The sequence below is a fragment of the Camarhynchus parvulus genome, chromosome Z (genome assembly GCF_901933205.1).
Source record: "Camarhynchus parvulus chromosome Z, STF_HiC, whole genome shotgun sequence".
In the NCBI taxonomy this organism is placed as follows: domain Eukaryota; kingdom Metazoa; phylum Chordata; class Aves; order Passeriformes; family Thraupidae; genus Camarhynchus; species Camarhynchus parvulus.
The window spans coordinates 15,123,312-15,267,490 of NC_044601.1; the positions used below are offsets into that span (position 1 = coordinate 15,123,312).

A 144,179-nucleotide genomic window follows, 5' to 3' on the forward strand; every position below is an offset into this window, starting at 1 on the left:
GTTCAGGTTTGGGTTTCTCTTGGCTTAAGTACCTGGTGTTTCATTAAGGACTAGTTAATCTTGTCTTAATTTATTATTTGAAGAAGATGGAAAGGTAGCTTTAGTGGCTAAAATTAGGTAACTTAATGGTTTACAAGCCTATACAGTTACTCTGGCTCTTCAAGAACCAATCACAAGGAATTAGGTGCATGTAGCAAACCCTTCTTTAGAAAATAATGCTCTGTGACCTTATATTCCAGTTATATTCCTTTAAATTGCATTTTCTACAAAGCTTTTTTTCCAAAAAACACAGATCAAAGGTAAACCAAACTCAGTCTAAAGTAAGTATTTCTGCTGGAAAAAAGTGGAGCTATAATATTTTAATCTGATAATATTTTAATCAAACTAAAACCACAGTTTGAAACAAGATTTTTTCTCTTATAGAATATATTAGTGAGTGTACTATGGCTCATATTTTTTCAAGTGAGTAATTCCAAAGGTCATTACAGATTCTTTTCACAGCAGCAATTAATTTTTGTTTAGCTGGGCTCACAAACACATGCTTGTATTGTCTGCTAGAGAATTAAGCTTGTATACTTTCATGTGAGCTTGACTGTTGTGTATCAAAAATCACAGTGCAGTTCCTTCTCCCACAGAGGAAATGGGGAATTGAAAATAAGCTGCTGCAGTTTCAAAGTGGAAGTGTTTTGTCCTTTGTATAGAACTTGACAGCCAAATGGATGGTTTGTTCTGGGACTCAATGTCACAACACTGGAACAGACAAGGAGCCCCCACCCCAGTTCAGGTACTGCTGGGACAGCAAATGGGGATGGGGATTTTTTAGGGTGTTTTTATTAAAGCAGCATCAAGTAAGAGAAACCTATTTCTCTTTGCTGAAAAGATCCTAATGACAGTTTACTTCACTGGATTATCAGCAACATGCTGGCTGCTGTGCCACCTGAATTTCAATTTCTTAATTTACAGCACAGATAAAATAGAATAGAGCTCAATCTCTGCTGCTCTTTACACTGGGCTTGTCTTATCAAGCATGAAGTTTGGTGCATTGCAAAGCTATTCAAGTCATTATCTGTTGAGGACCTCTTGAGCCATCTCTATCTCTGCAGTGTGCTGATAAGACAGCTGTTTCTGTAGCTGCAGTGTCTCTCTGGGCCTTGGTCTTCTTTCCGTGCAAACTACAGCTTTGTCACTGTGCCCTGATGCTGTCACTTTCTCTGTTGTGCAGTAATTTGATCCAAGCACAAAAGAGGTTGATGGCAGCAACTGACTGGCAGGTGACACAGTCTTATTTTACAATTAGATGTGCATTTCACACTGCTGGAAATACAAATCCTCAATAAAAGAAACTACCTCGGCTGTGGTGCAGCAGCAATCTGCCTTTTCCTGGTCGCAGTAGGAAACAAGTAAATATATAATAGTTTAGGTAAATAGACAACTTCTTTCAGGTATTACTTTTTTTCCAGACAAAGGCTTCACAGTTGTCTGTAGAAAATCTGAGGAGTTGTGGTTACCTTTTGTGGAGATACCTTTTTAGTCTCAATTTAAAAAAAAAAAAAGTGAAACATCCCCCTTTCCTTTTCCCACTTAAATGCTAACTTCTTTTTGACAATAGTTTTTATTAAAATTCAGACATTGCTGTGTAATAGAATAGAAAATTATATAGTAGCCTCAGTTGCAGTGTTCATATTGCTGTAGTTTAGCACAATGTCTGCATCTCATGACCGAAGAGAGGCTCAGAAAAGGAGTAGGTAGAACAATCCCACACCCATACTGAAGGACATGCAGGTATGTTTTGTCCCGGGAAGTGTGTGTGTCAAGACTTGGTCTGAGACCCTCATGCGTGTCACCGTTTGTTTGTGAAAGGAATGGGAACAAACATAGGTTACCCCTAGGAAAAGAACCGGCAGAGTCCCGGGGGTTCAGTAACACATAGGCACAACACACGCACCCATTCACATGACGGCACCCGAACACCACGAGCCAAGAACCATTTGTCCGAAGTGCTGGAGAGGGAGTGCCAAGCCCACACGTCCTGATATCACGTACATATCGAGGCGCTTTCCTGAGGGCAGGGAGGGCACGTTCCCCTTCCCCGGGGCGGCCCTTCCGCCGACGCGACGGGGCCGCGCCGCTGTCCGTGGTGCTGAGGCGGGGCCGCACGGTTCGCTGCCCTGCCCGCCACCCCTGCGCAGCAGCCGCTTCTTCGCTTGCTTTATTTCTTATTTTTTCACTTTCATTAAAAAAAAAAAATTAAAAATTCCCCTCTGTACTAGCCGGCAAACATTTTTCTTCCAGCGCAATTTGCTGCTTTTACTGACATTCCCTGACCACTCAGTTCCAGCCGGAGGATTCAACAGGGTTCAGTACGCCTGAACAACCAGCTCTTCCCTCCTCCTACTTCTCTCCTTCCATGTCCAACGCCTATTTAATAACCCATACACGTTTTACCTAAAGGCTATGTCCAGACAGCCAGCTACTGCTAATCATAAAGACTTCTTTTCAGACATATTACTTAAGCAAAGGGAAACTTCACAGGAAAGTGTTTTTCCAGGGAGAATGGAGAATTTAGCTTTCCTTCTGACATTGCTGGAATCAAGACCCTCTGAATACACATCAGAGATGAGAAAGGCCGATGACAATGCAATTTGCTAAAACAGCTATTTTCTGCCTAATTTCACTTTAGCACTGTGTATTGACAGATGTGAGTACTGTGTATGACAGATGTGAGTACATTACTGGTAGACATAATAAGCCTCAAAAGAAAATGCATAAAGTTTGGGTTTTGTCTCGAAAAGCTGGTCACTAATTGTAGCTGGAAGGTTGTTCCTTTTGGGTGAGGAGCGTTGGGGGGCGAAGATGGAATCAGGAGTTCTGAATATCAGACCTGACAGGGAAGCTGCTGAGAGTGGAGTTCTTTAATTTCCTAAAAGTTCAGGAAGACAGTCTTCTGGTTTCTAACAGCATACATTTTGCATTTTGGCATCCACTTTAAACAGAGTTTCTTAAGTTCTAAAACCAGATACGTATTATACTGTTTTAAAATTGGGGGGGGGGGAGTGGGGGTGGGGGAGGGAAGGGCCTGACATGTTTGGGGGTATTGAGTGAATGCATCAGACTGCTAAAGAAATCATCTAAATAATTTTTTAAAAATTTTCTTCCTTTCTCTCTTTTTATACATTAACGATGTTCTCCTAAAGAACACTTTTTTTGCTTAAACACATGAAGCAAAAAAGTAATAAACAAATAAATCTAGTAATTCTGAAGACAGAAACATTGTGCACAGTTTTTATAGATGTTTTCTACCTGATAGAACAAACAATACTTACAGCAATTTATTTCAGAAATATATATATATATATAATACTTGCTGGCTGATAAATGCTTCTATAGAATAAACAACCTGAGCAGCTTAATTCTAATATCATTAGGAGACTTTCAGAAGCAGTTTGGCTGTTTCAAGTTGCCATAAAATTTGGGTAAAATTTGCCGTAATTAAACAAGTCTGAGCCTCAGACACAAGCTGAAAATGTGTAGACTTTTCTGGATACTTACAGTGCTAAGAGCACAATTTATACATACATCCACAAACTGTGTGTGAATGGACATCACCTCATGTCGGACCTCTGTATAAACAGCTTTGAGAAAGCTGGCGCCCCCACCCCACTCCTTATTCGGTCCTCGGAGCCAGTAGTTTGCTTCTTGTTCCACCAGGGAGTTATTCACCTTTTTGGAATGCTGCTGATTTAAAAACTTGGTGATACACTGTTAATGATCAGACTGTGTGTTCTAGAAAAACATCGGCTGCATTAAGCGTAGAACTAATTATGTAAAATGTAAAATCAGTCCCTGTATAACTCTCAGGTGTTGTCATAGTAGTATGATAGGGAGATCATAAGAAACAGATGATACACAATTCATTGTATATCATTTATAAGCACACTGGGACACTCTCATTGAAACGCTGTGTCTGTATTTGAAATCACATGCCTCTATTTTTGTGCCTTGCTACACGCAAATGCCAGAATAGTCTAAATAAGCATTTGCTTTCTGCAGGGTGTAAGTGCTTTGCTATTGAAAATACATGACACACACTTGTGTTACAGAAGAAAAACCACTAGGAAGCACTTCTGATTCTAAAAAGAAATGATCAAGGGCAGTGAAGGTCAAACAGTATGGAGAGTAAAAGGCACACTTCAGAATACCGCGCAGGATTGTTTCTTCTGTACAACAGCTCTTTTCTTTGCAAACATGTTTGTTCTGCAAGACAGAACTGACTACATCATGAATAAAAGCTCCTTCTGCCACTTCCCTCCGCCGCTTCCTTCCTTCCTTCCTTCCTTCCATCCTTCCTTCCTTCCTTCTGCCACTTCCTTCCTTCCGCCACTTCCTTCCAGAATGTTTGTTAGAAGAATTATTAGCATATTATTATTTAACACTCATTAATGTATCCACTCCCAGAAGGACTAGAGCAGTCCCTGGCCGGTAATAACTTGGCACACAAGCAGCCAGAACCGGATGGAGTGGGGGCATAAGGGAAAAAAAAAAGGGACAAAACCAAAAAGGCCAAACAAAAACAAGCGGACAAATAACACAAAACCAACCAACAACAACAACCACAAAAAAGATGCCGCCTTCTCGGCGGCACCTCTTGATAAGGAATGGTGGCACGGCCGGGCGTGCCGTGATGCACCGCCCCGCGCCGCGCCCACGCGGCTGACGGAGCAGCAGCAGCGGCGGCCGCGCCACCGGAGCAGCGCCCGGCGCCTCGCGGCCCGCGCTGGGAGCGGCGCGGGGCGGCCGCAGCGCCTCGCCGGGGCCGCGCCGGGCCCGCCTCGGGACCGGGCCCGCCCGCGAGCGCGGAGGCGGCCCCGCGCGGCGCGGCGCAGCGCACGCTGAAGCGCGGCGCCATGCGCCCTGCCGGAGTGGCGGCCCGCGCGGCCAATGGGCGGCCGCCGCCTCGCCGGGGGGCGGGGCGAGTGGGCGGCGGCCGGGCCAATGTGGGCGCGCGGCGCCGCCAGCAGCCTGCGTTGCGCCGGGGTGCGGGGACGCTGCCGCGCGTGGCGCCGGGGTAGGCGTGGGGCGGCTGCCTGGCGGGGGGCGGGCGCGGACGGACGGACGCGGGACGGGACGCGGCCGCCTCTGGACGGACACACGCCCCCCGCCGCGTCCCCGCGGCCGCGCTGCCGGGCGCGGCGCGCAGACGCACGCACCCCGGCGCGGCGGCGGGCAGGAGCCGGGCGGCGGGGCTGCTATAAATCTGCGGAGCGGTCCGCCTCCCTGCGAGGCACGGCGCGGCACCGCACGGCGTCGTTCCCCCCCTCCCCCCACCCCCCGCGCACTCAGCGATGCTGCAGTTGGCTCGGGTGGCGAGCCGCTAGGAAGTGACCAGCAGGGAGGAAGGGAGAGAGAGAGAGCGTCTTTAAAATCGCTCTTCCATCCTTCTTTTCTTTGTTCCTTCATTTCTCTTTCCCCTCGTTTTGTTCCATTGGCTTGCGAAAGGAGGGTCGTCCTGTGACTCTCCCACTTTTGAGTTCTCCCGTTTTAATTTTTTAATTTTCTAATTTCTTTTTAATTTTTGATTTTCCCCCTTAGTGTTGGACTGTTGGGGGTGGGGGAGGGAAAGGATTTTTTTTTTGGTCTTGTTTTAGTTTTTATTTGCTTCCTTTTATAACTGTCAGCAATTTAGCTCTTGTCTGTTGTCTTGAGAGAACTATTCATCTGCCTCTTACTCCTGATCGGGAGAACTGCGCCGTTACTTTTTTTTTTTTTTTTTTTTTTTTTAATCCGAGGACTGGAAGGTAAGTTATGGCTTGATTCTTTCTGTTATTGTACGTGTCTTATAGGGTCTACGCGACCCACTCCAGAGATGCATGCCTTGTAGAATTATGCTGATCACCTGCTGTGTTTGTTCCGTATTGACACGGTTCGTGCCGACGGCGCTGAGTGAGGCTGTTCGTGGCTATGGCAGCATGCCCGCCTAGCTGAGTTGCTTAAAGTGTTTGCAGCGTGGGGAGGGCAGCCGCTGAAACTGGGGGACCGCACCGCGCCCACGCAGGATGGCATGCGCATCCCTACCTGGGCTGGCCCAGCCGGAAAGTTCCCGGCGTTACCGCGCCCGTTCAGCTCCGGATACGTCTCCTTGCGGGCAGTATCCGAGGGGACGGACCCGCACCGCGCTGGTCAAGGGAGACGGTATCACTTTGAAGAGATAAACTCGCATTTTCAGATTAGCCGGGATAAGGCTCTCCGCGCCTAACTGCATTAGCCGCACGACTTTTTTTTTTTTTTTTTTGCTTCCTGCGGGGCTGGGAGGCGACTGCGTGCCACGGCGCACAAAGACGCGGTCGGCAGCATTGTCAGCGGGAGCGGAGGGCGGGCGGCGGGCTGAGGAGAGCCGCCGGGCTTTCCCGGAGAGAAGTCTATTGCCGTCGGGCGGGGCGGGCCCGTGTCTTTTCGTGGGGATGAATAACCCGCCGCGGGAGGGGACGCGTCCCTTTGTTCCGGGCGTCGGGGCACTGCGCGGCGGTGCATGGGCAGCGTGGGCCGGGCGGCCCCGATCTCTGTCCGTGGTCCTAGCGGGGCGGCGGGGACGCGGACAGCGGTCGCCGGTGTGCGCGAGGAAAGTTTGCGTCCGGCAGCCGCGGCAGGAATCCCAGCGAGGCTCCGGGCAAAGGGACGGACGGGGCGTCCCATCCTCGGGCGCGTCCCCCGTCCTCTCGCACTTCGTCCCTGCGGCGGTGGGAGGGTCTGGGCAGGAGGAGAAGGCGGCGATAGTAAACGCTGGCGCTGCAGCTTGTGCTACCGGCAAACAGCCCTGCCATTGTTGTTTAATTTATGCTGCTGCCAGCACGCTACACCGTACCCGTCTATTTCACATACGAAAATAACTAATGTGATGTCTGTATGAGCGAGGCAAATGGATAGTTATACGTCAAGTAGTTTTCAAGAACCGGCGGTGAGGCGGCGTATTTTGACGAGTCTTTGGAGCTCTGGGAGGGCGGGGGACGTGCACTCCCGCGGGAACGGGACCTCCCTTCGCCAGCACTGACAGCCCTTTGGGCGCTCGCTGGAGCGCTACCGGCGCGGAACGAGCCGCCCGCAGGAGTGCAGCCGCGGTGCTTGGCAGCCGAACCTTGCGGAGGGCGAGGAGGGGTCCCCTCCCTGCCGGGCGATGCACGAAGCGGGACGGCGCTGTCAGAGTGGCTAATGCCCGTCGTAGGTCACGGAGCGCTCGCTGCCGCTGCACCCCTTGGGGCGGGCGGCTTAGGGGCTCGTTCGCCCCACCGAGCCGTTTCCGCAGAGGAGGCAGCGTGGAGCGTCCGGGGCTCGACACTTTTTAGGAAAAGACGGGGAGCCTTAGGGAGATGGGCAAGCACTGTAGGTATCTTGCCTCTGACCCTACTGGGGACGGGGAAGGCAAGCTCCCGCCCCATCCTGATCAGCAGACTCCGCTGCTAGGCTCTCCCCGCCGCCCCAAGGCGCCCGGCAGCAGTAGCGGAGTAGGGCCCGCCCGGCCTTGGCTCCGCCAAGTGCCCGCATTGCCCGGGGGCGCGGCCCCGTGGGCGCGGGCTTCTTGAGTGGCCGCCGGCAGCGTCACTCAGGCGGCGGCCGCGGGGGCGGGCTGTGGGGGCCTTTATCTGCCCGTCAGGGAGGTAGTCCTTTCTCTCGGCGGCAGGACGAGTGGGGGACGGTGAGGTGGTGGGAGCGCCAGAGCTATCAGGTGAGGCGGGGTGCTGCGCCGCTCCCTCGGGTAGCCGACGCCTTTTCCCCATTCTGCTGCCAGCCTCGGACGGCAGCAGCGGTAACCGGGCTCCGCGAAACTCGCCGCTCCTGCAAGAGACAGCGAGCAGACGGACTGCCGGTCCCGGGCTGTTGAAAGAAGGGCGGGTCGAGGGGCTGGGAACGGAGATGGGGCTTACGGGGAGCCATGCGGTCTTGGCAGAGGCGCGCTGGGACGCTGGATTCGCCCTGGAGGAGGAGTGGAGGAGAGCTGGAGCCGGAGCGGGGCTGTAGCCCGCGCGGGGAGCACGGCGGGAAGGCGGGGCGGCCTGGGCTACGGGCCGCCGGCGCATGGCCAGGGTACCCCCCAACAAAGGGTAAAGGTAAATCAAGGCGTGTGCGGAGACCTTCACCGTCCCCTACTACTGTAAGTGACTGGTGGCTTTCTGCCAGCACCGGCTTGTTGCGGTCTGGGTTCCAAACTCCAAGATACTGGCGGTGTTAGGTTAAGAGGGGTTTCTTGACAGTTGTGGACAGCAGTTTTTTGGTTTTTTTTTCTGCGAACGGTTACTTCATCCCCTTTCCCCTGTCCCGTACTAGATGAGTTTAATCGCTTTTTGCTTTAACCTTCGGGCTTTTCTGACTATTTACTTTCCTCCCCCCCTCCTTTTTTTTTTTTAGTGTGATTATAATTAGGTGCTTAAACACTAGTCCCCCGGACATAACATTGTTCAATAAACCCTTTGTTTAATCAGCAGCATCTCTGACTTTAACCCCACCTTTCTCTAGCGTGGCCCTACCACTCGAGCGTCGCTCTCATTCTCCCCGCAAGCTGCACCCTCCTTTCCGCCTTGTTCGCGTCTGACTTTGCTCTAACCGCAGCGCTTATGTCCATTATGTTCACCGTAGTGCATCTGCCGCCTCCTGAGCGCGCCCTGCGGCGCGGCAGAGCCGTGGGGCGGCAGAGGGCCGCGGGTGGAGGGCGCGGGGCTGTGCCTGGCTGCGGAGGGGCCGCAGGGCTGCCCGCCGCACCTGCGAGTGCAGGGGGACCGAGCCGCGCCCGCGGGCGGGGCCGGGGGGAGCTGCGTGGCCGGCGGCAGCGCTCCCTCCGATGGAAAAGGCGCGGCGGAGCACGCAGTGCTGCCTGGTGCCGGCCTTCCGCGCCCCGGGCTCGGCGGTGCGGAGGGCCCCGCCGTGCGAGTGGGCCCTGCTGGGCTGGGGAGTTCCGGCGCTGGAGAGGGGAGCCGGGCGTGGGGGGATGGGATGGGAGGGTGCCCGGCGCAAATGCTTGTTTTATGTCGGGGTTTACGTCGCACTGAGGAGTCAAGTGTCGCACCGGCGCGGCGCGTCCGAGCTTGGTCAGGCTGAGGGGTCGTCACCCCGTCGTCTCTGCTTTTTGCACGGAGCATTACCAGGTTCGGTGTATTGCCTGCCTTTTCAGGTTGCCCTGCCGCAGGAAAAAATTCCCATTCTTGCCTTGAGTGCGTGGAGAGTGAGTTATTTTGCTTCAACTGCGTAACGCCGATGGCGAGAACTCTCGGAGCAGCCAGGCAGATCGGTCCCATTTTAGCTCGTTACCCCCTCGGTAGCATCTGTTTAAATTCAGGTGTTACTTGTTAGAACGGGAAAGCTGATAGTTATTGAAAAAAAATCCAGAAACCATGCAAAACACACAAGAAAATTTGTGTTTATAAAATAGTCTTTGATGGTAGTTTATTCAGTTGAAGTCTCTGAGACTAAAAGGTGTTGCCATATTTTTTAAGTTTTGAAGACAGCCTTGGTTGATAAAGTTTAGTAGTACTTAGGACGTTAGTGTCTTGTGTTCTTACAAGTGATAGCGGATGAAGTTGTAGCACCTAATGAATTGAGTATTTCAGGATGTGTGTATTTTCTTGAAAAGTAATAAATTCCCGATATTTTGTGCTGAAAAACTCCTTGCCATTTGATTTTGTTTTTATTTTGATGGAAATTTTTTTATTTTAAACTGGGGGGGCCTAGGAGGTGTTCCACTATGTGGGGACATTTGGTTGAGGAAGCACAGTGGTATTAGTTTTAGCTTCAGTTTTCCTTTTCTAGTTCCATGAATTCTGAATCCTGAAGTTACATTCAGATTTTTTCATCTCTTTTCTCTGACCTTTCAGAAATGTTATATTAGGGGTGATAGTTCTAGCAGTGGACTTTGAACCTCGTTTCTAGCAATTATGCATAAATAATTTTGTTTGCAAATATAAAATTGGCAATTCTATATACGTGGTGTACAATGAAATATTACTTAATTGGAGAGAAACCTAGATATTTGAAGTTTTTACTGTGATATATTATTGAGGATTTGTAACTACAGACACATACTAATGACCTTGAAACTACTAAGGAATTTTATTAGATGTATTCAAATCTGATGAAGCACATCTTTAATGCTCCTTTCAAATGTTTTCTTCTTGTACCCACACTGATATTTCTGCTTCAGCAATTGGTGTCTTCATTTTATGCGGTTTTATTCTGGTGGAGTGGTTGATCTTTTCCATGTGCAGTAGAGATTTTGAGTTGATTTACTTTTTGCAGTGGGTATGTCTTAAATATGCTTACATTTACATAAATATCTTGCTTTTATTAGGTAATCATGCTAGTGTATTATTCCTGCAAGTAAATTTATTGCAACTTTATCATATTAATGTGACACTGATTTTTATTCTTCTTCCTGGTTTCCTTTTAATTGCTGTTTTTAAATGGGAGGGAAATATTTACCTACTGCGTTTCCAAGAATTGTGAACTAGCATAGTTAAGACTGAGCTAGGTGATCTAGGTAAAAAAAATAAAGACAAGACAAAAAACCTTACAGAGTATATCCCAGGTTTCTAGATGACAATATTCAACCTACAATGAAGGCTCAATCTGAGTTCTATTAAAGTCCTTGTAATTCCAAGATAGATAGAATTTTTGAGAGACAGAGCTAGGCATGCTTTAGTTAGGGACGAGGTAGGAAACAGATGACATATGATCTTGTGTTCTAAAAGCCCAAGGAATAGTTCAGCTTTCTTGTGCTTCGTAAAATAAGTCAATGCTCCTGCAGATATAGACTTCGCCGTTAAAAATAGTGCAAGGATGCAAGCACAAGCTCCTGTCTTGTAACAGCAATGCAGAAATGCTGCTTTTATCGGTAAAACTCTTTGTCTTACAACGTAATGGCTTTTGATTGTATTTGTGGCCAATGATGTTCTTCATAGCAATAAAGCCAATTGTGAGCTAATGGATAAGCTTAATTTGTGATGAATATACATTTCAATATTGCTTTAATGCCATCTTCACTTTTGCTGAAATACTTCTGTAATAGATGCTAGCGTCTTCAGAGGACAGTCAGTGTTACCAGCTGTTGCTAACATTTGAAAAGTGTGAGCATGTTGCTTTAGTGCACAGATTTCTTTTTCTGACAGCCCCCAAATCAACTGAAAAATCATGACACTGTCCAGCAGAATTAGCTGATGGTGTTTTGGGTTTGGACATCTGTAGTTCCATTTCTGAAGGAAGCTGCTACATATTTTTTTGATCTTGGCTGTGTAAAATCTACCTAATTTGATGCACTTAGAAGGATTAGTTCTGGAGAAGCTGGCATAAGACAATTTGTAAGTTTTAGCTACTACAGCTGGTGGGCCAGAGCAAGATGTTTTGTTGCCTAATCCATATTGAAATTTTGAGAGTCATACTGCGAGTCTCTGGTAGCTAAAAAACCTGAGTAGGCTTCTTGAATGATTCCCACTGAAGCTCAGACAATTCTGAGCAAGCTGCTTTTGCTCAGTAAGAATTGTTTCTTGTTGTAGGGTCTCCTTGCATCTAATGCTTATGGAACAGCTAAATGCATTGCTAAATCTAACAAAATCTGTCTTAAGAGATCTAACTGCTAGTTGGTCTTCAGTGTGTTTGGAAGAAGAGCATGTGTTTCACACAGACTTTCTGACCTGCAGCTCTGCAATAAGTACATCTTGGAAAGATGACCTCACTGAAACACTTGGCTTTAGTAGTCAGTGTTTTTATATGGACTGCAAGTTTTCAGCTTTGAAATTACGGAAAAGAGAAACAGCTCATGGCAGAAATCTGAAGTATGCTTTCTCAGAAACTTACTTAAAATTTTGAAGTAGCTCACAGTCTAAATTTGACTTGGCTGGCAAAATATATGGAATTTTAAGAGCAGTAATTACATAATGTGGAAAATTGTAATGGGAAGATCTTACTTACATATGTTTGAAAATTGTGAATTTTGGGAACAAATTTTGAAGTTTTCCAGATGGAGATTAAACTAGTGTCACACTGTTTTCTGTTCTGTCTGTGCCTTGTGGTACTCCTGTACTTAAGCAACAGGAGTTTTAATTTGTTTTGGTAGTCATAGTAAGTCCCAATACAATGAAGGTTTGAAAAAAGCTGTGGTTTCTTGATGAAAGTGGGGATGAGAGTTAGGTGTTTAAATGTGTGAGCATGCCAGCCAAGGATCAGAATAAGAATAATTTTAGGCAGTCTTGAAATTCACCTAAAACATTGGTGATACCAATTGTTCGTTCCCTCACACAGTTGTGATACTGCTGATGGCTCAAATAGTCCAGCTGCTGATCAGAAACTGCAGAGATTCTTAGTCTAGAGGAAGCTGTAAGATGTTGCAAGAATGAGTATCTTGATTTGCTGCAGTTAGCAAAGGAACAGGTGTATCCACGTAAAGCCACTGTGGCTGCCCAAATGATGCAGAAGCTAGAAAATACTGAGGTAGTAAAACACGGATTGTGTTAAGGATGTAAGACTCTTTACTTCTTCAGGTGAGTGTGGAGTAGAGATAGAAGGAAAGCATTATACAATGGAAGATAACTGAATTGCCATAATGTACTGTAAATCGTGCATATGCAGCCTTATGAATACTTACTACCTAAGTACTGGCAAAAGAGGGAACACTTTAACATTCAAATACATTGTAAGACAGCCTACACAGAGGTAGGAAGGAGTGCTCAGGGTATCCTGGTATATTCACTGTGATGTGTTGAGCAGCCTTTCTGTAGGTCTGCTGGCTGCATTTGCTTTCATACTGCTTTGCACGAGTTTATTTAGCTAAGTCCTTACTTCGATTTAGCTAAATAAGCTTTATGTGTTTTTATGGAATGAAACTGCCTTTGATTGCTGGAGTGCTGGTGTTCTTCTGTGCCTTAAATCTTGGTGTCAGAAAAAAAGTTAGTAGGATTTGTTTTACAGAATGGATGAACGGAGTTTCTCTTGAAAATTCAAATAAGTATTTAGAGGCAAATGCCTTAGTCACTTCTTCTTATAAGGATTGAGAGAAGGAGATTCAGACATGGAATGGGAAAGGTAATGTAAATTAAACTTCTCTTCCAGAAGTGTCCCTGCTGATTGTGTTTTGCAATGCTGGTATTACGTATTTTTTCAGAAATAGAATTGCGTACTAGAAGGGATGGTTTGAGCCATCTTTTCTGTGTTGTTTTTTTTAATTGCCTGTTGCTTATTATTTATATTGATGAAAATTTATGCAATATTACTTAGAAGGAGGTAGAGGAGTCAGGTCAGAGGATAGTTTAGATACTCTGCCATTTCCACCTAGCTGCATTGGCATGATGAGGTAGAGGTTTCAGTGGGTTTTGCAGTTATTCAGACTATATCTGCATGTCGTGGGGAATAAACATTTGAAATGGGCTTCTTGAGCTGGCTTTGTCTCTAATTCCTAAATGAGTAGTAGATACAGTCCAAATATTCACCTTCATGGTACCTGAGTTTCTGTAGGGATAAATCTGCTTCTGAGAGTCCTGTGCTTAGACTTGTCTCTCAATATACTGGAATTTGAACAGTCTGCCTTGGTGTCCAAGATGAAATAAACACTCAGGGCAGGAGACTTTTCTCCTTTTAATGCCTTTATTAAAAGTGATGAGCTCAAGATTGGGAAGCTCGACGGGTCTGCAGTCTCCGTCTTCTTTCCAGCGTGGCTCAGAGGAGGAGGATGTGCAGCTTTGTCCACGAGGGGCAAAGCCGGGGAGGGTCCGGTCCTCACAGGAACGTCTGGGCGGGACCCCGATGTTTTCCCACTTTTCCCTGCTTCCCGGCTTCAGGTCCTGGTCTTAGGCAGCTTCTGTAGTCAGGGCGAGGGGCACCAAGGTCTCCCAACATCTCTGCAGGTCCAGCACGCTGCTCCTCACATCCCAGAATCACTCTAATTTCTCAATCTTATATTTGGCTCGTTGTTTTGGGGTTTTTTTTATAAGTTCAATACGTCCCATGGTACACTGGTTCTCAAAATCTGCATATTCTGATGTCCTTTTCTCTCCCTGACTGGGAGCGGTACCTTTGCCTTAGGGCAGGGTTTTACCGATACAAAAGGAGGGCCATCACCCTGCCCTGGCTAGGGTCGTTAAGTGATACAAAGAGAACTATTAACTCTAACGACTTGTAATTAACATAACAAGTAACACGGCCGCAGCAGCTCCAGGTCTAAAAATTTTGTAACTTAGTTTTTCTACAGAAATAAAATTTACCCAAATTCTGTTCATAACACAAGAGGCTGTTTCTACGTAGTGTTATGGAAAGCTTGCTGTTAAAATACCTTAATGTATGTTATGGTAGTACCTGATGTTAATCATATAACTATAAAACTCCTCCAAGAAATGATTCCCAGAGTTAGACTTGGTGTGGTGGATGTCAAAATTTATGAATTAAATGTCTAAACAGCAGAAAAAGGGCAAGGGTTTGTCTGCCCACTCTTCAAACTTGGCCTTATAAGCTTGCTACTTCTAGTTTTGTGTTTGTGGCATGTGATTTTTAGTTTCAGTACCAAAGTGGAGAACTTCTCCAAATCTTACTTTAGATTAACTTATTTTCTGAACGCATTCTGGAAATTACGGTCTTATCACTTACATGCTGCAGGAACAGCTGTGCCTGGACTTGAGCCACATCTTTGGAGAAAGATGTGCTGAATGGTGAGAGAGTTTTTGATAGTTCATAGAACTGTGGTGAGATAGATAGTTTTTGATAGTTCATGGAACTAGTGGGGTGAAAATGTACTTGTTTATCTACAGAAGTAGTTAAGGCTCCTTGCACCACTGCTCCAGGTGACCTTGTGGGAAGTGTGTGCAAAGTGGTGAGGAGGAGGAGGAGGAGGAGGAGAAGTCGGTCCCTTACATCTCTGGTCTAGTAAAGAGTGCTTCCCTTTAATAAAGAAAGGAAGATGGATGCAGAAGAGTCAGTATTGTGGCCATCTGTCTTGGCAAAGGAGAAGATTGTTAATGGGGGATTTCAATTTCTGAAGTTCCTTTGAGCATATGTGTATGTAACCATTGCACTGAAATGGGCAATATATTGCAGCAATGGTAGCATATTAACTTTGTTTCCATTTCATTTTTGTAATGAACTCTTTGTTTCAGTGCCATCCATTTTGTTTGCCCTCTTGAAATGCTGGAAAATTAATGCTGTGGCCTCTATTTTTATTATCCATTAGCATTAAATTTCATATGCATCAACCCAGCCCAGTTTAAAGGCGGAGCAAGATCTTGGGATTTATTTAAATTTTCTGTATCTGCTGTTCATCTCCAGTCTTGATCCCGCAAGCATAAGTTCACCACTAGAGGTGAACACTTATTGGTTGCATATCGCAGTTGATTTAAGAAAAGCTTTTAAATATTTTAAATTTAAATCCTAAGATCCTAGTACCTGCTATAATTGTAGTTAAGGATATTATTTTTACCTCTAGTAACACGTAGAAATCTCATCAGACATCCTGGTGTGGTCCATTTCTACCCAAATAAGCATTAGAAGCTGCTTTCTGTTTCCAAAAGAGGGAAAACTAAAGTCACAACTCTAAAACACCATATGCTGCTTGTAACAGGCTATGCTTGTACTGCATGCATGCAGTAGAGAAGAAATTAGTGTATTAATGAGTTTGACTTTTTAATTTTTATGTGCTTGTACCTTGAGCTTCAAGCCCAAATTGAGGTCCTGACCTAAAACTGCTATTGCTAATCTGGCCAGAGCACCCATTCTGAAGGGAACTGGAAAACTGCTGACAAAGTGAGCTGCATAAAGTGAAGAAGACTGTGGAAGCTGCTTTTGCATTCAGATAGCTAAACCGTGAAACTTGGCATAGCAATAGCACTTGCCTTGGACTGTATCCATGGTTGAGCTGTTGGTAGGCAAGATGAGAATTACAGCCTCATTAACCGAGTAGCTGAATTTTTTCTGTAGCAGTTGAGCAAACTGGAAGAAAATTAAATGGAGTCATGCTTGTCTTTTGCTGAAGGCTATTTTTATAAGAAAAGTGGTTTTTGTAGTGAAATTCCTCTGAACCAGTGCAGCTGAATGATATAAAACTAGCTTCGTGCTCAAATTATAACAGGGCTGTAGGTTTTCTTTTTTTGTGTGGAAGGTTTCTTGTGCAACTCAGATGTTTGAGATGGTGACTGTTTCTGTGTTGAATGGTACAACAGAGATGACACATTCAAAGCTTTGAGCAACCTAATCTAGTGGAAGATACCACTGCTGATGGCACAGATGTTGGAACTAGATGATTTGAAGATTGCTTCCAACCTAGACCATTCTGTGAATCAACAGCAATATTCTGTGCAAGTTTGGTAGTGTTAGAAGTGTAGAACTAGCTGTTACAAAAGGAGCAGATGCTGCAGACTTTTGCTGTGGAAAAACTAAACCTGTTTTTCTTTTGTGGTTACAGTTTTCTTGATCTTTACAAATGCTGTGTGTTGTGAAACCAGGTGGAGTAAGGATTGCTTGTTTTGAACGTTTTTAGGTGTTCTGAAATGAGGAATGTCAATGTTCCTGAAGAAGTGCTAAGTCAAATTGCTTGTCTTGGGAGTTAATTTCATAGAATCATTGCATGCATCAGTTTTCCTGCTTGAAGCAGTGCATGAGAACAGAAAATGAGTTGATAGTTTTTACAGAAGTTTGTTTGTTGGGTTTTTTTTTAACTGAAGTGTGCAGTATCAGATTTAGCTTAGGTTTCTGCGTATCAATCTTGAGCAATCTTTGTGTTCTGAGTGTCCAAAATCAGAGACCTAATTTTTGTGGCTGCTGGTACTACTTGCTCAATTATTAAAAAACTGAAAATTAATGACCATCTAATTGTAGCTATCATCCTGTTTTATAAATGGGGTTGACTTGCCCTTTTATGTATCTTTTTGTAGCTTGCTTGACCTAAGATGGCTGTGTTGTTTTGGTCGGTGTACATCTCAAAAGCTCTGCTTGTCAGGGTATTAGGAAGAGCTGTAGACATGTGGTATTCAGTCCAAATTAGAATAACTGTGAGTAAACTGCTATCAAACGCAGTACATGCAGGCAGGATTTCACATTGACCTACACAAAAGGATGTGAAATGGTACACTCAGGAACAGCATGATACTGAGTGGGCAGCTTCATGTGTATGGACTGAGGAGTTAGTTAATTCTTCTTAAGAAAATATGGAAATTGTACAGCACAATTAACAAATGGTAGTAAGAACTTCAGTTTCATGAAACATGAAAAGTGGTTGTAGCAAAGAGATGAAAGTATCTTTTGTATCGGAATGCAATATGAATAGTTTGAGTGGTGCTGAAATTTTGCTTGTTACCCAAATTTATGGATTTATAAAGCTAATCAGCCTTCTGATCTGTCTGTTTAAGGTATGCTTGACTCCGTGTAACTTTTAATGTTGTTTGAAAACTCAGCAGACCTAGCAGTGATGCCAGCAGGGCTAGGGGCAGAAAGCCCTGAGCCTGGTGGGCAGTGGGCTGAGTTAGGCCATAGAGACGGGGAATGAGGGAGAACTTTTCTTTCCACAAGAGCTGCTAGGCAGTGTGCGTGGTGTCCACAGAGATGGATGGTACTGTTGGCCTTCTTGGAGAGTTTTCAGCCCATACAGTATAAAGGCCTGAGCGATCTCACCACGTGGCTGATCTTGTTGTGGGTGGGGGTTGAGACGGGAGATGATCTGAAGTTCCTACTGACTCAAATGACTCATCTGGCTACCACTTTTACCAATAAAACAGAATGTATTTACTGGAAAACTGAGGTATGGCAGAGTTTGGGTCTTACAAAAAAAAAAAAAAGCGATTAGCTCAGCTGTGGTTGAGCCAGAAACATCAGCGCAGTGAAAAACTACTGACTGTTCTTATGAGTGCATTTCTAGGTGAAATTCAGTCATTTGCACAGTTTTAACAGTTGTAACACAGCTTTGACACTCTTCCAGTTCTTCAGTCTTCAGGTATTTGGGATAGTAATTGGACAATAATATTACTAGCTACTATATGTTGCCCTTATGAGTCTGTTTTAAACTTAGAGCATATCGTCAGTTGGCACTTTTTCAGCAAACTTTTTCATCAATTGTAGGTTGTAGACCTAAATGTTTATTAATTCTTAGGAGTTACATGATGCTGTTCTTTTGAGAGAAAATAATTTAGTTGTCTTTTCCTCTATGCAAGTTGGCTTATTAAAAGAATAAACAATGATCTGTCCAAACTTGTTTTCCTAGTGGGGATCAGCCTAGAGGCACACACATTTAGATTTTAAAGTAGTCTCTAGAGTTCTCTGGGAGCTAAAAGTATGTCCCTTTGCATGAACCACTTGAGAGTAGCGGGTGTCAGAAGGCTTTTCTGAAAATCCTTAAGGGCAGTTCTGGGCCAAATGACAATCCTTTGACAACTGGAATGATTAGTATGATGATGTCAGTGATGGCCTCTCTGTATAAGAGGTGAGATATAACAAGCAAGCTACTGGCCAGCAATGGCCCAATCTGTGTCAAATAGAAGATATTCAAAGTTGTTGCTTATATAAAAGTTTAGATGAGGTTTTCTGGCTTTTGTTTGGTTTGGGGTTTTTTTTTGTTTTGTTCTGAAGGGTTTTTTTTGTTGTTGGGGGTTTTTGTTTGTTTTTGTTGGTTTGGGGTTTTTTTAATGTGAATATTGGTTCAGATGACAAAGGGTGTTTTGAGCGCACCTCTAGGAGAGCACGTCTGAGTTTTGGCCTTATTTACACTTCTCAGAGACAGGCTGTATGATGTCCTGAGGATCAGGGTGCCTTGGTGTGGGTAATTTAGGCTTGTTAGGACCCCTTTTGGTAGAGTAGGAGAGAAAATGTGGCTCAAAAGGAGATGAAAAATGGGAAGATGTGGCTTATGAGTCAGGAGATAGAAAATGGCTGTAAAGATTGAAGTAAGCCTGTTCATGTAGCAGTATTGGTCTGATATATTTTATGGTGTGTTAGACTTTAATATCCCTGTTTATATCCCACATAACTTCTGCATTTCTAGCTTCCTAATTTCTGGAAGTGACTGTGGCATTATATAGTTAAATGGTAACTTAGAGAAGGCAAAGGACTAGGTACATATATGTGCTTTTGCGCAAGAGAAACTCCTGTATGGCAACAAAAAATGTAATACCTTTGTCTAAAACTACTTTTGGCAATAATGCTTCTGTCACGTACTTCTTCGTCATTTGTGAAAGGCATGCATTTTTCCCAATTAGCAATATGCGACCAATTGATCGCAATTTGTTTTTATCAACAGTACCTTATTTGCTGTCCATTGTTCTGTGTTACAGTATACTGGGGGATCTCAGGAGAATTAGGAAGGAACTCCTGGCCATGAAAGGAAGCGATAGCAGAGAGGGTGAGGATAGTAAGTAGCGCTAAGGTATTGCTTCTGGCTCATGTGTTTTAATAATAGCTAACTGCCCTTTTTCTGTGTGTACTCCACTTTGCTTCAAAGTTATTTTACTTCAGGTATGATATGGACCTTGGGGGTAGGAAGGAATGGAATGTGTGTTTAGGCATCTTATGCCTTCTGTGGGGTAAATAGTAGTGGTCATGAAAACCAGGTAACTACCTGAAGCGTTGTGGAGGACTGGAAGACATGACTGAACATGAAGTTGTTCTTCAACTTCACCTTCATAGTTATGTGTTCTTCTCTGCCTGCTGTCCTTTGAGTGAAGTAATGTGAGTGGCCTCTAAAGGCACTGAAAAATAAGGATCATAGAACGGTTTGGGTTTGGAGAGACCTTTAAAGGTCACGTAGTCCAGCTTCTCTGCAAAGAGGAGTGGCATCTTCAGTTTTCTCTGAGTCCCATCTAATCTGACCTTGAATATTTCCAGGAATGGGGCATCTTTCACCTCTGCTGGCAGTCTGTTACAGTGTTCTGTCCATCCCTATGTGTCAGCCACACCTTACAGCATAGGCTGGTGTTGACAGTCTTGATTTGCACTTCTAGGGCATTCTGCCTCAAGACCATTTTTACAACGTAGAAGTTTGGACTGTGTACTGATCAAACCCATAATGGTTGCTGTCTTATGTAGTCATGGTACATTCTTAAAATGTATGTTAAGATGAACAAGAAATTTTTCTCCTTAAATTGGAAGACTTAAGTTGATCTAAAATTGCTCATGTGGGACTGCTAGTAACTAGCCATTGTAGTGTTATCCCAGAGGATTGTAACCAGCGGCGTAGGCTCTATTTGGAGGCCTGTCCCTAGTGGTGTCTCCCACCTGTAGTGGGCCCAGTCTTCCATCAATGACTTGGATGAAAGGCAGAGGCCTCCTCAGCAATTTCACTGACAGCACAAAGCTGGGAGCAGTGGCCGATAGTCCAGAGGGCTGTGCAGCCCTTCAGAAGGACCTCAGCAGCCTGGAGAGATGGGCACAGAGGAACCTTCTGAAAGTCAGCCAAGGCAAGTGCAGGGTCCTGCAGCTGGGGAGGAGCAACCCCAGGCACCAGCACAGCCTGGGGGTGACCTGCTGGGAAGCAGCTCTGTGGAGAAGGAGCTGGGGGTCCTGTGGACAGCAAGCTCTGCATGAGCCAGCAGTGCCCTGGTGGCCAAGAAGGCCGGTGACATCCTGGGCTGTATCATGAAGAGCAGCACCAGCAGGCTGAGGGAGATGAACCCTGCCCCTCTACTCAGCCCTGGTGCAGCCTCACCTGGAATGCTGTGTCCAGTTCTGGGCTACTCAGTACAAGAGACACATGGAGGTCCTGGAGTGGGTCCATTGGAGGGTGACAAGGATGATTTAGGAACTGGAGCATCTCTCTTATGGGGAAAGGCTGAGGGTGCTGGGCCTCTTCAGCCTCAAGAAGAGACAACTGAGGGGGGTCTGTGTCAGTGTCTATGAGTACCTGAAGGGATGGTGTCAAGAGATCAGAGCCAGGTTGTGGTGCAGAGCAGTAGGACGAGGCAATGGGCAAAAATCAGTGCACAGCAAGTTCCACCTGAGTAAGAACTTTACTGAGTGGGGGACTGTGCACTGGAACAGGCTGTCCCAAGAAGTTATGGAGTCTCCCTCACAGATATTCTCAAGAACCGTCTGTATGCAGCCTGGTGCAGCAGTGCTCTAGGATGAAGCTACCAGAGCAGAGAGGCTGGACAAGGTCCAACTGTGGTCCAACCTCACCTCTTTGATGACTAACTTCAGTTAATGGTTTGGGCCTAACAGAATTAGCGGCTAAGTCTTGTTTTCTCTCAATTTCTAGTTCCCACTTTTCTCAGGAGAAGCTTATTGCTCAGGATTTAATCCTGTGAGTCATTTTGATGCATTGGAGTGACCAAACAGATAGTGGTGGGGCTAGCAATCATCCAACTATGCAAATAAAATGTGTGATTGATGAATTGAAGAAGCTTGCTCTGTCTGTGCAAGCTGCTGAATCCAGTCATGAGCAAGTACAAAAGAAACTTGAGAAGCTTGGATAGAGACTGATATTGTAGGGAAGGATAAAACCTCCAGGTGTGTGGTAGTCTCTAACTCTTGCTTGTCCTTAGTTAATGCTTCTTCTGTGACCAAAGGTTGAGATTGTTCTGTCACTAATATCTAGGAGTGATCTCCAATCTCATCCTTTTTAAGTAACATCAAGAAGGAATTGTATAAAACAAGTACTTGATCACCCTCTTCTAGACAAGCTGGCATGAATTTTTAAGCATGTTTTCAGTCCAGTGAGTTGTAATAACTTAATTAAAAATAGCCTCTCCTCAAGGTCCTTTTCTGTAGAAAACCAGGATAATGGCGTCAATGTATTAAGGAAAGTGTGACTTGGCATGCTTTTGATGGCTAGCAGCTGGCAGTCTCTGTAGCTCTTTCTCTAAAAGCATGCTTCATGACAGTTACCTGCAGTATATTTTCCTGGAACTTCTTTGTTGTTTTATGATTAGGAAGTGCTTATGACCTACTGTACTGTACAGGTATAGCCAGAGCACAGCCTTTTGCTGTCTATTCAGTATTTTCCTGCCTTTAAAAAACATTGTTATGAAACTTGCTTAAGCTAAGTGTATTCACCCTTGAAACCGGCAGTACTACTGCTGTGTAACAGTAACATCATTGGAAGTGATGTAAAAACACAGACCTGTGTTTTCTTCCCTTCTTTCTCCACATCATATGTACTTGGGCACAAAATGGATTGTGTTAGCATGGGTTGTAGGTGACCCTGGGATTTTGCATGTTTACCACTCTCATTTGTGAGAAGCAGGTAGCAGGTGGTTTTTGAAGTTGTCAAGCTTATATGTCACACTGTCCAGTTTGGAGATGAAAATGGGACCTGTGAGGACTTCAGGTAGCTGTGTTTGCTGTGGGGCCTTCTATCAATGAGAAAGTTATTGATCCTGCTTATGCTTGTATACTCCTCACTTCAGTAATAAGCTACCGTTGTTCATGTTAAGCTATCAGTTGTCTTCATTTTTTCATGTTATGTCTTCTACTGAATTAATGCAAGATGAATGAAGAAGTGGAATATGCAGTGGTGATGGTGTTCTCTCATGTGCCTGACCCACTGTGCGGAGCTCCCAGAAGCAGAGGTGGTCTCTTGTGAATAGTTGTGGCTTGTTCTGGTATGTGTTGTTTCTCCTCCAACATTTACTGAGCCAGCAAGACACTGGTAAGGCTACAAAAGCCAGAGCCACTGGTTATGTTGCATGACTGTTTCTACTCTGTTCTTCCTGCCTCCTTGTTGCAAAACCATATTGTATGTGAAAAAGTGCATTGAATTACCAGCAGAATTAAGCAGTGTGTTAGATTTCTTCAATTTTAATTATTTCCTTCTTGGTATGGGTCTATAAATAGACATATCGGTGTTTTGGTATAGGTATTTGGTGAAAGTCAGGTTGTAGATCTTAAGCTAGAAGTAATTAGGAGATGTCTGGCTTGGGTGGTATTACTGGGCTGTTTCCAGTCTTTTCCTTCTTTATCATTTTGTAGCAGTGTTTTAAAATTATGGCATCCATCAGGATGGAGGGTGGTGGATCGAAGCAAAACTACAATAATCGGGCAAATAAAGTCAGAAGTGCTTGGTAGCTCCAGCACTGAAGAGGTGGCTGTAATGGAAAAACACAAGTGTACTCAGTCTAATGGGTGCTCCAAGCAAGAAAGGACTAAGCAGATGGGCATGGTGACCATGGAATTACTTCAGTATAAAAGGGCTGTAAAACGGTGCTTTCAGAACCTGTCTGTGGAGACTCTGATGAATAATTACACAGGCAAGATCTGATGTGTGCAGGAGAAGAATCCTAGAAAGCCAAAACAGTGATGATGAACCCGCACAATGGATCATGCAACAGTTGCTGTTTGAGGCAGCTTGCTTCTGCTTCAGTTCATTCCCGTGTGTGTTTGCACTTCTTTTTATAGCTTGCATACAGCTGTTCCTTAGCATTGAATAATTCAGTTCTGAAGCCCCTGTAAAGGCATGTCACATCTTGTCTGTCTGTGTTTGATAAAGAAACTGTCACAAACAGCCTTGAGGAGGTGGACTGCAGTAGAAATGTCAGAAAGGAACTGGGGAGGTATACCAACTCAATATTCAAGGAGTTTAATCTTTATCAAAAGTTTTGAAGCATAAAGCTTTATTTTCCAAACTTGGTTGCTAAGTCTGGTAATCCATTATATTTGCATTGGTTTCCTTAGAAAATGAAGGTGGTGTTGGCAGGACTCCTTTGAAAGAAGTGTTGTCTTGACACAGGTCTTCCATTTGCTTACCTATTTATGCTGGTAACAGTGGCAGATCTATAAGCTTGAGGGGAAAGTGGGACTTTTTAGGAAAAAACAGGGCATTCTCCTGAGCATAAATGGAATGCTTTATGTACTCTTGAGCACACTGTTCTGATCCATGTTCTAAAATGTATTTCATCAGATAAACTGAAAGATGGAATTGCATGTGAAGTGGAAAACTGCAAATAGTTGTAATATAATGAGTTTGTAAGCAGCAGTATTGAGCTGATTTTAGAAGTAGAATGCTGGTTTGCCAGGTAGCTTTTCTGGAGCCTTTTGTTTTATTCTTTCTTCATTTATGTTGGTTAATGGTGTAACACAAGCATCTCCTTTGTTTTACTGTTGGTGCTTTCTTTTAGTGTCATTTTAAAGGTAGCAGTCCATCCACAGGATGCATGGGAGATGTATTATCTTTTTATCCCAATATTCATATGCATTATATCACAATGCTAGTTGGAAACTTGGCTAAAAATAAAAAACACTAAACCAAAAAATTACCAGAAATACCTTGGTCTGAGAAATAAGGTCCTGGGTATTCCTTCAGGCTCTCTTCTGCTTTTTCTCATTGCCTTATCTTGCCCGTTAAGCAGTATTGCTGTTGACAGAATTGTGGAAGGTAAAAGTTGATGTGTAGGTGTACTATAATGTATTCCAGTACCTGCAAATGCTTTTGAATGTTAATGAAATATAGTATAAGTGAACAGTGTTTGTCATTACAGGTGAAATAATAGGATGACATGGAAACCTCTGAAAAGATCTTTCTGTAGTTGCAGGAAAACAGAAGGACACAGATGTGATGTACTGTTTTTGTGTTCAGTGCTGTTCTCATTGACTGGAGCTGATGCTAGTGGTTAACAGCCGTCTACTGCATACTTTAGCTTTTTTAATATATTAAAACCTATCAAAGGTGCTTAATTTATATTAATGACAAATGATTTAGATTGGCAGGCACTTCAGGAGGTACTCTAGTTCAATCCTTAGTTTAAAGCATGGTCAGCCTAGAGCAGGCTGCCCCAAACAATGTCCAGTTGGGTTTTGGATGCCTCCTGCTCTGCCCAGAGGGTCTGTGTTCTCTGTGGATGTTGTTCTGTGCTTGTCAGTGTTTCTAGCTGTGGGAATAAGTTCTCATATGTTTAAACATATGTTGTTCTGATACTGGATACCTCTAAAAAGAGTGTCTTAACCTTCTTTACTCCTCTCCATCTGGTATTTATATTGGTCTTACCAGTAAAGATCAAGGCTAAAGGTAGGCCAACTCAGCTTCTTCCATATCTGTTGTCACCAGATTCTCTGCCCCATTCAGCAGAAGGCCCACATTTTGTGTAGTCTTTGTTCTGCCTTGCTTTTTCCAGACAGCTTTCTGAAGTTGACATGTCTCTAGCAATGCTGGTAAGTTGTATTAACTTCAGCAGTTTTAAAGTACATACTGTGTAATCAATCAGCTTGCTAGCAGTTTAAAAAAATGCACAGAATGATTTTTCATCCCTCTGTACTATGGTATAGATGCTTGATTTTTAAGAGTTTGTGTGACTGGCTGGTTTTAGTTCTGGTTTTCACACTCTTAACAAAAAGAGATGCAAAACAAATTTCTGTTATATACTGAAAAGTTAACATGCTTTTCATCTTATGTAAGAATAGTTAATATCCTTGTGTTTAAAGACGCAGCTTGGGTATGCAAATAGTGTTACACTGTAAGTATTTACTTCTTTTTGTTTCTTCTGTAGGATGCTAGGCTATAGTTGGAGACTTAATGTGGTATAGAGTGCATGGTTGTGTACTCTTTTTTAAATTAGTGTTTTATTTGTAATCTACTTTCCGTATTGTGAGTTGTGTGACAGGGATGCAATACTTACTAGCGATCTGGTTTTGAAAAAGGTTTGGATGTGCAGTACCAGCTAAGTTCTTGTTTTGAGAACATGCCTAAAAAATGTGCTTGGTTGGTCTACATGAAGTTATTTTTGACCTTGTCAGAAAGCAGATAACCATCAAATACATCTAGAGTTTGATTTTGATTTCAGATCTTTAGTGGAAAAACCTTGCACTACCTAAACAGTTGTTTAGATAGAGGGGGAAAAAACCAACAGCTGTAGTTCAGAGGAGGAGTAAAATGTGTTGTCATCAGCAACATCCTCTACCAAAATGTTGAAGACTGGAGACAATTGCTAGCTGAGTGAATTTGTACTAGTCTTGTTGTCTGATACAATAGAAACTTGTCTTAGTTTGGAAAGACAGGTGTCTGCTAAGGAAGGCAAGAGCCTCCCCTGAAATGAAAAAATGTAAACCGCCTCCCTCCCCCTTCAAATTGTTATAAATTTGAAATTGAGGGTGGTTCTTAGGCAGAAATATGGGACCAGGAATAACAGTTCTTTATTAGGAAAGAAAATAAAAATATAAACAATGCAGTAGAACAAAACAAGACTGACAGAGTCAGAATATGACCTGACACTCTGTTGGCCAGGGTGTTGGTAGCAGTCCGGTTGGAACTGTGGCTGCAGTCCTCCTGGAGTGTCAGGTGTGGTTCTGTTGTAGCAGTTATCCTGTAGAAGGGTGTAGTCTTCCTCTGAAGATTCAGTGGAAGAAGAGGCAGCTGTTCCTCTGGGAAATCCAGTGGAGAAGCCTTGCTGGTGTTCCAGAATCTCAAGATTCTGTCTGGGTAGGAATGCTTGGCTTGTCCCCCTGGGCAGAGCATCTCACAATGGGATGCTGTAGTTCTTATCAGTCATGCAGTGACATTCAATAGCCTGTTATCAGTAGATGTTTCCCCAGAGGGAGGAGTGGTTGTGGAAAAGATAAGGAAAACTGCCCCCTTAACAGACGACAACTGCCATACAGATGGCAAATAGAATACAATTTGCTTGGCAATCCAGGACAAAGTTATTGTTGAATCTCGGGGAACATTTTTGCCAAGCTGTCTCCTCATCATTTTGAAGCCTTTGACTGAAAATCTTTTGAGGGTAAGAGATCTTCATATCTTCATAAGCTTCTTGTTAGAGAAGCTCATTTCCACTGTGTTCAGGCTTTACTGCTAACATAATCCTTGGAGTTCCAATCTGCATGCAAGACTCCTCAAAACGTAGTGGAGCCTGAAATTATACTAGGTGGTTCTTTTGTAGAGAGATGGCTGTTTCTTTTCATAAGTTTGTATTTTAGTTAAGAGCTTGATGAAGGAAATCCTGAATTCTAATATTGCTTGAAAATTTTGTCTGCATTCTGGTATTTACCTTTCGTAGTTGTGTTTGACATCGAGGATGTTACATTATGGTTTTCTGTCTGTGAATGAATGTACCAGTAAAAATTACAGATAAAACTAAAGGCACAAGTAATTTTCTTGTTACAGAAATAGCTAGGTATATTTTCTGAGCCAGTGCTCTAGTATCACTCCTCTATTTTTGACAAACTCAAGCATTTTATCATCCTAAATTAAATGAATTCTAAATAAAGGACTAAAACACTACTGATGAGACTAGAAATAAACTTCCACAAGTCTTTGAGCTCAGCAAGAAGGTTTTGTAGTACTTGTCAAAGTCACCCCTGTAAAAATCATAAAATGGTTTGAGTTGGAATGTACTTAGAGATCGTGTTGATGTAGCCCCCCTGCCATGTTCAAGGACACTTGCCACTATACCAGGTTGCTCAGAGCTTTGTCTAGCCTGGCCCTGAGCACTTCCAGGGATGGGGCATTCACAGCTCCAGGAGACCTGTTCCAGGGCCTCACCACCCTCACTGTAATGGTTTTCTTCCTAATATCTAATCTAAACCTACTCTTTCAGTTTGAAGCCGTTTACCCTTGTCTTGTCACTACTTGCCCTGGCAAAAAGTCCCCCTCCGTTTTTCTAGTAGGCTTCTTCTAAGTACTGGAAAGCTGTGGTTAGATCACCCCAAAGCCTTCTCTTCTCCAGGCTGAGGAGTCCCAGTTCTCCTAGTCTTTGTAGGAGAGGTCCTCCCTCCATTCCTCTTGACAAATTGTGTAGCCCTCGTATGATGTCATTCTGACAGATCCATGTCCTTCCTGTGCTGGGACCCCAGAGCTGGATGCAGGGTTCCAGGTGGGCTCTCACCAGAGCAGAGCAGAGGGGCAGAATCCCCTCCCTCCCCTGCTGCCCACACTGCTTTAGATGCAACCCAGGGCATATTTGGCTCTCTGGGCTGCGAGTGCTCATGGCTGGGTCATGTCCAGCCTCTCACCCAGCAGCACCCCCAAATTCTTCTCACAGGGCTGCTCTTGATTTGTTCATCCCCCAGCCTGTGTTGATACATGGATTTGCTATGATCCAGAAGTAGCACTTTGTACTTGTTCTTATACCTTGGTATTGTTAAATCTCATGAGATTCCCACTTTATGACCTTGCCCAGGTCCCTCTGGATGGCATCCCACTCTATTTTGACAAGTTTAGCCATTGAGAGGTAAGTGGAAGAAAACGGTACAGTACACCAAAGGCATGATGATTAGAAGTATCTTTATATCTCTGGGCAGGTTTTGTAGAAAATACCATAGTTTCTGGGCAATTACTGTGTGAGAGTGTGCTGGTTTGGTCTGGGATAGAGTTAGTTTTCTTTGCAGTGGCAAGTATGGAGCAGTACTTTTGTACTTGCGCTGAACACAAGTACTGCCATGCTGGTGAGGAGGTTTGGGGTGCCTGGGAGCTTGGGGGTGGAGATACCACCAGGACAGTTGACCCAAACTGACAAAAGAGATATTCCAGACCATATGATAACCTGCTTGGTACATAAAGCTGTGTGAAGGGGAGGATGTTTGCAGTTACAGCTTTTATCTTCCCAAGTAACCTTTACACATGATGGTGCTCTGCTCTCCTGGAGATGGCCAGCTTTTGTGACACAGATAGGAACTCCTGTGCTTTAACAGGTTTTGATTGAAATAGGTTTTTTTGAGTACAAGAAACAGCAAATGTCTGGTATCTATTTCCATAGTGATGAAAAGGTGGTGATGAAAAGTAGAAAATGGGTTGAACCTGTGTTAGGGTAGTCTTTCAGAGTAAGTCTACTAGACTTACAGCTTCAGGAAAATGGGTCCAGTGAGCACATCCAAGCTTTTGTGACTCTTTAGTCTTAAGCTCAGAGGAGAGCTGGCCATCTGTTTTAGGTTGTTTATAACTGTCAGTTTTTAAATAACTTTATTGTGTTCCAAAATTTTGAGTCCTGTGTATCAGTTGAGCTGAGCAGATGCAAAAAATAGAAAACAGAATCAAAAGCACTTTGGCAATCTGTACAGAAATGAAGTGTTATGAGCTAAAGAAAAGTTACTATTTTGTGCCTTATGCCCATTAACACTTCCAGTAAGTTTGAATCATTCATTATGTGAGATTTTCTGGTTGTGAGACAGTGTTACCCCTGTATGACAGATTGTGCTGAGGGGGAAGGTGAGTGTTTAGCTTAGTGAGGCAATGGATTGAAAAAAATTAAATATAAACACACTTGAACGCCAGTGGACTATTCAATACATGAAACAGACTCTAAAAACTGACTTAATAAAGGGATTGGATAGGGTGGTGATTTGGGGAAAGTGAAGTTGGTGTAGCATGTTTGACATACCCTGGCATATTTGAGTTTTTTCTTTTTTTTTTTTAAAGTTTCTTTTCGGACACCAGATAATAGGTTGCACAGCAGGCTGGGTATCTGGTAGGTCTGGACTTTTTTTTTTTTTTACTCCAGTTGTTTCTGTATGAAAACAACTGCTCTTAAAGTGAGATTTTTTTTTTCCACAGAGAATAAAGAGGAGCTTTTAGAAATCTCTTATGTGACAGTTTATCTGCTTAGAATTGGATGAGATTGTTGGTACTTGTATATGAAAGATTAAAGGAAACCAACTTGAAGAAACAGCTTGTCTGTTGCAGCATTTTTTGTGCCAGAGGTTTATTGGAGTGGTGTCAGGAAGCAAATGGTTTGCCATAGATTTGAGACATAAAACTGATGATGCTGGTAATTATGAGTAGCTTTTGATGCCTGTAGATGGCTGCTGGCTAAGTCTGTCAAATTTGAAGTTTTTAGTACTTGAGCAAACACAGTACAGAGTTGGACTTCCAAAACCTTAGGTAGAATGAGTTGCCTCTTTGTTTTGTTTACAGTTGCAGGTGAGATGTCAGGGATTATTGGTATGAAAAGGCAAAAGAGAGCTGCAACGCTGCTGGATTATGAGGCACCTGAGAGTGCCTCATAACAATAACAAGGAGGGGTCATTATCAAGCTGTGACATTTAGCACAGTGCCCTAGGCACAGTGGAGATCTTGTGTGGCAGCAGTAGAAGAAGGGCTTTAACAGTACTCAGACTGAGGAGAAATGAGATTGTTGGACGAATGTGTTAGTAAAGTCAGACATAACATCTTTGGTATCTTGGATTTTGCATTGTTAACACCTGAAATCAGATATGTCTATATTCTGCCCATCTTCCAAGTAGAGGTCCCTTGCAAGTCATGGTGATTGCTGTTCAGTTATTCTGGACTTCGTTAAACCTTAAAAGTGGGTAATGGTCTAGCTGTCATGACAGGGAGGTGTTTGAAATTACTTTCACCCATAACGGCACTTCTTCTCACTTACCTGGCAACAGTCTCCTTGGGTTACTAGCTCTTCAAAAGTTGAGCAAAATAGTCTAATGGTGAAGTAGTTGGGGAGTGATAGTGGAGGGTTGAGTGTGTTGCATTGCATTCTTCAAATGATGTAAATTTTAGTAAGGTGCTAAGGTAGCAGCAAATGGTATCTTACAGAATCTCAGAGCAGTTAGTGTTGGAAGAGACCTCTGGATGCAGTCCAGTCCCAACCCCTTGCCAAGGCAGGGTCACCTAGAGAGGTGACACAGGAATGTGTCCAGGTGGGTTTGGAATGTCTTCATGCTTCCCTGAGCAGCCTGTTCCCATGCTCTGCCACCCTCAATGTAAAGAAGTTCTTCCTCATGTTGAGGTGGAACTTCTCATGGTTTAGTTTATAGCCGTCGCTCCTCATTCTGTCTCTGGGCACGCTGAAAAGAGTCTGGCACCACCCTCTTGGCACCCACCTTTGAGACATTTGTATGCATTAATGAGATCCCCTCTGTCTTCTCCGCTCAAGACTGAACAGGCCCGGTTCCTGCAGTCTCTCCTCATGAGGGAGATGCTTCAGACCTCAGATCACCCTTGTGGCCTCTAATGGACCCTTTCTGTTAGCTCCTTGTCTGCTTTCTACTGAGAAAACCAGTACTTGACCCAGCCCTCCACATGAAACCCCAGCTTAGCTAGGGCTGAGTACATGGGAAGGATCACCTCCCACTTTATAATGGATAGGATTTCACATCCATTGGCATACTTCCAGCTCTTGCTTTTTTCAAGCTCTTGAGGTTGATTTCTGTGCTGACATTTTCAGAATGAAGCAAAGAGCTTGTGGAGTGTCCTGTGTCAGAGATGCTCAGAAGCTCTCTGGATGTGATCCTGGGCAGCTGGCTCTAGTTAGCCCTGTTTGACAGGGGCAGTTGGACCCAGTGGTCTCCAGAGGCGACTTCCAACCCTGAGTGATCATTGTGTGCGTCTGTGGTTTAAGTGGTCAGGTGTTCTAAGAATAGAGTATGTGATGCCTTATTGAGCTGAGTGTCAGCTTTGGAAAACTTGTGGGAAATGGCACACGTAATTGTTGGAGCAGCTATGGAATTTGAAACATGGCAGGGTTGGCAAAATCAGGCTTGCAAGTCATAAGTCTCTTGTCTGTGTTCTGTGTATAGATCCTTTACTCTTCTCTAGTAACTCAAATTCAGCTATCAACAACAGCAACAACAACAAACAAAAAAACAACAACAAAAAGAACCCAACCCCCCAACAAACACCCCACAAGCTTGCTGGATTCCACTTTTTTGAGGGTGAACTTGATAAACAAAGGGGTTAAGCATTAGAGTTGTTCCTTACTAGGACATTAGTCTTTTTTCTCATTTAATAAGAATACAGAGTTGATGTCATAAGTTTAGAAAGTTCTCCAAAAGGAAGGGATAGAAGTATGGCTTGTAGTTGGGGTTTCAAAACAAGATAAATAGTCAAATCTAGGTGATTTGATTAGCCACTCAGTAGCACTCGCAATGTTGATCTGTGTACTGTATATATAGAAGCAGTTTCCTCAAAACTGTTCAGACACACGCAGTTAGAGCAGGTTGTAAGGGTTGATAGCTTATAGCTTTTTTGGAAAATGTAAATGAAGCTTTCAAATATGAAAGGTTTGGAAGTCAAGGTTTTGTGTAGTAGAGGGCTCCCAGCAACCTTGAGCTCACCTGATGAAGCTTTTGTTGATTTCTTCGTGTTACTGCCTGGGTTGTATTGATGTGCTTTAACATTTTATGTCAATTTTTATTTGAGATATCCTCCTCTTCTCCTCCTTGATGCATTCTGTAAATATTTAAAATAAAATGCTAAGTTTTTGAGGCTTCAGTTCCCTTACTTGTAAGCTTTCAGGAGCACCTGTGTTTTGCTAGAAAAACTTGACTCATATTCTTTCTGGTTTGTAGTCTTGTGGAGCATGAGTGTTTGGGGGACACTCCTTCATGGGATGAAGCAGTTTATTTCATGGAGGTGGTAATAAGAGTGTTTACCTCCCTAATGAACTCCCAAGATTCCATGGTTATATGCTGTTCAATCATTGAATCACAAACACTTGGCTAAAAACCAGAAGGAACAAGCAGTCCCAGAAGCAGGTTGCTCCCTGAGGTGAACAGAATCTGCTAGGTCAGTTTACACTGGCACAGTTTATTCTGGATCAGGTAATCCAATTGTGATAGGCTTGCAAAACAGTTGATGCCACTTTTCTTCACTTGCTTTTCCAGTGCACTCTCTCTGCCTGCTGAATTACCTCTACCACTCACTGCTTTCTTCGTTCTCTTGAAAAATTCCTACTGCTTTTCTGTGCCTTGTCTTAATAAATGCAGAAATTCACCTTAAGAGTTATACCTCTTCTTAGTGCCTCAGAGAAGAGCCTTGCTAATAATGTTAGTCTGTATAGCTAATCCACTTACTGTAGTGGATTCTGTAGAAAAGTATAACAATCTGTATTTTGCATAAGCAAAATAGAATGGAGCAGGCTGGTGTGACAGTTGGGAGACTGCACCACTTAATGTTTTTTAAAATACTGGGAATAAGAATTGTTTTTGTGGATTTTTTTCCTCCTCTGCCATTTTATATTAGTTTTTGAGTTACTATTCAGAGACTCTTTCTTACTTGATGCTTTTGTTGGTTTTGGGACCCTGTGGGAGTGGTAGGGGGAGAAATAGTTGGTACGTGTGTTGTAAATCAGCTGTGGGGAAAGACATCATTAAGCATTTGTGTATTTTCTGAAATTCTCTATGAATTAAGTGGTTTTGGTAGTGTATGAAAAAATTAAAGGGAGAGAAATACAAGAGAAATTCTGGCGGAAACATTCTTTCTAATTTTAGCCTGTAGTGCTTGGGCATACTAAGATACTTCCAAAATCCCTGTTAGTGTTTCTTCCTCTGGAAGGCTGTTTAAAGGCAGTGCTGCTTTGGGTTAGAACTAGATGTGTGGTTAATTTACCTCTTTTCCTTGAGGTTTACCCACCTTCCTTCTGAAGGGTTTACTTAAGAATGTTGACTTGATTGTGCATTTTCTTTGATAAATGAAGTAGAAAGCTCAACACTCTCTGTGCTGTTGCACAAAAAAAAAAAAATCATTAACTTCCTGGAACAAAATTATTTTTCTCTCAGTCATTGTTTCTCCTGTTTGTTTGGGAGTCTTTACATGTGTTCTACGTACCTCTGAAATGGGAGTGTAGCTGTTGAGTAAATTGCTGAAGTTTCTTGTTTTCAGTGTGACACTTTTCTGTTACCAGAATTGGGAGACCTTTAATCTTACTGATTTTTTTTTTTTTCTTAGACAGTGCTTTTTGATGCACCTGGTATGAATCTGTCTTAGTCAAAGCTGAAAACATGGCTTTTGAGGCTTCTGCACCACATCCCTTTCTGACATAAGAGGAAAAACGTGAACCCAATGCATTTAACTTAATATTTAATGCTTCAGTTTACTCAGTATGCATTTTGATTTATTTATTTTGCATACTGTTCTGTTTGAGACTAGAAAACTTGCTCATGGAAAAGTACACATGAAATTCTGGAGAAGGATATGGATGGAATTCCTCATGGAACCATGGTCTTAAAATATGAGCTTAAACATACTAGCATATCAAAGGCCAAATTCCATTTTAGAGATGGGAATTTTAGAGAACTAAGCTTGAGTTTAGTAATCTGTCACTGAGACTTCCTGAGACTTCCTGTGCACTGTACACATTTGCTCATTTTAAATAAAAGTTTTATGTAATTCTTTGTGGGAATCCCTAAATTATTTTTGTGTAGTATGTAGAGGTAATGGGTCTGGTTTTAACTGATATTTAGCCAAGTTGCATTAAGTCCTGAGGTTTTTAGATCACCTGCAGTCACTAGTTGGAAAGATGAGATTGAAGGTCTTTCAGGCAGCTGAGGGTGTTCTCCTGTCTCCCATGTGGCATACTCCTATGTCAAAGTCTGTGTATGAGTTATCATTACAAGAACTCTTTAACTCTTATTCAGTGTTTAAAGCAGGTGAGTACTTCAAGGATCAATGAATTCAGACATTCTCTGCTAGCAGCTGACTGTTTGAACGGATCTGGTAGCATACCCTACCTGATACCCTCTTGATAATACATCCTGGAAGTTACAAAGGCAGGGGAGGTGGTATTGTCTACTGGTTTTGTATGCTTAGCTACACTACACAGGTCATTCAGTAGCTGATGCTGAGTACAGCCAACTGAAGGATGCTGGAAACTTGGAGAGTGTTCAGCCACTGAGCTCTGTCACTTACTGCAATAATAAGCTTTTCTTCGTGGTTCATTAGATGCAGCTGCAGTGAATTAGAGCCCAGTTAAGTAAACTCAGCTGATCTGCTTTGAATGTTCTAGGTATTTTTGTCAAAAGTTACAGGCTTGCTTTCTTTTCAGGCCTTTACTGGAAAGAATAGGTAGTTATGGAAGCTAAACAAAGTCCGAAGAGGTCACAGTTTTCAGGTTTTAACTATGTTAGTTCTAAAAATTGTCCCAAATTGCTTTTTCTTTATGTGAGAGATAAAAATCAGCTGAGGAACTGGTAGTTTGGAGACAACCATGTGATTTGTCTAACCTCTGATACTTAACAGTCTAAAAATAGTTGCCATATGGGATATCTTTATTGTGAGGACAGCCTCTGCTAGTTGAGAACCTTTCTGTGTTTAAGCATTTTCTGTGCCTAAACATTTTTAGTTGTTATCTAAGTGAAGTTGTCATATGGCTTTAAAATGAGAGCTACTGTCATTGTCCAAAGATGTTGAAGAGAAGGGAGTTATTTTCTCTGAATTTAATAGGGATGGTTACAGCAGTATTCTCTGTTCTTCTCTCTATGAGGTGCATTTTCGATCTCTATTAAAAGCAAACTGAATAAATAAATTGATGTTGCACCAGTGAAAAAAGCAGCAAATTAAGACTAACACTTGGCTATATTTGTTTCAAGCCTTCCTGTTACAGTTGTTTAACCTTCTAGCAACCTACTGAGATTTTGTAGGTTCGGTGGAGGTTATTCGGAGACGTGTGCCCAACCCTACTTCAGCAGTTCTTCCTTATGTTCTGCAGGGAGTTTAAGCATAGCTGAGACAAATAACAGAATATTTGATAATTGCTTATGTTGAGTCCATTTTTCAGTAAGCTGTTGTATACAAATAGAATAATTCTTACAGAGCAGTTGCATGTCCTTTCAAGATGTGTAGTAAAGAAAGCAAAGTCTAAACTTGTACACGCTTCTGTGGCAGAGGTTATAATAAGTATATTTAGTCTCTGTTATTTTTCTTCTTTGAATTTGCGGTAAGTTTGGGAGATAATTTACCAATAGTCCATTTCTTGCAAATGGGGAAGAATTACTATATTTAAAGCCCTTTTCATAGTCAGCCAAGTCATGCTTGATGGCAGGTCCTCAGTGTCAGAATGCTTCTCTTTTTTTCTTGTGTGGTATCCCAGTCTTACCCTCCCTTTGACCTTGACTCTTCCAGTGTCATAGATTTTAGATAAAGTGACATTAAAATTTGTGACTTTAACTTTTTCAACCATTCCATGCACTGACTTGTAGGAAGTCTTTTCAACATCAGACTCCAGAGCTTTGGTATGGTTAAATGAACTTTGGCAGTCTCAAGAAACAGTGTTCTTTAAATATTTCTTTTCTACAAATTCTTAGACTTGTTAAGGCTGGAAAAGGCCTCCAAGATTATTGAGGCCAGCCTTTGACCAGACATGACCATGTCAACTAAACTGCAGCACTGAGTGCCATATCTAATAATTTTTTGAGCACTTGCAGCAATTGTGAACTCCACCACCTCCCTGAGCAACCTATTCCAATGGATAACAACCCTTTCAGTGAAGCATTTCCTTCTGATGTCCAAACTGAACCTTCTTCTGACCCAGCTTAAGGCCATTTTCTCTTGTCCTTTTGCTGGTTGCGAGGAAGAGACTGACCCCCGCCTGGCTACAGTCACTTTACAGGTAGTTATGGCGAGTGGTAAGGTCTCCCCTGAGCCTGCTTTTCTCCAGAATAAACCAGAACTCCTTCATCCGCTCCTCATAAAACTTACTCTCCAGACCCTTCACCTGCTCCTTTGCCCTCTCTGGGCCAGGCCGTCCAGACAGTTCTTAACGCAGTGAAGGTGCACCTGTTCAAGTTACGGGCTGTGGCTTCCTCAGGAGAAATTGAAACAACTTACTGCTTAGGCAGCTAGTCCTGATGTGCTCTGTCTTCATAGAGTAGAAGAGCTGTAATTCAGCAAACTCTGGGCACTTGGACATCTTTTATGTGAGAAGGGGTTTTGCAGAACTCTCTTGCACGTTACGTGTCACTGTGCATTTTGTACAGTATTTATGCAGTAAGGAGACCTTAAATTCCTTTTTTCTTTATTGATGCTTCTAGGAACTTACTCTTCTAGTATTTTACCAAAAATCAAAACAAAGAATAAACTCTTGAAGGCTAAAAGTTGAACATTTACTGAAAGCTACATTTAATGTAGAAAAGTATAAAATATCTGCAGAGTGAATTAAGTGGATAACAATTCTATTTGACTTGTTGGTTTAAAAATAGCCTACCAATCATGTCTTCTTTAATACTGTATTTGTATAATGAAACACAGTTTTGATCTTTGAGTCAGAGATGTGTGTTGTTAATACCAGGGTTGCTGGACTTAGAGGTGCTGGTCTTTGTTTAGGAAATTGGTGGAAAGTAGTTAATTGCCGTGTGAAGAAGGCAAACTCCTAGCTTTATGGCTGTGAGACAATATAGTAGTTCAGATGAACTAACTCCTTTCAAATTTTACTTATCTTGACTACAACTTCATTTCCAGAAGTGGGTGATTCTTATGCCTGTGGTTTTATGGTTTTACTTATGCTGTTCTTTTAAATACTTACACCTGAATTGTGGGCAGGAAAGCTTAAATTAAGTCTGTCCTACTGAATAGTGGGAATTAAATACTTTCTTCCTGATACGCATTGTTTTAGAGGTAGAATGTGCTGACATCCAGTGGCACAGATTTCTTCAAACTCATCTGCTGCATTTATAATGTCAAGAATCTGTTCCAGGGTAATCTGGATGGTGCTTTTTTTGACAGCGGCATCTAAGGGAGTTCAGTCCCTACAACCAAAACCAAACTATGTAAATAGTGTAACTTTTATCTTTTTAACTGTTTTGGACTCTTCTGTATATTTAATGGGAATGTATGAGGTAGCACAGTGATTCCCCATGCCTGGTACCAGCAAATCTTTTAATACTGACTCCAACACTTTGTTCAGATTCCTCCAAAGCACTGATGCTTGTTGAGTTCTTGTCAGCATGTCATCAGGGCTTACTTTTGATGTTTGGAGTTTTTTTCCCTGCTGTAGTAAAACACATTCTTGATTTTCCTGGTGAAGTATAGATGTAAGTACTCTGTAGTTTATGTGGTGTCATTTTTTTGCAAGATAAAGTGGGAGGAGGGAGGATGCATACTGTTTCTGAAACAGTCCTCATTAACTTAGTGATTCCTCTGCATAAGTTGTGCATAATGTTCAGCCCATGGAAGTGAAACATTCCTGCTTTGGAAGTCAGCTTCATTATGAAACAAAGACTAAAATGTCCAAACTTGGGTTCTTCTCTCCATGTTAGAGCATATGTTGCAATATAAAATACATCTAGTTTCTTTTGAGATATTCTTCAAGACTTGAGAAGTCAGCCTTTGGGTGCCATGAAAAATAATGTGATTTGACATCTTATATAGGATGCTAGAGATAAACTAAGACTTAACTTTCTTATCTCAAACTTGTGTTCTGAGTGAAGGCAGAAGGCCTTCTGCAGTGCCTCAGATTTAGTGCTTTTCTGTTGTGAAATGATAGTAAAAGTATGCAGGTTAGCCCATATAGAAAGCAAGCATATTCTAAGTCAGATGGCGTCAGTCTAATATTTTTCAGCTGTTGATGTTTTCAAAGTAATTTTTTGGTTTACTGTTGTGTATGTGTCCCTTTCCAAGCTCTTTCTTTGTACTCCAGTGTGCACTACAGCAAGATTTTTGGGGCATAGGTGACTTTGTAGAACTTGATATGCATTGATAGAGGGCAGAAAAGTTTAAGTTATTCACACAGAGCTGTGTGCTGTTGGTTTGACTTCATTTATGGTGTCATGTTATCTTATAAGACTTCTTACCATCTCTTTCACAAACAATTCTCTTGATTTTCCTTTGATATTGAAACTTGAAGATGTACACAGGAGAATAAAATAAATTGTCAAAGATGTGATTTCAAGTATTTGGGAGCTCTGTTACAGTGGCATCCTTCTGTAGCTGTGTTTCTCTTGCTATTGAATTAGGTATATAATTAGTTTTATGTTGAAGGGGAGTATTACCTCAGGCGTTTTTTTATGCAGTGATAAATATCTAAGTGAAATCATGTTTTTGAAACTAATTTGAAAGAAAATTGCCTTATCTAGATTTTGTTGTTAAAAAATTTAGATTTCAGTAATAAGTATATATAATGTTAAGACACAAATGATAGAAATGTCAACTATATAAATATATCAAGTTGTAGTTTTAATAGGTTTGGGTCTAAGACACAGCATAGAATAATATATGAAAGAATAAAGCATGAGAGTCAAAATATGTCGGTTAGCCCATGTAAGGAGGAAAGGCAATTTAAGGCAATTTAGTGATACACAGTTTAATGGTATTTGGACTACTGGAGAAAACTTGGAGTGGGAGACAAACTAGATACAACTAGTCATGACAAAAAGTTTAGAAGAACTAGAGCATGTGGAAGCCAAGTGGTCCCAGAAACTCCATATTTATGGACAGAATAATAGGAAAATCTGATTACCAGTATTAATGATGATGTATTAAAATATTGACAGTTTCAGCAAGAGGCTCTTATATTTTGGCTTCTCTGTTCTTAAATTCATGTTTGTGCAAGAATTCTCATCCCCAGAGGTCAGAAACCTTTAAGACCTGGGCATGGTTTCTGTGGTGACTGAAGGCAAGAGCAAGAGTAGTTTTAAACTAGCGAGTCTTTTAAATATTAATTGCTCTGCATTTTTAGTTGGATAAAAATTTCTGCATACAAGACAGCATAGCATATGGGTCTGTTATGTTATATCTGTATTGCATTATTCATTACTCATGGTATATCAGAAATAAGAAATAAAAGTTCTGTTGATCTGGTATAGGAAGCCTTTGTACTGCTTTAATGGAACCTTCTCCAGTGACTGCTTACACCAGATGCGGCAGGATGGGACAAATCATAGCTCCAGTTAAGCATGATTTTGTGACTAAAAGATGTGATTATTGACTTGAGACCACTAAAAACACTTCTTGGAGACTGAATAGTCAGTCTTTATCCGTAGTAGATTTTGGGAGTAAACTGGCATTGGCCATGTGTTTTCATATTAGTTCACTATGGATTGTTAACAAGAATGGCTCGTTGATGTCTTCACTTTTGCTGATTTGTAATCTTTTTTTAAAGAAGTGATAAAATAGAAGCCTTGTAACTGTAGGTTGCAAATCTCATGGATGAGGGGATTGAGGTTTTCATTAATAAATTTGCAGATGACACTAAGCTGTGAGCGTGTGTCAATCTCATGGAAGGTAGGGGTCTCTCTCATTCCTCAGAGAGACCTGGAATGGTTGGATGGATGGGCAGAGTCTAACAAGATGGTGTTTAGTAAGTCCAAGTGCCCAGTCCTGCATTTTGGCCACAATAACTCTCTGCAGCACTACAGGCTGGGGATGGTGTGGCTGGATAGTGCCCAGGCAGAAAGGGACCTGGGGGTTCTGCTGAACAGCCGGCTGAACATGAGCCAGCAGTGTGCCCTGGGGGCCAAGAAGGCCAAGGGCATCCTGGCCTGCATCAGGAATAGAGTGCCCAGCAGAAACAGAGAGGTCGTTCTCCCCCTCTCAGCACTGGTGAGGCCCCACCTTGAGTGCTGTGTCCAGTTCTGGGCCCTCAGTTTGGGAAGGACATTGAGTCACTTGAGCGTGTCCAGAGGAGAGCAACAAGGCTGGTGAGGGGCTTGGAACACAAGCCCTGTGAGGAACGACTGAGGAAGCTGGGGTTGTTTAGCCTGGAGAAAAGGAGGCTCAGGGGTGACCTCTACAACTTCTGAAAGGTGGTTGTAGTCAGGTGGGGATTGGTCTCTTTCACCAGCCAGCGACTAACAGAATGAGAGGACAGAATCTTAAGCTGCGCCAAGGAAAATACAGGTTGGATATTAGGAAAAAGTTTTTTGCTGAAAGAGTGATAAAGTACTGGAATGGTCTGCCCAGGGAGCTGGTGGAGTCACCATCCCTGGATGTGTTTTAAAAAAAGACTGGATGTGGCACTCAGTGCCATAGTTTAGTTGAGGTATTAGGGAGCAGGTTGGACTTGATGATCTTGAGGGTCTCTTCCAACCCTGTGATTCTGTGATCTCTTCTTATATTGACTGAAGAGAGTATGCTGATTGGAAGTGTTTCAGTTTGAACAGTGTTCCTTCTTTCCTTCTGTTTTTCCAACCCCTCAGGCCCAGCTGTGGAAGGGGGAAAAATAAAAATTGCAGGTCAAGTCAGTTGTTGCCACAAGTTCCTGTTCTTTGCCTTCCATGCTACTTTGAGGCCCTTCACCAAAGAATGAAAGCAAGTATTAATTATTTGAATAATACTTAACCTCTAAGATGTAATCCTAGGCCATTTAAGCAATTTTGGGCATCATGTCCAAGGCTGTTCAGGTAGCTTGTTTGCTGCTTTGTCTCCTGGAAGGCAGATACTGGCAAATCCCAGTACATCTTACCCTGTGTTGCTAGTTGAGCTGTTGTCCTTATGAAGATCTCTTCCCCAGAAGGTTTCCTCAATGGAAGAATTAATAAATATTTCCTGTGCGAAAATGACTTGATTCTATGTGTACATAATGGTGCATGTTTCAGTTTGGTTTGAATACTTTAGCTCGTAAGCTTTGCTTGTCATGACTTTTGGAGCTGAAAGAGGGATGCTGTGACATGTCAGTCTGTCAGGCCACTGATGATCTGGGCTTCTGGAGACATCGGAGGGTGTAGGCATTGTGTTGTTGTCCAGCCTGATACCACTTTGATAGTACTTGTAAACATGGGTATAGGGGAAGGGGGAGGGGCATGGCGATTACTGGTTTCTGACTTTGAGCTGCTTGCATTTTCCCCTTCTTTGTATGGTGTTGAGGATGTAATTTTTGAGCTAACTAGCAGTATACATGAGGGTTTAAGGGGTAGGGATATTTAGTCATGCAACTTTTCTCTTGTCTAAATCTCCATTTGAACTAAAAGTTCCCTGTGAGTGAGCAAAAGCTCTCCTGAAGGGAAATCCTGCAGTTTGAAGGGTAGGGCTGTGATGGAGGTAACAGGTTCATGCCCTGTCGATCTGCTGAGGAGTAGCCTCTGATGGAATGTCTGTGATGGGGGTGCGTTTTGGGCCTAACCATCTCTCCAGTTTACCACTGAGCTTTGAGCAAGGGGTGCTGCCATGAAAAGCCAGCACAAAATAACTGTTTCTCTAACCTTGTTACCCTAATCCGGGAAAATTAATCCTGTCATCCATCCTTGGGCTCTCTGTTGTGGTGAAAAAAGCTGAGTGCATGAGGGAGAAAACAATGTTGTCCTTCAGGAAGATGCACCAAAGAGTAAGTGGAGTAGGGTGTAGCCTTGAAGGTGACACACGCTTTCTTGATTAGAAGAGCATCTTTTTCTTACTCGTGTTTTTTTGATTTGTATACCTCTTCAGTCAGACTAACTTGGCTTGCTTCCTGTTCCTCTCTGTTGGTGAACATCAGCTTTTGAAATTCACAGTGGGAAAGAAGGATGTAACTGCAGTATGAAAGGGGGGGAAATTTTACACAGCCCAGCTGGAATACTGAGGTAAATACTGAAAAATTGAAGTAGGCATCCTAGCCAGTTCAAGTGGATGTTGACTTTGAAACCCTTCAACCTATCAAGTTACTATATTTGAAGAGTCATCAAGTTGTCTCCTTTCACCCCACTGAATCTTCTGTTTTCCTGTGTTAGTAGACTTGAGAGGACTGCAAATGTCTAAGGCTGAAGGGAAATGTCTACAATAAGATGCAGTTACCTCTTGAAGAATACATATTTATTTTGACAGAGCCGTATTGCCTTGGAGAGCATTTTGCTAGAAGGCTGAGAGAGCTAACACAGGAGACTGGGACAGCAAATAAGAGCAATAAACATAGTTGGCAAGATTTTGTGGCTAGTAGAGTGCAGTTGAAAAATCATGCCTGTTAAAAGTTAGTCTTATTTAAAGTATTATTTAAGTGTTGAATTGTTCACAGCTTATTTATTTGAGATCTGAATAGCTGTTTGTGATTTTGTGTTCATCATTTTTCATTGTTTTGGTGAAACTTTTCTGAACATCAGTATTGGCTGTGTTCAAACAGTTCCAACTTGATATTTAGGTAAAATTTCAAATATAACCAAAGTAATAATTTTCCCGTAGCTGGCTTTGAACATTTTTTATATGAAAGAGGGCAATACAAGGAAAAAGTTTGTGCTAAATTTTGGGGGATTTTCCTTGTATATGAGCTAATTAGTAATACATGTTGATGCTGTCTTGTTCAGGGAATTAGTTATGTTGGTAGAAGTGGTTGTGTGTCTAAATTGACCTGAATAACTAGGAACGTAAAAATGGTTATAGTTTATTGGGGTCTCACTTGAACTGATCCCTTAATGGAATGGAGGTGCTTGTTTTCTTTACAGAAGACTGTTAGAGCTGATCTTTCTAATATGGGTTCTAGGATAACTTAAGTTACCCTGCTTGTTTCCCTCCCCTTACCCCAGCTGATAGGATAATTTGTAATTTCAGTCAGAAGAGATCATTTATTTTCTGTAGATTAGTCTGTTGCCAAGCAATGTCCTTGCCTTGTTGTACATGCATTATTTTTTCAGAACCCCTTGCAAGTGTTTGTTGGCTTCATTCCTAATGCATAGTAGCTTTAGTAGGGGATTGTTTAGAGTATCCTAATACTCTTAAGTATTTTGCAGAAATGTTAAGAGTTTCCAAAAGCATTTCCTACTGAGTGAAGATGTTTTCTTTTAATCTATGTATAGATTTTTAGTGTTCCTACGAATATTTACATTCCATACATAATTTTCACTTTCTTGCATCTGTCCTTTTTAGTGGTCACCAACACTGTTAAGTTCTTTCGTGCCTCTACAAATAACTGTTTCTTGTTCAACTGTCTGCAGGTCTTCAGTTGTCTTCTCACTCCTTACCTGGAATAGGCAAGTTGGCTTCGGGTGCCTCTTCTTTCCTGCTGAAAGAGTTAATCTGCTGAAAGCTTCTGCAGATTACCTTCTGCAGCAGCAATCACAGGGGTGAATTACAGTCCTTTTCCCTAAAATTCAAATGACTTTTTTTTGGTAACTATCTTCATTGTCTTCACTTATTTCAGCTCATCATGACACTGAGGCCAAGATGTAGAAATGTTAAGTGGTATTTTTGTGATTCATTGAAGAGTCTGTGAAAAGGTTCCCCTTCTAATCTGCCACTTTTGAGAGGCTAGAAAGTGCTTTTTATTGTTGCAAAGGGCTCATGCTTTCTTGTCTTAATTGCCTGTCCTTACATTAGAAACTTTTTAAGTTGCTTGAAGGTTTGAGACCACCTCATTATCAGAAAAATTCTAAGTTTTCTGTGAAAATTTCTGTCTTTCATCTATTTTATCAAAGTTCTTCCATATAACTTAGCATAAATCAAGAGGTGCTCTTCTGGTTTCTTCTCCTGAGCTGCATGAATTCTCATCAGTCAGTACCCTGATCTAGTTTGTGCTGCAGATTCTTAAATAGTGTAATGGAGGGAACAGCAAATGAATGTACATGCAGGTGGGGAGGGCTGCTAATGGACCATTGGCGGTTTATACTATTAAACAAAAAGTGAAAACAGAGAGAAAGAAATAAGAGCTGTTTAGCCTGTTTGTGCAGACTGCCAAACCCAAGATGCCCTGTTAATATGTGGATCTCAGAGCAATCATTAAGCTCTCCTTGACAGCCATCCTTCTTATAGGGAAACTAAGAGTGAGTAGTGTTTTGTTCTGACAGGCAAGGTTCTTAACTAAAGACATGCCTCTGGCCTTTGTGTGCGTTTACCCATAAAGGCCTTTGGAATGTTCAGACAAGCTATGTAATAGTTTTTGCATATGCTAAATTGAACAGTCTCTGTTATCTCTTATTGTACAGATGTTTTGAGTGTGCAAAAATTAGCACTGTGCTTTTGTATATGCTTCTAAGGTACTTGACCATTTGAAAAAAAATGAGTCCTTCAAATTAACACTCCAGTAAAGATAAAAATCACTAAAGAGGAAGCATGAAGAATTGCATCTATTCCAATTTTCAGTAACTCTGCACTTAAAATTCTAATGCCCAAAGAAAATTTGTTTTGCTGAGTTGCGCTTTTTAAAGCAAAATTCAGTGTCTGTATTGTGCCAGGTCTTACCTTTCAGTGAGTGCTCAAATAATGTTTTTTTTTTAAATTTAACATGTTTAGCAACAGTCCCCACAGACAAGAAACAGTTTATCCTTGTTAAAATGCATTAATTACTGTTGTGAGTCAAAGTGGATTGAATAAATCCTCTGGAAAGAGAACAACTTTGTTACAAGCCGAGAACAAAGTTCTGGTTTAGACCTTTGTGTCTGGAAGAGATAAGGAATGATGTATGCAGCCAGAGGTGGTTCTTGTTCTGCAGTTTGGTATTATGAAAACAAAATCTCTAGCATTTGCTTATCCAAATGGTGATGTGTTGTATCTATTGCATGCTTCCCTTGCACTGGAAAACAGGATGGAAGGGCAAACACAAAATAAATACTAAGGCATGCTCTGAAGGTTTTGTGGTATGTAAGCCTCTAGGAGAATCTTCAGGACTACATGTACATCTCTTAGGACTTTACCAAGGGCATTGTGTCACCTGTGACCTTTGAGGCTGGAGACATCTCATGGTCCAGTTTGGGTTGCCTCTGAACAGTGATAACAGTTGAAGTAAGCGGATGTGTTTAGTATCTGCTGTCTTTAATTCAGAGTGTAATCACCTTTATGTGATAATACTGTTTAGAACTACATAATGTAATTGCAGCAGGCATCTGTGCAGTGATTTTTTTAATGCAGTGTCTACAAATATAATTAAATTATGTATATAAAACCTATGTGAAATGATTTCCCACCCAGCAATGACCAGGATGCATAAGTATGAATTCAAACAGGTGGTAGAAGGACTTTGTCAGAAGTCTAACGCTCTAAACGTTTCTCCCTAGCATCTGTATGATGCTTGTGAGGTGGTAAGAGTGGTTCAAAGCTTACCTGTTGTGTCACCTTCTTGGTGCTGTCACAGCATTGCCAGGATCCAGCCTCAGCCTACATTTTCAGCTGAGCATGAATAATTCAGTATATTGTGCACCAAAATACCTACGTTGAAAGGAAAGTTAGTAGGCCACTGTTGCTATTGTTTAGCCAGTCTTCATCTTGCTAGCTGCACTATATTTTCTAAAGCTCTCATATAAAAATCTGCTGTTATAATTGGAACTGTTCTATGGCAACCAGAACTAATTGCATAAACCATATGGCTTTTGAACTTCTGATGTCTTTTCTCTTCAAAAACAAAAAAAACCCTACTTGCTACTCTGCTAGGCAAACTTTACTCATGTCTTGCTTGAACTGCAGCTAATTAGAAACTGGCATTCAGTTAATGCCATAAACACTGTTTAAGGGTGTTTGGATTTAAAATCTTATCTGTGCTTGATGAGGAAAAAGTAAGTTTATAGAAAGATAGATGGCTGCCATGCACTGCATGTGAGAGAGAACCACTCAGTTTGCTGAACTGAACAACTATGTCTTTAGTTCTGCTTCCTTTCAGCATTATAAAGAGAGCAGATTTACTCAAAGGTTTACTGTTATTGTTCTCCTCTTAATCTGAATGTATTATAAGACAAACTTTTCCACAGTAGGTATAGAACCCTATTTCCTGAACATAATGGTTTTATCAGTTTTGAATGCAGTAATTTTAAGCTATTTTAATAACCTGAAGTGTATTACTGTCTCTGAGGCTGATAGTCAAAAACTGAATTAGCTTTTGGGGATTCTTCGGCAGTTCAAGATTTTAAAAATTTTTGTGGGGGGGGAGGGTGGAAGAAAGCTCAAATTCTATGTTAATCTGCTGGTTTAGTGTGGTGTTACAGCTGAAAACTCATTTCAGAAAAGTTTCTCTTTTTTTTTCTAGAATGTAATTAGCCATATTTAATACTATTTTTAGGTCAGATAGACGTGTAAATGCAATGGTAAGGATGCCAGTTTTCCAAACTAGTTGTAAGGGAGCAGTCTCTACAGCCTAGGAAGCAATAAAAATGGTAGAAGAGCTGGTAGAGCAAAAACATTTTTGAGACATAATGGTTTTTTTTTTAGTCAGAGAACTGACTTGCACACTGATTGCAAGTGCTGTGTAGAATGCCTCAATTAAGATAAATGTGTTATGCAAGCTGGAAGTACTTCAACTGACAGGTGCTCTTGGCTTTTTTTTTTTGAGAAATGCTGCAGTCTTTAAGAGGACAGTTAAGTATCCAGTTAGTACGCTGAAGTCCTTACAAGGAAGTAAGCTCTGTTCTATTGAAGTTTTCTAACCATAGGCTGTAGCTTATGGTTCACAGGAAACAAAGAATGGCATGCAAACTTACACTTGATACCAAACCCTCAATATTTTGCATAAAGAGGTGATTGAAGGTCATAGTTAACCTAAGCTAGAAATAAAGACCAGATATGAAGTCAGATAAGCATACGGATTTTGGTAGCAAACTGATCTGAAGAGTGACTTGCCCCATTTTAAAAGGGGAAAAGTTTTTCTCGCCTCATTCATCAGCAGTTTAAGCAAGCGTGCTCCGGGCTCTGGGAGCGCAGGTCGCTCACAGAGGCTAGTTGTGGACATGCCGAAACACCTTCTGGAACCTAAGCCTTTTTTTTATCAAGTTTAGACTTACCTCATCTAGCTGTGGGTAGGATCTCTTTACTAACAGCAGTCTCAAGCTCTGGCACTGGTCAGGAGCCTTTCTGTTTGTTCTGTTGTGGTGGTATTTCACATCTGGAGTACCTGTAATCTGCAAATGGCCTATTGGCTTTTGTGGTATCCTTCTAGCATTGTTCAGTGTAATTCTAACTGGATTTTCAGTGATGTTTTAGTTAAAACAAAGAACAATATTCTTGATTACAAAATACTCTCATGAAAAACACTTGTGTGTTTTTTTCCAGTTATTGCACTTGATAAATCCTTGACTCTACTGCCACTTGTATGTGCAGTGGTACTTTTAAACAGCTGTTGCAAGGAAGCTTAGTGAATACCATCTGCACAAGATTTTCATTTACTTAATTTTTAAAACCCAGGATTTTGAGAATAGAATTAATTCTGACTTAGTACTTTGTCATCTTTGTGTATTTTTTTTTCCTGTGCGCTGGGAAAGACGTGTAAAGGAAGCTGTAGTGCGTGCATGATCATCTGATGTGCTGATGGAAAATAAACTCACTGTATTTCTTTACTTTACTCTTCAGTCTTGAAGATTTAAAAAAATGTTTTGTGATATAGTTTCTTTTAGGCATGGTGTGGTACTGAAGGTAGTTGCCAGGGTAGATGCAGGGGTTACTAGACTGCATTATCTTTTAAATCTTAAAAACAAGCATCTTATTTCACGTAAGAAAAATAATTTTACAACTGAATTTGTTAAGATTAGATTGGAATTGCCTCAAATCCAATTAAGCCACGCTGCATGGACGTGCTGGGAATATAAATGCAATTACTGTAAATTTGTACAAACTGATTTGTTGCATTAACTTGCTAATCTAACATACAGTACTTTTTGTGTCCATATTGCAGACGGCAACTCCAAACTAACATGGCAGTCAGACTGTGTGATGTGGCTTCTCTGCTTAGAAGCGGTTCGTGGGCAGCAGAGCCTTGGACTGGGGTCTGTGGGACTTTTCTTAAATTCTGTAGGCTACTTTTTTGCATGTTAATAGTGCTGAGGCCATACCAAAGTCTTCTAATCTTCCATTTGGAATGATAACTCACATATATGTTTCGTTATAGGCTGTAGGGTGTGTTCCTATTCTATGAGAGCCTAGAGCACACCGGCGTAACAAGACAACTTTTTCTGTAAAACGCTGATCTCCTGTAGAAATTACACTGCAGTGGCTTGCCTTTCTTCTATTGTCAATTAGATTTTAGTACTAATTGAAAATACATGGTGGATAATTGAAGAGGAGTATTGTGCTAAAATGGTTTTGGTATGGTCTGACTACTAATTTGCAGTGACTTTGAAAAACGGTATAGTTGTGTTTTTATGATTACTATTTTAAAATTATATTTGCCAGTCTATTCTAAGCTTCTTTTAAACTGTAAATTTATCTCAAACTATTTTTCTGAGTGAAAAATATTTAGTGTTTTGTCTTTTATGAACAGTTCTCTTTAGCCTATTAGTGGGGTATGCATTATTTGTAAAACACATTAGTATCACTTCATTCAGAGCAGATGGTTCTATAGCTGAAAGATGCTGTAATTTTCAGCACACACAGGCTACTACAGCTGTTCACTTGAATGTTGGCTTAGGAACCCATACTTGGCCACCTGAATGTGAAAATAAATGTGCAATTAAGAGAGAATTGTTTGTTGTCCTTGCTAAATCCTGCTAATTTTGATCAATGAACACTTCAAATTTGAGAATAAAACACAAAAAAAAGGAAAAAGGCAATCCTACAGAGCCTCAAAGCACAGCATTTGTAACTACTACCTTTAACAGGTATGCTGGTGTTCTGAAAAGTAATTTATCCTGATTGGGATAATCTACTTTATCATCTTTTCAGTGGACTTGTTTCATCAGTGGCAGAAGCAGGTTACTTCTTGGACTTTGTCTCAAGGGAAGAAAATGTTGTTCTAGTTGTCGCTCTTCAGGAAAATGAGATCATGCTTTTCTAATGAGTGTTCTTAATAGATTGTCCTGGTTTAGAGCAAATTTGGGAAAGAATCCCCAAAGGGGCTCCTCTAGGAAAGCCGATTCAATCGGCCCCTCCCCCCAGCCGGTCCGGGAGAAAATACCTCCTTGGAGAAAAGTGGAAAAAACCTGTTTATTAAACAATAGAACCTAAACAATATCAAATGCTGCTCTAAAAGAGATGACAAACTGAGAAACCCCCCCTGTCCCCGGGTTGCAGCTCAGCTCACTCAGGCTCTTATCAGTCCTCCTCCTGGTGCTGGAAATGCTGCGGCCAGGCCCGGCCCAGTGGGCCACAGGTGGAGCTGCCGGTGCTCCCCTGGGTGTTCAGTCCAGAGCAGGTTCCAAGAGGTCCAAAGAAAAGGGAAAAAAACACAGTCCAGGGAACTTCTTTGCCTCAGCCAACTAAAACTAACTAAAAGCAAAGGAGAACTTCTGTCCTGCTGTCTGTTCATCACAGACAACAGCAGTCCATGGAGAGGAATGCAGCGGAGTGAGTCCACTGTCTGAAAACAAACTGCACACTTCTTCTCCCTTTCACTCTCTGCAACAAGTCTCAAAGGTGCAGAACTTACTATTATTCAGCATAAACAAATGAGATGATTTGGGGATAAAAGCATCATATAGTCAACCCAGGACATTCCACCCCTTATCCCCATATCATCTGCTTACTACTAAAACTAGTATAAATTCTAACTCTACAAACACATACATTATACATCCATTATACAGCTATACACAGACAATGGTAACAGCATTCAGCAAACAGTGATATTTACACATAGGTCTTGCCCAACAATCAGATCTCCCTGAGGTACACATCGTGTTCTTCCATCTTTTTGCATTACCCACCATGTGCAACCTGGTCCTTGAGCAAAAACAACCCCACGAATGGGTTTGTCTGTAATCGAGGCAGAATTAATCCAAACTGTCTTCCCTAACAAACCTCTGACATGTACCACTGGGACTTTGTCTCCATCTGCTCTGTGCAAAGGCTCAGATTGGGCAGGGCCCACTCAGTTAGTAGAGCCTCGGGTATTAACTAACCAGGTGGCTTTTGCCAGATGCTGCTCCCAGTTTTTGAAAGATCCCCCACCTAATGCTTTCAATGTGGTTTTTAATAGCCTGTTGTACCTCTCCACTTTGCCTGCAGCTGGTGCATGGTAGGGGATATGGTACACCCACTCAATGCCATGTTCCCTAGCCCAGGTGTTGATAAGGCTGTTCTTGGAATGAGTCCCATTGTCTGACTCAGTCCTCTCAGGGGTACCATGCCTCCACAGGACTTGCTTTTCAAGGCCCAGGATGGTGGTACGGGCCGTACCATGAGGCACAGGGTAGGTTTCCAACCATCCAGTGGTGGCTTCCACCATGGTCAGCACATAACGCTTGCCCTGGCGTGTCTGGGGCAGTGTGATGGAGTCAATCTGCCAGGCCTCCCCATACTTGTACTTGGACCACCGCCCACCATACCACAGGGGCTTCACTTGTTTGGTCTGCTTGATGGCAGCACACGTCTCACAGTCATGGATAACCTGAGAAATACTGTCCATGGTTAAATCCACCCCTTGGTCTCGTGCCCACTTATAGGTGGCATCCCTACCCTGATGGCCTGAGGCATCATGGGCCCATCAAGCTAGGAATGCTCTCCCTTATGTTGCCAATCTAAGTCTATATTTGACACCTCTATCTTTGCAGCCTGGTCTGCCTGCTCATTGTTTTGATGCTCCTCATTATCTCTACTCTTGGGGACATGGGCACCTACATGGCGGACTTTCGCAGGTAGCCTCCCTACCCTGGTAGCAATGTCTTTCCACTCAGCAGCAGCCCAAATTGGTTTTCCTCCATGCTGCCAGTTAGCCTCTTTCCACCTCTCCAGCCATCCCCACAGAGCATTGGCTACCATCCATGAATCAGTGTAAAGGTAGAGCTTTGGCCACTTCTCTCTCTCAGCAGTGTCCAGGGCCAGTTGAACAGCTTTGAGTTCAGCAAGTTGGCTTGATCCACCTTCTCCTTCAGTGGCCTCTGCAACCTGTCGTGTGGGGCTCCATACCGCTGCTTTCCACTTTTCGTTTCATTCCCACAATGTTGCAAGAACCATCAGTAAAAAGAGTGTATCGTGTATCTTCTGCTGGCAGCTGGTTGTATGGTGGAGCTTCTTCAGCCTGTGTCACTTCTTGTTCCTCTTCATCAGCAAGACTAAAGTTTTCACCTTCCGGCCAGTTTGTAATTATTTCTAGAATCTCAGGGCGATTCACTTTTCCAGTACGGGCGCACTGTGTGACAACAGCAATCCATTTGCTCCATGTGGTGCTGGTGGCATGGTGCGTAGAAGGAACCTTTGCTTTGAACATCCACCCCAGTACTGGTAGTCGGGGTGCCAGGAGGAGTTGTGCTTCCGTGCCAATCACCTCTGAGGCAGCTTGGACTCCTTCATAGGCTGCTAAAATTTCTTTCTCTGTTGGAGTATAGTTGGCCTCAGACCCTCTGTAGCTTAGACTCCAAAATCCTAGCGGTCGGCCTCGAGTCTCCCCAGGCACCTTCTGCCAAAGGCTCCAGGACAGACCATGGTTCCTGGCTGCAGAGTACAGCACGTTCTTCACCTCTGGTCCTGTCCTGACTGGGCCATGGGCTGCTGCATGAACAGTCTCCTGCTTGATCTGTGCAAAGGCTTGTTGCTGTTCAGGGCCCCAGTGGAAAGGGTTCTTCTTACGGGTGACCAGGTAAAGAGGGCTCATGATCTGACTGTACTCAGGAATGTGCATCCTCCAAAAACCTATGGCGCCTAGGAAAGCTTGTGTTTCTTTCTTGCTGGATGGTGGAGACATTTCTGTGATCTTGTTGATGACATCAGTGGGAATCTGACGCTGTCTGTCTTGCCACTTCACTCTCAGAAACTGGATCTTGGTCCCTTGACTTTGCTGTTCTTGATGGCGAAGCCAGCTTTTAGGAGAATCTGGATGATTTTCTCCCCTTTCTCGAGCACTTCTGCTGCTGTCTTCCCCCACACAATGATGTCATCAATATATTGCAGATGTTCTGGAGCCTCACCCTTTTCCAGTGCAGCCTGGATCAGTCCATGGCAGATGGTGGGGCTGTGCTTCCACCCCTGGGGCAGTTGGTTCCAGGTGTACTGCACGCCCCTCCAGGTGAAAGCAAACTGAGGCCTGCATTCTGCTGCCAGAAGAATGGAGAAAAATGCATTGGCAATGTCAATAGTGGCATACCACCTTGCTGCCTTGGATTCCAGCTCATACTGGAGTTCCAGCATGTCCGGCACAGCAGCGCTGAGCGGTGGAGTCACTTCATTCAAGCCACGATAGTCCACAGTCAATCTCCATTCTCCTTCAGATTTACACACAGGCCAGATGGGGCTCTTGAAGGGTGGATGGGTCTTGCTGACCACCCCTTGGCTCTCCAGCTCACGGATCATTTTGTGGATGGGGATCACGATCTCGATTCGTCCGATACTGCCGGCGGTGCACTGTCGAGGTGGCAATTGGCACTCGTTGCTCTTCCACTTTCAGGAGACCTACTGCGGATGGACTTTCTGATAGTCCAGGCAAAGTGTTCAACTGCTTGACACCCTCTGTCTCTACAGCAGCTATTCCAAATGCCCATCGGAGTCCCTTTGGGTCTTTGAAATACCCACTTCAGAGGAAGTCTATGCCTAAAATGCATGGGGCCTCTGGGCCAGTCACAATAGGGTGTTTCTTCCACTCATTTCCAGTCAGGCTCACCTCAGCTTCCACCAAAGTGAAATCCTGGGATCCCTCTGTCACACCAGCAATAGAAACAGACTGTCCCCACATGTCTCGACAGAATTAATGTACATTGAGCACCAGTATCAACCAAAGCTTTATATTCTTGTGGTTCTGATGTGCCAGGCCAACAAATCCACACAGTCCAAAAAACACGGTTTTCCCTAGCCTCTACCTGGCTAGAGGCAGGGCCCCTCTGAGCCTGGTTATCCTTCTTTCCCTGGGTATATGTCTTGAATGTTCCTTCAAGGGGATCGGACATGTCATCATCATCATACCTGGCAGTTCGGCTACGGGCAACTGGGGCTGCTTTCCTTTTGGTGGAATTCCCTCTCCCAGCCCTGTATTCCTTCAATTCACGCACCTGTCATGCCAGAACAGCAGTAGGTTGTCCATCCCAACTCGTCATGTTTTCTTCACACTCACGCAGGTAGAACCACAACTCAGCTCGTGGGGTGTACCTTCTCTCACCATCTGGGAAACGTCTGCCTTGGATACCAGAACCTCTGATCTGTACCGCTGAGATTTGGAGAAGGTCTTCTTTAATCTCCTCTCTGGGCTTCTTGTGGTTCTCCTCTATCTTGTCCTCTAATGTCTGCAGACGTGTTTCCACCATTGCGATTCTGGCGTGTGTTGGGCCATGCACAGCGTCTGCATATGCTCGGACCTTCCTTGCCATATCCAGCACAGTCTCATCCCTCTCATCCCTCTTCATTATGGCTAAGGCAGAAGCATATTCATGTGGCCCAAGTCGTACAAGTTTTCGCCACATCACAGACGTGCATGGTACCAAGTCTGGGTTCCTAGTTGTTACATTGTCTGAGAAGATAATCTCTGCCACTGCCATTTCTCTCAGGCGTTGGATCCCTTGTTCTGTGGTCTTCCACTGTGTTTGTTGCATATAAAGATCATCTGCACACAGGTATCTTTGTGCAACACTGTCCAAGACCCGTGCCCAGAGGCTGTGTGGATTAGCCCCCCTCATCATTCCTTGGTCGATGACAGAGTCCTGTGACAGGGATCCCAAATGCCTTGCTTCAGTGCCATCCAGAACTGTGGCCTCACCTGCAGCATCCCAGAGACGGACTAACCAACTAATTATGGATTCATCAGGGTGTAATCCTTCCATAGTCCATGAAGGTGCTTCAGGGAAAAGGACTCAATATTTGCATCTGATCTTGCACCTGCTACTTTGACTCCTGATTTTATGTCAGGAGGCATTGAGGTTCTTTCTCCTGTATCATCATCCTCATCATCCACTGGTCGGTTGGTTTTGTCCGTGCATTTCCCACTTCTAGTGCTGGTAGCAACAGCCATTGGTTTGGCTGCTGGCTTAGGCTCACTGTCTGGTTTGGCAGCTGGCTTCGAGCCTGGGGTGCTGGCTGCAGCCTGACTGACTGGGATAGCTGATTTATCTCCCTGCCCCCCGCCTCTGTCTGCTGCCCTACAGTATCTAACAGAGTGCGATAAGCATAGGCCAGGGCCCAGCTTATTGCAATTAGCCTTTTCTCATTCGAATCGTCACGGCACTTCTCCTTTAGGTATTTCCCCACCTCAGCTGGGTTCTGAATTTGTTCATGTGGAAAATCCCAGCCTACAGGATCAGAAAATTCCTTCAAGGTTTGGCCTGTATTTTCCCATTCTCCACACCACTCAGGATTTTTCACGTCTGCATCTGCTTCTGGGTCAGGGATCTCACCAACTCTTCTGGATATCTCAGCCCTCATTCTAGAGAAGCTGCAGACCATATAGAGGAAGCCTACCAGATTAAATACCAGAAAGATGGTCTCTTTAACATACAGGGGAAACTGAACATTCTCGAACAGTGACATAACAGCTTCAAAGGACAAGAAGGAAAAGAAATGCTGGAAAGCCTTATTCCTGGCTCCTCCTCTAACAAACTGGGTGCAATTACTAATAAATTCCCAAAACATACTACTGGAACTGGGATGCAGGTTAGGACGAAACATATCGTAAACAGACGCCAGCATCTTTATAAACACCCTGTAAATCATTATCACCAAGGCCAGCACAAGAGCTATTCCAATCCGTGCCCCTCTACTGTAAAAATTATGTTTTATGGACAATAATCCTAGTGACCAGAAAGGTATTGAAACCTCAAAAAGGTCTAGAGACCAGAACCACATGAAGGCCTCCACCCCAAGAGACGTTACGAATTCCAGCAACATGGCTACAGACTGCTTTAACTCACTACAGAGCGAGCACAACCAACATGCAATCAATAGAGCTTTTTTCCACTTTCTCGAGCCCTATGTTGGGTGCCAAAAGATGTATTTGTCTTGGTTTAGAGCAAATTTGGGAAAGAATCCCCAGAGGGTCTCCTCTAGGAAAGCCGATTCAATCGGCCCCTCCCCCCAACCGGTCCAGGAGAAAATACCTCCTTGGAGAAAAGTGGAAAAAATAGAACTTAAACAATATTAATCAATAAAACCCCTTGCTGGTCCAAAAGAGATGACAAACTGAGAAAATCCCCTCCCCAGGCTGCAGTTCAGCTCACTCAGGCTCTTATCAGTCCTTCCGGTGCTGGAAATGCCGTGGCCCAGGCCCGGCCCAGTGGGCCACAGGTGGAGCTGCCAGTGCTCTTCTGGTGTTCAGTCCAGAGCAGGTTTGAACAGGTCCAAAGAAAAGGGAAAAAAACACAGTCCAGGGAACTTCTTTGCCTCAGCCAGCTAAAACTAACTAAAAGCAAAGGAGAGCTCTCTGTCCTGCTGTGCATCTGCAGACAACACAGTCCATGGAGAGGAATGCGGCGGAGTGAGTCCACTGTCTGAAAACAAACTGCACACTTCTTCTTTCCCCCCCTTCACTCTGCAACAAGTCTTAAAGGTGCAGAACTTATTCAGCATAAACAAATGAGACAATTTGGGGATAAAAGCATCATATAGTCAACCCAGGACATAGATGTATCCCTTTTTTGGTATTGTGCTGAAGTAACCTCTTGGAAAATACTTCTGTATGCAAAACACGGAACACAGAAATGTGTTCCCAGGAATGTCAAAGTAAGAAACTCAACTTACCCCCTCTCCTATTTTTAGGAAATTCAGTTATTCAGCAGTCCCTGAACACAGCTGACCTTATTAGGTGTTTGGATATGCACTGATTGCCTATGGTGCTTTAAACAGGGCTGTTAGGACAGGCCCATCAGAGGTCCTGATGCTGCTCTGTGATTTTACAAGAGGCTTTTTTCTGAGAGCTCCTCTTAGCAGTTTAATTATGAGGCTAAATTTCAGTGATTGATGGATTTCTTTAGTGAACTTCTTGTGTTGAAGTATGTATTACTGGAGAATTCACGTACATAATTTTCTCTTGCATGTAGTCCTAAACTGTTGGTCTCAAACAGGCTGGGCTGCCCAAATCTTAAATATTAAGATGCCATTAAAAATCCATTGTATTTACCAGCTGTTGCCATTCAGTCACTGACTGAGGGGGCAGAGTGCCTTTTGTAGATGTGGCAGCTTGTGGACAAGTGCTTGTGTACAATCAGACTCCTCCTAATTATGTCTCTTGCATCTTGCAGTCATACAGTCAGTGACTTTTGGGTGAGACACAGTAGAATCAGACTGGTTTGAGTTGAAAGTACCTTGGAGATTGTCTGTTTCTAATACATTTGCCATGAACAGGGATATCTTCCACTAAATTAAGTTGCTCTAAGCTCCATCCCACCTGACCTTGAACATTTTGAGGGATGGGGCATCCACAGCCTCTCTGGGCAAGTGCCTTACCACCCTCACAGTAAAGAATTTCTTCCTAATACTAATTCTTCAGTAACTGAAACCTACTAGCTTTCAATTTGAAGACATTCCCTTTTGTCCTGTCACTCACTGCATAGTACTCAAAATTTCTCTTTCCCTCTTTCTTGTAAAGTCCCTTCAGGTACTAAAAGGCCACAGTTAGGCTACCCCAGTCATCTCTTTTCTAGGCTGAACAAGCCTGATTCTCCCAGAATTTTGTCAAAGGAGATGTGCTCCGTCCCTCTAATCCAGGCCCTCCTGAACTCACTCCAGCAGTTCCATGTCCTCCCTGTGCTGGGACCTAGAGCTGTATGCAGGTGTCCAGGTGGGCTCTCAGCAGAGCAGAGGGGCAAAATCCCCTCCCTGGCCCTGCTGCCCACGCTGCTTTGGCTGCAGCCTAGGGCATATTTGGCTTTCTGGGCTGGGAGTGCCCGTGGCTGGGTCATGTCCAGCCTCTCACCCACCAGCACCCCCCAGTCCTGCTCACAGGGCTGCTCTCCATCCATTCATCCCACAGCCTGTACTGATACTGGGAGTGTCCTGAGCCAGGTGCAGTACATGAACATGGTCTCTCTAAACCTGATGAGATTTCCATGGTCTCACTTTTCAAGCCTGTCCAGGTCCCCCTGGATGATATCCTGAACTTCAGGAGTGTCAGCAGCACCACTTACCTTGGGGTCATCAGCAAACTTGCAGAGGATGCTCTTGATCCATTTGTCTGTGTTATTAGTGAAGACATTGTAGCACTGGTCCCAGTACGGGCCCCCAAGGGACACCGCTTGTCACTGATGTCTGTTGAGACTGAGCTATTGACCGCCACCTCTGGATGCAACTCTCCAATCCCTTTCTTATCCATCTATTAATCCGCCCATAGATACTCTCTATCCATTTTAGAGATAAAGATGTTGTATGGGATTGTGTCAAAGGCTTTGAGTAAGTCTAGATAGATAACATCTGTAGCCCTTCCCTTGTCCACTGATGGAGTCGCTTCATCACAGAAGGGCCACTTAGTTGGTCAGACAGGACTTGCCCTTGGTGCAGCCACGCTGGCTGTCTGAGATCACTTCTTGTTCTCCATCTACCTTAGCACAGATTCTAGGAGGATCAGTTCTGTGGTCTCCCAGGCACAGAGTAGGTCTGGAGTGATCAAAAAGTACATTAAGAATAAGATTCAAATTTAACTGTTCTCAGAGTTCAGGCGAGGGAAGAAATAATAACAAGAAATTGTCGATTTCGTCAAATAAAAGCATCTGGAAGCCTGATTCCCACCTGTGGTGAAAAGTTTGGCTTGGATGTTGTCAAAGAAGAGTATATTTTCCATCCCAGCACATTCATATATCCTAAATATCCCTTTAAAATACTAATCTTGATCTCTGCTATTTCTGATGAGAAGTATTCTTTGGATACAGTTAATGCCCACCTCTTTTTGAAATTGTTCAGATGCTATTTCATTAAAAACTGCATTTGATGTTACTTCAGTAACCAGCTGTAAGTTAACAGAAGTGATTACTCTTGCAACAGGCCAGTTTTGTTTGGTAACTTCTATAATAGAAAGGCTGTTATTCCCCTAAATTGGAGGAATGGCAGAAAATGGAAATGAAGCTTTGAATGCTGATTTCATTTAGTGAACTTGTAGAAGATAGTTTTTTTGTTATGAGGTTTTAAAGTGTTGTCTTGACTAAGAGTTTAATGCCCTTCTGTACTGGTGTTTGGTTTTTTTCTTGCATGTAGAGGCAGTATATGGCCTTGGCAATACCATTTCTGCATAGGCACAGGCCTTTTAGATTCTTGTTCAGACTCTCCTACTAGATACTGAAATTTAAATTTTGATGGTTCTTCTTTTTTGTTCTTTTCGGCAGGTAATTGCTGCCATGGAAACACAACTGTCTAATGGACCAACTTGTAATAACACAGCCCATGGTTCAGCCACCATAAACAATTGCTCATCACCAGTTGATTCTGGGAACACAGAAGACAGCAAGACCAATTTAATAGTCAACTACCTTCCACAAAACATGACACAAGAGGAACTGAAGAGTCTTTTTGGCAGCATTGGGGAGATAGAATCCTGCAAGCTTGTCAGGGACAAAATAACAGGTATGTTGGTTTTAGAGTTTTCTGTATATTTTCATTTTTCCAAGCAGCAAGCTCTCAGATGTCATTCTGCAATTCTCTTAAGTAATGGAATAAGAGCAGAATGAACCAATGCTGGTCAGAAGGAACTTAAATGAATAATTTTTTTAATTATATACCCCAAAATTAAGCATATTAATTTGCATTTAATTTAGGTTACTTTGAGTGCTATAAATGCTAACAGGATGTTTAAACTTGGGCTTCAGAGTACTAGGAAAGAAGATTCACATGTGGAAAAGCAGATATTTATACAAAGTTTCCTTGAATTGTAATTCAACCTCATTGAAGTTAGACTTTTAGCACTTGTTAATGAAAAGCTACTTCTTTTCAGGGATGCAGGTAATGAAGCTTGTACCTTGGAAAAAGGGCAGATTATCTTACTTCACAGGTTAAGCTGCTTTTGAATTGCAACACTTGAATAGTTTCTTTAGGATGCACGCTTGAGTCAATTTATACTCTTTGGTTTTTTTCTTATTGAGCAGTCTCTGGCTGACTTCCTTTGGCTGAGTGTGGTTTATTTCCCTTATGGCTCTGAATAACCAGCACATCTTCCCACAGCAGATAACGTGTTCTTAAGACATCAGGTAGTGGAATGGGTAAATCTTTGAAGCGCCGTCCTTCAGCATGGTAGTCTGGGATACTGAAATCACTGCTTTTAGTTGATCTGGCCTGACCAAACCTTCAAGCAATCTTTGCTTCTCAGTGTGAAGATTACTGAATATTCTTGGGATGCCAAAGAAACTAGATGGGGCTGATGCCACAGCTTGCTGTTGTCAGGTGAAATCTGGTGGATAGAGAACAAGTCTGTTTTCTTTGTAGGTAATGACTTCAGTGCTTTGAAACAGAAGGTCCCTTCCTTAGGTGTTTCCTGACCTCTTGTTCTGGAAGTGGAAAGACATAACTGGTACTTCATCAGTTAGTGGGATGGCTATTCAGACAGTTTGTCTCTGTCTTGTATATCCCACATGTTTAGCATGTTTAACCTCCTTATCGAAGCTGCTTAGGAATAACCTCAAAGGCTGCTACTTCTGGCCCACAGAAATAACCCTTAAGGTCTTGTGATCAATGTTCAAATTGTCCACTTCCGTACATGATGGGTCTGATGTTCTGTATGCCAGAAGCACACAGCTGCTGCTACATAGTTTCAAGAGACTTCTTACCTGGGAATGGAGCTGGACATAATTGTAGACCTCTTGTTTCAAGGTGTGATGTTTTATATATAGCATGAAGTGATGCCTAAGAAGGATCCTGAATTTAAATTACATTCTCAGTAGCAGAGAACTCCAGAGTTTAAATTATTGGAGATAGATACTTTTTCTACTTTATCAGAGAGCAGATCCTCAGCTTTGAGATACACTTTCAACTGCCAGCAAAAATGCTGCATCAGTCTTGTTCCAAAAGATTTTAGGATTTTAAGTGAAATTGAGAAGTACAGTGGCTGACCTTGCAACGACTGCATTGGGAGTAATACTTCTTATTTAAGTAGCCTGGAGCAAGATAACCCTGTGTTTGTAGATGCTTAGGAAAAAGCTCTCGACTTTTAGTCCTGTTCTTACTCATTTTCAGGTTTTCTTCAGAGAGTTTTGAAAAGCAAATTTTTCTTTTCCTTCTAAATTCAGAACAGGGATTGTTACCAGGTTCTGTGAAATTCATATGGCATTAATTTCAGATTTTTATTGGTTTAATTCCTCTGTTAAAATGTAATAATTTGTTTTGTCCTTCTTAAATGAACTGTCAGGGGTGCTAGTTACTTGGTGAGTATCTTTAAATAGGATTTGGGTAGCATAAAAGTTGAAGGACACTTTTACAGTTATGGTATCACTGAGATCTGTAATGGCTTGTGTCTCCACCACTCTCTGCCTGCTAGTTTGCAAACATAGTGGAGTTTGGTGGGAACACACGTGGGCCAGTCCAGTCCTATCCTTGGCTTGGAGTGGTACCATCCTGCAAGCTTGATGTCAAAGAATGCATTTCACTTCATGGCCACTGTCACTGATGGGCAAGACCAGCAACAGGGAGGAAGTGACCATAGCCCACAGACTACTGGGATGGAGATCAACTTGTGTGCCTGTGCCCTGTGTTAAAATACAGACAGATCATGGCCAGCCACTGTCATCTTGACCCAAATACTCATTAGCATCCAGTGAATTTAAACCAAGTTATCTCCCACCCTATTGTTTAGTACTCACTCCGTGATCACATCTGCAACTCTGAAGTGCACTTGCATTATCGTAGAATAGCAGAATGGTTTCAGTTGGATGGTACCTTCCTAAGCACCTCATTCCAGCCTCCCTGCTGTGGTCAGGCACATCTCCCACTAGAGGTGAAAGTGCCCCATTTCCTTGAAGCTGTCTGCACACTTTAGGATTGAGAGGAGTTGAACTTGAAGGCCTTCCTCATTTTTTTCCTCTGGAAAACCTGTTTGAGGGCACCCTGGAGTTCATTTACTAATTTCATGTGAGCAGTTTGAAGTCCAAGTCCTGATTATTTTATTGATTTTTAGCTAGGGATTTTCTTGTGAATAAGGCAGAAAGCTGATGTGTGGAGGTTCCTGATAGTCATCTCCAAGCATGCATTTCATGGGCAGAACTGTCTGTTGGGGTGACATTAGTAGCTGAAGTGAAGTCTGCTTTCTGTGTTGGCAGAAAACCATTTTAAGTGTTATCAGTAGGAATTAAAATAGCTGATTGCTGTTCTGTTGCTTTACTGAAGGTAAATAAGTTAAATGTTGGTAGTGTATTGAAGATTCTAAAGGGTGCTGAACAAGAGTCTCTTCATGTGAGAGTCCCACTGACAACAGCATCTGATAAGTGGGTCATGAACTTCACTTTATCTTCACTTGCTAACCAGAGAATCTGTCAGGAATGAGTCATTGTGCCTAGGTATTTTAGAATCTGTGTTAACTCTTATGTGCTGTTGACTAATGCAGATGTGTCAATATAAATTGCAAAACTACTGTATAAGTTAATTGTGCTTGTACAATAGGTGGGAGACCCTGGTCTCAACAGATCAACGTAACTGAATTCCAGTCAGCCAATTCAGATAGGTGTTTAGCTTGGTTTAGGTGCTTCTGCATATTTAAAGGCAGCAGAAGTAAATTTATCATATAATGACAACCTTTTATGTAATCTAATGTTAAGCATGTATGGTTACAAAAAATAAGCTAAAATATTCAAAGTGTTAGGGGAGAGGATAAAATGGGATGAAATTTAATTGCTGGGGCTGCCCCTGGTCAAGCACTTTAAAGCTTTCTGCTTGCACAAGATAGATGGATTTAGCAGCTTTTGAAAAAATACAAGAAACAGTAATAGCTAGCACTTTAAAAGTAAGACATATCATAGTATGGTACACATTTTCTAGACCTACTTTTCTGAAACTTGAATATAGGTAAAAATGTGACTGTAGTCTCCTTAAAAAAAACCACACGACAACAACAAAAAAAACCCCCTGCATTCTTTTAACTCCCACTGTCTTCAGTACAATTTCAACTGTACATGTGGAAGATTAATGCCTTATTTTTACATTGTGGAATAATCTCCCAGTTTTCATTGTGCTTGTGGCATTGTTAGCTAAAGTGAAACTCATGGAACATAGACTCCTTAATTACAGAAAGCAGCTAACTCAGATGTCTTAAATTTGGGAAAGTATTTGTTTTCTTGGCTTCCAAGCTCCCATACTGTTCTCTTATTAAAATAATCATATGCTCATAAAATTCACAAGCTTTTTTCTTTAAAAGAGAACCTGCTCATGAATAGGACTGAATTTCTTGTCTCTTTAACTGTGAATACTGATAATGCTTATATATGGATTTCATTTGCAGTTTAGCAAATGCTTGTTCTGTCTAGAAGGTGAGGCAGGATATGCTTAGAGACCTGTCGTGGGACTATATTTCACATTCATAGACTTGTGTATGAGCTGTGAAACTCTGGTAATACTTTTACCTTTAGTACAAGGAGACAGGTGCTCTGCGCTTGAAGACTTCATTAATTGCTTCTGCCTTCTATCGTCTCTGCTTGAAGATAAAGAGTAAGTCCACTTTAGGACATCCTGCTGATCACTGTTGTGTTGCATTTTTTCCATACGTGATCCAGCTGCCACTGTGGAGCTTACATGTTGGTTGAAAGTCTGATCCTCTTACTACATACCTTTTTCAAAAAAATCTGGGCTCCTGTTTGTCTTGTGGCTGGCCACTATCTGTCACATTATGGTGGTGTTTTTTTATGGTCAACATTATAGGCTCAGGGAGTACAGTTTTCAGGTCATGTCTATGTGACCCCTTTAAAAATTTCATAGGCAGTCTAGGCTTTTGCAGTCTAGAATACAATCCAGAGTACCGTAGTCTAGTCTACGGTACTGTGATGGATACTCATGTAGAGGTAGGATTGCGTTTCTGTCTCTTACACCTGTTCCCATAAGATTAAAGCTAGCAGGATATCTCGCTTAATTTTGTAGATTTCATCTTGTCCTCTTGAAGATAGTAGTTTCTCAGATACTTTGAAGTATTCTCTCATTCCTGTGTTGTACAAAGTGAAGATGTAAAAAGCAGCACATGATTGGGATGTCTAGAACTGTAGTTCTAGAAAAACTGCCTGAAAGTTGAACACTTCCATAAAATTCTTGAAGCAGCTGTGTCGATATTTTGCATTTAAAGTTTGTACAGAGAGTTTTAGTTCTTATGTATGTTTTCAGTCTTCATTGAAGTACCATGGTAATAAATGCAAAGGATTCTGAGTTGGTCATAGAAATGAAGAAATACATGGAGCTGGACATGATGCTGTCAGATGGGGCTTGTGTTCACAGTGGTAGCACTGGTCACAATTCATTGTGAGCCATGTGTATACATACAGTCAGTGCAGCATTGGGAAGGGCTCTGCTCTGCCACATCCTTGGTTATGGAGCACTCAGCCTCCTCTAGTGCAGGGTCAGAGGAAAAGCTTGTCAGAATGCTAAATTATAGAGAGCCAAAACAGCTGAGGCCATGACTTGGAAAAGGATTTTCTTTTCTGAGGGGCAAGTGGCCTGTTCCAGCAAAGCATGGCTGAAACATCGATCTCTTAGTGATGGCGCTTACACTTGCTGTGACTTGTACAGTAGTCTTCTGGTAATAAAGGGAAACCTATTTGTGTCCTCAGTGGAAGCAATGCTAAGTGTGTTAACTGACTGGCTGCTTGAATCTAGAACATGTGAAACTTGTTAAGCTCTGTAGTGTTCACTCCTTTTATCATAACATTGTAAATGTTAGTGTCTGGCAAGGGCAGAGCTGTGGGAAACCTTATGCCTTGTCAGTGCTACTGCATATCTAAAACTCTTGGCTTTGAAAGTGATCTCAGTTGAACCTGGGCTGCCGGTTTCTTTCTAGTCTTTTGTCACTGTTGCTCTGAGCAGTCTTAGTTTTCTCTCCAGCTCTAAATCTTTCACTTCCCTTAATGGAAGTCTAATTTTAGGGTGTCTAAACTAACCTTGCAGGAAGATGGGGAAAAAAATGTGATTGTGCTTTAATCTGAGGCTCTGAATTTGAGGCTTACTACTGCCTTGAAGATAAGGTAGGAAGCAAAGTAGGTGGGTCATACCTACAAGGTAGGTGTTTTTTTTATGTCCCTGAGGAAGCAGGAAGATATGGTGTGGCATATCTGTGGAGGGGCTTAGTGTTCAAAGTTACTTTATTTACAGTATAGAAAGTTTTAAGCATTCCCATGGCAACAAAAAAATATTGAGCCTGGTAGGCCAATGAGTAGCTGGAATTTCAGGTACTTGCTCCTCATATAGTATGAATGCCTGAGACAGAGAGGGCCACATAAATGATCAGAGCACAGCAACTTCATCATGTTTCAAGAGAGGCTTGCTATCTTTGTTAAACTCCTCAGGTCTTTTTCCTTGTTAGCTTTTACTCCCAGTGTGTTTGGTGTTTGCAATCCTATATCGCTCTAATGCATCAGATGTTTTTGCAGGGTTTTGTGCACTTGGCTGAGGAGTAGAGTAATTTGGCAGCTAAAGGAAGAACTAGTTGATGCTGCTTGCTCTTTTGTGGTGTTCTGAGACCGTGATATGCATGGGTGCTTGCTGGGTGGTGTGCTGAGGTGAGTGAGTTTTTGTCAGCCTGACAATTTCTGATTAAGGCAGGGTTGTGGACAAAAGGTGCTGCCTGGAAAAACTGCATCTTGCCAGTAGAATGTGTTGTGCAAAACTTGACTAAAATGTGAAATTAAGAATAGAAGCCAAATGGGATTGGAGGCAAATTTCTATTTATATTTAATTTATATGTGTTTATCTGTCATGACCAAGTGTTCTCTGCGGCATCTTGCTCAAGATCTTGAAGCATAGATCTTCTGGGGCGAGGGAGGCTTGATTATAAAATAATCTTCTAAATTTTCAAGTTTATGTTTTGAGCTCTGCTGATGTTAAAATGCTGCTTCTGATATGGGCTAGGGACTTGGTGAGTTATAGCACAAAGTTAATAAAATGATTTTGAACTTTGTGTGCTTGTTGGAGGAAAGGGCAGCAGCGGAGTATTGGCATACCTACCCAGCTAGGGTGCTTGAAGTACCATCCTGCAGGGATAATCCTGGAAGAGTTAAGATTCAAACAAGCTTTAGTCTGGATCCAGAGCACAGTTGTCTTAAATCTGCTGAGGGGATGTAACTGTGTGGTCTTCAGGGTTTCCTTCAACCCAGGCAATTCTGTGGTGTTTTATACTTCTGATTGCTATTTAATATTACTAAAAAGTGTTTAGCAGCATTTACTGTACCCTTCCATAGTAAACACATAATTTATTGCACTGCACATGTCTCCTGGAAATGAGTCATGTAAACAGGTGAGGATGAACGAAATTGTTTCACCTTGTGTTACTCAAGATTGCACTTAATATCCTTGTACTTTCATGTGACTTTCACTGTTACACAGACACAATACTGTTTTGACCTTGCAGAAGTTCACAGGCTTTGTTTTTACAAGAGGAAGAAAAGACTTGTTTGACTAAACCTGCCAGGGATTCACTCATAGCACCAACTTTGTGGAAACAAGCTGTTTTTAAAATGATTATTCATCATGTATTAACTTGAATTAATGTGTTGATCTCAATATATAGCATAAGCAAGAACTTGATGTTTTAAAAATTTAATTCTTTTTATATGACTAAATATAATTAGGGACCTTTCTGATCACTAAATCACTCTGTTTTCAGCAAACACTGAGCTTTTTGATGGAGATAATTGCAATATGCATTATCTTGCACTTTTCTGCAAACAGATTACCATTCACTTTCGTCAGTGGTTGCCATAACTTACAAGAAGCCTATGAAAGCATTGAGGTTTGCAAACTGGCATTGGTGCTGTAGTGATGTGGGCTATCTTGTGTGCTTTTAGCTAAGGTAGGGCTCTTTGCTTCCACACTGGGAGTCCCAGGCTGCCAGTTTGGTGTATCTTACACTATTTACTCTTTCATACCTGTATGCAGGTATATGTTGCTGTTACATCTTAGTGATCCTGGGCCAGCTGTTTGAATAAATGTTGATTCTAGTGGAAGCTGGTGTGTGAGAGAGACCTCTTGTAACTTGAAGTTCTTACAGCGTAACTGCTTTTTAGGGTGACTGTGCTGTGAGATTAGAGCAGAGTATTTATAATAATGAAGGTATGTTTCAGTCATGTCTGCCTCAGTTTGGGTAGTGATGTAAGTGACCTACACACTGTGAAGCTCTTTCCCTCCAAGGATGTCACATGGATTATAGGGACCTGGATACTTTCTACAGAAAGTAGATACTTCCTCTCAGCCTCCACAAGCTGAGTGGTAAGTAATAAGACTTCAAGCTGCAGATGGTTCCAACAGGTTCATGGCTGGTCCATTATGTATTGAAGCAGCTAGTATATTGTGTTACAGAAGCAAGACTTTAAAATTCATGCAAGAAACTTTCTAGCTGCATGTGTTTATTTTCTGTAAAATATATGTATATCTGCATTTGATTTTCTTTTGTCATGGTACTTCAACTGGCAGCTCTTGCTGTGAAAATTTGCCAGACTGCCATTGTGGTTTTCTGTGTACAACTGCAGAAGAGGGCCTATTATACTATTCTCTGTGGAATTTTTCTTCCTGCAGTATGTCAAGTCAGAGTGGAAATAGAAAGCTGTAGAATGCCACAGAAGAAAACTATACAAGCCTGTGGTTTTAGTGACCTAATACTTTAATCCACAGTAAAAAGAGAATAACTGAGAGGGCTGAGATATTGTATTTCATTTTAGGATTCCTTTAATTTTTTTTGTAAATCTACTAATTCCCACAGTTATCAAGGACACAGCCACATTATCCTCAAAATTTCTGTGCTGTTTACCAGTTGCTGCAATTACTTTGTTTTTTACCTTTGCTTATTTCAGGCATTTAGCAGCATTTACTAAAACAGAAGGGGATTTGTAATGTGAATTCTTTCCCGTCTTCTGAGTTTCTGGATCTATTGTAGAGGAGGTTTTTTCGTAGTCTTTGTGGTAGCTTTGTGCATATTAAACCAAAGCCCTTTTTGAAATGGACTTGCAGCTGCACAATGGTTATGAAGTCTTGCATCTATAGTAAGATGCATTGATTATTTAGGCTCCCCACTCTTCCCCACCACCCTCTAAACTAAAAAAGCCACGCTTACTTATGGAAGAAATTCTCTCTGTTCATGTAAGAATTAATTGCTGTGGAGACACAGTTCAGTTTCAAATAACAAAAACTTCAGCTTTTCTCAGTGTATTTTTTTCCAGTGTTCATTTAGCAACTGCAAAAAGAAATGGCTTTTTCCAGCTACTTAGTATTGCAGATTAGCAGTTGTTCTTGTTTGTTAATTACAGCTGTTAGAATTGAAAAAAATATGCTCCCCTTGGGCATACTTTCAAGCACATATTTTTTGAGTTGACAGTTAAGACCTCCACTAGGGAAAGAAATTGTTTTGAGGACAAGTTACCATTTTTCTACACATTTTCTTTCATCACTAAAAACCAGAAAAAATCCAAAATGCAAGCATGTGATTTAAAGTAACATCGTTAGTTAATCTATGAAAAAAGTTTCCTAGTGCGGGGAAATATTTTTCAAACTTAGGATCATGGCACATTTCAGGATGTCTTTCAAAATTCTGAGATTAAGTAGTAGGTAAAAACCTGGACAAAAAACCAAAACAACTGTTCCAAAGTAGTATATATTTTTGTGAAGTTTGGGAAAAGAATTCAAGTTCAGGTGTGTCCTGATTTTGGCTGAGAGTTCCTTTATTCTCAGCAGCAGGTAGAGAGCTGTGCTTTGGAATCAGTATGAAAATAATGTTGATAACACACTGATGGTTTTGCTGTTGCTGAGCAGTGTTTACCCCGAATTAAAATCTGTTCACTGTTTCGTGCTGTGCCAGCGAGCAGGTTTCGTGCTGTGCCAGGGAGCAGTGATATTTCAGGGACCTGGACTGGCCAACAATGTATATTCCACTCCATGGAACCTCATGCCCAAATTATAAATTGGGGGAGTTACTTGAAATGGGTGCTCACAGTTCAAGGATAGGATTTAGTATAACCCAGTGGATGATGATGAGCAGTTTTTTTGTCTATTACTTGTTTTCCTCGGGGTTTCTCTCCTTTCTTATTTCCTTTTATTAGTGGTATTGCATGTTCCTTTGTTTAAATTACTAAACTGGTTTTCACTGGCAAGCTTTTTTTAAAATTCTTCTCCCCTTTTTGACCAGGATGTGAGGGGGAGTGTTATTAGTTGTGGCTGTGTGTTCTTAGTTGCCAGCTGGGTTTAAACCACAACAAAGTGTCATGCCATATTTTTACTTGGGTGGGCACATTACCACAGGTTTTGAAACCCCAGGAGTAGAACAAAGTGCTTTACATCCACTTGCTTATTTAAGGTGACTAGGTGGATACAATAAGACAGAATATTTACCACTGCTGTCTGTATTCCTGACAAGGAGTAAATTGACTGCAAAAGACAAAACTGAGATGCCTGGAACATGTTACTACTAATAGTGGTGTAAATTAAAGGGTATAGCTAGCTTTCAGAAAAGTATTTGATTTGGCAAATTCCATGATATTCTTTCACCTTGGAGTGGTAAGGCTCATCTCCTTGTAATATTACAGGCTAGTTTGTAAGAAGGTCTGGATGTCTTCAGTCTTCATTATTTGAAGTAGGTTTTGGCTGTCATATTTTTTGTTATATTTGAACCCAAGGCAATAATGGGCATGATTCTCAGTGTTCCTCCTTCTGTAGTTTCCATAAGGATTTCTTTTGCTTGTGCAACAGCATGCACCTTTCCATGTGGTTCCTGCTTTCAACCTGCTTTCTGATGTTGAGATTTTCTATTTGGACATGGTGGATCTCTGTTAATAACCTTCAGCTGATGTCCTTCTTTCTTGCTGAACATCTTTTATTGGGCTCATGTAATGCTTAGCATCCATGGTACCCAGCCACCATGAACTTTCTCCTCATGCTGCAGGGAAGAACCAGAGCTGCACCATCGCTTGTATCCAGTAACAACAGCCTTAAGTTGATGAAGCACCAGATGATGATGTTCCTCACATGTGAAGAACCATAAACTATAATGCAGAAGGATGACACCAAATTAATAAGGAGTTGAACTTGGCTGAGATTAGACACAATCTACTTACTGTGTGTCAATACTTTGATCAGTGTTTGATCCTTTTCATTCATTCTTCAGCCATCATTATTCCAGGTTTAGATCAATAGCTGAGATATAGTTTGGGAGAAAGGCATTGAAGTATCAAATACTGAAATCTAGTAGTGATCATAGTTTACAGGTGTTTTCTTATAAGCTTCCCAGCCTCACCTGCTCAGTGATGTATGAGTTGTGTGTTCAGTAAATAGAATCCATCTGCTGGAACTATAAGCAAACTGCAATTAAATTAGGGATTGCTCAATGACTTACGCAGGTTCCCTTATTTTGCTAAGCTGCTTTTAAAACTCAGTTCATGCCTTAGTGCAAAGTAAAATATAGTTTGAAACTTGAACAGTAACTTACATTGAGTAAATAGAAAGATTGATGGTGTCCTCTACTTATGCATTTAGCTCTTCTTGTTAGACCACAGTCACGTAGGGAGTTTCAGATACAGTGCTACGCTTAATTGAGTTGTGTATCTGAGTGTGTGCTCCTAGCCTTATTCAGTGTCAAGATAATACTGTGGTAGTCTCTGTGACATTAATTACAGGTAAGAGTAGTGACTTCGGAAGATGAGGCAACTTTTTTGTTAAAGAGCTGGTACCAACTGGATGATGCCTTGTCTTGGCTCACAAGTCCTCTGTGAGGTTATCACTCTGCAGGATCCCTCTGGCACATTGTAGAGCATTCTGATGTCTTAAATTGCAAATCCACACAGACAAAAAGGTTGAATGTTTTGTACTCTGTTTTACTCTCTAAAACTCTGTTAAGCTTTTCATGCTTCTGAAGTTGGGTTGGAGTGTAGTAGTGTTACCTTTTCTGTGGCCACACTTGCTTGCTTTCAGGACAACATAGCTGCTACTTGCAGCTTTTAGGTTGATCTTTACATAATCCTGTGGATTTTCTGAAGTGCCGCTTTTGTGTATTGGTCATGGAACATATCTTCACTCTGAAATTTTCGGAGACTTGTAAAAATTATCTGAGTCCATGACATGAATCCTAATAACAGATTAATATATGGTCTTCATATGTTGTCAGAGATGTTTCTTTTAACAGCGATCTTCCACCAGTGCATACAACCTTCGGAGTGATGAAAGGCAGAATAAAACCTTATGCCAAGTTTCTGTGAACTTGACTCGGTCCTGATTACAAAAATATGAAGCTGGCTTTTTCTTACACTGGCTTAGTGGATCTTTGCCAATTTAACTTTATACACTGAGACAGAAGTTTATGGCTTTAAATACAGTGTAGTTTATTGAAAACAGTGCTTGTAAAATGACAACTTACAGGCTGGAAGCAGAAAATACACTACTGTTCACTAGAAAATGGACTATTCTCTTTCAGTCAAGGTCTGGATGACCGTTTTTGGAGGAGTTAAACACTGAAGGTGGTGTGTGTAGCTGAAGTTAAATTACAAAAAGAAATAAGATCCTCACTCTTCTGGAATTCCTATGAGTTCTGTTTCTGTAGAAATTCATTGTAGACAATGAATTTTAGTTCCTTTATTAACCTCAGAGTTTTGTTCTTCACTGTGATATTGATGCAAATAGTATGTCCCATTTGGTGTTTTTTACCTGTGATTTCTTCTGTGATATTGAAGTTCTTACTGGTTATATTCCTATAACTTAGTCTTTTGCAGTAAGATTTTTTTTGCAGAAGTTGAAATAGCCTTATATATCTGAAATGATGGTATGGTGACTATTGTAGAAAAATCCAATTTTTTAATGTATGCTTATCAATAATTTTTGTTTGTCCTGTGGAAATGTATGAATGTGTTGTTTGCTATTCAGACTTCTAATTTTCCAGAGTATGATTAGTCTGTGATTAATTTTTGTATTAGACCTTGAAATTTGTTTTATACCTTATAATGGTATAAAAGGTGTTGTGTATTAATTTTAAAATGTATTATTAACAAGGTTGTAAACATTTTGGGATGTCTTTGTTGTTTTTTTTCTTTTTTGTTTGATATGCCTATTGGGATGGTCATTTATGACAGTTTTGGGGTTTCTCTTCCAAAATTTAGCATTAATAGAATTCAATTAGTGAATTCAATTAGGTGCTGCTTTTCTTACATTACTTTTACCTGACAATGAGAGCTCTTCTTGCTCCATAAAATGAACCAGTACATTTCGTAGAACTCATTTAGTCTTATTCGATCAGTACATTCTGAAGATGTTTTGAGAGCTTGACTGATTGTAGAATTTGTCATGACTCTGGTTTTTGTGGAAAAAAATATTACCTGATACTGTTAATTATTTGTTTTGTTTGATCTTCAGACATTACAGGAACATTTAAGAATTCCAGTTAAGATGCAGGATTATCTGGGTACTCTGGTAATGTAATCAACAATTGCTTCCAAAAGCTAGCTTGGTCAGCCGTTTCACTGGGCATTCCATAGTTCTGATGGGAAACAGCAGCCAAGGACTCCCTCATGTGGTGGGTGTTCCAGACTTTCAGAAGAATTGTGCTGCATTGTCAAAAGGCTGTTCTGGTTCTTGTGAGTAGAAAGTGTGTGTTGAAATTATGCAAGTGGGTGACTGTGGGAAGAAGTGCAGCAGTGGAAGCTCTTCTAGTGCTGAAATAGTTCCCATTTCAGCACCTGCTAGTTATCTGGTAATAATACCATTGTATACTAGTGGAGCAGTGTTGGGGGAAAAAAACGGTACCAGCTGCATGCTCAAGCAAAGAAGTTCTACAGCACTGGCTCTAGATTCTGTTAGGGAAGACAAGCTTCTCAGATACGCATGCACGAAAATTATCTTTCAGCAGCAGCTATTTAGAGAGGAAAGTTATGAGAACACCGGTCTAGTAGATAGCTAGACAGCAGGAAACATCAGAACCAGGCTTTATATTGTCCAGAAATGTCTAGGGTCAAACCTATTGAAATTTGTGCCCAAACAAACTTCAGAGAAGACCTAGTAGAATACCAAGATGCTTTAATCAGTCATGAAATAAAACTACTGTACTAATCAGCTGGTGTTAGGCAGAAGGCAATATCCATTCTTCTCAGGAGCTATAAAATGTTGCAGGACTACTGAAAAGGCAGCATTTAAGTTCACTGTGTATTTGTGAGGGACTCCACCTCTCTTGAAAGGGCTTATTTAACTACTGTTAGGTTAAAAGTTGTATTCATCTACCTTTCAAGTCTTTTAATGTATATCACATAGTTATTGAACACTTTAACGCAAAATTAACAGTTGAGATAACTGAACTCTTAGAAACATAAAATAGTTTGTTTTGGAAGAGAACATGAAAGATCATCAAACAGGGATGATCTTAGACATGGATAGTTTCCCATAGAATAAGTTATTCAAAGCCCCATCCAGACTGTTCTTGTACTTCTCTCAGGATGGGGCATCACAGTTTTTCTGGGCAACCTGTTCCAGTGTCTCACTGTACTCAGAGTAAAGCATTTCTTTCTTACACCTGATCTAAATCTTCCCTCTTCCAGTTTAAAGCCATTCCCCCTTGTCCTATCACTACATGCCCTTGTAAAATGTCACTTTCCAGCGCTCTTTTAGGCTCCTTTTAGGTACTGGAAGGTGTTGTAAGATCTCTCCAGAGCCTTCTCTTCTGCAGGGAGAACAAACCCAGTTTTTTTAGCTCATCCTCACAGGAGAGGTTCTGCAAAATCCTCTCCCTGCCCTGCTGGCCACACTGCTTTAGATACAGCCCAGGACAGCTTTCTGGGCTGTGAGTGCCCATGGCTGAGTCATGTCCAGCCTGTCGTCCTCCAGAGCCTCCATGTCCTCTTCAGCAGGCCTGTACTTACTCCATTCTCTGCACACCCTGTGTTTGTCCTTGGGATTTCCCCAAACCCAGGGCCTTGGACTTGGCCTTGTTGAGCTTCATGAGGTCATCACAGATGCATGCACCTTTCAAGCTGTCCAGATCCCTCTGGATGGCATCCCTTCCCTCAGGTGTATCGATGGTGCCATGCAGCTCAGTGTTGTCAGCAAACTTGCTGAGGGTGCCCTTGGTCTCATTGTCCATGTTGGTAACAAAGTGAAACACAGACAGTCCCAGTAGTGGTCCCATAGAATATTACTTGCTGCTTGTCCTTGGTGTCCACTTGGGCATTGAGACATTGACTGCAGCCCTTTGTGTGTGAACATTCAGCCAGTTCCTCAGCCACCATGGAATCCTTGTTTCTCCAGCTTACAGACCAGAATGTTGTGTGGGACAGTATCAAATGCTTTGTGTAACTGTGGGTAGATGACATCAGTAACTCTTCCCTCACCCACCAACACTTCAGCCCTATTGTAGGTCACCAAGTTTGTCTGGCACAGTTTACCCTTAGTGAAACCATGCTGGCTGTTGTCACCTCTCTGTTCTCTTTGTGTCTTACTATAATTGGACGATCTGCTTCATGATTTCATGCCCAGAGATGAGACTGACAAGCTTGTAGTTCCCCTACTGTATTTATTTCCCTTTTTGAAAATGGAGGTCATGTTTCCAATTAGGAGGAACTTCATCAGACTGCCACAGATTCTTAAATATGATGGATAGTGGTTTAGCTGTTTCCTTTGCCGGTTCCCTTAGGAAACCCATGGATGTATCTGACTAGGTCTTTCAGACTTGTGCACCTTCAGGTTCCTTAGATGACTTTGAGCCTGATGCATTTGTACAGTAGGTGATTCTTCATTGTCCTAGTCCCTTCTTTGCTTCTACAACTTAGGCAATGTGGCTGGAACACTTGCTGGCAAAGACTGAGGAAAGAAAAGTTGTTCAGTATCTCTCAGACTTTTCTATATCCCTGATAACCAGGTCATCTTCCTGTTCTAGAGAGGACCCACATTTTTCCTAACCTTATCTTTCACCGACTTTCTGTGTAGATGCTTTTCTTGTTTGCTTTGACATCCCTGGCCAGATTTAATTCTTTAGCTTTCAGAGAGGGTCCTATCCTGCTTTAAGGAATGTTGCTGCTACCTTTAAATGCAAAGCATTAAAAATGGATAAATGTCACCTCTATCACATCTACTTTACATGACCTCTTTTCTCTCTGGATAGCATCTATTTGTTCTTAAGCAGAGGATTTTCTTTGGGCTTTTACAGCTGCGTGCATTATTTATAGTTTATAGGAAATATTTATGAAACAACTTGGGTAAGATACAACTAGTTCATTTGTGTTTCTTCTCTGATAAGTATTGTGAATTAGCCTGTATTTTTGAAGCTAAAAAAGTCATCTTTCAAGGCACAATAGTAAATGCAGGAGCACTGTGACCATAGCTATGATTTCCTGTTTAGTTATTTCAACTTGAAACTTTTTTGGTCTTTTGGTGATAGGTGCTTATGAAGTCTGTCTGCTTTCCTTTCCTAAATACTGAATTAGTGTGTTCATTACATGTTTTTTAATGGTAATAATTACCTCATTTATGCTTTTTTGATGTACACTTGAATGTCCAATCAGTCTCTCGAGCAGTCTGATTAGACTGATTAGAATTAAATTGTCTGAAATAACTTTTTGCCCTTCCCCTCTCAAAATCCGTTCCATCTATTGACTATAGTGCCAAAAAGCAACTTGGCATTATCTAATTAATTACTGTTTAATTTGTGACATCATACATGTTGATCAAGTCGTATTTATGAAGCTCAAAAACATGCAATAAAAATTGAATAGTTTCCCCTCTTAAACTGAATAGCACAGTGCTTTCTGCACTTTTTCTTGTAGGCCAAAAAGACTGAACATTTGTCAATCACTAATGGATATAGTATGTCTAGGTTCAAAGAAATGCCTGACTGAATTTTTTTTTGCCACTTGTGCTTGAATTTGACTTTGTTACAAGTGTCTGCTACATAAAACATAAAATGTTAGTAATCATTGTGAGCCTCCAATGTGAACTTTCAAATCATAGCTTTTATTCTAACTTCTTTGCTCTCTTAAAGGCTTGTGAGATGCACTATTTCTACTATATGGTTTTTGGTTTTTCAGATTTTTTTGAAGGAAATTCAAGTCAGACTGCTTTTCCCCATTTATTTCCTCATTCCTTTTAGATCATTTAATCATTTTTACTTTTCCTAACCCAGGTGACTTTTACCAATCATTTAAGTAACTGTTGGGATTTTTCTGCACCATGTTGTCTAATATTCTTAGTGTCAAAAGCATAAAATCTAGCAGGAAGTTTACAGAAACATCTTTAAGCAGGTTTGTGAAGTACCCACATGGACTATCCAGGAGATTGAGGTCAACTGATAGTTAAATAAGAAACTCTTTGCGCTTCTTTATTTAGGATAATCTAAATTTAATAATACTTGTAGATCTGAGTTATGAGGTAAAGAACTAATGACGCAGGTAGTCTCTTGTCTGTTAAGGCTGAGTAGGCCTTAATTTTGAAGATCCTCAAAAAGTAAAACTGGTTATTCAAAATAGCTAAACACATAGTATCAGACAGAGCACCAGGACAGCTGACTTAGAGAGGTGTTAGAGTTTTTTCAGACAGTGTCATGAATCACAAATTGGAAACACAAAGCTAAGGCAAGAGTCTAGTGGAGCTGACCCTATCTTAGTAGGAGACTAAGCAGATTTTTGATACGCATTCAAGTCTGGGGATTGTTTAACTTGTAGATAGCTATAGATTTACCTTCTTTGTACTGTCACCTTTTTATAGACTCAGACACATAATCTTTTTTTAAGCAAATGTGTGTTCTGCAGGACCTTGCTGTCTTGGCAAATGGAGTTTGGTGTGGAAGAAGCACAGATGGAAGAGTCCAGTTTTGTCATTGTTCAGTCCAGTCCTTATCTTCAGGCAATACAACTAGTTATAAGATCTGTTAAATACTGAAGTTCCTCTAAAACATCCTAAGTGGTGGCTGATTTGGTTTAAATCTAGCCTCTCCTCATTTTATCTTGAAAGGAAATGTTTGGACATTGAGGAATGAGGAAAAAACTGCACAGAAGGAGAGCACGTTTGAGTTACCCTGGCCAGTTGCCTCTAATTTTATTTGAGTAAAATTTGTGCACAGTGGATGTGGTGGTCTCTCTATCTGAAATCCACAACAAGATGAGGCTTCTCTTTAGTAGTTGTAGCCATAGTGGTACTTGAATAAGCTTGGACTGAAGTTCTTGTCACTTAGAAATGCAGTTACTCCTTGTAACCCGTTTTGTATTTTCCCACCACCTGTCAGACATAGCTGGGAATGAGATATCTGATGAGGTGTTTGGAATAGCTGCTTCCACTGCATTTTATTAATGCTTGTCTGAATTTTCTGGAACTCAGCCATCTGTCTGTGAACTGACAAACCACTTAACAGGAGGTTAATATAAGTGGGAAGATGTAAATGTGGTTCCTCAAACACTAATTCCACAAATCAGGTTTGATTTACAGTTATTTGCATTGCTTGTTCAAAGTCAACATTTATCTTTCTTATGTGCTGTTGAAGATGATGATTTTTGGCTCTCAGTTATTGCTAATGTCTAATTAAACCACTAATCTTCAGGCAAAATTTTAATGTTTAATAAGTTTTGCATTTTCTTAACCTTTCTAAATAAATAAGGGTTTTAGAGAACACTTTTGAACTTTAGGTGATAACCTAAGTAAAACAAAACTGAAGTAAATAGAATCCCATTTACAGATTCACTGAGGTTGAAAAGAGCTTCTGGAGATAATCCAGTCATTTCCTTTTTCTCAAGCAGATTTTCCTCCAGCAAATTGCTCAGGTCCATGTCCATTTAGGCTCTTGAGTATCTCCAGGAAAGGAGACTTTACAGCCCCTCAGGTTGTCTGTTTCAGTGTTCTACCACTCTCATGGTGAAAGCTTTTCTTTAACTGTAAAATCGTAGAATAAAACTCCATAAAGTATTTCAGACTTGTTCTGAATAAATTACTGTGTTTTTTGGTGCACATTCCAAGGCTAGTGTCCTAGTATTTATCAAGTTCAACTAATAGAGTGTCTCCAAAGGAATGGTCATGAATGGAATCCTTTGTAACAGCTGGGTAAGCTCTTTGTCTGTAGCAGTTTGGGTGTTTTTTATATGAAAAGCAGAACACATCAGCAGAGAGGGATAGGAAAAATAATTTTTTCCCATCTTTTTCTGTTAGATCTGGAATTAGTGTTGTATTGGAAACGTCCTGTATGAAATACCTTTCTTTCACTTTGAGATTTTAACGTCTTTTAAGGTTGTCATTTAAGAGGGCTCCTCAGGAGATTAATAACAAAATACCTGAAATCAGCATTTCTGTATTAGTAGATAACACATCATATAAAATGAATGTACAAAAAGAAAGATGCCTCTCTTTCGGAGATGGTGTTGGGAAGAGTTTCTGCAGACAGCGCAGACAGTGGGAGTGATGGAGGTGACAGGTATAGAAATTGCTCTACTGTAATCAAACTAATGAGTAAAAAGGCTTCTAGGATTAGAAATGTAGCAGTATCTAGGCAGAGGTGTAAATGAATAGAGAAATGCTTTTGGGTGTTTCCATATGTTTTGTTACAGAAACATGACAAACTGCTGAGGCTAAAGGCATGAAGATCATGGAGTCTAACCTCCTGCTCAGAGCAGGGTTCTCTAGAGCAGGTGCTCAGTCTTGTGTCTTGTTGGGGTTTGGATTCTCTGTTAATGTGTGTATTAACCTGTTCACAGATCCATCTAGACAATATATGTTTGCCTGAGGTGCTTTGAGGAGGAGATATGAGAGAATGCAGATAGCTTTGGGGGGTGGGGTGGTGGTGTCCTCTGACCTTTGGTGCCATGGTAGGCATAATAGGTGCAAAATTGTAAATGCCAGTGATGGCATTACTAACTAATGCCTGGTTAGTAAACCCTCTTATTGTATCTAATTAAATGCAAAATTTCCTGCTGTTTTTTTGCATTACATACTTTTAAATGCATACTGTATAGATACCATACAAGAATTTGATAAAGCATGAATTCCATTATATCTTTTTTGGACAATGAATGAATATGTCATTTGTGCTTTATGTAACGTTGTGTACCCAAGCTAATCATTCTAACTAGCATTTTGTAAATTAGGTATGTTGGATGCTTCCCTATGGCTTGTTGACAATTTTATTTTATCTTGTTTTGGTGTCTTAAACCCAAAAATCTCAAACCAACAAACAAAACCACCTCAGAGTAGGGGAGTGTTTCTGTAGTATTGTTGCTAAGTATATCTTTTCGCTATGTTAAAATTTTCCACCTATTTACATTCTTATGCACTGAAAGTACTTCTAAAGTAGGATGCTAGTTAGGGATAGTGTACTGTAGGTTTTGAAGTTGTCAAAAGAGGACTACTGCTAAACTCGAGTGTTTTGTAAGTGCTTAGGCAAAATTAATGATTAGAAAAGGGGCTGTTGTTTAGAGATAAGAACTAATGAAAAATGCTTTATGTCCATCTGTCATCTGAATTTCCAGCACTAAAAAACCCTGAAAATAGTACTGCATCTTTGGCTGATATTTAGTTCTTGATCAGATACTTGTACCTTTTGTTTTGAATGTTGGAAGAAAATGAGCCTTTAAACTCGTTAATGAAAGGCTCTATGTAGTATAAGAATAACATCTGTAAATTTTTTTGGCTTCTTATTTGGCTCAAACTCTGACATTGAGTGACTTTCAAATGTACTTCATTTTCAAGCAGTAGTCCAGAATTTTGCCACTATACTTCTTCTGTTCAATAAAATGTTTAAGAGTAAGAAGTGGATTCCTGATATCACTTTAAACTTGATGCTTCTGCACATCCTCTAGTGTCAACCAGATCATAGCACTTCTGAACCTACTCTTAGTAGGTTCAGTAGGCATATCAGTTTTTAAGTCTTGCATTAAACTTGAATGTAGTAATTTCTGTGTTGATCACAACAACAGAGGAAGGTACTGGAAAACTACCAGTGTTAGTGGAAAAATTCGATGTTGTGATCCTTTGGAGTGGGAGGTGTTCTTCAGTATAAGCAATATTTGCTCAGTGTGTGTCTGTAGGTTATAAGTAATTAGCTATTCATTGTGTGGCACTGCAGTACTAATGATGTAAAACACTTTTATGTTTTTAATCAGGACAGAGCTTGGGTTATGGTTTTGTGAACTACGTTGACCCCAAGGATGCCGAAAAAGCTATCAATACCCTGAATGGATTGAGACTTCAAACTAAGACTATAAAGGTATGTAGGGTTAAAATAATTTAAAGAAACTGAACTGTTTTAACTTCCTGATTTGTTTTACAGGTGTAACAAGCATTCAGCTAATGTCAGTAGAATAAACTAGGATTTCATGTAGTAAATGGTTCTTTGTAGTGTTTATATTTAGAGTTAGATTAGGTATAGAAAGTATAGAAAATTACATTTTCCTAACCAACATAACACTTTAGATCTACAGTTGAATTGCTTTAACTGAGGAATTGTTACATACCTTAGTTGAAAAAATGCAATATTGCATGTTGTTTGAATACTGTCTGCTTCCTCATTTTCTGAAAGATGGTGTAACTTCCTTAATAATACTTCAAGTTTTATGGCGCTGCTTGTTCCTTTTACAAATCCCTGGAATGAAATGCTGAAATAACTATTGGTTATCTATGAATTACTCTATTTCTAGGGCTCTGGTCTTTACATCTCTAATGTTTGGTATTTCAAATTCTTTTTCTGTTATGTTACAGCTCCTCACACACTTGTTTACTAAATTCAGTTTCTCAAATTTCTAGAAACAAATCTTGAGAGTTACTTTTCTCATCTCCTTTTTTAATCCAATAACAGAAGACTGAGGATACTCATTTGAGCAATTGAGCTCCGAAATTCTGAGAGAGAGGAGATTAAATGAAATTATCAGGAAATGCAGACTTCTGAACATGTTTCACAGGTGTTGGTGCCTGAAAGCAGTGCATGTTCCAACTAGCTCATTCTTCCTCATTATACAGCAGGATTTGCTAGCTGATCACTTGGATAGTGGCTCCCTTCTAACTAGAAGCATGTTTGAGACATGAAATAAAGTTCCCCTCTGAAAACATTTGTGCTTAAAAAGCAGTGCAGAGCACTGAAAGACAGTTGAAACAAAAATAAAATACCAGTAGTTTTGGCAAAAGTGTCTTACCTGTAGTGTATTCATAAGATTTAATAAAGTGGATTATGCTATTTGAAACTTAAATATTGCTTTGTAAAAAATGGGGGCTCATGGCACACAAATACAATGGATGAAAGATGTGGACAGATCCTTATCTGCTGAAAGCTCCCTGTGTGTTTCTGGCACATGTCTTGTCCGCAGTCCTCTCTCATTTTCTACTTTAGGGGAAAATTGAGCAAATTAATTTTGTGCTCCAGGACTTTAGAAGCTGTCTTTTGTGTGGTCATGAGAAAGGGAATCTGTTTGTATTCCTGTAGTATTGTTTGGTATGTAATGCCTTGGGTTAGGCCAACATTACTTGTATGTCCAGGATGGTTTTGGACATGGAAGTTCTGTTGACTATGTAGGCAAAAAAAAAGGAGGTGGTTAGAGGAGATCAAGCCAGGTCTCCCAAATCAAAATGTTCCCTTCAGGGGAGTTGTGTTAACTTACGTCACGCGGGCCATATTTGAATTTTTAATCCTCCTTCACCTTGCCAAGTGATTTAAGTGATTAATTTAATTAATTTTCACATTTTAAAAAAAGGTGAAAATGGAGTAGACAGATATGAGTGATGACAGCGATGCTTTTTATTTCCTGCATTCCCAGGACCAGAAAGTGGAATTGTAGGTTAGATACCAGACAAAGACCTTCACAATGAGACTAAACTCAGGTGTTTGTACATTAGATATCTTTAGCTAAAGCAGAGCTGAAACTCTGGAGTTGTCATAAGCTAAAGTGATAGCCTCTTTGCTAAAATAAAGAAAATCTCTGTTTAATTAGAGAAAAGTATGTTTAAATGCTGATTGTTAAGGTTTCAAGTAAATTCTGGCTCTAGTTACCAGTCTGGTCTGTTGAACTTCAGCAGCACCTTTCAGTGTTAGTGGGCATGATTTGAGTACAAAAACTACTTTACTGTCTTCTCCTTTATTTACTCCTCTTCCTTCTTGGACATGGGGTTTCAGGCCAAGTTTTTTGTGATAGATTTTCCAAGATCACAGAATCATAGGATGTTAAGGGGTTGGAATGGACCTAAAAGATCATCTAGTCCCAACCTCACTGCATTTATCTGTGAAGCAATAGAAGTGCCCAGCCTACTGTTTTGTAGGTTACATGTTCCTCAAATCGGCCAGGGAGCAATGGTGAGCAAAGGTCAAGTTGATGTCCGAGGTATTTTCTGGCTCTGGAGGAAGCATCTTGGCTGAAGGAAGTTGGCTGAAGGAAGTCTCTTATGAGGTCTCAATCAAAGGGCCTTTGCAGAGGTTACTTCCTTTTTATAGACCCCACAGTGTTCCTGTTTGTCCAGAGTTGGTAAGTCAGTGACAAAAACAAAAAACAAAACAAACCAAAAAACCCCTCCCCCTCCCAAAACAAAACAAACCAAGCAAAAAAAAACCCAAAAAACCTCAAAACAAAACCCCAGCCTGTTTGATAAACTCAGAATCTAACCCATAACTTCCAGCTTCAGAAAATGTAACTGAGATGTTTATGTATACCTTCATACAAAAAATTATTGAATAGGAGTGCTAGTGTATATTTAGGTTTGAAAAGAAAAATATTAGGGGTTTGTGCTCTCTGTGCATTTTTGGGACTTCTGCAGGAATGCTTAGTACTTTACTAGATTGATGGTTCAAGTTTGTTCCCCATTAGTATATAAAACTGGAAGAAACTTTGCTGGTTCAGTCACAGTGTGATGTATCCTCACACTGTGACTGAACTCAGTGTAATCCTACTCAGAGGAAACTTACTGTCCTGACCCTGATGTGTGATGCTCTGGATTGAGGTTGTGACAGACACCTCTGATCCACAGCTTCTATACTAGCCTGCACATCATTGGATATATTTTTTGTCATCCCTAAGGGCATGCCACTTCGTGTTTTCTTGCAATAAAATACACTGAAAAATATGGATTTGCAAAATGCTGGATTATGGATTGGGTTTTTTAATATTGATAGCAACACAAAATCCAATTACCTATTCCCCTTTTTAAAAGAAGATCCTGTGGAATGCTTCATGGAATACTTTACTGAATTTTTTGCAAAATATCTCAACCAATTTTCAGGTGTATATCTCCAAAGCAAGGATTAGCAGTCTTAGTCTTCTCTAACCTGGTGGCTGTTGTATTGCTTTCTGATTTAACTGCATATTAAGCGTGGGTGTGTACTCTGCTGGTATATATATATGAATCTACTTAGGGGTGTGTTAGATATGTGAACCCTATTCAGGTGGATGGTATGCATCCATTATTATACAGTGCCCTTTATTGCATAATTTATGGTTTATTTGCACTGTAAACAGGCTTATGTGTACTGCACATAGCCTGTGAAGTTTGGGCTTCACTAAGTTATGCAACTTCAATGTGGAAACAATCTCATCTTATAAAAGGTAAAATATTTTCTGTGGCTTCTGTTTTGGAAGATGATGCTGCTGGCAAGTTTATCTCTGTTCTATTTAAGAGACAGTAAAAACATGGATTTTTCTGCCTGGAGTGATTTTTCTTCTTACCTGCTTGCTTGTCTGTGACTTTTTTTCATTTAGGGTGTTCTGGAAAGATCAGTTCTTCCCAAATGTGGAAAACTCAGAGAAACAAACTGGTTATGAGAGTCACTGATTTACACATAGGGTTCTGAAAATTGAGTGCATATTCTTTTTTCTTGGCTTTTACTTGGGAGAGGAGAAGTGCTCCATGGCTTCCCCTTCCCTTCGTTAGGGGTTTTTTTAATGAGAAAACTCCTGAAAAGAAAAAAGATCCAAGTAAATTTATTGTGAGATTATCTGAACAGAAATATCTTTCAGTGTGAAGTAAAAGAGTTGTGTATTAACAAGAGAGTGTCTAAAAAGGGGTGGGAAAACAAATGGCCTCTCTGGACTGGCTGAGAGACATGCGGGTGGTGAGTAGGAGGCAGTTTTTAATGTAGACAGGAAGACACAGGACAATATTTTTGACTTTTCTTCATGGATGTTAGGCTGCCTTAGTGATGGACACAGTCCTTTGTGGATTGTAGCTGCCAAGGGGACACTGAAGATGACAGTAATGCTGTGCTTGTTCCTCCCTTTTGAGTGCTTGAAGTGGCAGAGCCCCTGCACGCAGGACCTGGCATTTCTCTTAATAGAGAATGCTGGTGAGACATGTGTAGACATGTATGCAAGTATGTGTTGGAAAGGAGGGGGAAAATAGTTTGTCCAGGCTAGAGGCCTTAGAGTTGTCTTTTTCTATAAGATAGCATTTATAAGGTGGATGTATTCTACTTAGCGTAAAGCTGCTTAAAAGTAAAATTTAATATGGTTTTCCTTCTCTGAAGCTGTTTGGATTTTTGAGATGTTTACATGGGTAATTATGACCTGTCAGGGGAATAGGAATTTAAGGAATACTTTATCTAAATATTTAAATCTGTAGGTTTTCTTCCCACTCCTTTATAACTTTGCATGTAATAAAAATAAAAACAGGCTTAATGTGTGACATTCTTCCAACTTCCTATTGGAATGAATTTGACAAATTCTTTGTCTATAAACACAAGATGTCCTATTTTGCCGTCATCACCCAGTTGACTGCCCTACTGTAGAAAGTTGTGTAGTGAGAAGAGCCACTTAAAACTTCAGTAGAAGAGTGAATACTAAGTGTTCAGCTTTACAAATACTCAAAGAAGTGTTGTATATAGCAAGGAAGGACTTGAAGTGAGGGCTGTGCTGCAAGTTTATTAGTGTTCTTTGAGTCGTTGTCATTAAAACTTGGCATTATGCAATGTGATTTCACTTGGTGTCTTGAGCTACTACTTAGATTTACAAGAAGATTCACTGTAAAGGAATTATGCTCTAGCTTAACTGTTCAGTAGCTGCACCCTTAAGAAATTTTACCAAGGATAGTACTCTTGTAAACACTTCAAAGACTTAATGGAAAATAGCAAAATTCTGAAAAAGAGATGCTGGTTTGATTTCTGAGTTCAGTGCAACAGATAAAAACTATTGAGATTGTTCCTGTCTTCACCACTGATACATGTAGAGAAAAATTTTTGTAGTGTCCCTTTTTTGTAGTAATTCTTTGATTAACTAATATCCTTGGGTAGCAATGAAGTATGCACAAGCTGTGTAAAATCTCTTAAAATACCAGAGGTGAGTGAGCTGTGAAGGTGAGAGAATTAAAATCCACTAGTATTAAAGAACACTGATCTAACGTTCTAAGGATTCGATCTAAGGAGCAAAAGGGGAATCCTGTGTGGAAGTTTAATTTAAATCTAGTGAGTTTCACCAATGTTTTCAGTCAGCAAAGGTTGAGAGAGGCTCTGATGCCAGAACATTTAGCAGTCTTCACAGAGTAATTAAATACCTCAGGACTGTATTCTTAAGGTCAAATTGCACTGTGCTAGCAGACCTGAAACAGAACAATTTGTCTTGGAAGAAATCTAAAGGTGGGGTTTTTTCCCTTAAATTTCTGCAAGATTTACATAAATTAAAATTATGCAATCTTTTAGCTATGTTAAAAAGCTAAAGCTTTGACAACATTTTGATTTTAATACTATACACACATACATTATTTCACTCCCAGGTAAAATTTGTTCTTCACTGAAATTCAAATATCTTCAGACTTTGAGTGTTACTTACCCAGCTTAAGCTGGCTGCTTGTTTTTCACGTAGCTGAATAATATTGAGAGGAGGATTCAGTTCTTAGTGCACGTTACTGTCACTTGCTGTAAGCCACATTATGGGCAGGTGGTTGTTTGTCCATTCACTCAGAGCACCAGGCCAGACCATAAGATGTGCTGTCCTCATGTTTAGCAATCACAGCTTGTTTTCTGTTTGAGCCGCAAGTTCCATGTTGCTGTTGATTAGAGTGTCTTGTAAGAGTCCATCCCTGTTTCTCTGAAGGAGAGAATCCTTGGACCAGTGCAGCTCACCCTAAGGCTGCTGCGCAGCTCTGCAGCCAGAACACTTGAGCAGTTCAGTGAGGTCCTTCCTGAGTTGCACAGGCAATTCCTGACACAGAAATGGAGATGTTAGAAGGGGCCAACAGTACTGTGTAAAGTTGATGGAAGTCTGCAAGCATTGCTCAAAAGCCAAGTATTATGCAAGCAAAAACAAGCAAACAAAAGAAACCCCAAAAGCTAAAAAACCAACAAAAACCTGCTTGTTACTACTAAGATTGATGCTGCATCTTTGTGCCCTACCATCCCCATGCTATGCAGAGTTCTCTAAGAAGGTTGTGGCTTTCTGCATGGATTCAAAATGCTGTAAATGCCAGGCATGGAGATCTTACAGTCTGTTGTTTTGAGAGTTTTTTTCCTTTGTTTGGTTGGGGTTTTTAAATTATTGTTAGTTTACTTTGTTTTAAATCCAGTATCTGTTTTCTTTGTAAGAAGGTATTTATTAATGTAAAACATGGTTGTGCTTACTTTTGAAATTATGGTAGTCTTGAGACAAATAGACCTCTGTTAATCTAGCAGCTTTCAAGCTTTTTTGTCATATTAAATGTTGACTCTCTTGTCTTTCATTCATGCAGTAAGAGTTGTTCCAGAAGGGTTGTAAGATATTCCAGTGAGCTATAAGTTGAATGGATGTGTTTTGTGGAATTCTAGATATGTCTGTGGAATAGTGCAAGAGATGCCCAAGTGTTGTGTTTGTCAGAGTCTCTGTCAGTAGTAGAAGCTTCTTAGGTAAAACCTGAGATTTACTCATTTCCTTCAGGAGAATAACTGAGGTCTTGTGTTTAAGATTCTATTCCTGCTTATATTATTAATGTGGAGGGCTTAATATTATACTCTGTGCTCTTGTCCTCCCTGAAAGATAACTGCTTTTTTTTATTCCTAGTGCATCTGAAATTCCTGTGCTCTCATTGTTTGGGCATGAGTAGGGATCAGAATTACGAATGTGTGAAGTACAGGAAAGGTCTTTAGAGACTCTTAAGAATATGAAAAGTAGGAAATGTTTGGAGACTTGATCTCCTTTCATTTCATATATTTTATTTGTACTTAAATTCTAAGTTGAGTATTTCCTATTTTTAGCAAGATAGTGATAGTTGCAGACTGCAATTTTAAAGTGCTCTTCTGTACTACTCCTTCTAAGGGCAAAACAGAATTGCGATTCTGTGATTGTAGTGCATAATTCCCATATCATGTTTTATGGCAGTGAACTTGATAATTGTTTTTCTTTTATCAGACGCTTATGACTCTGATTTAAAACCATTACAGTATCTTGAGACTTCTGGGAAAACCTCTGCTTTGGTTTCCATCAGTGGCAGGATTTCCAGCTGGTTTCTCTTTTTAGCACATACATATATTTGCTTCCATTCACCAAGTGGATTTTTGGGTGTCAGTCGCTTTAGACCAGATCTTCTGAAAGCCTGTTTCTGGTCTTCCTCTGTGCTACATACAGCAGCACTTTATGAGTTCTTCCTCTTTGAGCAGTGTCCTGTCCTTAATTGGTTATATATCCTGAGGAAGACTTCTTGTCCTAGTCCCCTCAAATATATAAAGACTGATCTTAAGTCTAAATTTGTCAGGTTGGTCCATTCATGCCCTCAGCTGAGTGGCAACAGATGTGGATCCCATGACCCACCTCAGGCCTGTGACTCTGGCATGGGTTGTAGCTATCAGAGCTGGAACACTTCGTGGGGTGAACTAAAACAGGGAAACTCTTCTGATGATAATGCTGAAAGACTGTTGCTTCAGCATCTGTTTTTTCAGTGCATTCCTTATTCTGCAGCAGGCTGTAAAATCAGGACCTTTATGAGATATGGTTGTGTTTATCAGCTTAATCTAAACTTGCAAGTGAGCTGTGTTGAGGTCTTTTAGTTCCACAGAGGTGGATGTAAGTTGCCTTTACAAAGGGCAGTCTGGATTTCCCGTTTGCGCTGTCCACAGAAGTGGGCTGCTGCAGGCTTCCACCATGAACTTAGCATGTACATGTTCAGTAAGGTAGTCTTGTGTATCGGGAAAAGTGGCCTTGAAGTTTTGTTTGGAGTGGAAAAATCCTTATTTGAGGGGACACAGGAGGTGGACTTGAATATACAGCAATGTATTCTCCTGTTTCGGGCAACAACCTGTCACTGGCTAGTGACAGCTGAGACCTCATCTTTGTGGTATGCTGCAACATCTTCTTACTGGAAATCAAATTAAGAAGAGTTCTTGAATCGTGGTATCGCATACAAATCTAAGTGCAAGTTGAGAACACTTGCCTGGCACAATGGCCTCTGAGAACATTGCTGTAAGAAAAAGCAGTATGTCCTTGTTTTTACTGTGCTTGCTGAGGAGGCATACTTGTTCCTAATGTATTCCTTTTCTCAATATAAATGTCTGCTTTGGAGGTAGGTTTTTAACCCATTTTCATCTGGACATACTGGATGGTAGTTTTTTGTTGGAGTATTTTTTCCCCACAGAAACATGTATTCTAAAAGAACTGGACACTACTCTTAAGGACAAGTTGTGTTTTAAGCAGAAAGATTGCACTTGAGCTAGTGAATGTGAATATTTATTGAAATACTGATTTTAGCATTTAGAGATTTTGGATTTAAAGACTTAGAAGACTACATTAAGTAGAGGTGTTTAGGAAGAAATTATATTAAATTCTCAAGTTTTTGAGAATACAAATAGTTTGTATTTGTACTAATAATACTACTACTCTACTAATAATAAGATAAAAGAGCTTGAAGCATGGTACGGAAGTGTCTATAGGTAGTAGCAGATAATAAGAAATTGAAGCATCCACTTGTATGGGCTATACCTCTATATAATTTTTGGTAACTTCTTTGTTTAACCTGCTTTCACAGTTTTCACTTGAAAATTGTGAATCAGTTCATCCTGTTGTTAGGAAATTAAGTATTAAAGCAGTGAAAATACTTAGATTTAGTGGTGGAATGTTTGCACTTCTAGAAACAAGTATCTTTCCTACTAACTGCAGTGGAAAATTTCAGTAAAACTGTTTTTAAATTGGTATATCCAGAATAGTGCTGTTCAATGTTGTAAAGTGTGTGTCATCATTCAATATTTAAAACTGCAGGCTTTCAGTCTGTTTCTTGACTTGCCTTGTGTTCAGTGGTTTTGGCATCATGTAACTGAAATGTTCACCTATTAAATTAGATGTGGAATGAAAATCTTGGCACAGTTGTTAATTCAGTCGATATAAAGTTGTTTAAACAGACTAAATACAGACCTATCAGCAAGTAATTACTGAATGAGCAAACTGACAGGATATAGGTAGGGAGATTAGTCTGGAGAGTCTCTGCTTTAAGTGTGTATCACAAGTGAAATGACTGGACTTTGATGTCAGAAATGAAGAGGGATATACTCTAGGCAAGGTCCTTTTAATAGGAATTTTATACCGGTAATATTTTGTGGTGTCCTTGTTTCTCACTAGTGCTGCTGACTTAAATTACATTGTATTTCTGTGGTTACATGTTTCAGATTTTTTGCTTGACCAGTACTTCTGGTGCTTAGCAAGATGATTAAATATAGTGTACAGATACTGGTGATGAACCACAGATTTTGGTTTAATATGTGTTATAACTGTGACTAATGTGCCCAAATTCAGTGTGTTGCAGTAGTCACTTGAAGGTAATAACAGTGAAACTGGATATGTAGGAATCGGGTATACTGGTTTAGAGTATTGCTTCCATTTACCTGCACTCTTGAAATTATATTCAGTGTAGGCCTTGACTGCTATGTTAAACAATTTGAACTGTTTTTAACCAGAGAGGGCATGAGTAATACTGGACCAGCTGTCATAATGCAAGTGCTCATACTCTCTTACCAGAGGAAAATGAGAGAGTTTTGCAAAAGCTGCTTTGTATCTTGACAGGTACCAGTTCTGTAGCATAAGATAAACTTGCAGTAAATTAGCAAATATTTTGTGCAGGTTTCTTCTCTTCTGATAGACTCTTTGGGAATTTATATTTTTATGTGTGGCAGCATGTGTCCATCAGTGAGAATTCCCCCTTGAAAGACAGTGTCTGCGTGGGTTTGGTAATTCATGATTTTACTAGGACTAGTCCTGTTCCCTAGACAGTCTGTCTCCATTCCTTGGCCTTGAGTCTCCTTAAAATGCTGCCAAGTGAGGCATGGAAGCTTGTTTCTTAAAGAAGGTCAGGGCTAAATGGGCAAGTAGAACAAGTTTGTTTATTTTAAAAGGGTAGTTGTCACTGTCTTTGTTGCTTCGTTGGCTGAATGCAGGCACACTTTACTCTGTTTTCCTGTAACTTTGATCATAGGTCTTTAGCTTTTGTGTGGCTCTCATGTGGAAAGAGCAAGGCAGTGTGACTTACAAGGTTCCATGCTGGATAGCTGCAAGTTTTCGAGGTCAGTCCTCCTCAACCAGCACAAAGGTACCTTGCACAAAGCCTCTGGGTGGAACTTGAAGGATCACAGCAGTGTTCAGGGTACTGCTTGTTTCATCTCCAGCATGTTGTCTTCTGTTTTGCTTCCGTAGCAGTCTTAAGAGTCTACTGGTATGTGCAGAAATGAGACAGGAAGGATTTGAAAATAAATATCAAAGAATTAGGCAAAAAGAATTACAGAATCAAGTTTCAGTTGCCCAGTATTGGCTAACAGTACATGAAGGGAGAGGGAAGGAAAGGAGATAAATCTGACTACATCTTGAGGATCCTTTTTACTTTTATGTTTTACATAGGTGAAAAGCCTAGTATTTTGTCCTGTTGGAGAAGCACAGATGTTCTGTCCAAATCATTCTTGTAGTAACACCATTTGTACAAACTTCAGTAGGAAGTAGTGAAAGTGCTGTTTTGTAGCATGTGTCTAAAGGTCAAAGAATCTACTTAATCACCTTAAAATATTTTGACTGACATGTCAAGGCATCAGGTAAAATACTTCTGTTCAAAAGGATCCAAGAATTTCCAATAAATGGCATCTGTTTTTAAGGCCTCTGTTGCAGAAATTGAGAAGCTGCTGAACAGGCAAAATACAGGTTGGAGTCCTACTTCTGCCATTCATTCTCAGGCCTGTGAAAGTGATCTAGCAGATCTCATGGATGATTGTCATTACGAGTCATTTAGTAGCAAGCTCGACATGTACAAAAGACACAGCACTTTAAAAATACTTGCAAACCTCTTAAGTGCTTCCAACTGTCTTTCTGTGCCTTTGGCCTACATATCACACTGAAATCTTAATTCCTGATATGTTTTACTGCTTTTTAATGAGACTTCATGGAACATGGGGCATTCTTAGAACTTCTTAAATTTGTCGCTTTAGTCATACACTTTCTCCTCTAAGATCTGCTGGAATATGTACCTAGCTTTTTCTCATTTATTTGCAAGTACTTTTTATATATGCATTCATGTAATCAGCTGCTCCTCTGTAGTCTAAGTTGCATTCCTTCCATGTTTTGGCAGCTAGCTCCCAAAAAAAAACCCCAAAACCAAACAAAAAAACCCACTGAACTGGCTTTGCAAAGTAACTGTTCTGTCTGCTGTTGGAGATGTTTTTATGTCTCAGAACAGATAACACTGTCCTGTTTCAGCTGGTTTTAAAGTGTTTGTTTTCTAGGATTTTTTATGTTTTTTTTCCTAAGGTTTCTTATGCACGACCAAGTTCAGCTTCTATCAGAGATGCAAATTTGTATGTTAGTGGACTTCCAAAAACAATGACCCAGAAAGAACTGGAACAGCTCTTTTCCCAATATGGACGTATTATTACTTCTCGTATTCTGGTTGACCAAGTCACTGGTAAGTAGGCAGTTTTGCATGGCCTTTCATGGACTCGCAGTTTGAGATATTTCACCTTTCAGTAGTCTTGTCTCTATAATGTATAAAAGGTGTATGTAGGCCAGAAAATGCTTTTTTCTCCTGGAGTTGTTCATAAACATGCATGGACAAAAATAGACTGTGTAGTGTACTGAGCCAGCTTGAGTCATTTCCACCCTGAAGGTGCAGGTCTGAAGCTTGTTTGATGACTTGTAATAAATTTACAGCTTCCATAATCTTCCTTTCCAAGCTGCTGTGAAACTATGAAAATAGTTTCCAGTGCCTTACAAAATGCTATTAAACTTTTTTTTCCTAAAAAGAAAATGGTATGCAGAAATGCACAGCTGGTTCTCTGAGGCTAGGATTACAGAAGCCCCAGACTGTTTTCAAGGCTAACTCATTAAATTTGGGCACACACATGAACTTTGAGTTCCTCAGGAGCAGGTAAGTTCTGTGATTACCCATGCCATAAAGTATAAGATGTAGCAGGTCATTGGCATAATTACAATATGTGTGTCAATCAAGTAGTGGTTGTCAGTGGCACTTTGTGGTTACTCTTCAGACTCAGGATAGTAATGTCTGTGGATTTTTGCTATCTCAGATGGCTGATCTTGAGCATGTTTACAGTTTTCTGAATCACCTGGTGTGAGGTTTCTGGCAGAAATAAGCAATTGAATGAAAAGCCAAGTACATGACAAGCATTGAATAACATACAAAGAAGCAGGTTTGGAGAGCTCTCCAAGCTCTCCCCCTTCCAGAGCATTAAGGGCTGGGACAGATTAAGTCATTTACTCACAAAATTATTCCCTGAATAAACTGGGTTTGATTTTTTTTTTAATAGTTGTACCTTTTCAAAGCTGCATATCCTCTTGGGTGGTCAACAGCTTTCAGCTGTAGAAGGTCATTAGGTTTCTTAATTGTCTTATTTTGAAAAGTTTGCACTTGCCAGCATTTGAGTCTTGGCTGACCTTTAGAGGAACTTCTGTGTATTCCTTTGACTTCCACTAAGTTAAAAGAAATCTCAATGTTGACACATAATACTTAGAGAGTATTTTAAAAGGTTGAGTTGTTGAGAGTGTAGAGAGGCCTGGAAAGGAAAGCTAAAGGCCAAATACTGGCTTGTAGATATAGCAGATTTGTGGGACAGATTCCTAGTCTGTGTGCAATAAATAGCTGTTCACAATAGGTTCCTCTATATTCATACATAGAAATAGGTGGCATTTAACAAATGGACCAGTAAGTAAATATAATTGAACTTCTAATATGTGTTAAAATCCTATTCATATTTATAAATCCTCCTATTGGCAGCATCCTTTCTGGCATATAGATTGTTTTAAAGCTTAAGCTTTCTTGCCTCCTTCTTTTTAGTAATTTGGAAGAAGTAGGCTCAGAATGGTATGAATAATAAGGTTGTGACACAAACTGACAGAAAAAAAATGCAAAGTTGAAGCTGTGACATTTGCCTCTTTAAAGCTTTCTTATGCCTGTTCCTTGTCACTTTTGATGGCTTAAATCATTGTTTATGAAGAGAATGCATTTCTTGTCATTAATGTCTTTCTCAGTTGAGGACAAATGTTTAACTCATCTGGTTATTCATGAACCAAAATGTGAAAGGGCTCTAAATGGCACTTGAAATATTACAACAAAACACTGATCTAACTAATGTTGGCTGTTAGTAGCTTTAATGTTACTTGGTTCAAGTATGCAATGTAGCTCAATGTGTTTATGTCTAAGACACTTGGAATTTTTGATGCATGATGTTCCTAAGACCTTCCATAAACACTTTTGGATTCCTTTGCATGTTGCCTTTGACTTTTCTATATCAAGAAAAGTTTCCTTTAAAAGTAACACCTAGTGATGTATGGTGATTGACTGAAACGAAGTATTTTACTCAGAGGTCACCAGTGACTGGTAAAACATGGCCATAATTCCCATTATTGCAATCTAGTATGTGCACATCATCATCCTCTGAGCATATTTGCTCTAAAGAGAGCTTCAGGGGATACTGCAGGAAAGCAAAAGCCATCTTTTTACTGCTAGAGAGCAGAGAACTAAGCTATTTGCAGACTTTTTGTCACTTTAGGTACTGCAGAATAGCATGAGCTGACCAGAGGTAACAGTGCAGCTGGTTTGGGTTCATCTCCATCCAACAAAATGGCTTTGTTTCCGAATTCTACTTTGGCTCACTAAATTTGTTTCCACTGTTTTCCCTCAAAGTCACAAGCTCTTTACACAAATGTGTCTTACATCAGTTAAATTAAAAATTTAAATCAAAATTACAGTAGAAAATTCTTACTTTATGCAAGAAATCAGTTCTGTTAAGTTCAAAGTTATCATGTGTTCACAGCATTCAACCAGCAACTGGCCACACAAATAAAAGTTAATATCCAATATTCTGGAGTCTGTGAATTCATTACTGTGTGTTTTTTTCACCTTGTGCAGGGGTGTCACGGGGCGTGGGGTTTATCCGGTTTGACAAGCGAATTGAAGCAGAAGAAGCTATCAAGGGCTTGAATGGCCAGAAACCTCCAGGTGGCACAGAGCCCATCACTGTAAAGTTTGCTAACAATCCCAGCCAAAAAACCAATCAGGCCATTCTTTCCCAGCTGTACCATTCTCCAAACAGAAGGTATCCCGCCCCTCTAGCTCAGCAAGCTCAACGTTTTAGGTAAGTCAAATAATGTGCACAAGTATTCTGAAACTTGCATGTTCCCAAAGGCCTGTTTGATTGCCTCCACTCCTGTGCATTCCTGCTTGTCTGACTTCCGTGTGGGAAGGAAACGTGTGAATGTTGAACTTCAGCTATGTACAGCTAAAACAGTACAGCTAAAACCAAAATGCATGCCATCCTGTTGATAGCATTTCGGTGTCTAATAAGCATGCTTAGTTAAACTAAGGTGACATCTCTCTGTACTCAGTCACTTAAATTTTTTTTCAAAGATTACTTTTCATTTCCTAGGTTATTCTTGATTAATGTGCAAGTTGGTTCAGTTAATATTGACCTAGGAGATACAGTGTTTTTTTCTTAGCCATATGGCATGCCACAGCCAGCTTCCTCTTCATCTAACCCTACATTTTTCCTCTGCATTCTGGCTTTCAGGTTTTTTCCTGTTTAGGTGTCTATGTTCTCCATGCCATACTTTGTCTTTTCTTGTTACAACTTTTCATAATGAAGATTGCTGACATATTTTTTGCATGTGCTTTTTGGGGGCTTACATTCCCATCCTGTTGAAACTATTGCTATATAGTTCCCTGTGCTGTTTAGTGTATTGAAAAGAACTGATGGTGAGAACAAAGTGAAACAAACACTGTACTATCTACATCCATGAGTACCTTGGATTTTTTTTGGTGATCTTTTCTTCCCTCTCTCTGCCCCTGAACAGTGTGACTGGGTTGTGTTAAATAGTAATACACACAAAGAGTATCTCTATCTTTTTTCAAGGAAAAAAAAAAGAATTGACAGCTTGCTTCAAAGAGAATATACCAAATTTCAAATGCACTGCATTGGCTAGGCTTGCTTATACTAAATATTCAAGAGTTCATGGCCTGCTCTTCTGTTAGAATTTTTGAATTTTTTTCTTTTATTCAGCTTTTTGGTGTTATCTGCTGCATCTCACAGGTGTGAGGAGTAGGTGTTCTGCTGTGGGAGAGGGGATAACAAGTTTTATTTACTTTTTTGTGGCTCTTCTTACTATTTCCTAGGTAATAAAAGGGATAGCTTACAACAGTGTTCTGAATATTGCTTAAAAGTAGACTTGCCATTATTCTATAGACAAAGTCTGGGGGCAGAAATTGCAAGATGGACTCAAGTGCATTGTGTGAAATAAGATCATGGGGTTTGTGTCACAAGCTTATTCAACATACTCTGGCAATGACCTGATGTGGTTGCCCCATCTCTGTTAATAGCTGACAGAGGCCTGAAAACTTCTTCAACTTTAATAATAAAAGTGACAGGATCAATACAATGCTTCCTTTTTTTTCTTATTAAGTGAAAACTTAGGCTAGACTTTGAAAAGCAGATCTATATAATTGTTCCTCAGTTTCTATAAGATGTATAACTTAAAGTGTCTTTAAAAATTTTCCAGTGAAAGTCTCTGAGAATATTTCCAGAGTATTTTCAAGTCTTCAAGGTAACTGAAAAATCATACAAGTGATACCATTACTGTATGAAGTCCTCATCTGACAGCCCTTGTAACAAGGAGCTATAAGTGGTGGTGTTTCTAGAACTCTTCACCTTGCTCTCCACCACTCATGTCAGTGACAGTAGACCTCAGTCATCCACACTGTCTACTGCCAGTAGTCAGGTATTTTTTAATTCCCTTTTTCTGCTCTTTTAGGAGTTTAGTAGTTTCTTGTCAGTGTATTCTGCAAACGCAGCTCACAGCAGAGTCAGTGCTCTCTGGAAAACTAAATGAAGAGTACATTTTTTACCTAAGCTTGTATTTTATTGAGTCTTGATCTTTAATGAGACTTCTTCATGTATCTGGGATTTGTCAGAAAGAAATTAAGAGCTTCTTCAGGGTGAACATTTCTTGAAGGAAGCAGGCATAAGAGCAATAAGAGTGGTATGCACTGCATATTTCAGATATTTGCTAGATTATTTGAAGGAGTTTAGAGTTGTGGTGGCATTCTGTAATTGGGGGAAGGTGAGGCAAGAACCACATGGAGAAATCTTGAAAATAATATATATGTGTGTGTATATTATAGAAACACTTCATCCTGTAAAATCATAGCATCATAGAATATCCTGCATTGGAAGGCACCCACAAGGATCATTGAGTTCAGCTCCTGGCCCTGCACAGGACCAAAAGTCACACCATTGCCTGAGGGCATTGTCCAAACAATTCCTGAATCCTGGCAGGCTTGGTGACATGACCACTTTCCTAGGAATCCTATTCCAGTGTCCAGCCACCCTCTCTGGGTGAAGAACCTTTTCCTAATATCTAACTTAAACTCCCATGACACAAATTCAGGGCATTCCCTCAGGTCCTGACAGTGTCACCGCAGAGAAGAGATCAGTGCCTGCCCCTCCTCTTCCCCTCACAAGGAAATGTAGAGTGTGAAGAGGCCAGCCACCTTTCAGGCTCCCCAGGCTGAACAAGCCAGGTGACCTCACCTGCTCCTTGTACAGTTTCCCCTTCAGACCCTTCACTATTTTCTTGGCCCTCCTTTGAACCCTCTAATGGCTTTATATCTTTCTTACATTGTGGCACCCAGAACTGCCCCCAGCACTTGAGGTGAGGCTGCCCCAGAGCAGAGCAGAGCAGGACAATCCCCTCCCTTGCCCGGCTGTGATGCTGTGCCTGATGCCCCCCAGAACATGGGGGCCTTCCTTGGGTACCAGGGCACTGCTGACTCGTGTTCAGCTTTCTGTTGACCTGAAGCCCCGGGTCCTTTGCCATAATTTTCAGTGTCCCACTCCCCAGTCTCTCTGTACATCCTGGTTCGCCCCATCTCAGATGCAGAGTCTAACACCTGGCCTTTTTAAATGTCATCTAGTTGGTGATTGCCCAGCCCTCTCATTTGTGAAGGTGTCTCTGCAGAGTCCCTCTGCCTTAAGGGGAGTCAACAGGTCCTCCCAACTTAGTGTCATTGGCAAATTTATTTAGTATATGTTCTTTAAGTCCTGCATCCAAGTCATTTATGAAAATGCTAAAGAGCACTGAGCCTAAAATGAATCCCTGTGAAATCCCAGTAGTGTCAGTTACCAGTCAGGTGTCACCCCATTCACTCTAACCCTTTGTGCCTGAGCCAGTTGCTCACCCCATCCCATGATACATTTATCCAGCTGTGTGCTGCACATTTTGTCCAGAGGGATCCTGGGAGAGGCAGTATCAAAGGCTTTACTGAAATCCAAAAACATTGCATCAGCTGACTTCCCTTGGGTCACCTAGGTGGGTTATCCTGTCATAAAAGGAAATTTAAGTTTGACAAGCAGGACTTTGCCCTCTTGAAGCCACGCTGGCTGTGATTGTGTTTTTCAATACTTCCCAGAATAATCTCCATAATGTTAACAGGCACTGAAGTGAGACTTGATGGGCCTGTAGTTTCCAGGGTCATCCTTCTTGCCCTTACTGAAAATTGAGGTAGTGTTAGCTAGCTTCGAGTCAACACCACATTCCCAAGATCATGAAAAAAGTCATTGAAAGAGACCTCACAAAGACATTGGCCAGTTCTTTGAGCATTCTTGGATGAATCACATCCAGTGCCATAAACTTGTAGGGACTCACTTGGAACAGGAGATCCCACACAAGTTCAGGGTTGTTCACCATTCTCACAGCCCAAGACACTGGGACCCTCTTAGCCCATCATCAGCATTAAAGATGAAGGCAAAGAAAGACTTAAACTTCTCTGCCTTGTTTGTGTCCCTGTTTGTGGGGTGTCCATTTTCATTCTGTAACAGGCTGATGTTATTTTTGGACTGCTCTTTGAGAGTGACATTTTTAAAAATTTGTTGTCCCCCACATTGCTGGCAAGCTTCAACTCCTGTTGGGCTTTGGCCACACAAATTTTTTCCCTCCAGTGGCAAGCAATAGCTCTGTATTCTTTCCATATCTACCTGATTTTGCTTCCACTGTCCTTACACTTACTTTTTCTGCCTTAGCCCTGCTCAGCCAAATCAGCCTTTTGCCTCCCAACATTCTGGAATTGTCAGAAGTAGGAACATGAAAAATCTTTTTTTGGAGTTTATGTTACAATAGTTGCTAGTGATCCAAAATACTGCATCTGTCTTCATAGTCATGTCAGCAAACATGTCAGAAACCTTAGTAAAAGTTTTCTTCTCAACCAGGTTAGTAATGTGGAAAACTTGTCTGATGTGGTCACTGACTGTAACGTTATGGTAACAGTATGTGGTATAGGCTAAATTTGTGGCCATGGTAGACTTCATAAAATGAACTTCTTATGATTTGCTACAAGAATTGTAGCAGCGTGGGGTTTAGATGGTAGATGCTTCTACCTATTTCCCAATAAGCATCTCCACGAAGAATATCTGTTTTGTCTTCACTATCATGTGTAGTAAGGTGCCGTGGCTCTTTCAGTGGTGGTACTTTAACATTGCATGAGGTTTGGTACAGTGTAATGGATGTGACAGTAATATGCTAAGTTTCCTTAATCTTAAAAGGTGGGTAAGTCTGAAGACTGAACATGTTGCTAAATGTTTTGCAGGTTGGACAATCTGCTCAACATAGCTTATGGAGTAAAGAGGTAATAAAGGATTAGTTGGTTCATAACAACCAAATTATTTTGAAGTATTTTGCAAATTCTTACTTTTCAGTAAGACTTATGTTGGATTTTTGCATGTTGAGACTTCAGCTGAGATTGCTCATTTTGATGCATTTTGCATGAAATAGTCAAGCCTTTTGTAGCAGTTCCATGGAATTCCTGTTTCAAATGACTTGCTAATCCTCACTGGTTTTATAGCATGCTTTCCTTTTGATTTTCTGTTACATCATTTCAGACATACCTAACAGTGTTCTCCCTACTTGTGTATAATTTTTTTACGTAGTATTTGCGCAGTTAGGGGGCAAAAAATATTTTTGATCTTATCTTTCTAGTCTGAGCAACATGTTCATTCTGTGAAAAGCTCTGTATCATTCTCTTCTTTTATTTTGACATTTCTTTGCTGGGGTTTTGTGTGAGCAGCTAAACAATGATTCTGTTTTGCTTTCCCTCATTCTTTAGTAGGTTTCCTCCAATGACCATTGATGGAATGACCAGTTTGGCCGGAATTAATATCCCTGGACATGCAGGAACTGGGTGGTGCATTTTTGTGTACAACTTGGCCCCTGATGCTGATGAGAGTATCCTCTGGAAAATGTTTGGACCCTTCGGAGCAGTGACCAATGTGAAGGTCATCCGTGACTTTAACACCAACAAGTGCAAAGGTTTTGGATTTGTGACTATGACAAACTATGATGAGGCAGCTATGGCAATAGCCAGCCTGAACGGATACCGCCTTGGTGACAGAGTACTGCAGGTCTCCTTCAAAACAAACAAAACGCACAAAGCCTAACAAGTTATTCTCAGTGCATTAATACATGAAAACTATACAACAAAGGCGATTTACAGGAATCTTTATGCATTAGTAAATGCCTTTGTTGTATGCCAGTGTGGAAATGGGGATAAAATGACTACTTAGCATCCTAAGAATATGTGAGATTTTTTTATTGCTACTATTTGAATTAGAACTTCTTAACTATCTTTTGTGTTTGAGTATTGACAAGAGGTACAGGGTTTTTACCTGTCACAATGCGTATTCTATTGCCTTCTTTGAAGAAGGTGGACCTTTTAAAATGTTTCAGCTAAGGGAAGAATTTCTTTTTCTTTATACATGACTGCCTTTAATATGAGTAAATATTGAGGCTTTGTGTAATACTATTTTTTTTGTCATTTCTTGATTTGCTTTGTGTTTGATTTACATTGTAATGCAATATTGTTTTGTTGTTCAAGAAAAGTGTCTAAGTTTACATTTTATTTATAAAGTTATAAGCAGTATTTATTTCATCATCTTCATTTGGGTTGGGGAGTGGGAACACATTATAAAAGCTTATTGTAAGAATACTGGAGAACTTTTCGTAAAGCAGTACCTTGCCAAAGAGATAAGAGCCTCTTTGATGTGGGTTTAAAAAGCATCTATTTTTATAAAAAAAATAAAAAATTTGGAGAAACTTTTTACTGGTCCTGGAACAAATATTTTGACTTGAATACTTTGAGAAATCTCTTCGTATGACACCTAGTGAGCTTTTAAAACTTACCAGGAAATTTGCAATTGTTGGGAAAAAAATTTAGAAAGATTTATGATGTAGAACTACTTTTGAGACCTTTGTATTAAGAAGTAAAGTCAGTGGGATGCACTGTTGGTTTCATTTTTTGTAATCATCAGTGGAGTCATTGATCATCCTGGTTATTAAGTGATAGGTGGCTCACTTTAATTTGTGATTTTGAAGCAAATGAAAATTTAAAAAAAGAGTATAAGAGCAAGCAGAAAACTTAAAACACTGAGATATGGGGGAAAAAAAATCTGTTCTTCCTAAAGAATTCCCTTCAGATAGAGCTCAAGGTGTTTAGTGATGTACTTGCTATTGTTTGAAGAATTGTTTTGTCTTAAGAAAAGACATCAAGCATGGTTTGTGCAGTAGCAAATCAGCCGAAGTGGCCTGAGTTGGATGCATTAGGAGGTATTTTGAAAGTTATGTTCAAGGCTAACACCTGAGCTTTGTGTAATGTAAATAAGAACTTAAGTTATGAACCTTTCAGCTAATTTTGATTATAGTTTTTTTTTAAAGTTACACGCCAAGTGATGTTCAATTTTGAATGTTTTTGTATAAGATTTTTCTTTGTAAATGGCATTAACATTGTTACTTGAGGTCTGCTTCTGCTTTTCTTTTTTTTTTTTTTTTTTTGTCCTGAGGACTTGAATTTACAGTGCATCAGATCTGTTGCTATTTTTGTCTGTAGATAGTCTAGCTTCAGCTGTTTATGGTGATGCAGCATTTTTGTTTATAAATATGTTTGTGGTAAAAAAAAAACAAGTATAAACATATGTTTTGAGCAAATTTCCTTACATTTTTCATATGAAAACCATAAATACCTGTATGCTATTGAAGTTTAACTTTGTATGATGCTTAAATCACTATTTGGGGAAATAGAAAAAGTCTTTACCATGTATTGAAGAAATTTAAGGAAAACAAATACAGAATATTTTCTGATTAGCATCTAGCTTATAATTAAATTTTTTAAAAAAAAGCTGAGGGTTTCATGCCTTCACCAGGATGCACTGACAACTATGTAGTTAACGTCCTGCTTTTTGTATAAACTGAGATGCTCATATGCTTCCCCTTAGAAAAAGCAATGTTCTATGCATAACATAGTTGTACACTATCTTTGCAGTTGTTTTTGGTTCTTATTCTTTTAAATTGTAGTTATAAAATTTTCAGTATAGTACAGTACATCTACTGTGAAGCGCGTGCTAAAGTGAATAAGCAAGTTTTCATGCTGACCGACTCAATGCTATTCAAAAATCAATTGGCTTCCTGAGTACTTCTTCATTCCTAGGTGCATTTAGATTGTTAAAGCTAATCCTCTGCATTAAAAGTTGTATATAGTATAGAAATCACAAACTTTCCGGTGTGGGAGAAATAGTAGCTACATGCTTCTTTCCTATACTACTGTAGCAACTAACGGCATTGATGAGAAGGCATGTAAATTGGGCTTCACTCTACAGTGTTTATCAGAGCACTTAGTAAAATATAAGGCTGGTATTTATTTGAACTTGTATAGTATGGCTTAATTCACATTTGTTGGAATAGAGAATATATTCTGTTGGGTATTTAAGAGGTTGTACATGTTTTTTTTTGTGTTTGGATTCTTTGTACTTTTTCATGTTCAGTACATCAATAAACAAAGTTGAAGGGAAAACAGTCTCATAAGCTGGTCTTTTACCATATTTTCCACTGCTGTAATAAGTAAGCAATATCAGTGAAAGGTTTCTGCAAAGCTGTTGAGCTACTTGTAATTTAGGTTAGGATCCTAGTTACCAACAAGGAGGCAAAACAGTGGAGCTGTGTACCAGTTCTGTTACCTTAGAATTAAGTGTAGAATCTTTTCACTTTAGTTTTGCATTAACCACTTAGTACTTAGGCTGAAATAATAGATGAGTGTCATTAAATGCATTCAGTAAAAATTAATTTGCTGTCTGTCTAGCAGGTGCTATGCAGTGTAGCTAAGTGAATGCCCTAGTGTGTTTTCCAAGAGATGAGATAAAAAGATTAAGAAGTATCAGGGACTCCAAGGTGGAGGAAATGCACCAGTTGAACTGTGCTCTGGCCTTCCTGAGACAGGAGCAGACCAGAAGGAAATCCATATCAAGAGCATTGCATAATCTCCCCCTGCCAGGCTGAAGGCAGTAGATCGGAAGGAAGGAGTGGAAGGAGGCAAGTCCTTGCTTGGCACAACAGACAAAAACCCTTCTTGTCCACCTGACCCTCCCAGCTGCCTTGTGCAGTAGGTGTGAGGCTCTGGATGTGGTAGGAAAATCAGTGGATAATTAGGACAAAGGTCCTTCTCCAACAGAAAAGTCTGCCTCCTTGGAATGTGAGTTATGGCCATCACCAGGAAACTTCCTAGCCTGGTTCAGCCATCGGACTCCTACTACTTGTTGGTCCTCCGTGTGCCTGGTGATAAATCCGGAATGCGTAGTCCAGAGGCTGTCAAAAGAGACTTCAAGGTGCTGGGGTGGTTGGAGAGGTAATCAGGGGCACAGGTTGTTTTTCCTCTACTTTTGTTAGGTGCAGGTAGTGACATTGAAAAAAACAGATGGACCCAGTCTTAATACCTGACTCTGCGGCTGGTGGCACACTGCCACAATTTTGGTTCTTTTTGTGTAATGAGTTGGCCTCCATGGTCCTGGATGTGATGAATTCAGATGGGATTCACCTTTTTAAAAGGGCAAGGAGGTCCTTTGTCAAGGGCTCGTGGAGCTTATTGATAGGGCATTAAGCTTGATATCCACTTGGGGCAAGGGGATATAATCAGATTTAATGGTGAGAATGTGTGGGCTGACATGCTCTTCCAGTCAGCAAGAGGTGCCTAGAGCCTGGAGAAGGTAAGCAGGTCAGCAGGAGAGCACTTGAATTACAGCATCAGGGAATTCCAGATACTCCAGCCAGAAAGCTTCATAGGGGTCTGGGGCCTAACTCAAATGCATCTATGCTAATGCACACACAGACAGGGAAATAAAGAGGAGGAATTAGATACGTGCAAGCCTGCAGGACTACAGTCACTGGCATCATGGAAATGTAGTCACTCCTGTGACTCAAATGGCAAAGTATGGGCTCCTTAGGAAGGTCAGGCAAGGGAGATGAGGAGGTGGTGTTGCCCTGATGCCAATGACCAGCTGGAGATCATGGAGCCTCACCTGGGGATGGATTAGACTGAGAGTTAATGTGTCAGGATTAGAGGCACAAAAGTGACAGGTGTCTTTGTAGTGAGGGTCTGCTACAGATTGTCTGACCAGGAAGACAAAGCAGCTGAGGCCTTTTACAGAAAGACAGGTGTGGCCTTGCCTTCACAAACCCTTATTCTCATGGGGGACTTCAAACACACAAGTGTCTGTTGAAAGGATATTGCAGAGAGACATAAACCTCGTGGTAGGAGCTTCCTGGAATTCTTTGGTGATAACTTCCTCTACAGGTTGCATAGATGAGCCAAGGAGGAGAGGTACTATGGTGGATTTTGTTCTGACAGGGAGGGGCTGGTGGGGAATGTGAAGCTCAGGGACATTCTGGGCTAACAGTGCCTGTGAAATGGTGGAGTTTGAGATCCTTACTTAGGGCAGCAAGGAGGTTGTACAGCAAGCTCACTACCCTGGGAGTTCAGGAGAGCGGACTTCAGCCTCTTCTTGGTAAAGTACCAGGGGATAGAGCCCTGGAGGGAAGGGGGGCCCCAGGAGAGCTGGATGATGTTCAAGGCTTGTCTCCTTGCAAGGGAAATCAGACAAGGATGCAGGCAGCCTGCACATATGAACAAGGTGCTCCTGGACAAACTTAAAATACAGCTTACAGAGAGTGAAAGCAAGGAAAGGTAACCTGGGAGGAATAGAGAGTTGTGTTTAAATCAGTTGCTACTGCTACTCCATCTCTGTTGCCTCAGCCAAATGCAGTTAACTCAGCTCTAGAAACTGGCCTTGCTCACTTTGATCCCCTGCTCTGCCTCAGGACGTCTCTGCACTAGGGCTGTTTTTCCTGGCAAGTGACAGTTCACCGTCTTCAGATTACAACCCTAGTCTTTTCTATGATTTCATGAAGGACAGGAAGAGAGGAGGTTTTATTCATTATCGTTATGTCCATTTTGTTGTTTAATTACTGCATTAATTTCTAGGCTCCATTAATTGCATGTTGTTTTCTGGGTTTTTTTCCCTTCCCAGTACTTCAAGTAAATCTTTAAAAGCCAGTCAGCTTTCTTCTGCCCTTTTGAAGTACATACATATCTTAATTCATTTGCTTCACTCAGTTGAATGAGAGTGAACTGCCGTCAGTGAGAACACAATTCCAAAAGTGGCTTGTGCAGTATAGCTTTTATTTTTTAAGTGTTTTCTTTTCACCTTTTTCATCTCTACTGTGAGATTTTTGATACAAAACTCTGTAGCATGTGTTAGTGAGCGTCACAATACAGTGTTGTGGAATTGAGATTACATGGGTGGTATAGCCAATAGCACCTCACGATGTCAGTCATGGTTGATCAACTGATTAATTGAGGAAATAGTTGGGTGCTGGTAGCTTTTTATATAGTTATGTGGTTGGATGGCTGGAGTAACGAGAGGATGCAAATGAGGAGCTATATTTGTACTCCAGAAGGGACATACATACATTCAGCTTTCAGAGAAGGGTAGCTTTTAGTTCTCAACTTCGACCAGTTTGAGTACAGTGTGACTAACCATTGTTGAAGTATTTTGCTATATGAAAATGTGGACAAAATGCGTTCATGTAAATGCATTCAGTTTAAAATCAAAACTTCTTTAGCTGCAGAGAAGGCAGCAGTTGAGGAGCACTAAAAATTAGCAGTTATAAGCACAGTTGCACAGAGGAGCTGTCAGTGCTGAAAAATACAAATTTGATTATATGTAGCTGACCATCTTATATATAGATAGTACTTTTCTTACTATAATAAAGTTTTATAAAGCTAAAGGAAAAATTGGGAAGCTGCCTCATGCCATTCATGGAGGACTAGTTCCTATTGTATGTAAGTAGCAGGAATTCCAGGAACATCTGTAAATACCTGTGATGGAACTGGAGTGTTAGCTGGAGCACTTGCGGAAGGTCTTTGTTACTGCAAAACCTGCTCAAGATTTTTATGGCCTCTTCTGCAAAGGATACATGCAACAAGATCAGTTGTGACAGGTGACCTTCCCACCTACATCTAGGAAAGCCTTCCTTTGGCAAGAGAGTGTTTTCGCAGCATGGAAGAAGAATAGGCATTTTTTAAGTGGCTGGCTATCCACTGGGGTTGTAGGTAGTGTGCATTCTTTGTTTTCTCCTTCACCCAGAGGTCATCAAGTGGTAAGAAGTCTGGGGTATTCTTACCAGTACTGCTGAGAAGGCGTGAGTAATGATAAAAACCCTTTGTATATTGTTACTACATGAAGGTGACTAAATGTATAAAAGTGGTGACTTAGTTATTCATTAAAAAGCAGCAAGTAATTAGGACTTTCTATCAAAAGAATTACAGATGTATTTTATGACTAGAGATAGTATCTCTGATTTTTTATCTATAACAGTTTAAGAAATGAATACAATTTGAGAGATGCTTCATCTTGGATAAAATAATAGCCTGGGACTGCACAGTTTCAACCACATCAACACTGTTGATCCAGGTGTGCCTGCACACGTGTTTTAAGATTGGGCTTTGTTTGCCCAGTTGTGGCATTTGGACCTCAGCATTTCAGTGTGTATATTTCATAATGAAGTGCAGCTTTTTTCACACTGACACTTTCCTAATTAAACTTCACTCTAGAGGCACCTTCTACTAAATTATTGCTGTGATGGCTGCTGGTTTGGGCAGCAGATGTGCTAGCATATCAGTGCTCACCTGGGCCAAACACCTTAAAAGCTGGGCGAGAGATTGGGTCTTTTGGTGGAATGAGGTAGCACACTGTCATAGTCTTGGAAAGGCTGCTCTTGGGGTGAAGAGCAGTTCCAATCTGAAAAGCTGAAATTGCTGCCCACGGTTTCAGTAACTGTGGCAAAAATTAAGGAAGCAATGCAAACTTTTAGGTATTTTCAAAACAATATGGGCAACTTCAGTGGATTAAGAGGTTTTCTGACTTCGTGTAATGAAGTCAGATGGATTACTGTCTCATCTTGTAATTACTCTCTTTTTTCAAACAATTTTCTGTCAGATATAATTGGGACAAGGAAAACAATATCCTTTGTAATATTTTTAAGGTCACTTTAAAAACCAAACAGAGTTAGTAAAACTTGATTTCTTATTTTATGTATTGTATCATGTGACTCCTGTACATAAGTGAGTTTAGATCAATATGTCATTTTTAGTGACCTTGTAGTACTGTTAGTGAAGTCATTACAAGTGTTGGAAGAGTGTTGATTATAAACACTGCATCCTTTACAAAAACTTAAAGCTGAACTTTCTTTTGAAGCAATTCTTACTAAATTATTCTCTTATATGCAGTAGGGCACTTCATTAGTACAGCACTGGTATTTCTGTTCCTTTGAGTGCAAGGATGTTCTTAGTTTCAAGTGTTTACTTGAATGTTAACAGATTCTACAGCTGTTAAAAACTTCTGTTAAAAGCCCTGATAAAAGAGTGCTATTTTCCAGCACTTATGAAAGACAGTATTCTCTAATAAAAATTAAATATCCCTGAAAGATGATCCACCACTTCTTGATACCTTCCTGTCTCAAAAGTTTGATTTTAGCTTTTAGAAATACAAGGTACTCTGTAACAAACTGTAATAGCAAGAGGAAGGTGAAGATAAGTCAAAGGGAAATACTTCTTTCCTACTGCTGGTCAGTGCTTTGTGCCATCATTCAAAATACAAGCAAAAGAGTGGCAAATTTAGTTTTTCTGTCCCTCATTAGTATTGACACTATATCTGATGGATCCAAAATGGTTCATTTGTAACCTTCACTTCAAGCTGTTTGCCTTCCCTGCTCAACAGTTCGTTTTTTCTGAGGAGTTAAGACTCCAGAGACATTCTGGTTGAATTACTCTTTTCTTGAAGTGTTGTGTTGCATATTCATTGTGCATAGATACATTATCCAGTTGTATTAACACTAACTCAGATACAGTACAGTATAAATCTGAATTTTGAATGTAAGTGCAATGCTTGCAGTAAATGATAGCTGTTGATGATAGGTGCTTTTTTTTTTCTTTTTTTTTTTTTAATAGGAATTTAGTCTTCCTCAGATTCCTGTTTATTATGCTTTCCACAGTCACACTTGACTGTCCCCTGTCCCATTCCTCTGGTCTGTTATTAACCAGCCTGGGTGCATCACACATCTAAGCCATGAAAGTAGATTTGTGCATGCAACATAGGCATCTCTGTCTTTTACAGACTTCAGGGGAGACCAGAAAGGTAAAATTAGTCTTCAATTAGTTCCCCTAGATTGCCTGTCCATGAGTTAACAAAACTGATCCACAGCTGATTAGCAACTTAGTTTCAAGTGTGCTCATTCCAGAATGAGCCTGCTTGCTTTCTGTATTGAAAACATTCTTCTACATTCAAAACAGCTTAATAAGACTTGCCATAAATGTGAAGTTCATAACGTAGGATCTTATGTGGCCATCCCTCAGAGCAACCAGGGGAAAGAGAGGAGGAAATCCCAGAAGTGTCAAGTCTGGACCAAAAGAGCTGTCAAAGTTGTTGAAAATTCAGGTTTTGTCTGAAGCTCATGAAGAATTCTTGTTTAAAAGTCTACCCTCTTTGGTCCTTGGGCTTGTTATGACTTACTCAAGGAAAACAGATATTTCCTGCTACCAAGATAGCTTATCCAAAAAAGCAGAAACAAAGTTAAAGACATGAAACCACTATAAACAAAGGCATCAGAAGACTGAGAAAGAACTTTCAAATTGTGATACCACATTTCAGCAGATCTGTTAGCTGATAATGTTCTTCTTTGAAACTTACACAAATGTGGAAAGCAAAAAAAAAATAAAGGTAAAAAATTAGAAGTGAACTTCAAATAAAATTTTAGTTAAGTAAATTAAAAGTGAAGTCTTGTTGGCTGAATTGCCACAGTGAAGTTTATAAATTTTTTGAGAACTTCTTGGTAAATTTTTGAAAATACTTTGAAAGCCTCTGCTCTAAGCTTCTATTCAAAATAAAATTCTGTAGCTATCATCTAGAAAAGGAAATGAAACCTTACAAGAAATTCATGATCAAATGTCTTCCTCATGATGGAATTTGAATTATTGAATGTAGCAAAGTACCTTACTTTATACTCAGTTCCACACAGATATTTTGCCTTAGCAGTGGCTCTAGATGAGGACTTTAGAGTATCATGAAGGAAGTTGTCTATGCCAGGCTCTGAAAGGGAAACTCAGTTTTCACAGAAAGTGAAAAAAAACCCACTTTGAAAATTCCTGAAGATGCTGCTACAAAGTCTTTCTTTCACCTCTTCTCTCAAAACTAGCAGAAACTTTCTTCCATTGATGGAGATCAATTACATTAAATATTCCAGCTGGGAATGTTTGTGCTTCAACATCAGCATGCTAAAGCTGTGACCATCTTATAGCATGGTCTCATTCTTAATATTTTGCTTTTATAAACTTTGACATATAAAAAAGCCTTACAATGTCTAACTCAGGGCATATTTCAGGGAGTCTTGTCAAGACATTATGAGACCATATTTGCTGCTACTTGACCTCATTTTCTCTGTAGATGGCTCTAAATGTGGAAGTTTTTTCAGTAATATGGCAACATTGTGACAGATGTCACAAATATTCCTACTCAAATTTTGATTTTTAGCTTTTTTCAAAACCCTGTTTAGAAAAGAACCCTCTAATCTGATGAGTCTACTCTGTTAAGTATTCCTTCAGCAGAAGGGACTTTGAAGAGTTAAGGGGTAAACTTGCAAAATCAAATTTATTTGTCAGAATCCAGAAGTAGTCACAGCAAAAGTACCAGCAGGATTTTGGATTGGAAGTTTATTTGTGTGGGTTTGGGCAAAGCAGTCTTCTCTAAGTATTAACACACTGGGAGAACTAAGTGTCAGGCTCTGCGAGAGACGTGTTCCTAATGTTTTCTGGCTTCACTTGGTCACTAAGATATGTGGCCAAGAGAAGATACTTTGGGTTCAGAATATGGCTTTGAACTTCTCTATTGTTTCTCCAAGAATTCGTACACCATGGAGTGGAAGTCAGCAAAGTGACAGTAAAAAATGGGATTAAGTGAGCAGCTGTGTACTTGAATGTGGGAGCCTATTTAACCAGAAAGATGCACTTCAGCTTCATAAACAGCTCAGCCTGGCTGTGGAGGAGGGGAGATTGAAACTGTTGGAGGTATTTAATGTCAGTCTTCCATCAGACATGTTGATATGCTCTTGACCTAAATTGACCTACTTTTTCCACATTTTTTGCACACCAGAGCTTTGGGAACATAGCTACATTTTTATTCATGTTGGTACTGGTCGTTGGATATTCTCAAACCTTACAGATTCTGAGCTGTTCTTTGCAAATCTAGACTGTTGATCACCAGCTGGGCTGAGGGCTCTATCAGCCCTCTTAAGAATCAGTGCTTCCTAAGAAATCAAGCAAAGTGAATTTGGGGGAGGATTTTTTTGTTTCATCTCTCAGCTCCCTATGTATTGTCACTTTCGGCTCTGGCCTGATATTTTGTGCATAATGCTTTATGAAAAGAGCATGTCTCATGTTGAAGTATTTTAATATTTGTATCAGTTTGGCCAATGTAATATTTTTAGACTCTGAAGAAGAGGGGAGCAGAAGGATATGAGAGTGTCAGTTCACTTTGAACACTGGTATGTTTTTCTCTCCTTTTGGCTACTGCCATGAACTTGCAAGCTAAGAATGTTTTCCCAGGGCTGTGCTCTTTTTTACTGTGTGGCTTGAAATACAGCATTCAACTCAAACATGTCTGTGTTAATTTCTTTCTGCCTGAAATTACAGTAGTGCCTTCTTGCATCTATTACTGATGCAATCAAAAAACCATAAGTTCCAGTTATAAAAGAAATCATGTGCTCTGGTACTACTGCAGCTTCTCTAGATAAGCAGAATAAAAACAGAATTTCCCAAACAATAGGGGAAAATTAATGGGGGTAAGATGTAGGGTGGTATGAGATTTACCTTGATGTGTAAATACTGGGGGGGTTTTTCCCCTTTAATTTAGACTGCACACGCTTTTGCTATTCCTGCAAGATGTGTGGATGCAGTTCACCTGAAGCATCTGTCCAAGGTGCCGACAGGGACAAGACCCAAAGACAATCCAACCACCTCAGTGACTGAGGAGGGTGGAAAGACTTAAACAATTGAAAGCTCATCTGGATTCCCTGCCAGAGAGGCCTTTACTGTTAAGAAGACATTGCACTGTTCACAACTTCAATGTAATCTCTTTCATTCTGTGCATTTAAGCACAATCTTTTCATTACTGCAGAGTGTCTTGGTTTGAAAAGACAGGTGTCTTTTCAAGGCTAAGGAAGGTGCCTTGTCTGCTAAAGAAGCTAGGGGCCCTCTTGAAATGGAAAATGTAAACCTCCTCCCTCTGAATTATTATAATTTTGAAATTAAAGGACTCTTAGGCAAAGATATGGGAGTAGGAATAACAGTCCTTTATTCGGAAAAAAAAAAAAAGAAAATGCAGTAATACAAAACAACACTAGCAGAGTCAGAATACAACCTGACACCCTGTGGGTCAGGGTGTTGGTCTGATTAAATGGTGGCTGCAGTCCTCCTGGAGTGATAGATGTGGTTCTGTTGAAGCAGTGATCCTGTAGAGAAGGGTGTAGTTTTCCTCTGAAGGTCCATTTGGGGTGTAGATGGACATGGTCTTTCTCTGGAAATCCAGTGGAGAGGAAAGCTGCTCCTCTGGGAATCCAGCGGGAAAAGACTGCCTCTGGTGTTCCAAATCTCAGATTATATCCAGCTAGGAATGCTTGGCTCCTCCCCCTGGGCAGAGCATCTCACAACGGGGTGATGTCTTTTTATTAGTCATGCAGTGAGACTCAATGGCCCATTAACAGAAGATATCTCCCCAGAGGGAAGATTGGTTGTGGAAGAGATAAAGAAAACTGCTCCAATTAAAAAACTGGTCCAATTAACAAAAGGTAACTGCCCCACCTTTGACAGATAGCAATAGAATATACACCCTAAGGCGCATCTTGCTTTTGCAACCTAAGACACAGAGTTAAAAAGAGGATTTGGAAGGAATGTAGCACCAAAACCACAAGTGGTTTTAAATATGAAACATGAAGTTGTAGGATCATCAAGACTGGAAAAGACGTCCAAGATCATCAAGTCTAAGCTTTGACCAAACACCATGTTAAACTAGACTAAACTTAAACTGAGTGCCATGTCCAGCTGTTTCTTGAACAAGTCCAGAGATGGTGACTCCACTACCTCACTGGGCATACCATTTCAGTGCTTGACAACCCTTTCAGTGTGGAAGTTCTTGCTAATATCCAACCTGAATCTTGCCCTGTGCATCTTGAGGCTGTTTCTCCTTCCCCTGTCACTGACTGCCTGAAGAAGAGACCGACCCCCATCTGGCTACAACCCCTGAGCCTCCTCTCCAGGCTAAAAAAATACAGTTCCCTCAGCCACTTCACATAAAACTTGTGCTCCAAACCCTTCCCCAGCCCCTTTGCCCTGCTCTGGACATGCTCCAGCACCACAATGTCCTTCTCCAAGGAGGGGGTCCAGAACTGGAGGTAGCACTTGACCTGTGGCCTCACCAGTGCCCAGTCCAGGGGCACAGTCACTGCCCTGGTCCTGCTGGCCACATTGTCGCTGATACAGGCCAGGATGCTGTTGACCTTCTTGGCCACCTGGGCACACAGATGCCTCATGTTCAGCTACTGTTGAGCAGCACCTCCAGGTCCTTTTCTGCTGGAAGCTTTCCTGCACACTCTTCCCCAGCCTGTAGCACTGCATGGCTGTGGATGAAGTGCAGGACCTGACACTTCACCTTATTGAACCCCAAACTCTTGGCTGTTATTGTTGGCCCAGATCCCTCTGCAGTGCCTTCCTATCATCTAGCAGATCAAAATTCCTGCCCAAATAACTTCAAACTGATTGCAGATACACTCGATTCCTATGTCGAGATAATTTAAAAAGATGTTAAACAGATCTGGCCCCAGCACTGATGTCTGGGAAACATCTCTAGGGACCAGCCAGCTCCTGGATGCAGCACCATTCACCACCACTCTCTGGGCCTGGCCATCCAGCCAATTCCTAACTGGCACTCTTCACCTCGTGAAGAGTGCTCCTGTCCAAGCCATGGAGAATCCCTGTCGAAGGTTTTACTGAAGTCCAGGTAGACGCCATCCACAGCCTTTCCCTCAGCCACCAAGCAAGTCCCCTGGCCTCACCCCAGAGGGTCAGCTTGGTCAAGCTGGATCTGCCTTTCCTGAACCAATGCTGTCTGGGCCTGCTCCCTTGGTTCTTCTGCATGTGACAAATGATGACTCTCAAGATGATTTTTCCCACAATCTTTCCACTCACAGAGGTTAGGCTGACAGGCCTGTATCCACCTTTCAGCCCTTCCTGTGGATGGGCATTGCACTGGCCAACCTCCAGTCCTGGTAACAGTTTACCAAAATTGAGGATAAATGAAGGGGAGTGGCTTTGGGATCTCTTCCACTAAATCCCTCAGTATCCTCAGGTAAATGCCATCCAGTCCCACAGACTTGTGTGTCTAACTCAGGTCACTAACTACTTCCTCCTGGATTTCAGAGGATCTACTCTGCTATCCATCCCTGTCTGCCAATTCTAGGTCTGGTTGCCCTGAGGATAATGACAAAGAAGGCATTAAGTACCTCATTATCCTCATCCTTGATGACAATATTCTGACATATGTCCAAAAAAGGATGGAGATTTTGGTCCTTCTTTAGTTGTTAATGTATTTATAAAAACACATTTTATTATCTTTCACAGCAGTGGCCAGATTGAGTTCTAGCTGAGCTTTTGCCTTTCTAATTTTCTCTCTACATGACCTAATAATATCTTTGTAGTCTTCCTGAGCTGCCTGTCCCTTCTTCCAAAGTTCATACACTCTCTTTCCCCCCTGAATTCCAGTGGAGGCTCCTTGTTCAGCCAGACTGTTCTTGTTCAACTCTGGCTTTTCTTTCGGCACATAAGGATGGCCCACATCTACACCTTCAAAATAGCCTCCTTAGGGCATGTTCATCCTTCCTGGAGCCCTTTGTTTTTAGGGATTTTGTTTTTAAGTTCCCAAGGAACTGTCTGAACCAGTGTCCTGAACAGGTTAAAGTCCACCTCTGGAAGTCCAAGGCAGACGTTTTGTTGACCCCCCTTCCTTACTTCACAAAGAAAACTGTATCATTTCATGGTCAGTGTGCCCAAGATGTCCCCTGACTGCCACATCTTCCACCAACCCTTCTCTGTTTGTAAACAGCAGGTCTGGTGGTCACCATCCCTTGTAGGCTCACCTCGAGCTGTGTCAGGATGTTATGTTCCACACACTCCAGGAACCTCCTAGACTGCCTCCTCTCCGCTGTGTTGAGTTCCCAGCAGACATCCCACAAGTTAAAGTCTCCCACAAGAGCAAGGGCTGGTGATCATGAAACACCAGCCACCTTTTTAGAGCATACTTTGTCTGCCCCTTTGTTCTGTCTGGGTGGTCTGCAACAGACTCCCCCTGGGATGTCTGCTTTGTTGTTCTTTCCCCTGATCCCTACCCACAGGCACTCAACCTCACCATCACTGCTCTGTACAGTCAAAACCTTCCCTAATGAGGGAGGGTTTCAGAGCCACCCCACCACCCCTCCTTTTCATAGTATCTCTTACCCAGGCCCTGGGAAAGCAGCAGCCTCCCCTGTGGGATGGGTCCAGCCAGCATGCAGTGCCTTCAGCTCCCTTTGGAAGAGAGGCACCTACAACAAACACACTTTCTTAGTACCTGTAGTTGGGATGTACCCAGTGACTGACTTGCTCTCGGCAGCCCCCAGACAGACCTTCATGTCCCTTATCATTTGTCTGACCCTGAAGTTGCAGAGCCTCATATCTATTCCATAAGGGTGCTGGGGAAGGCCAGGGAGCTAGAGAGGAGGCTCTTCTGCCATCCCAAGTAGGGATATGTTTAAATTTCCCCCATCTTTAAGGTCCCCTCCTTTTGCCTGATGGCAAGAGGGCTGGGGCTGCTTTGACTCTTGCCTAGTCTCCATCTGCTGCATTTCCCTCAGGGATTAAAGGGTGTGACTCCACCAGTCTATTTCACACAATCCCTGATAGTCCTCAGCCTCTCCGCTTCCTCTTTAATCTCTGATATTGATGCTTCAGCATGTTAGTCTTAGAGAGGCAGAGATGAGGCAGGAAAATCCATCATGTTATGTGTGAACAGCTTTTATACCATGTAAGCATGCCATTTTTCATGCCACTCTATTTCTGGCATGTGCGCTCTTCTAAATAGCAGAGTGAATTTTTTACAGGAATAGGCTCCAAACTCTCAAATTCTTCACAGCTGTAGCAGAACCCTAAAAGCAAACATCAGGAAATCATAAACTGTTGTACAGTGCTATAGATAGGGGAGTAGATACATGGGAAGGGTGAAACAGGGCTCTTGGTCTTTGCATGTGAGAGTTTGGATTTGTGCTGGGTGTCTCCTGTGCCAGGACTGAAAAGGAACCCTTCACCCCTTTCATCCTCACATTTCATTGAAGACAAAGTGAAGGCAAGGCAAAATGCAACTCCAGAGTGGTCCAGACTGCTGCTGGAGGATATTGGAGGCCATGGTATAGCTTCTGTCTAGCCACAGGGCTGCTGCACTTGTGATAGCTCACTGTCTGGGACAGGCCTTGGCAATGAGGCAGGCCAAGCCTTAAATGTTTATGGACAAATACTCTGTCAGAAATCTATTAAAGGTTTTTTGGGAAACTGGTGTTTAAATAGATGGTAAATGTTGATACGACTTACTGGGATACTCTTTTTTTTTTGTTTGGCTTTTAGGAGGCTTTGCCCTGTGAAATTTCAGAGATTCACTGTAAAAAATGGAAAATTGTGTGATATTGTTGATTACAAAAGAGAAAAATGTCACTGAGGTAGAATTGCATTGTTTTTCTGAAACTGGAAAATATTCTAATAATGGTCAGTTTTTACTGTTTCTTAACCTTTCTTTCTGTAACAATTTATATATTCTCCACTTCAAACTCAGTTTGTAAATATTGAAATTTTTGAAAGTTGCTGGGTTATTACTTTTCCTGAAAGTAGGACACTTAAATGTTTAAAAGGTGCTAGAAATTGTATCTGAAATGTTAAGGTTAAATTTATGATTAATGAAGACGCTAACCTCTGTGGTTATCTCATCTCTTCATGTTTAACATTCTTCTCAAAGGTTAATGAAACACAGACAACATTGTGAAACCAAGACTTTTGTGAAAAAATATGTATAGAAAGATCATTAAGGTTGAACTAATCTTTAAAGGTCTGTATCTGTGAAAATGCTTTCTCCCCCAAAACTCTGAATCAAGGAGAGATGCATTAGTTTAACATTAGGTATTTGGTAATACTAATAATTCATTTCCCTTTAGTAAGGATGGTTATCAATTGTTCTGTCTGGTAAGAAGATTTCCTATTTCCTGTATAGTTAAAAGAAAAAATATTTTGACCCTGTCTACTGCAGGAAAATAAATCGCTCAAAAACAAAGCACCTTTTTTTTTTAAATTTCCATTACGTAAATTCCACTACAAATAATTTCTTTATTACACATTGTCACTGTGGAGACAAAAACCAGACTTCCCACTGATTTAGGATGTAGCATTATAAGGTGAATCTATGTGCAATTTTCTTGGAATTACAAGATCGCGGGCAAAATGAGTCTTCCTCTTCTGTGATGTGGAAACAGTATTTTTCTGCATACCAAGAGGTGCTATGTGATGAGCTGGGTAATTACCTGACACCATCAGTTAGAGTTTGATGCTTAATTCTGCAGTCTGGGAACACTGAAGCAAATATTCTGTGTACAACCAACAGGAAGGAGAAGACCAGAGACAAAGAGATTAAGAAAATGAAATCTTTATCCAGGTATATGCAATTCCAAAAAGATTTGTTCAAAACTCACTAAAAATGGCCTATTGTGCAAAACAGGCAAATTCGTAAAAGCAGCTAGAGGCCTACACATTGCTAGAAGCAATTAATGGAAAGAAATTTTTTTGGGACTCTTTGTTCTCAGAAAGCCATGTGTCTCCTTTTCCTGACCAAGACCAAGGAGACCTCCTGGCTTCAAAGTGTGGCACTCATCAGTAATGATAGGTCAGCTAATGCCACATCACTGAACCCAGTGGCATCCCATGGATGTGTCACAAACACAAAGAAAGGCTCCAGTTCGGGAAGCCCTCATAAAAGTACAGAACAGGAATGAGCTCCTGAAGTGCTGAAACTTGCAATCACTCCTCTCCAGCAGGAGAGCTGATTTACCCTGTCCTTCATGTGTATTAGTCATGTGAGGATATTATTATAAGCATTCTTTATAGTATGCTTCCCATACCATGACAGAGGCTGCTGGGTCTATCAAGTTATCATTGATTCATCTCAAAGCACTGCTGTGAGGCACTGGAACAGTGCCCAGAGAGGTTGTGGCTCCCATCACCAGAGGTGTTCAAGGCCAGGCCAGAGGTTCTAAGTAACCTGGTCTAGTGGAAGGCTCCCTGCCCATGGCAGGAGGATTGGAACTGGATGATCTTCCAACCCAAACCATTCAATGATTCTATGATTAAGTGCACAACAGCCTTTCTCTCTAAACTGGAGAGAGATGGATTTGATGAGTGGGCTGCTGGATGGATAAGAAAGTAGTTGGGTGGTTGCATCCAGAGTCTAGTTGTCAATGTCTCGGAGTTCTGATGCATATCATAATTATTGATAATTGCTATTTTTCATGGCTTGTGCAGCTGAAACAGGGAGCATCCTTGTTAGTGCCTTCAGATTGCTGTATCTGTTTGTGCTCTGTGAGGTTCTGCTGATTTGAAATGCCTAATCAATGACTGCTAAGGAGCAGATGAGTGCTGAAGAGTCACTAAAGCAGCTGCATTCATCTGGGATAAGGCACACCATGATATAGAAAATGTGCTCAAAGCACACTGAATAGCAATTCCTAAGAAGTTATATTTATGATCACACTTTATAAACTTTAACCATACTTATGGTATGCCATAAAATATTTCCATGAAGAGTATATAAGAGTATATATTCTTATATAAGTCAAAGTCTCTGAAAGAGAAAAAATATAAAGCTCTTCTCTATAATGAACTTTGACTGAAAAAGTAAGTGCAGAAGATAATTTCTGAAATAATTTCTAGACCATGTTACCCTTTTGACTGATCTGTAAAAACAGGTAGAGAAACAACAACTTAGAGAAGAAATTTTATCTTTGGGAAAACTTGAACCAAGATTCAGAGCAGAGACCAGCTGTCTAAAAATGTGTTAATATTTCTCTGGCAGAGAGTCTTCTTCCTGTAATGATTGGTTTTTGTTTTGTTTTGTTTTTTTTTTTTTTTTTTTTTTTTTTTGTGGTAGTAATTGGCTAGAGCACAGTGACTTGCAGCTGTTTGGCACACTGATCATCAAAGCTTTGTGTGCATTAAGGTTCTGTTAGGAAACCACTGGGTCTCCTGAGTAGTTTACTTCAGACAGTACTTTTGGCAATTGGTGGTTCTACTAAAAGAAATGAGATAAACTTATGCTTTTAATTTTTAGTTGAGTAGGTGGGGTCTTACTGTGTAATCCAATTTGTGTTTGTGAAAAAAACCACAACAACCAGATTGACCTCTATGAGTTTCCTAGGTTTTATCACCTGAACATTTGGAGAATGCATGGTTTTGGAAAAACAAAAAAAAAACCAACAAAGCAAAAAACCAAACCAAACCAACCAAACAAACAAAAACGAAAAACAACTAAATGTCCACCCTGCCAAGTAAACCATTTTTAAACAATATCTCCTTTTTTCCCTTTTGTGCACAGAAAGGTATTTGCATATGAAACTGTTTTCTGGAGTGATAGATGTTGCTTATTTCTCACTTGAAATGAGACAAACATAAGAATCAGTTGGTAGGTTTTTCCCTGTCTGCAGAGCTGGAAAAGAGAGCTAATAGAAAGCCATAGATGAGTTCTAGTGTCCTTACCTCTCGTTTTAGTCTGTGTTCAGAAAACAGCCTAACTTTCTTACTGTTCATGGAACTATGCTTTGCAGCAGCTAATTGCAACAAGATACCATGTAGGAAAACTGAGTTTCCCTTGCAGGTTTTTCAAAAGATACAAAAGTTCTAGCTTGAAGTTCAATACGTTGCTTCATATTGATTTATCTCTGAGGAAATATCATATGTGGGCATATACCTTCACTTCTTTATCTATTTGTCAGAATTCAGGACATCCCTCTGGCTGTCCTGAATTCCAACATCTATTCAGATTTAGTTTAGCTGCAGCTTCTTTCAAAAGTGACAGAACACCAAAATCAATTCCTCATGCTCTTCAAGTATTTGAAAAGAACTGGTGGCGTTGCATCTGTGATTCTTTTATTACTATTGTTTTTACACCTGTCTGGGAAAGAAATCTCAGGCCTTCACACTGGCACTAATGGGGTTCTGCAGGGCTCCCTTTAAAGCCCAGCTCTCTTCAGCTTCTTCATAAATGACTCGAACACAGGACTTGAAGAGATACTAAGTAGATCTACCACTTATGCTAAATTGGGAGGAGCTGTCGACTCCCTTGAAGACAGAGAGGCCCCGAGGCCCCACGAAGCAGAGATCTGGGCAATCACCAAGCCTATGAAGTTTAAAAAGGGCAAGTGTCAGATTCTGTGATGGGGCAACCCTGGATGAACAGACAGGACAGGGAATGAGAGGCTGGAGAGCAGAAAGGGACCTGGGGGTCTTGGTCAATGGCAAGTTGAACATGAGCCAGCAGTGCCCTGGCAGCCAGGAGGGCCCCTGTGTCCTGGGGTGCACCAGGCACAGCATCACAGCCGGGCAAGGGAGGGGACTGTCCTGCTCTGCTCTGCTCTGGGGCAGCCTCACCTCGAGTGCTGGGGGCAGTTCTGGGTGCCAAAACGTAAGAAAGACATTGAACTCTTGGAGAGCATCTGAAGGGGGAGGCACCAAAGGTGGTGAAGATTCTGGAGGTGAAGCCATATGGGGAATGGCTGAGGTCACTTGGTCTGTTCAGCCTGGAGAAGAGGAGACTGAGGGGAGACCTCACTGCAGCCTACAATTTCCTCATGAGGGGAAATGGAAATGGAGGGGCAGATACTGATCTCTGTGTCGCAGGGTTTTTTTCTTCCATAAATACTGTAACATAATGCTATTCTAGTATGTGGTCAAAGTGCTTGAAATTCTAAGGTACTTGTCTTGATGGAGAATTTGTGTTAAATCTTCTCAGTACATAAGTTCTTTAAAGCAGAATATTTTAAATATTATAAAAGATGTTTTTTCCCAATTAAGCTCTCATTTTGTGTTTCTGTTGACAAAATACTTAAAAATTATTTCAAAATAAAAGACAATGTATGTGGAATAATCCTATTGAAAATATCTCTTGTTTGAAACAGAAAAATACAGAGGAATTCACAAAATTAATAATTTCTGATAACCTAGATTAAAATTCATAATGATTTATGTGAAAAGAGGAAGTTAGTGTGTGATTTTCTTTTGGCTTTTTAAAGGTGTCTTGCTTACAAAACCATGTCTTTGCTCAATCGTTACATGCACAGTAATGTGTTTTAATGCATCCCTCCTTTTTGCCTTGAAATTGTGATGGTTGTAATAGCTAAATGTTTAAAAATTCAGAAGGGTTAGTTTTAATAAACTCTGAAAATATTTATTTATACTTTAAAAAGGTCTTCAATCTCAGCAAGAAGTGGTTTGTCTTCATTAAAGAAGCATTTGGAATATGATGCATGAAAAGCAGAAGCTATCTGCTCACTCAGTCTATAATTGCTTGCCATACCTCACAAATGCATCTACAGAGAGTACTATGCACATGAAAGTATGGATTATCCTTGAAACTTTACAATTTGTGTATTACAATTTGTGAGTTCCTTGTGTTAGCTGTAAGACACAAACTTTATTGCACTGTAAAATAGAGCATTTTATATAGGTTCCAGTTTTTGGAAGGAGTTACTTTCTCTTACCAAGATGAGGAAAGCAATGTCACTTGTTTGAAGTCTGTACAAGCATTTCACAATGCACAAGAAAAAAGTGCTACAGCTAAGTACTTCAAAATTAATTGCATTTCAATTTTTTCTGCTTTTTCCTTCCAGATACATACTGATCAGACAAACTGATGATCAGTAACACTGAAAAGGATCCTGGTTCTAGAGCTTGTATTCTCCTTCTGCTCCCAGCCGTTTACATTCCAGATCACTTAACCAAAATATGTGTAGGAATTAGCGAGCACAGGAGACTAAATGCCCAAAAATTGTTTTGTGATGAGTCATGGGTATGGGTCCCATTTCCTAGTTCATGCACAGTTACTAGTAGGTAACTGTGGTAACTCACTAGTAAATAGCAAGTTAACAACTGACTTTTTTAAGATTTCAGAAAAATCTACTTTTGAGCACCAAAATCCAAGAAATGTTTTCATCTTCATCTTTTTATTCAATGAACACGCTTGGACAAGACACTGGTCCAAACTAAAGACTTGTTTTCATAGTAATTTTTCTGCTGGCAGGTGAACTATCACTTAAAGGTGTTGATCTCATATTCTGTCAGGGTTTTCTGGGAACTATCCCTGGACTTCTAGAATGCCTGTTCCCTTATTGTGCTCAAGCAAAATAACTTATATCCAAGTGCTTGGGGCTTTTCTGTGATTTTTTTTTAATTTTCTCCTCTTGGGAGGGTTAATTTGTCAGAACTTACAACTCATGTAATCTTTGTCCTTGGATTAGAGTAAAAACCTACAATCAGACGTCAAGATGCTCAACCGCCATGTGTAGTATTGCAGTCTCTTCTCCCTGCCCACACACTGGCCCTGAGGTGAGGGCAGGGAACATTTTCAAAAGAACTGCACCTATTCAGACCCATAAGAAAGTTGAAGTCCTTAATTGTTTTCTGCTATATAGAAGCCTGTCACTTCATGTGTTGTGACTGATCCCTACTTCAAGTGTGAACTCCGACTACCTGCAGTGACTGGGTAAGTGAATCTGTGTTGGTTTTGGAGGCAAGAACTGATACTGCAGCGAGACAGAAAGGTGTGACTGCAATTTGCACCTCTACTTCATTTGCCCAAAGAATCTGTATTTTCTTTATGGGTGTTTTAGAAAAATGACAAGCGGATACCAACCAAATGCACTGCTAACAGATGGAGCAGTGGCACTTCGAGTGAGACACAGAGTCTGTCATTCATGCATAAAGCTTTCTTCTTAAACACATGCATTGCTGGGGGGCCCTCAGCCAGCTGAAAAGATTTGCTGATTGTCAGCCAGAGGATGAGTACTTTCCTTTCTTTTTGTGCTTTTAAATCAGAGCTGCTGTGTTGTGGAGGGAAGGGTTACATTTAACTTTGACAGTTTTCTGCCAGACATCCTGGTTGCCATCCAGTGCCTGTCTAATACAAATAGGGAGACGCCACCAACCCTTGCTGAACACCAGATCTAATTTTGCTACTAAATCTCTCTCATTAATACATCAGCCAGCCTTTGTTAGACTGACATTACAGCCTCTGCCTCTATGAAGGCCTGTGTTTAATAGAGAGATTTAGGCAAGAGCAGCATTATTCATCACCACAACTTTTACTCTCATGAAGGCAATGACAATTTGAACAAGGAAAACAAGCTTGGCCATGCTGAGGAGCAGATCTGTGGCCAGGGTTTGCTTTTTTTGGCTGTGATGGAGCAGATGCACAGAGGGCTATTGAGGGCAGCCTTTACTGACAGGCATTGTTAGGATGCCTAACAACACGGGTATTTTGGCACTTAGATACCTAAAAAATCCATGTCTGTATGAATATTGTTACAGACTTGCCAGCTGGACATAAACTGGTGTAATTCCTCTGTTTTTTATGGCTGCCACACAGGTGATTGATTGGGCAGGGAAGCTGGGGGGAAACAGCTCCCATATGATATCACCCATATATACGTCACTGGTCAGGCTGTGAGTTGCAGCAGAGCAGCCCCACTTTATCAGTGGCTTAGTTTGATAAAGGAGGTTTCTGGTTTGTTTCTTAAAAGGAATCTGCAGTCTTTTACATAATTCAGAATTACTTCTGTAAGAATTGTTACCATTTCTCCAGCTGGTACTGTATAGTGGGAGAAGTCCTGGTGGAAGGACATAATCTGATAACGTAATGATCTCTGTTTAACCAGTACCCTAGGGGCTGTAGCTACTTACTCCTCTAGCAGCTTGTGGGCTGACTGGCATGCATTATTTGTACACAGTACTGTTCTCCACACACTTGTCCAGCTGTGCAAAGTGTGTAAATTATTCAGACGCACTCCTAGAGCAGGGAGAAAAAAAAAAATTTGTTTCATAGTACAGCCAGAATGTCACACACATGCTGTTGAAGAAACGATGCCAACCAAAATCTCTTTGCTGGTATCTGCACAGGTGTGCATGTGAAGTTTAATGCCATGGAATGTGTGGGCCTTGCTGTACTAAAGATCACTAACCAACTGATACCTGAATATTTGGAGCAGCTCTTGGACTACTCAGATCACAAGCACAAACTACTCTTAAGGGCAAACTGTGTCTCTTCTCTTTCAATGTGACTAGGCTGTTGGTGAATCCTGTGAAAGTTTATCTTGGCATGATCATATGAAGATAATTTTTGTAATTGTACAGAATACATCTTTAAGTCTGTAACACCAAAGGATTTTCTTGACAATTTGAAACAGCTGAATAATTTATTGTGCAAAACTTTAGCAGTAAATAGTGAGAAATGTTTTTGCTATGGGATCATACTTGACCACTGCAATGCAGGAATAGGGTATTATCTACCAATATAGCTTTCTTCTGCTGTCTTGAAATGGCGGTGCTTCGTTTACATTCTGATGTCTAAGAAGGTACTTATATTCAGAGCGCCTACTTCTCACACAATTAGTTAACCTATATGATTGAGGGTAGAGAACTGAGAAGAGAAATATTTACACCTTAAAAAATTTACATGTAAGCAAGACAAGTAAATAATGCCTGAAGCACTCCCTTAAACTGAAGTCCATAAATTCACTGAGAGGTTTTTCCATATGAAAGTAAGGCTGAAGGGGATCCTATGCACCTATGTATCCTGTCGTAGATTCTCCAAATATTTTATTACTATCTGTAGGAATAACTTCGAATGTGTGTACGAACTTCTTGCATTTTCCATTGTTCTCTATGCACATAAGATTATCTAGGCCAATGTCCAAAATGTTAGATTTACTGAAATATGTTTTCAAACCTTAAATGTTGCTTTATTTCAATATTTGAGGCATATATGCTTAAAATAATGCAGAAGCAAAAGCTTATTTTGATTTAAGGAATTATTTTAGGCATTTCAGAAAAGCAGCACTTTTGTCTTAAATAATTATTCTGTAACAGAGCAATTTAGATACATTTAAAGCAATTCAGCTTAAAAATACAACATCTGTCTAGAAACAAATCAGTTTTTCACTTACTGTTTAAAGAAAAACAGACTCAGCTTGAGGAAATGAATTTATTACAGTCACTCCAGAGCGAGATAATGAAAAATAAATCTTACAAACACCTTGCTCCCTTCTCTTCCCTTCTTCTTTCTAGGCTTAACTTTGTTCCCTACTCTTTACCTTCTGCCCCCAACAGCACAGGAGGATGGGGAAGCAAATATATTCAATCCCTTGCCTCTGTGAATCACATATTTAACTATTATCATTATACACAATCTTCACTCTCACCCACAAAAAAATCCCTACATCAAAATCAACATATCAACACAACACCTATTCCTTCACACCTCTTAAAACAACAGAAATTCCCCACGATCAGACCACTCTCTAATGTTTTTCGGTTCTTGTTTTGCCAGTTACACCTCCCAGTTATTATCATTATCTCAGGTTCGTCATTCCCAAAGTTGAGCAGCCAAAGGAACTGTCATGGGTTGACCTTGGTTGGACACCAGCTGCCCACAAAAGCCTCTCTATCACTGCCCTCCTCAGATGAAATAAGGGGTGAGACCCTTGTGGGTGAAGATAAAGGTGATTTATTGAAACAGTGGAGACAGTTGCTTGCATGCAAGCAAAAGAAAAGAAAGAAAAAATCCAAAACAACAAAACTCCCAAATATTTTATTCCCTACTTACCATCAGCGAGCGACATCTGGCCACTTCCCCGTGGCACTTTCCCCTTGTAAGAAAGGCTTCAGCATGAGTAGTGGTTTCTCTGGAAGACATGCCTTGTAAACCACAAATGCCTTCCATATCCTCAGCTTTTAGATCTGTGTTGACGTCGTATGGCATGGAATATCTATTTGCTTGGTTGGGTCAGATGTCCTGAATATTTAGCGTCCAAAGGTTTTGCCCACCACATCCTACTGGAGGGTGTGGAATGTTGGAGAGACAGCACTGATGCTGTGCCAGTGCTGCTCAGCAACAGCCAAAACAGCGTTGTGTTATCAGCGCCTTTCCAATTATCAGTGCAAAGTGCAGCAAGGTGAGGGCTGCTGTGGGGGAAATGAACTCCAGCTCAGCCAGAAACATTGCAAGTGAATATCATACTGTAGTACATACCAACTTTTCTGAAGTTGTGATTTTGTTTCAGCCATTAAGTGGATTGAAATTGAATATATTATTAAGGTTTTTATGTAGGAAGTACATGAATCTATTTAAATGAACTATGTTTCATAGACCAGTGCCCTCCAGATACAAGGCTCTTATAATGTTGTGTGATACTGGCTGTGTTCCAGATTTCTTACCACAGTATTTAAAGTGTTTCCAGTTCTGTTGCCAGGGACTTTGTGTTCCCTTGTGCAGCCAAATAAGAATTTTTTCTAGCATTTGTTGAAGGCTCACCCACAGAAAATGAGTGGCAAAGGGAAGAAAATGTCTTAGCTAAGATTGTACTCTTGCTGTCTTTTTCTGTAGAAAGTTTGTGATAATGTAGGAATATCTCTGAAAAACAATGACCTTAACAGACATTGAGAGAAAAAGAAAACAACACCAAACCTCCTGAGTCTGACTGGTTTTGGTATTGTGTTTTCCATCTTAAGTGCTGGAACCCCTGAGGCACAATCTATGACCCATTTAGAAGCTTGTAACCTTGCTTATGGTCTGTGGGTTTTAAATATATAATATATGGAGTGGCTTTCTGCTGTTTCTCTGGTGGTCCTTTGCAAATAAAACTTGTAAAACTAAGATGGGAATAGTTGGCTTCTCTTTCAGGAATTACCCCGCTTCTAAAATGGTGAAGTAGCATGTTTTCTGCACCTTCCCTGGACAGGTTTTATAGGAACCAAGAAAACATGTCAGTATTAGCAGCACAGTGTTTTTCTCAGCTGTCAGCTAGGAAAAAAAAAAAAAAAAACAAAGAACCAAAAAAACCCCACCAAAAACAAAACAAAAAAAAACAAAAACAAAAAAAAAAAAAAAACCAAAAACCAAAAGGTGTACCATAACTGGTATCTGAATTTCTTGAGGGGATAAGACAGGTGGGTTAGGACCATGAGGGCTCTGTGGGGACCACTTCCGTCCATGGAGAACAGCTGGTAGTTCAGGGGCTTCAGACACCTCTTCTTAGTGTTTAGTTTAGTCACCAAAATATTCCCAGAGATGAGAAAAAGAAGGGAAGTGCTTTTGGCCGGAAACACTTTCTGACTTTTCTAAATGAAACCATTACTGTAACTTATTTCACACGTTAGCAAAATATGCCTTTTGAAATGTTATAAGTAGTTTGCAACCTAATCAAGAGACTTGATTAATTTTGTCTTTCTACATCCCATGCCAGTCTCAGTATGGTACAAGATGTAATCTACTGATGTGTGTGAATTCTTGAGTTTCTGATAACTCTCAAATCTGAATTCCAAGGGAGGTTAATTTCCTGTGTATAGCAACAAGGATGTGTGACACCAAAGATAAATTATATTTATGTTTAGACAGAAAAAGGGAAGAAAACAGGAGATATCATCAGCTTTTTATTAAAGTTTTTGTGAAATTACTGTTGGTCCTCTGGATCACATTTTGTTAAAGTAGAATTTAGGACACAGAAGTACAGAAAGGCATTATTTTTATCTGAAGTGGAACTCCCTGATTTTTTACATGTCTTCTCCTGTGTTGCAAGCATGCAGGCTTTTCATTAAATTAAGCAGAGATTATCATAGTTATTGTGCGTTTTTTTTCCTGTTGCCAACAGAGACTAAGTGTATGAAGGAAAGTTGAGAAGTTCCTTAAGGAATATATATGCAAACTATAATTTTGGAAACATCTTGTCCCTTTATATATTAATAGAAAGTAATTGAAGATGAGGTAAAATTGTTTATAGAATTTAAAACCCTTTAAACTAAAATTGATATAAAAATTCACTGAAATTATATATATGTGGTGTATACATAGAAAGAAATTTAAACGTTTGGACCCTTAATGATATTTAGAAATAAAAAGTATCTGATCAGCTTAAGCACAACATGAAAAAAACATATGTGGTCAATTTTCACTGATTTCATGCTGATGTAAAAAACATTGTTTAAGGTGATGTGGGGGAACAATACATGTGTAAATATTCTTCTTCTGGTACTTTAGTCATTGGAAGGGCTTGAGCACCCTGCAAGAAGAGACATCACATAAATGTGGCAATCTGAAACCATTTCCTTCTCTGTTGCTCTGTTTTCCAGACCAATTTGTTATTTCTCCACTGCAAGACTGTAAACTGGGAGGAAGTTTGTAGATGAAAATTTCTTGACAGGGAAATTTCAATTACTGCGTTGGTTTAAGATTGTTGATCCTTGCAATGTAATCTCTAAATGTTCCCCATAAGTATATGAGGTAGACTGATAAACTAACAGTGCATGGTATTTTTGCTTTTAATCTCCAGGAAAGTGATAATGTTTGTGCTTTTTCTGCAGCTTCTTAAATGCTTATGAAGTTTCAGCTGCTGCTTTAAATATGTATGGTTGGCTGGTTGGCTGTTCATTTTGGGTTTTTTATAAAATGCTGTTGCAGAAAGCATTTCCATACAGATGATGGACAAGTTTATTTGTGTATTCACGGACTGATGAGAAGTTATACTGGAAATACAGATCAGGAAGTGAGTAATGCTTTTCATTAACAATGGTGTAGGATTAGATGCAAGGAGTCTGAAAGCTCCATTCCTGTTCTGTTTCCATGCAATTGAAATGCTTAGTGGTTTTTAGTCATAAATCATGAAGCCAACAGGTTCCATTACTATGCTTTGTAATAGCAGAGGCTGTTCTATTGTTAGCCATTACTATAATTATTTCTACATCAAGATATTTCATGCTCTTTTTCCCATATCTAGGGGATAAATAAAAAAATATTTCCTTTAAAAGAGGGTGCACGTGGATGCACTTTACCCAGAAGAAGTAAAAAACATTCTAGTTTGTTTAGATCCTTAAAATTCTTTGAAGTTATCCTTACCCAGCTTAGAAAGGATAACTGGATGTTGAAGACAATCTTTTCACATAAGATATATTTATTCGTTATTTGAATTGAATACTGAAAGCAGATTTTCATTCACTATTGGTTAAAGGACCATGAGGATTCAAGGGTAGGTGATGTGGATTTTCTCTTGAGTAAAAGGAGAGAGATTGTTGTAGATCTAATTGTAGTTTAACATTTAGTCATTTATAATTTCCTGTTACTGACATTTGAATAATCACTCTTGTACTCTTGGTGCTCTTGAGATTAGTTGCACTGTGTTCTTAAGGAAAATATGAGATGGCACTTTGGATAGCATAAGTTATTTAAATCATCGTTTTGCAATGCTGGTTGGTACTGTAGGATGTGGAAGAGGCAGCACTTGTGGTATAAAGCTGCAATCAAAGCTCTCTAGCAGCTATTGGGGGGAAAAAAGGGTAAGGGTTACATCTTGTCATCTGTAATAAAAAAATATCTCTAAAACAGAAGGATTTATAAAAATGGTAGGCTACAAATGTTTGTAGAGCATAGACAACAAGTGCTTCTTATCACATGCTGTCTGTGAAATACTAAAAAACCAATCACTAGAACAGAACGGGAGACATCAAGTGTATTGCCAGTGTCCTAAAATCACTGTCATAATAAAGTATTCTGGAATTTTTTGGAAACAACACTGTGAAGCCCCAAAGAGCAGAGTACAAGAAACAGACATTGGCAGACCAGTCTCAAATGCCTATGTTTCTATTAACTGCCAGTAAAATTTGTGTGTATGTGTGTTTTTTACTTAGTCGGTTACAGTCCCTTTGAAGAGAGAATGGCAGCCCGATATGCTGGACAAATCACTGCTTGCAGTAAAAAAGTTTTAAAAAGTTCCATGTGTGACTCCTCAAAGAAATGCCAAGCTTATCTGTTTTCAAAAATTTGTTTAATGGCTGGGATCTGAGGTAACTATTTGTACTATGCATACACTCTGGGTGACAAGAAGACACTTTGTCTGTATGCAGTAGAAGAGAGGGGATCCAAGTACATAATGGGCTGCCAGGTAACACAGTGAATGCTCCTTCTCTCTCTTGCCTTAGACATGTGGCATTCTGCTTGAATTTTATTTCTTTAAACAGTTGTAGTTTTTTTTTTTAATGTTTCAGCAACTTGATTGATATCTCTGTTTATGCCTGTATGAAAGGGAAGTACAAAATTCAGCTTCTTCTTGAATGTGCAAGTTACTGCATGTGTCTTAAAATTCATAACAAATGTTCACACTTGCTTTGTGTGTTTTAGTCTGTGTTTTGCTGAGAAACCAAGTGTCTGTAGTTCTTTTTGAATACTCACAGCATCTTTTCTGTGTGTTTGCTAAGTGTAAACCTGGTTTTATTTCATAAAGATCACCTTGCTTATTTCCTCCAGCTCTGGTTGTGAGGCTTCTTTAGTGCCAAAGCACTCTAGTTTCAGATGGTAGAATATTTCAAGCAGCCAAAAAGAGTTGGGGGAGATAGGTATGCCTGTCATAAATCAATGGAAAACATGATATTTAATTTCTTCACTGTACATGGAATTATAAGTAATTTTTTAAAAATAAATACAATTAGAAATGCAAGAAATGACACTGAAATGCAAGATTACTTCATACTTCATTTATGGTTTGATATGGTCAAGGCCTTCTTAAACTGAATGAGTACCTGTAAGCAGTATAATCTCCATGAGGCCGCTTGTGGCATAGAATAAAGGACACTTGCACTGTTGTCAGATTAGTAGGGTATTCTTGGGAGGTGGTGAAACCTACTCCTCATCTTAAAATAGTCGTAGAAAATAAGTCAGTTCTGACTATAGCAGCTATCTGCTCCAACCTCTCTCTGCCATCCTCCAGGTAAGCGCAAAGCACAGATGGAAAAGAAGTTTGGCCAGTCTTTACTATTTTGTGAAGGCCTCATTTATGGACATGAAATAGAAAGGATCAGCACAAGTGGAGAAATATCCCAGCTGACATATCCCAGCTGAAATATCCCAGTTTTCTAGTCTTGAAAGACTGGAGTTTCTTTACTACAAGGTTTTGCTTAAGCAGGGCTCTCTAGCCTAAATGCTGATTCCTTTTATGTGCCAGAAATTGGGACATTGTGCCTACTTTGTGGCAAAACAGCTCTGTCAAAAGTAATTTCCCCAGCTGATCTCTCGGTCTAACAGAAACCATGGGCAAGAGCCTCCAATCTTGGCTGATCCTGAGTCAAAGCATTTGCAGAACTTAGAAACCTAAGCTTTCTATCTCTAGGACTAATAAAGGCTCTGTGACCTGCTGTGGATTTGTATATTAAAAAGACAGCTACCTGAAAACAGAATTATGTAACAGTACTGTTTATAATACACGTTAAGTATAGGCAGAAGGCATCAGTCTTGTAAAACAGCCTCCTAAATTAGCAGAGGGTATGAAAAGCTGCAAAAGCTATGCTTCTTGATATTCGCCCATAGTGTGACTTTATGTACTTAAGTTACATTATCAGCAAATTTCATACTTGGTGTGGGGGCATTTATTAACAATGCATTTTTTTGGCCCCAGTATTTTTAAAATTTGAGGAAAAATAACCTTTCTGAAATGCAAAATGCCATGTACTCCAGTCTCACCCATATTTTTTCTCCATGGATCATCATTTCTGCCTTTTAAAGTTCCCACATGAAGCATATTCTGGCCTAAACCCGTGTTATATGTACATCAGATTAAATTACAGAATGCAGCCTGTAATATTTGAAAGTAGAATGAAAGAAGCACTAAAACCTAGAGATCGATATCTTAGGAAATATCTCCATTTAAAAACTGAGCAATTAGCATTTTTTCTTATTTGCGTATAAACTCTTCAACCTTCAGAATTATTCATAAGTGTTTATGGTTTACAGTATTTATACTGGGGACTTTTTTAACTGATGTACCATAACTGCATAATAATGGTGAAAGCTTTAGTACCTCTGCAGATTACTGAGCAGTTGTAGAGGGAGGGATTGCTTGTGTATTATATGAACAACACATCTAACAATGAGAATCAATGCTGAAGCTTTTACATTTCACTTCCAAGTCCTTCTTACAGGGCTGCTCTTGATCTGTTGTTCATCTCTGGTCCTGCGTTAATACTGGGGTTGCCTTGACCCAGGTGAAGCACCTTGAACTTAGTCTTGTTAAACCTCAAGAAATTCCCATGGGACCAGTCCCCCAGTTTGTCCAGGTCCCTCTGGATGACATCCTATCCTTCAGGAGTGTCAACAGCACCACTCAACTTGGCGTCATTTGCAAATTTGCAGAGGGTGCATTTGATGCCATTATATCATCAATGTGCATGTTAAACAGAAGTGGCCCCAGAGTGGACCCCTGAGGGACACCACTCATCTCTGGACACTGAGCTGCTGAACCCAACTCTCTGGATGCAACCATTCAGGCAATTCCCTATCCACCATGGTCCACCCATCAAATCCTTTTCCCTGCAATATGGAGAGAAGGATGTTGTGGGAGAGCATGTCAAAAGCCCTACGGAAGTCCAGATGAATGACATCCATAGCCCTTCTCTGTCCAAGGGAGATAAAAGAAAGATACCTGCTAATTCCCAAATAACCCAATATTTACTGTTTTAGAATCAGAGTGTTTTGATTCCTCAAGGGAGAGGAGTAGTAGAGTTTAATACATTTTTTATTTCATGAATTGTATGTTTCTAGATTTTTTTGGTGCAGCTACATATGGACTGAAGTTGTGGGTAAAGCAGGAAATTTTTTAGTAAAGGGAACTTATGTAACTAACTATTGCAACTGAATTTGTAAAGACAAGTTTGTCAAATCCGGCTTCAGGCAGACATGCTAAAAGTGTCAATGCTAACAATGACCGTACAAATCCACAAATTTAGTAACTTCATATGTGTGACTGCACATCACAACAGACTCACTTTTATAATGAATATTTATCATCTTCAATCATCTGATTAACCACAATAAAATGTAACAACCTGTTGGCTCCATGACCCGATGACTTCGTCCTTGCTGTCAATGATGCATCTTAATTGTTATTAAACAATAGGAATTTGTTGGAGGTTTTTCATGTTTGCCTGTGACAGAAATATAACTATGTAAATTTATTTTAATATGAATTATTGAAAGCGGTGGATTTATCTAGCCAGTTCTTTTCACATTTTTTATAATTTCAGAGGAACTCACAGACCCTTTAGAAAGTACATTCTTGTGGGTTGCTACATGGCATATGCAAACTCATTTTTGTAAATTATGACCCATTTGACACCCTTTAAATTGTATTATGAAAACTCCAGGATTCTGAAAACCACAAACTAAAGCCACCATTGTTAGTCAACTGTTTGCATTAATAAGTTTTTCTTCCTTTTCCAAAGTTTCCATTATTGCTAACTGAGGACGTAGCTATCTTAGTTGTTGGGTTAAAAGGTATTCAGCTCAGCCACCTGACTAAATTACGAAAAGCACTGAGTTTTGTCGAATGTTGCAGCTGTCAGGGCATTGTCCTTTGGCGACAATTGTCCTCTTTCTCTGCTGCACCCCATGGCACAAAAAATGAGAATATGAGCAGTTCTCAAGTGAAAGAGAATAGAGAAAACATGCAGGAGCATAAAAAAAATCCCTGTATTTAACTCAATCTATATTTTCTTTAAAAGAAAAAAATCTGTTTAGGAATACAAATAGTAATGGAGATACATTTTTCTACATTGAAAAGAGAAGGAACAATTTTAAATAAACAGTAATATCTCTCATTCTCAGAGAATGAGCATAAAATTATGAAACCAGAAATACTCTATTGTGTGAAATTAAGAAACTTAGCAGGAAATTATACTTTTAATAATTGTTATGTGTTTAATAATACAATTTGATAGCTTTAATCCTCTACATTTTTAGACCTTCTGCATCAGGCAAAGAAACTCTGATGCTACTTTCCTTTAAATGGCTTTCTCCAAGCCATGATGAACAAATACTTTTTAAATTCTTCCTGATAATTTGCATTTTATTCAAAGGACTATAGATGCAAGCAGTTTCAACTATACATCATAAGTAGGGCATTTTCTGGTAGTTTTGTGTTGTGCAGCATATATTATTATGTCCATATGAACTTACTTTTAAAGCTAATTATTATTATTCTATTTAATCGGTATAGTGTGATTTAAATTTAAAATTAAAAACTAGAAGTTCCCTCTTGATCTTTTTCTGTCCTGTAGGATTTCCTTGCAGTACACAAGATGAAAGTAGAAGACCAAGTAGTTTTCCTACTCAGATTACCTTTTCCTAAATATAAAAAGATAGCAACTTGCTAATACATTAGTCATCATATCTGTTTATGGGGTCTCAGGAAAGCAACCTGAGAAAACATTCTTAGATTTTACAGAATACATAAAATCTCAGAAATTTCAGATGTGCTGTGAATAGCAAAAGTCATGTCTGATGGAGTCTACATTTTCTTCAGAAAGAAATTTTCATCAGCACAGAACCTCAAATAGAGAATAATGCTTAACCTTGTACCAAATTTTTGTGTTTTACAAAAACTGTGAATCACAGAAAAATGAATTAGCACAAATTGAGGTTTAAAGAGAGAGAATAATGACATTTTTCTATTCTTTTATGAACATGCACAAAAGTCAGTGGTATTGCACACTTCCATGTGCTTATCAATACAAGCAAACCTCAGCTGGCTGCAGTCCTAAACCAGGATTGTGGCCCTTGCTCTCCCGAGACCACCTTTCCTCCCAGATGAAGTGCTTTGAAAAGAGACAAGAGCAGCAGTTCAAATACTGCTTTTTTTTTCGGACTCCATGTGCTATTACAGCACCAGGAAAACGGAAAACAGTTTTTATTCTTTTATTCTCCCTGAGTAATGAGGAAGCACCTTCTCTTGCTGTTTTTTTTTTGAGGGGCGGGGGGGAGTCACAAGTACAAAATCAGTTTCACTTTCAAGGGATGCTCCATGAATAGTGTGTGGAGTATCTAACATTTAGTGATCTAAATGAAGTTGGAAGGGAAAAGCCTCTGACAGAAGACAGGTGTATGCCATATTAGAAAGATAAAAATTTTCTTTTTAAATGAGAATTCATTCCATTAGCCTCACTGAAAGGGAAGATAACTTTTTTTTTTTAAGTTTTTTCTCCCATTTGAATAATTAGTAAGAGTTCGCTCACTTTCAAGGAGTTAATTTTGTATAAAAAGTGTGTTTGTTTAATAGCATTGTGATTTTTATTTAATAATATTGAGATGTTATTTAGTTACTAGTGAAAGACCTTGAAAGGGCAGGAGAAAATTTTGCTGTTGAAAAGCATAATGTGGATCTGCTTTGTGATATCAGTCTGTATATGGTATTTCTAGTGAATAAAAAATGTTCAAGATATCCTGTAAGAGCAAACAAGATACATTTAAGGGTAGAGAGAAGAGAATTGCAAAAACTGCTCAGTAAAATGTAAGGTTGTTCCACAATGCATGGACTATATATATAAATATGTATATTATGTTTGACTACACAGGAGAGGAAAAAAGCTATTGGATAAATCATATCTCTAAAACTGATTTCACATAGCGTGCATCCCATCTTATACCCCGAATGCTATTAATTGAAACAATTGTCTGCATTAACTCTACATTACAGCCATACTAATTGACATCTTCCTAGCATAGATGTGAACTCGGAATAGAAGCCTGTGTCTGAGCATGGTACTTCCACTCAGTGTCTCTTGTTTACTTCTACAGATTTTTTTGTGCTGCACAGGCATGCCCTTAACAATGTCATCATGTTCAGGTTTGTTATCTTTGGCCTATAATGTGTTTTTTCAAGGAAGATAAAAATTTCGAATTCATCATGACCAAAATCATAATTTTTGGCCTGCTAGAAGCAATAAAAAAAAAATTTCATTTAAATCACTGCACATACACGCAGAGAGAAGCAGTCACTTGTAATTACATGTTTTGTTCCTTCCTTAAGATATTTTTATAAGTAAGAATTTTCACAGTTAGCATGGAAGAAAATTGAAGTCACTGTGTTGCTAATGACAGCGCTGTGTGCTGGTGGAAAGTTGAATGTGTACCTCTGGTAACTGGATCTCAAGCTGCCTGCATCTGGCAAGGATGCATTACTCATTCTTTCATTATAGGCATGAAGGAGAACCTACAAAAAGACAAAGAAAATCATAGTTTTCACATGTAGAAATGGCAGCTGGTCTACAGAGGCTGACTCCAAGCCCTCTGTTAAGAGCCTTTCATGACTACATAGTGACACAAATGAAGTCAAAGCAGAGAACTTCTCTAAAAATAATTTATCTACTTATTTATCTGCCCTTTTTATTCTTCAAAAGAAGCTAAAAAAGGTAGATGATGGTAAATGTTTTGATCCCTACCTGCTAGTAGGATAAACCTTTATCAGGTAAGTCAATTTTAAGATCTGATTGGAAATACCAGCTTCTCTGTATAGAGCTATGTTGCAGCGTGATGTAATACCCTGTTTCAGCTAGCCGAGTTCCTTTCCCAGGTGTGCCAATACCCTCTCCCTTCCCCTCCCCTTGCCTCCTGCTGAGAGCTGTCTGTCAATCTCGGTATGCCAGCAAGGGCATCGTGTGATTGGCAAAATTCAAGAGATGCCTCTCAGCCCTGGGGCATTGGGCCATACAGGTGTCATTTGTACCCTGAGCCTCCCCCCTCCTACCTGGTTGGCAGCATACATTCCCCTTCCCTCCCCCTCTCCCCGGGCTTAAAAGACACGGCAACCACGCGGTTCGGTGTTCTGTTGGAGCTGTTGCCGCATTCAGAGGTCTGTGTGCTAGGAATAAAGCTCTGGATCAAACCCTCCAGCAGAACCTGTCTCCTTTTCCTTCACCATCGCCTAAAGCCTTTCTGCCAGAGGTAAACCTGAGTTCCTGCTTGCCTGGACTTGTCCCAAGCGCCAGCTGCAACATCCAGCCAGCCAAAGGTGTCTCTGAGGGGAAACACCACGGCTGCCGTCCTTGGTCAAGCAGCAAGGGCCAGATGAGCCCAGGCACGTTCCATCCAGCAATATTTATTCCAATAGAGCTAGAATATTCAAGGCAAATTTGAGGGAGCCTGAATACTTGCTTGACCAACTTACTTCACTGTTGTTTTGTTGTGCTTGAAACACCTGCCTTGTAGACAAAGGCAGTAAATTCTTCAGGAGAGTTTCTTAGCTTGAGATAGTGGAAAGAGAGAGCTTTAGTGCTGCCAGTTTGACTGGCTTTTGCCAGCTGTTTTGGCTAACCCTTGGTGCCTTTACGCATCAGACTGCTTTCCAGGGGAATTAGGGAGTTTGCAGAGTGCTTTTAGATGGTCTACTGGCTATATAATAGTTCAGTTTTGAAAGAAGCTACTTACCTGATGTTAATAGGAACATACAGACAGAAATGTGTGTTCACAAAGACAAGGTTATGCTGTTTTCTGATCACACTGTCCATCCTAGCAGCTTCTATGCATGCCTTGACTATCCTTAGAAACACCTGTGATATGGTCTATAAATTCTTTATATTCAGATACCTCTTTTAGTATATGTAGCACTTAGTATAAGCAGGCCATTATCTCAAAGTGTCTCTCTAACTACTGCTTTCAAACAAGCAGTTAAGAAGGAAACACCAGTTACAGAGTTAGGGAAATTAATGAATAAATGTAAAATTTAATAGATAATTATATAATCATGGAGCACAGTAGCTGGAGTTAAAGGTAGAAACACTATGAGCTGGTGTAGCATTCTTTCGTGATAAATGAGAGTTGCAGTTACTTTCATAGGGGTGGCTGGATTTGTGTGTTTTATCAGGAATGCTACACTTTCCACTTCCTCTGAAAGACATATTAAAAATAGTCATTAAAATTGAGCATCTGTTAAGGGATCCTTGAAGAGCGGATAAAATTGTATACAGTAGATAAAGTTTAAACACATTAATTTTAACAGTTTAACAAGCACAGACATGTTTACATCCCTTCACAATATGCAATTTACTTAAAGCTCAAGAGTGACTTTCATGCGTATTTAAGTTAGGCATAACTTAAATAACTCCACTCTATTAAATTAGAATGGAATTGCCTCCTATGACTAAAATGCTACCCAAGGGTGTAAAATAATATCATTTGTTTGTAAACAGATCAAATGACCTCTATTAGATGGCAATGACTGTGAGAGAAGCAGTATTTTATTAACATTAGAACTTGTACATCTTCCATTCATGATATTTAATCAAAGAATGGATTCAACAGCAACATAGGGATTAGAGTGAAATTCCCTGCTTTCAGGTGCATTAGCCATTGCAACTTATAAATACGAAAATTACCTTTCTGTCTTCCTGTTGATATATGTAACATGAAGGATCTAAAAGAATAAAAAAGTGGAAGAATGTGAAGATCAGGGAAGCTCAGCAGCTGTGTAGTCTCAGGTAGTAAATTGAGAAACTAACTGCTGGTAAGGATTTCCTTGGGGGAAGACTTGTGAGCGATGAAGAAGAGGAGCACTGCGTTGGAATGCACTGTCAGGAGTGTCTAGTGAATTTCTGCAGGGTTTCTTTAGGGTTTTCCTGTTACATTCATGATTGCAAAGATGTGTGTTTAAGAGCAAGATTTTTGATTCCCACATCCATGCCAAATCCACATAATACCATTCTGTCCCCAGCAAGTTATAATAGATTATTTTATTAGTTTTCTTCTTGAAACTTTTTGGTAAAATTGTGCTGTACCCTTACACATGAAGCACTAGTCATGACTGCAAAAAGCCCAGCATTTTAATTCTGAGTGAGTCTGGTAGCAAGCCTATGAAATACTCTCCAGCTGACATCTGGATTACATGTATTGAGTCTGAACATTCTTGGGCTGAAGATAGAAGTAAGCTGTGATTATATTTTAGCCTCTTTGACAGATACCTCTCTCCTCCTGTTTCTTGGTTATCTCTATTAAGCCCTCTGAGTCAATGCTGAACTGTGAAAATACGGCACCAGCTCAAACACAACAGCTGTAACTGCGTCAACCCTGAGGACATTTTGGTGTTCAGAGACATATGCAAATTGAAAGAGGCAACATATAAGATTAATAAGGACTTCATACAATTGTCCTCTAATTTCTGTTCAGAAAAAGAGGTAGAAGTGAGAGCTATAGAAAACCAACTTTCCCTGGCCAATTTCTTTATCCATTGGAAGGATTTTTGGGGTATGATCAGAGATTTTAGAAGGATTGTGTCCTTCTGTAGACTGTTACTGAACCAAAACACATCTGTGTGTTTCAGTCAGTTGGAATTTTTTTGTCTTGGCCCGTCCTGTAGCTTAATGAAGGTAATTTTTGCTAGGACCGTTAATCCCTTTATCTCTTCCCCGGGAGCTGGGAAGTCCTCAGTTCTCCAGTCCTTTCTGTCTGGAGCTGTGAGGGAATAATCCCATCCCTTCTTTCTCTGAAGAAACAGAGACAGGACACCCTTTGCCTGGCTTCCAGTTATTTCTTTCTGTTTTGGTTTAACTCCAGCTTATTGGAATTGGAAAGAAAAGGTAAACCTTAGGGTTTGAGATAAGAAGCATTTAATATTTGAAACAAAAATTAACTAAATAATCAACTAATTATTATTTATACTCTAGTTATGTTGAAAATAGTAATAATAATAATATCAACAATAATAATAGCAACAACAACAACAGCAATGAGGAGGAGAGTGTGAGAAGAATAAAATCCAAGAAAGACAAGTGCTGCACAAAGGAACTGTTCACCACGTGCGGCCTGATGTCCAACCCATCCCCAGGTAGCAATTGGTAGCACCTGGGCAAATCCCCTCACTTTATATACTGGACATTATGTTCTGTGGTGTGGAATATCCCTTTGGCCAGTTCAGGTCAGCTGTCCTGGCTGTTCCCTCACAGCTTTTTGTGCAGAGAATGAGAAATGGACCTATCCTTGACTCACAACCAAGATATCAGCGAGTAATCAGCATTATTCTGACGCTAAATCCAAAGCACAGCACTGTAGCTGGCACCAAGAAGCTTTTATTTTCCAGCCAAAAGCAGGAGACACTTTCTATGACCAGGCTGGCTCTCAAATTAAAGTGTAGTCATGGATTAAGATATCTGTTTGTTACACCCTTGAGAGGCAGAGAGCAAGAAAAAAGATAATGATAAGGCAGGAGGATATGCAATTTCATGAGTCAAGTTAGTGTTTTTAACTTGAATATAGGTTCACAAGGTTTTCACAACTTCTTAAACTGAAAAAAGGGTCTTATCAGTTTATCCAATTTCCATTTGGAAACTGGAATAAAATTTCCAAGGTTGCTATCAGGCCAGTTCCCCTAAATGTCTGGCAAGGGAAAGACAGATTGAGCCATATTGTTAACAACAACAAGAGCAGGATAAAAATAGGGTATTTGAGGCAACTGTGCATAATTACAGAATAAATAGGAGGTTGTTGTTTGGGTACTTCAATTTCCAATCTTCACATTTTCTCAGAGTGAAATTTACTTTTCTTGACAAATATTGCATGGGTTGCTACCTTTTAGTGGTGAATAAACTGGAAGACGTGTGTGGGGGGAAGAAATTACTGTGGGGACAATTGATAGTGACCTCTGTGGTTCCTGGCCTACTGCATTATAAAAGCAAAAGCAATCTTAATAGAAATATATGTAGTCAAGGCCTCATGAAGGCCTTTATGAAACCCCCTGGTTTTCAGGAAGAAGAGCTGTGGAACAGAGAAGTGTTTCCTGATGGTGTTTCTATCTCAGAGTTCAGTTTCACTGATTTTGGACAATTCAGCGTTAAGAAATGTCAACTTGCGTTATCATTCTTCCTCCAAATTTTGGCAACACCTCAAAGCATCAGAGCATTTGAATGCTGAGACAGAGCTGGTGCCTCCACTGATGTGAGCTCACAGGTCTTGTGCTGGAAACATCTGGGGTCCTCTGGCTGCAGTCATGAGGCTCCAAGGACTCAGGGTTTCCAGATGTTTCCAGGTCCATGTGGCTTCCAGACCCAAGTAATTCAGTCCCTGTTTGGAGCTGCAAAGGTTTTATTGCCAAGTTCATTATGTAGAGCTTGTTACAATCAATTATTTTGGCTTTCAGTGAAAATTGTATAGCATGTCTTTGAAAAAGAAATTTAAAGTGGCAAAATCCAGGTCGTAATGGCAGGGAAACCCAACCTTGGAGTCTTACTAGAACTTTCACTTGCTCCTTAACTCCACTGTCTCATCACACTTTACCCTAAAAAGTACTCAGTCCCACAGTACTCAGAAGCACATAGGATCATAAACAGTGTTGAATAAATATGGTTTCCTGATTTTAAGTAAACTCTCCTGCAAGGTTTTGAAATTTTAATATGAGAATTTATTGTCCAAATATGTAATCTTTATCAGCTAATATGCAAAACACAAACATACTAAAAAGAAGCCCTTACTTTAGCACATAATTCTCCTCAGGCAATTAAAATTAGAAAAATTTAGATTATATAATTACGTGGGGTTTATCCTCCTGTTTTAAGCCAGTGGTTCTGAGCTATATTCTGACATTCAAAAAATAATAATAACAAAAACTCAAACAAAAAAACCAAAAGCAAACACCAAACACCAAATGAAACATCCACCCCAGTAAAATTAAGCTATTATGCTTATTCGGGCAGATTTTTCTTGTCTGGGAGTGTTATGTACCTGGCTTGTACTGCTTTACATACCACCTTAAAAAAAGTATGTTTTTTGAACAACAAAACTTCTTTAGTAATAAAGTAGAAGGCAGCCAACTGAGTTTATCAAAGGGATGTTTATGTGCTATTTTTGCCTTCAAACTGGTGCATGATTAGTATGCGATTTTCTATTCCTTACACCAATAAGAATAGCCTAAAAAATAAAAAAAGGAAAAAAAAGAAAAAAAAAAGAAAACAAGAAAAAACCCCCCACATGTGAATAAAAAGAACAGGATTCTGTGTTGCATGAGAAGGGCTTGTGCAGTTTGTGGTGCTAAATCCTTCATGCACACAATCCAACCATGCAGCGGAACTGAATGTGCTGTTTCTGTGCAGGGAGGAGGCCAGACAAAGTGGCTCAGGGATGCATGCTGGAAGTGCAGAACTTAGAGCATCTGCTGTTTTATTTTCTCTCATCCCCAGTGCTCCCAGACATCTATAACCACCTTCACTTTGGTAATTGTTGTTTTATTGCAGGCCAAGGCTTGCTGTAAATTGACAGCTGTAGGAACAGAAACTTTTGGACACCATGGAATTGTTCAGATTGGGAAACAGATACTGCTGTGACCAGATACTGAATGTGAGAAAAGATACATGGAAAAATGCTCTCTTTACAATGATGTTGCAGAAAATGTGTGAATTGTCAAGACTCTGTCAAGCAACTGATCTTGGTTGCATGTCTCCATCCACACACCATGATTTAGAGTTAAAAAATGCTCCATCTGTCATCTGAAGGGAAACACAGGTTTTGGGATTACTACTACAGGTTTTTAAATATGCAGTTTTTCACCTGACCTTCAATGGTGTGTTTGCTGCTGATGGCTCTTTGATAGGAAGTTTTTATTTAGGAGACATTCAAGTACATAGTATCTTTCAAATGACATTAGCACTCTAAAATAAGTTGAAATCCTAAGTATGACATTCCTTGAAAATTCAAGTAATTTAATGGAAGTTCCTCTGCAACTGTCAGTTACCTAAAGTGGCTCATTTTTTGAAGTGAGCTTGTATAAGGGTAAGGAATTTGATTGCCTTTGGTTGGCTGGACTAGAGTTCCTTTGCCTCCAGTGGTCTGATTTGTACAGGATGTCTTTGAAGACCATGTCAGAAGTTCAGGTTTTATGCTCCAATGCTTTCAAGACTGTTTCATATGTTTCTGTCTTTAAAGAAAATTACAATTAAAAAAAATAAAAGAAGGGTGAGTTTCTTTTCAGGACTTCAAAGCTAGTTTGAAGCAGAATATGGAATGTTCATGTCTTGATATTGCTATAATTTCTAGTATTTAGATTATTTAAAAAGCATTGATGTCAGAGTGCAATGCAAAGCAAAATGGGGTTTTCTGTGCAGCATATTCCCTCTGATTATCTTAATCAGTCATATGGTTGATACACTGATAGCATTACTGCTAGTGGTCTAGGAATTCAGACAGCACATACCATCAATAAACCTGTAGATTCTCTACAGAAGTGCTCAGTGTCCTAGCTTTTTGACAAAACTACTGTCATGATCTAAGGCAATTTTTCAGTGTTTTCTAACTGGGGGAAAAAATCCTGCAGCAGGGGAAGGAAGTAATGAGTGTGCTCTCATAGACTACAACATAGTAGTGTTTCTTTCAAACAACTGAAACCAGCAGAAAAGAATGGGAAAAAACCCTCAAAATTTAATGTTCATCAACACTGTGATACAATTCTAAGTCGTCACATACTTCTGTCAAGACTATTCAAGGATAATTTTGAGATTTCAAGGTTAGATTTATGGTGGAATGCAAGCCTCTCTGAGTTCCTCAGAGAGGGAGATAAATGCTCTACAATCTTTAGAGAAATTAAGATATATTAAGCCACATAGATATGAAGTAGAGGTGTAGGTTTAAGTAAATAGAAGTGTAAGTTATAGTTTTAAATAAGTTTAAGTTTAAGCTTTAGGTTTTAAGTAAGTGGAAATATATTTTAAGTGCCTTAAGAAACTATGCTAGTTAGAAAAGGCCGTAACTCCTAGCTTACAGTTCAGCAACTTAGCCCTAGTCATAACAAAAACATAGCAGAATCTTGTCACTAGAACAGCAAAATAGATAAAAGTACATGCATAAATAGATATAACTATTCACGTAAATAGATAAACTTGTTCTCGAAAATTTTAAGTAAGAAAACAGTACATTTACATAAATAGATAATATTATATACACAGTTTTTTAGGTGAGAACTGACACTACTTTCGTACTACTTCTGCACATTAGAATCAAGTTCAGATTGGTTTAGAAAGAATGTTTTAGAATCGTGTTTTTAGCTGATTGGATGTTTTATAAATAAAAAGCCCTGTAGTGAGGGACAAGCTTCATCATCATCCTTGACCATCACAGCATCAAGACATCAGCAACCACAAGAAGAAGAAATGAAGAAAGAAGAAAGAAAGGCTGTGGTCCCTACTGCTGCAGTTGCCCAGGACATTGGACTCTGTCCTGAGAACAATTGTTGCTGCTGCTGCTGTTCCTGCGCAGAACCTGGGACCCCATACCAGAAAGCAGCCTTGCAGCAGCTGCTCCACCTTAGGACTTTATGCCACAAAGCTTTTGCATGGACTTCAGCACCTTGAAGTCTTTGCCTTTGAGACTGATGTATTCATGCAATAAACAACTTTATAGCAGCCCACAACTGCTTGTGTCTCTTTGAAGACCCTAGACCCAGTAATACCTCGACATATTTCTAGTTAGTAGGACTGCTTCATACATTATCCCAAAATGAGATAAGTTATGAAATACTGAATAACCTCTTCTATCTCTATTTTTGCCACCACTCATATCAGAGAATACAGGGGAATTTTACACTGTGTCAGCTTATCCATAGTCTTTGAACTTGGGACTGGAAGGAGCATGTAACCAGAGCCAAGAATCATAGAAGCACAGAATTATAGGCTGCCCTGTGTTGAAAGGAAACTTAAAGATCTTCTAGCTCCAAACACTTTGCTGTGGGAAGGGACACCTTTCACTGGAAAAGATTGCTCAGAGTTCCATCCAACCTGGATTTAAACACTTCCAGAGATACAGCATCCACAAACTCTCTGGACAATCTGTTCCAGTGTCTCACCAGCCTCACAGTCAAATTTTTTTCCTAACGTTTTATCTAAACCTATTCTTTTCCAGTTTTAAGCCATTTGCCTTTGTCCTGTCACTACATGCTCTTGTAAAAAGTTTCTCCATCTTCCTTGTAGGCTCCCTGCAGGTAGGTAAGTAAATGAGAGCTCAAGTTCAGCATTTCCTTGCCCTCTAAAATATGTGTTGCCTGGGATATGTTTTTGGGACACTTTTTTGGCAGATACTGATGTTTCCTGGAGCAGAGGAAACTGCTGTGGTAGGAGATAGATCATGAGTTGTTCAAAACTTGAGGGCTTAAAGCTTACCTTTCTCATGTCTAAAGCTCATGAAAGATGAAGAGCTGCCCCTTCTGTGAAGACCACTCAGATCATTAAGTCTAACTTCAGCCTAGAGCTGCCAAGACCACCACTAAGCCATGTTCCTAAAGCACCATGTCTACAGGTTTTTTATGTATCTCCAGGGGAATATCTCAACTAGTTTTCTGGGCTGGCTGCTTCAAGTCTTGTCAACCTGTTTAGTGAAGAAGATAAAAAATGCTTCACAAAATGTGCAAGAAAATGTAAAAGGACTATATAAATTTGGCAAGATTTTGCTGGAATGAGAACTAATGTATCAACTAATGTAAAATGAGAGCAATGGACAGCTTTAGAATACATGAGGACTGTGCTTCTATCTGGAAGCTAAATTTATGTTGAAGTTGAACTAGTGAATAAATTTGCTGTTGAAAATGCTGGTACTAAAAGTGATTTTAGATTTAGTTGTAGGTACAGTAATGGACTGGCTCACTGAGGTGAGCTTATTCTTGCGGAGTGTAGATGATCAGAATGTCTGAAAATATGGCACGTAGCACCAACAGGGAAAAACCTCCTGCCAAGATTATATAGGCTGAATATAGTGCAGAGCTGTTAATTATTCCAAACTTCCACAATCCTACCTGTAGGAAAAGTCAGTGTAGGAGACACTTGTAGGAAGAGGTGTGTGTTAGCCTAATTGCTTTCAGCATCATAGGTGGAGTACAAAGAGATGTCAACAAGGCTTCGG

At 40.5% G+C, this 144,179-nt stretch overlaps 1 protein-coding gene across 9 annotated transcripts; it reads left to right on the forward strand.

Moving 5' to 3' along the window:
* Positions 1–5,009: 5,009 nt before the first annotated feature.
* Positions 5,010–99,808, forward strand: ELAVL2 (ELAV like RNA binding protein 2). 9 transcript variants are annotated; one of them, XM_030969529.1, is made up of 8 exons: positions 5,037–5,065; positions 48,078–48,168; positions 58,564–58,801; positions 79,447–79,550; positions 90,994–91,147; positions 93,608–93,833; positions 98,333–98,371; positions 98,849–99,808. In XM_030969529.1, the coding sequence occupies exons 2-8, from the start codon at positions 48,097–48,099 to the stop codon at positions 99,177–99,179; spliced, it is 1,164 nt and encodes a 387-aa protein (XP_030825389.1). In that variant the 5' UTR covers positions 5,037–5,065; positions 48,078–48,096; the 3' UTR covers positions 99,180–99,808. The 9 variants fall into 9 exon arrangements, with proteins under 9 accessions (XP_030825395.1, XP_030825389.1, XP_030825390.1 ...); XM_030969530.1 differs by lacking the exon at positions 5,037–5,065 and adding an exon at positions 5,264–5,795; XM_030969528.1 differs by lacking the exon at positions 5,037–5,065 and adding an exon at positions 7,675–7,717.
* The last annotated feature ends 44,371 nt before the right edge of the window (positions 99,809–144,179 follow it).

Coding starts and splice junctions, on each gene's coding strand:
- ELAVL2 (XM_030969529.1), top strand. CDS start 48,097: ATGGCAGTCAGACTGTGTGATGTGGCTTCTCTGCTTAGAAGCGGTTCG. Junction 58,802..79,446: donor TGTCAGGGACAAAATAACAG/GTATGTTGGTTT, acceptor GTTTTTAATCAG/GACAGAGCTTGGGTTATGGT. Junction 98,372..98,848: donor ATAGCTTATGGAGTAAAGAG/GTAATAAAGGAT, acceptor CTCATTCTTTAG/TAGGTTTCCTCCAATGACCA.